General features: G+C 31.4%; 11 protein-coding genes, 1 long non-coding RNA gene and 1 pseudogene across 25 annotated transcripts; 5 read left to right on the forward strand and 8 right to left on the reverse strand.

Moving 5' to 3' along the window:
- Nucleotides 1–7,198: 7,198 nt before the first annotated feature.
- On the reverse strand, nt 7,199–12,075 carry LOC112790471 (inosine triphosphate pyrophosphatase). Of its 3 annotated transcripts, XM_025832901.2 has the most exons (9): nt 11,737–12,075; nt 11,595–11,659; nt 11,406–11,469; nt 11,307–11,316; nt 9,427–9,458; nt 9,210–9,322; nt 8,940–9,016; nt 8,447–8,586; nt 7,199–7,394 (listed from the first exon to the last, which is right to left on the reverse strand). In XM_025832901.2, the coding sequence occupies exons 1-8, from the start codon at nt 11,855–11,857 to the stop codon at nt 8,469–8,471; spliced, it is 600 nt and encodes a 199-aa protein (XP_025688686.1). In that variant the 5' UTR covers nt 11,858–12,075; the 3' UTR covers nt 7,199–7,394; nt 8,447–8,468. The 3 variants fall into 3 exon arrangements, with proteins under 3 accessions (XP_025688686.1, XP_025688679.1, XP_072091637.1); XM_025832894.2 differs by lacking the exon at nt 7,199–7,394 and having other exon boundaries at nt 8,156–8,586; XM_072235536.1 differs by lacking the exons at nt 7,199–7,394; nt 8,447–8,586 and adding an exon at nt 8,741–8,798.
- Nucleotides 12,076–13,981: 1,906 nt separating this feature from the next.
- LOC112790483 (pentatricopeptide repeat-containing protein At4g33990-like) lies at nt 13,982–17,095 on the forward strand. The gene has a single exon (XM_025832911.3). It carries the CDS (start codon nt 14,127–14,129, stop codon nt 16,596–16,598), a length of 2,472 nt encoding a protein of 823 aa, XP_025688696.1. The 5' UTR covers nt 13,982–14,126; the 3' UTR covers nt 16,599–17,095.
- A 751-nt stretch (nt 17,096–17,846) lies between these two features.
- LOC112790490 (uncharacterized) lies at nt 17,847–21,666 on the forward strand. Of its 4 annotated transcripts, XM_072235558.1 has the most exons (4): nt 17,904–18,352; nt 19,518–19,627; nt 19,893–20,344; nt 20,538–21,666. In XM_072235558.1, exons 3-4 carry the CDS (start codon nt 20,295–20,297, stop codon nt 21,397–21,399), a joined length of 912 nt encoding a protein of 303 aa, XP_072091659.1. In that variant the 5' UTR covers nt 17,904–18,352; nt 19,518–19,627; nt 19,893–20,294; the 3' UTR covers nt 21,400–21,666. The 4 variants fall into 4 exon arrangements, with proteins under 4 accessions (XP_025688714.1, XP_072091659.1, XP_025688706.1 ...); XM_025832921.3 differs by having other exon boundaries at nt 19,893–21,666; XM_072235551.1 differs by lacking the exon at nt 19,518–19,627.
- Nucleotides 21,667–23,006: 1,340 nt separating this feature from the next.
- On the forward strand, nt 23,007–25,720 carry LOC112711016 (large ribosomal subunit protein uL1-like; annotated as a pseudogene).
- Nucleotides 25,721–28,814: 3,094 nt separating this feature from the next.
- Nucleotides 28,815–30,628, forward strand: LOC112790504 (stilbene synthase 3-like). Its single transcript, XM_025832942.2, has 2 exons — nt 28,815–29,099; nt 29,425–30,628. The coding sequence occupies exons 1-2, from the start codon at nt 28,922–28,924 to the stop codon at nt 30,414–30,416; spliced, it is 1,170 nt and encodes a 389-aa protein (XP_025688727.1). The 5' UTR covers nt 28,815–28,921; the 3' UTR covers nt 30,417–30,628.
- Nucleotides 30,629–35,006: 4,378 nt separating this feature from the next.
- Nucleotides 35,007–39,206, reverse strand: LOC112790512 (pentatricopeptide repeat-containing protein At3g49710). Of its 3 annotated transcripts, XR_011881126.1 has the most exons (3): nt 36,744–39,200; nt 35,608–36,306; nt 35,007–35,306 (listed from the first exon to the last, which is right to left on the reverse strand). XR_011881126.1 is itself a non-coding variant. In XM_025832954.3 (2 exons), the coding sequence occupies exon 1, from the start codon at nt 38,950–38,952 to the stop codon at nt 36,757–36,759; it is 2,196 nt and encodes a 731-aa protein (XP_025688739.1). In that variant the 5' UTR covers nt 38,953–39,206; the 3' UTR covers nt 35,364–36,306; nt 36,744–36,756. The 3 variants fall into 3 exon arrangements, 1 of the variants encoding a protein (XP_025688739.1); XR_003196661.3 differs by lacking the exon at nt 35,007–35,306 and having other exon boundaries at nt 35,364–36,306; nt 36,628–39,206; XM_025832954.3 differs by lacking the exon at nt 35,007–35,306 and having other exon boundaries at nt 35,364–36,306; nt 36,744–39,206.
- A 2,241-nt stretch (nt 39,207–41,447) lies between these two features.
- On the reverse strand, nt 41,448–42,032 carry LOC140175381 (uncharacterized). Its single transcript, XM_072203564.1, has one exon. The coding sequence runs from the start codon at nt 42,030–42,032 to the stop codon at nt 41,448–41,450; it is 585 nt and encodes a 194-aa protein (XP_072059665.1).
- Nucleotides 42,033–45,265: 3,233 nt separating this feature from the next.
- LOC112783485 (uncharacterized) lies at nt 45,266–46,065 on the reverse strand. Its single transcript, XR_003194266.3, has 2 exons — nt 45,960–46,065; nt 45,266–45,549 (listed from the first exon to the last, which is right to left on the reverse strand). It is a non-coding gene; the product is annotated as an uncharacterized lncRNA (long non-coding RNA).
- A 1,855-nt stretch (nt 46,066–47,920) lies between these two features.
- LOC112790525 (uncharacterized) lies at nt 47,921–54,027 on the forward strand. 5 transcript variants are annotated; one of them, XM_072237760.1, is made up of 12 exons: nt 47,921–48,189; nt 48,413–48,472; nt 49,268–49,342; nt 51,082–51,347; nt 51,591–51,629; nt 51,724–51,959; nt 52,047–52,250; nt 52,368–52,460; nt 52,532–52,639; nt 52,728–53,171; nt 53,590–53,697; nt 53,823–54,027. In XM_072237760.1, exons 4-10 carry the CDS (start codon nt 51,266–51,268, stop codon nt 52,806–52,808), a joined length of 843 nt encoding a protein of 280 aa, XP_072093861.1. In that variant the 5' UTR covers nt 47,921–48,189; nt 48,413–48,472; nt 49,268–49,342; nt 51,082–51,265; the 3' UTR covers nt 52,809–53,171; nt 53,590–53,697; nt 53,823–54,027. The 5 variants fall into 5 exon arrangements, with proteins under 5 accessions (XP_072093861.1, XP_072052368.1, XP_025688768.1 ...); XM_025832983.3 differs by having other exon boundaries at nt 47,923–48,189; nt 49,268–50,573; nt 51,115–51,347; XM_025832969.3 differs by having other exon boundaries at nt 47,923–48,189; nt 51,115–51,347.
- An 8,983-nt stretch (nt 54,028–63,010) lies between these two features.
- On the reverse strand, nt 63,011–76,497 carry LOC112790551 (cucurbitadienol 11-hydroxylase). Its single transcript, XM_072235578.1, has 9 exons — nt 76,173–76,497; nt 67,096–67,420; nt 66,340–66,501; nt 65,841–66,089; nt 65,658–65,747; nt 63,990–64,068; nt 63,805–63,911; nt 63,588–63,715; nt 63,011–63,289 (listed from the first exon to the last, which is right to left on the reverse strand). The coding sequence occupies exons 1-9, from the start codon at nt 76,388–76,390 to the stop codon at nt 63,196–63,198; spliced, it is 1,452 nt and encodes a 483-aa protein (XP_072091679.1). The 5' UTR covers nt 76,391–76,497; the 3' UTR covers nt 63,011–63,195.
- A 15,842-nt stretch (nt 76,498–92,339) lies between these two features.
- On the reverse strand, nt 92,340–97,182 carry LOC112790565 (proteasome subunit alpha type-6). The gene is made up of 9 exons (XM_025833020.3): nt 96,833–97,182; nt 95,995–96,089; nt 95,832–95,913; nt 95,461–95,557; nt 95,035–95,093; nt 94,796–94,878; nt 93,619–93,714; nt 92,949–93,008; nt 92,340–92,593 (listed from the first exon to the last, which is right to left on the reverse strand). The coding sequence occupies exons 1-9, from the start codon at nt 96,906–96,908 to the stop codon at nt 92,501–92,503; spliced, it is 741 nt and encodes a 246-aa protein (XP_025688805.1). The 5' UTR covers nt 96,909–97,182; the 3' UTR covers nt 92,340–92,500.
- Nucleotides 97,183–103,477: 6,295 nt separating this feature from the next.
- LOC112790571 (sodium/hydrogen exchanger 4) lies at nt 103,478–109,681 on the reverse strand. 3 transcript variants are annotated; one of them, XM_025833034.3, is made up of 14 exons: nt 109,407–109,681; nt 109,011–109,129; nt 108,649–108,746; nt 108,463–108,531; nt 107,773–107,819; nt 107,075–107,266; nt 106,165–106,211; nt 105,991–106,057; nt 105,302–105,402; nt 105,123–105,224; nt 104,831–104,978; nt 104,672–104,734; nt 104,480–104,563; nt 103,478–103,901 (listed from the first exon to the last, which is right to left on the reverse strand). In XM_025833034.3, exons 1-14 carry the CDS (start codon nt 109,557–109,559, stop codon nt 103,614–103,616), a joined length of 1,578 nt encoding a protein of 525 aa, XP_025688819.1. In that variant the 5' UTR covers nt 109,560–109,681; the 3' UTR covers nt 103,478–103,613. The 3 variants fall into 3 exon arrangements, with proteins under 3 accessions (XP_025688819.1, XP_025688824.1, XP_072053382.1); XM_025833039.3 differs by having other exon boundaries at nt 108,472–108,531; nt 109,407–109,680; XM_072197281.1 differs by having other exon boundaries at nt 109,011–109,119; nt 109,407–109,532.
- A 1,285-nt stretch (nt 109,682–110,966) lies between these two features.
- LOC112790583 (oxygen-evolving enhancer protein 1, chloroplastic) lies at nt 110,967–113,752 on the reverse strand. The gene is made up of 2 exons (XM_025833053.2): nt 112,151–113,752; nt 110,967–111,908 (listed from the first exon to the last, which is right to left on the reverse strand). The coding sequence occupies exons 1-2, from the start codon at nt 112,391–112,393 to the stop codon at nt 111,150–111,152; spliced, it is 1,002 nt and encodes a 333-aa protein (XP_025688838.1). The 5' UTR covers nt 112,394–113,752; the 3' UTR covers nt 110,967–111,149.
- Nucleotides 113,753–134,521: the final 20,769 nt, after the last annotated feature.

A 134,521-nucleotide genomic window follows, 5' to 3' on the forward strand; every position in this document is an offset into this window, starting at 1 on the left:
AAAAGTGTAAATTGAATTATTGATTTATTGTTTTAAGCTCCAGGACAAAATTGAAGCTTTAGCGGATGAAAGTTTTAGGGCAAAATGCGTATATAAGCCAATTGGATATACAATTTACACAATTCAAAAAAAAAAAAAAAGACATAAATCAATCAAGAGGACATTTTTATGTAGTTCGAATTAGACAAATTCGAACTAGACCAGTGAATAATAATTCGAATCACCCTACTTCGAATTAGATATGAACATAGTAATTTGAATTGGTGCAATTCGAACTAGATATACATGAAAGCATTATAGTAATTCGAATCAATCTCATTCAAATTACACACAAACAAACACATACTAATTCGAATTGGACTGATTCGAACTAGTACCCAGTATATTGGCTCATAATAATTCGAAACATACTGATTCGAATTATGGAATATTTACCAAAAATATTAGAAAAAATATTAGAGAAATATTTGCCAAAAATATTAGAAAAAATACTATATAATATAAAAAAAATATACTACAAAAAATATAAAAATATATAAATATTAGTTGAATATGAACTTTATAGCATAAATCTAATCCATGCAATTATTTTAATACACCAACAATTATATCTATATAGAGCCAATGCTAAATCGAATTCAATTAGTTCGATAATACGAGTCTATGAAAAAAATTGCATTTTATTAAGTTTAAAAGTTTTTATTATGTGATAGGTTAGTAAAGAGTACATTACAAATTTTTATAGTACTCATCGTAACAATGTTTAATTTAATAATTATTATTAAAATTTTAGTTGTACTCGTTACAAAATAAATAATTACAATATATAAATATAAAATGAATTGACCTATTTAAAATTAGGACAATCTAATAATATTTGATAAAATTGTAAAAGAATAAGAAAAGAAAAGAATGCAAACTTTTATTGATTGTTGATTGATTGAATTGAATTGTAAACTATGAAAGTAAAACTAAATATATATAGAACATTGTCCTATAAAAGATAAAAATAAATAAAGATAAAATAAGAACAACTAAAGATAAGATAAAGAAAAGATAAGATAAGATAATAAAGACTAAAATTGTAATTGAATTTATGTTTGAATTTGTGGGCCACGAGACTTCTTTATTGTTGTCATAGGTTAAGGTGAAAGAGTAGTTTAATACGTCCACAAGCTAGTGGATGGAAGATGTTAATAATCCGCGCTTAGATAAGTTCCGATGAAATTGTTGAGCGTCTGACGTGGTGACGCACGTCAGAGGAAAATGCATGCGGCGGAGTTTGAGCTGCCCGCGACAAAAAATATAAAAGGAGATGCTGTGCTTGAGTAGCGATCTTCAAGATTGATTTTGGATTTTTACAATAGAAATTGCTTGGATTCTGAGCTAAATTAAAAAATTGATTATTCATCTGCAAATGTGAGTTGCGAAGGCATCGTCTTTCTTTCCAGTTTATCAGCACCAGATTTGTGTACACGTCCTCTTGATCCTTTGTGCATGCCTCTCGGAATCACTCTGAAGGTAACAATAAAAGTTGATGTGTAACAACTTATAGCAATTCTTTGAGGTGGCTTGTTTGACAAGGTATCATTTTCTTGATTCATACTTTTTCCAAAATCTTGTTCGCACTTCAAACTTCTCTCAAACTCTTCCCATTTACCCTAAAATATTTGGCTGAGCTCCATTGCAATTTTATAAATTTCATCACAGAGGTCAATCTGACATTAGTCACAAAATCTTCCATGAAAGGATAGCTATTTGACTCGAGCTTGTATTTAATTGTGCCTAAATCCATGGGATGTGTTATGATATCAAAATAATCAGGAATTTGGAACAAAACAGGATTTACATCCATGTTTGTGAGAGGACAAAACATTGAGAATGGTAAAACATTGGCGAGATGCTTTTAAATCCATGATCTTCCTACAAAAGATAAAACAAATAAAGATAAGATAAGAACAACTAAATATAAGATAAGATAATAAAGACTAAAATTGTAATTAAATTTATGTTTTCTGTTGGGATGAATTTCTGGGCAACGAGACTTCTTTATTGTTGTCATGGGCTAAGGTAGAAGAGTAATTTAATAATATTAAAAGCCATTTAATTTAAAAACATAATTTAAAAAATAAATCATTCACATACTTACATAATTATGAATTTATAATATGATAAATACTTCCCAAAATAGTCCCAAAATTCTATTCTAACGCTTGATTTCTAAATACAGAATTATTTATTTAAATAGTTTAATTTTTATCTAATCTAATATAATAAAATATGTTTAAACCTCCTTATTATTATTATTATTATTATTATTATTATTATTATTATTATTATTATTATTATTATTATTATATTCTCTCATTGTAAATAATTTTATAAAATGTGAAAATTTGTTAGAAGATTTTATGAGTACTAAGAATTTGTGAGTCAATTTATGTAAATCGATTTAGGATACTTTTTATAATACTCATAGAATCTTTAAGGAAGTTTTATAAAAAAAATTTATTGTGATTATTTATTTTGTAACGAGTATAACTAAAATTTTAATAACAATTATAAAATTAAATATTGTTACGATAAGTATAAAAGATTTGTAATGTACTCGTTATTAATCTATCACATAATAAAAATTTTTAAACTTTATAAAATGTAATTTTTTATAGATTCGTATTATCGAATTAATTAAATTCGATTTAGCATTGGCTCTATCTAAATATAATTATTGGTGTATTAAAATAATTGCATGAATTAGATTTATGCTATAGAATTCACGTTCAACTAATATCTATAATTTTTTTAAATATTTTTTTAGCATATTTTTTTATATTATATAGTATTTTTTTTAATATTTTTGGAAAATATTTCACTAATATTTTTGGCAAATATTCCATAATTCGAATCAGCATGCTTCGAATTACGAGCCAATATATCAGGTACTAGTTCGAATCAGTTCAATTTGAACTAATATATGTTTATTTGTGTATGTAATTCGAATAAGATTGATTCAAATTATTATGATGTTTTCATACATGTCTAGTTTGAATTACTATGTTTATGTCTAATTTGAGATAGGGTGATTCAAATTATTATTCATTGGTCTAGTTTGAATTTGTCTCATTCGAACTACATAAAAACATTCTCTTAATTGATTTATGTCTTGTTTTTCTTTTTAGCTGAATTGTGTAAATTGTATATCCAATTGGGTTATGTGCGCGTTGTGCCCAAAGTTTTATGTACTGCTGCTTTTATTATTGTTGTTTCTGTGTATGTTTTTTAAAAAATTTTAAGTGAGATACAGTTGAAAATTATCAAAATCAACAAAAAGATCAAACAATGACCCCACTTGGCAAGATTTCATCTCCAATATTTTCAAGAGGCTTTTTGCCATGAGAACTAATTATGATTGTTTTTATTAAGGGAGACGATAGCTGGATATGAAGATGTGAAATATATGATTTACAAGTGATGATTTCATATTTTCATGACTTAATCTATAATAATTTGCTTTCTTATATGTTGGTACCAAGCAACCATTTCAATTATTAGTTCTCAGATCGCACTGGTTGTAATCTAGGAAGCAAATAGTTTTTTTGTCATAATATTTTATTTGTTAGGATAATATTTTTTAATCACTAATCAGTAATCACTCCGTAATTTATGGGTTGAACTTTTTTTTTGCAAAAGCTAAGAATATAGATACACCAAAAATTGAGCTATAGTTGGTGGGCTAATAACACAGTTCTTTGAATCAAACTAATCTTTTCCTTTTAGTTCTATTTCATAGTCTCTTGAATCTTATGCACTAAGTTCCTTTCTATAATAGTATTATCACTCTGTCTTCTATGCACCATTAAAAAAGTCTCCAAATAGTCTGTTTCATTAAATACCTCATAAGATAAGATGCGATAATTAATTTATCACCGATTTATAAATATCTCAAAGAATGGAGCCATTGTGACGAAATTTTAAAAATTTTTCTATGTTCAATCAAACATCAGATCTTGACCCTTGGTTAACTTATAAGTGTATTTGATTAAATAATATATGATGTATTATTCATAAACTTAGACATATATATATATAAAACAAAATCCAACATATTTTTTTAGCAAAAATCAAATAAATAATCTATTATATATAAAAAGACAGAAAAAAGGTTAGTGTCTAATTTTTTTCCTTTAAAATATCTATTTTCATATATTAAATACCAAAAGTTATTTTTCTATTTATAAAATTCAACCTAAAATAATTGATTGAGTTGAAAACTATTTATTATCTTGACTAATTTTATATATGATATCTGTCGGTCGTGTGCTAAACGGGTCGGAAATTCTGGATACTGAAGAGTGCAGCTGGAGCTGGATCGGAGTTGAGGTCCTAGTGAGCCGATGATTTGAGGAATAGAGGGTGTACCACCTGCAAAGATTCAACGCTCAAGTAAGAGTCCGTACGAAGAGGTGACAATTAGGGTAGAAAGAATAACGTACCTTGGAGATGGATAAGACCCTTCTCTTATATAATCTGTATGTGTGTGAGCCTCTCGTGGATAGTTCCTCTTTCCTAAAAATTTCTTTTTTAGCTATCCGTAATCATGCAGAAGTGATGACAATGCGGGTCGTCTTTCGATCGATTGTGGACAGGTCGCTGGGTCAGACAGACGCCCGAACCCGGACCTCGAGCATGTTGGACGGGCCGGAACAATATCATTATACATGTTTACTGAAAAAAGGTCAATTTTTTTTCTAATAGTTGTGTGATTGTTAACTTTTACAGATAATATTAATATTAATATCATTTACTTTAACAAACTAAAGGCTAAAAATTGTTATGCGTATCTTATTTAAAAGTATATATATCATGCAACTTATTATATATATTTCAGGGTCCCTTATCTTAACCTCTATAAAGTTTGTTGATTAATCTAGTGATAGATCTATCTTTATTAAAAGGCTTAAATTTCTTTCTTTATTTTAGTCATGAAAGGCTTAGCTAATAAATTATCTTTAGATTGGGCTAAGCTTGTAAAAAGGAATCATGTCTTTTTAAAAGGTCCGTGTGAAGTAAATAAGTCAGACTTAAATAATATGTTGAGATTCACCAAAAAAAAAAAATTGTTGAGGAAACAAATCAAATTAATTAAAAAATATTTTCTTTCTCTTTAAAAACAAAAACCTTGACACTAGGATTTTTCCTCTTTTTTCTTGGGTAATGTTAACATGACTTGCTAAAATAGTAAAATCACAACTATTATTTTTACAAAATAATAATTTTTTCAAGAGGTAAATACTAAATCAGTATCTAAAAGATTTTGACGGTGACAAAATGGTACTTGATTTTTGTTATTGACAAAATATTCCTTGAAAGATTTTAAAATTTGACAAACGTACCCATGAGTTCGTCGGAGCACATCTCCGGCAAGTACAATGTTAACATGGCCACTACGTTTTGATGACATGGCAAAAATTCTCCCCAACTCTATTGCTTCCCCTCCAATGCACTTTTCCTTCCCCTTCCCCTTCCCCAACACACTCCCCCCTCCTTTCCCCTCCCCAACGCACTCCCTCTCTTCCCCCTTCCTAACTGCACTTTCCTCCCTCCCCAACCCTAATCCCTCCCTCCCCCTCCCTAACCCTAATCCCCCCTGAAAGTCCCGCATCGGTTGGAGAGGAAAACGAAACATGCCTTATAGGGGTGTGAATATCTCTCCCTAACATGACGCGTTTTGACGAGTAAGTGTGGGGGGTTTTGGCTATCATCCCTATCGTTAAAGGCAAAACTGTGAGGCCTTGTGTGTCAAAGCAGACAATATCGTGCTAGCGGGTGGTCTGGGTTGTTGCACGCCTCCCCAATCCAAAATCCCACCTTCTGAACTCTAATCCCCCTTCCCTTGCCCCTTTGAACCTTAATCCCCATTCCCAACACATTGTCTCACACTCTCAACTCACTCTCCCCCAAAACGGCAATGGAGTTCAACCTTCTCAGTCTTACAGAGTTAAGGTCATCGACACCGCACTGTCGCCATCTCGTCGTCGGGTCTTCTACGTCCGTCAGTATCGTCTGTCTCCTTCGTCGGCCTCATCTCTGTCACCTCTTCTTGCTGCTCATCGGCAGTTGCTGCTTGTATCTGCTTGCTGCTCGCCCCAGTCGCTGCCCTGCCTCCTCTGTTTCTAGTATTCTTCTTCTGACCTTGTCTAAATTTGCTTCTTGCTTTGGTGGTGTCTCTATTGAGCTTTATTTTATTTTATTTTGATTATTGTATATGAATTTGTTTGTTTTCTCTGAATTTTATTGTTATTAATCTTTTTGAATTATAAACTAATCTAAAAAATTTGGGACAATTCTGTTGATTTGAGGTTATTGTTGCTGCGAGTGGTGGTGTTGAGGGAAAGAGAGGGGAATGTGAATTTGGGAAAGGGAGAGTAGTGGAGATTGCTGTTGCTGTTGATGTTGAGAATGTTATGTTGTTGCTGCGAATGGTCCTGTTGAGGGAGGAAGGGGGGAGTATACATTGGGGAGGGAGGTTGTGATGGGGCAGGGGTTGCAATGCAGGAGAAATGTGCATTGGAAATGGGGGTTGCGACGGGGAGGGAGAGGGAAGGGGAGGCAGTGTGCGTTGGGAGGGGACTTTGGAGGTGGTTTGCCAGGTCACCAAAATACGGTAGCCACGTTAACATTGTGCTTGCCGGAGATTTATTCCGACGAGTTCGAGGACACGTTTGTCAAATTTTAAAATTTTTTAGAGACTATTTTATCAATAACAAAAGTCAAGTACCATTTTGTCAGCGCTAAAATCTTTCGGATACCAATTTGGTATTTACATCTTTTTTCAAACTATCAAGACCTATTTAAGAGCTTAACCGTATCATGTTTTAATAATATTAATATTATACTAGTATGTTAATCAGTATATCAAAATGAGGATGTGTTTGTGATTTTCACATATTTTTTTTCAATAATTTTTCTAATTCTGTAGACCTAATTTATATATTCATGTTTATGTTTGTCTCTTTTGTTTAAGTGCTTCAGAAATTAAATACTTAACATAGTCCTTTAAATTTAACATGTGATTCAATTTGGTCTAATAAATTTCAGTTGATCTAAAATAGTCCTTTAAATTTAACTTCATGACTTAATTTGATTATTTAATTTTTCACTCGACTTAATTTGGTCTCTGTCACCCGCACACGCAACAAAAACAACGTTGAAATGTCCATTATCTTCCCATGATGAACTTCATCTAGAGTTCCAAAAAGATTGGTCTCATAGTTTGTAAAAAAAACCTAGTAAGCTAACAATGTGCATTTGTCAAATCCGCTCAATGTTTGAATCTCTGCAACGCATAAATCTGTTTCTTCACTGACATTTGTGCCCTTTCGCAATGCATGAACCTAGATAGATAGATTAAGACATATCAATCTCTAAAAATTTAAAAAATTCTTAAATCAGTCTCTTCATATAAAAGAATAATCTCATGTAGAGATTAATTTGTCTAACAAAATAAAAATTTGGATGCCAGTTTAGTAATTAAAATTTGTGAAAGATTAAAGTGTCTAATTAAGAATTTCTTAGGGACAATTTGGAGTATTACTCAACTTTCTTTTATGAGCTTTAGTTCTTTTTTTTTGGTATAATATGAACTTTAGTTCTATTAGGTAGCATTTGTTTTGAAATACTGAGAGACTAAGACTCAATATCATGTTTATTAGTTTAGAGACTGGTATTAAAATTTCTGTCTCTGCCTCTAAAATTTCAGTATTTCAATACCTCCAAAAAATAGGGACACAGGGACTAAAATTTTTAGAGATGAAGACTGAAACTTTAATAATATTTTATACCTAAAATATCCTCATTTCAATTAATTAATTCCAATTTTACTTTTTGTATAAATTAAATTAGAATTTCATTATTGTTTCAATTTTTGTCTCTCATTTTGCACCAAACAGAATACTGAAATTTATTTCAATCTCTGTCTCTCAGTCTCTGTCTCTCAATCTCAATCTCAATCTTTTCGTCTCTGTCTCTCCACCAAACGCTACCTTAAGAGCTATATCCCTTACACATTGCCTCTTGAAGCAGCCACACCCCCGCACTGCTGGGATGTGCACTGTAGTGTGTGGTTTGTGTAATACATGACCAAAAGGGATAAAACTTGATAGTACAAGGCCACAAAGTTTTTTAATATTATACAATGTGCCTAATTTACACTAAAGTTTTAGAATTTTTCTCTTCTAAACATAAATGACATAGAAAGCTACCTTTTAATATGTTCAAATGATTTCCATATTGCTAGAAATCCAAGTTTGCTGTCAATTTCAGCGATCGTTAATTCTTCTATTGTTGAACTCAAATTTCATTTTCCATATTCAAGTCTAACACAGAAATGGCAACTACCCAAAAACTGAACCAAATTTCATAACGTTCTTGCAACCTATAATCTAACCTCAATGGCAACAAAAGCTCTGTCAGACATTATTGATCTGAAATGCATATCCAGCTTCGGCAAAATATGACTTCACTAGTTCAAGAGATCTGAAGCGGTGGGAAATTTTATTCTTCTCCTCCTTGGGCATCTCTGCATACCTACAAGGGATAAATTTTAATAGATTAGCATTTTGTAACATAGAAGCATGACAAAAAAAGGAGAATTTGAACACAGTTAGTGGTTATCTTTTGCGTATCTCATTTGAGTTTAGGGTCACTTCCTTGCCTGTCATCCCTCTTCCCCAATACTCTCAGGAAGCGTGTGGTTAGAACAACGTTTTTACATTTCTGGGAATTTTACACAAAAACCCCTGTATCGGAATGATTTTACAATGTAAGATTCCTAGAAATTTGAAAACTTTTCACAAACCACATGCTTCCTCATAGAAATTTCTAGCTCTATTACTTTTGTTATAAAAAAGAATTATAAACAAGAGAATAGTTCGAATTACGTTTGCTCATAGCCATCGGGTTGAAAAATTGGATCCCATCCAAAATCAGTGGGTCCTCTTGGAAGAACAATCTTCCCCTATCATGACAGCAAAACACGAGTTAGCAAAACATCAAGTTACGCATGGGAACTCCGTAACTGAATTTATTCGCTTTTGCAACTTCAAAAAATAATTAGATTTGTGTTTGTTTACTAACACGACAGTCAATTCAAAGAAAATGTGTATAATATATGGTAGACAGAAACAGCATATGGGATTTCAGAGCAATACCGGAGTTTTTCCAGCAAATGTGACAGGTTCGCTATTCGGGCCAATCGCAAAGGAAAATACACATAAGGCATAAGCTGATTTATCATCATATGCCCTCAACAAATTGTTGAGACCTGGAAAATAAGTTGGAAATGAGTAGATCAGATTCTGAGATATCCTGAAGAAAGGTACTCAAAGAAGTGAAAGTTAATTCAAAACAAGTCAGCTTAGAGACAACCTTGGTGACCAATCTTCTGCAAAAACCATTTGCTGCATGATTTATCAAACTCATTAGACTATGACAAGATTGCATATAACCTCAGGTAGATCCACGTATGAATACAACAACAACAACAACAACAAAGCCTTATGCCCCTAGGTGGGGTCGTCGTAGATCCACATATGAATAATATATAATATCATCCAACTTCTTAGTGATAAAAAACTAGTTTCTGTATTGACTAAGTCTAAGACTTGAGTCGTTCAGCTAGCTATACATTCAATAGTTGTTATAAGTTAAAATTCACATTTCTAACATTTTTCCCTGTTCGATTATACATCTTAACCCTCCCAAAAACTCCTTTTAGTGATTTTTGAGAAGTAGAATATTTAGCCTCTTAAGAAGTATTTAAAATGCTAAAAAGAAGTGGCTGTCGCTGCATCTTCAAACACAAGAACTCATTCGCAAATTTAGTTCTTTACACACAAGCGCTTAAATTCTTTTTACCCAAATAGGCCCTAACCGACTCTTCCACCCCCTTTCTATTGATCTGTAAATGTTGTTAACAGCTTTTCCTGCCTAAGCTATTCTTATTCCTGCTGCCTTATTATCTATATTACTCTTATTGGCTAGTATATTCAATTCAAATAGGTCCTAGAAGGTAAACTTTTATTGAATTAAAATCAAAGAATGTTGGAAGGCAGAATTCTAATCATGCGCACAGACAGTCACAATGGATGGGGAGAGAAACTGGGATAAATATGATTAGAAATGTCAAAATTGTGGAAAGGATTGGATTAGCTATGCATTCCCTAGGTGGAGTCTAAAACCGACATATTGGACACTGTTAAGAATGATCAAGGATAGAAAGAGACCATGAATTTATAATACAATTTCAAGCCCAAACCCAAACTAAAATCCATGTAACAAACCCGAGTTAGTAGGAAGATTGGTTTGTCGTTGCAGTGAAAATGCATTTCTACAACACATTGTGAATAATAAAGCATAGCACTCTTGATTCAACCCTTGTTCAAAAGGATTCAGTAGCTCCACTGGAACAAGTCTATGAAAAAACATATGAGAAAGATCACTTATCATCGGAAGGAAGAAGATAGGGTGGAATTTGGCTGATTTAGAAAAAGGGAAGAAGAGGAAATCAAATTTCAGAAAGTCGAGTGGAGGTGGGAAACAAAAGATAATCATTGTGCTGTCGTACAATTGGAACACTGCAAATAAGGCTGCGTCAATTAGATGTTGCAACTTTAATGTACACAATAGATCCACTTTGAGTATGTACTTAAAATAGATTCATCAACATTGAGCCTAGACCCCTTAAGAAATATAATTAACTTTAAGACCGCTTGTACAACTTCTCGGCTCCGCAGATAGAAAGAGCTAATTTCAGGACTGAAATAAAAACTGACAAGATAAATTTCCTAACCATTTGGATGATGTATATGGTCATAATACTACCAGAACAAATGAATCATATGCAAATGGTGAATCAAACAGATATTGGTAGCATATAGTGATTTCCCCTACCAAGACAAAGAACCAGCAGTCTAGTACTACCATCAGAGAGTTATGATCAAGAAATAATAGTGGGTTTAAATTTTGATATGAACAATCTGACACAGTGGCACAGTGCTCATTCAGCAGCTATCCTTACATAGAGGAGAACCATTCCTAAATGTTACAAATTGACCCCTTGCTTTCATTCGTCAATCTACCACCGTATTTTCAACCAATTTTGACAAATCGTCCTTTTTCCTTATTCATTTATTTTCACAGTATCAAGGTATTGGTCTCATAGAACAAATATAAAAAGTAACACCACTTTTTACGAACCCAAAAGGAGAGTACCTTAAGATGATGATAAAATGTGAAATAGAACTTACATGTAAGGCCCTGTAAAAAATTAAAACATTCAAACAAAATCAGTATCAGGTTGAATACTCCCAACTTAGAATCATGTAAAACAAGAAAATTATTCCAACCTGGAAGACCTTTCAAGGCATTGAAACAAAGGCAAGTGTCTTCAACCAACACAGGTCCATTAACCTTTACATAAATTAGAAAACTAAACCATCAGAAAGGTTAAAAAATTAAGGGGAAAAAAAAGAAAAAATCCACCCTAAAATCACACACATAATGGAATCAGTGAAATCCAGATTGTGAGTGGATACCTGAACAGCAGCCAAACGAGCCTTCTCTTTGGAGATATCTTCAGGTTCTCCTTGCAACTCTGGCACTGCAAAAACAAAACAAAACCCTTGTAAGAATAAAAACATAAACTAAAAGAAATTAGAGGGAAGAGTGAAGTGTTACAATCAAGTTTGAGGGACTGAAATGGAATTGACTGGCCCAAGATGGCACGAACTTCATCAAGCTTTTTGGCATTGCCGGTCACAAAAGTAACAGGACGTGAAAGTACCAATCCAGAAGCCATTTCGCGAAACCAAATCTTCTTCCAGATTCGATTTTGCTTCTGGTTTAGAAGGTAGAAAGCGAACCACACACCAGTAGTAAAGTAGAGTGGAGTACTTGACTCCTTCGGAATTGGGAGTGGCTATGGTGGTGCCTGCAGCTGCAAGCAATGCTTTGCATCAGTTATGAAAACAAAGAGAAGTGGCACTCAAACTAATAAACAGTTATTTGGCTCATCTTAATACCCTATTTAGTATTTACTAACTAAAGAAAATATTATATTCTTTATTAATTAAATAAATTTTAATTTTTTATTTATTATATTTTATATTAATGACTCAAATTCAGATATTAGAATTTAAAATTAAAGTTTAAGAGTTAAAATTCATAATTTAGGATTTAAAATTTAGAATTTAATATTTAAAATTTTGGTTTTAAAATTTAAAAAGTATTGTACTTTATTTTTTTTTTTAAAGTGGATTAACATTGCCCAATTATTTGAACAAAGTAATTCCTACTTTTTCTTTAAAATTATCATTTGAATTTTTTAAGTGTATATTTAAATTGGTCCCTAATGAATTCTTTAAGAATTACTCAATTTGATCTCTTTATCATTTATAACAAATATATTAACTGAAAATAAATTAATTTTCTTTACAAAAAAATCAACTTCGTCTTAGAAATTTCTAGAAAAATAAAAATTTGTTAAAAATCAAAGTATTTGATTAAAAAAAAACTTAAAAATCAATATAAGTGTTGACCCTTTTCTTATTTATTTCAACAGCACAATTTTATTCACCATCATTAACAAAATAACATCCTATTAATTGATCATTTTATTATCTGGTCATTTTAAATCTTAATTTTTTAATTTTAATTTTTAAATTATAAATTAATTTTGGATAAATTTTTAAATATCTTTATTGGGTTAATTTTTTTTATGTTGATCAAACATGTGTGTAAAACATTATTAAAAATTCTGAGTATTTCTCATTTATATCTAATAATTTTATTTTTAAAATTGATATTAAATAAATTTTATTATTCAATTTATTATTAGTGAAAAATAAATTTTAAATTGGACAGTCTAATTTAAAGTTTCAATTTTTTTTACAGTTCAATTTCTATATTCCAAAAATTAAAAAATCTAATTTGTGTACTTTAAATAAAAAATAATACTATATTTAAAATTACAAAATATTATTTATATATTATAATTAATTATTAAAATTAGTTATTATATATTTATATATAAATATATAATATTAAATTTATTTTTAATATATATTTTATATTAATTTTTAATTTTAGTGACTAATTTTAATATACACCTTCGATCATCGTTAAAATTAATACCCTAACAACTTATGATCAAACACCCTTCCCTACCCAATGTCAAAAATAGTTTCCCATCTTTATTGCTCTTAATTTTTAAGTATTCCTTTTAAATAATTCTTTTTTCAATTATTAACTAGATTTTTTTAGGGATGTCCACGGATCGGATCGGATCAGATATGACCAAAAATTCGATCCGATCCGCATTAAAATCATCGGATCGGATCCAATATCCGCAGCTTTTAAAGTTGGATCCGATCCGATCCGATCCACACATTTGCGGATCGGATATCGGATATATCCGCAAAACATAAAAATATTTTTAAAAGCATATTTTTATTAAAAAAATATCAATAAAATTCATTTTTTCTATTCTTTTAAATATGTTTACTCTTAAAATAATATTTAACATACTTTTTTTAAATGATAAATTAAAATAATAAAACATATATGATAATTATTAATTGAAATAAAACATAAAAAGAATATTTACTTATTTATTTCTTTAATTTTGCGGATACGCGGATATGCGGATACCAACACAAAATCCGCAATCCGATCCGATTAGTGTGCGGATCCGATCCGATCCGAAAGCCTTGCGGATCGGATCCATATCCGCAATTTTCGGATCGGATTCGGATAAACACCGCGGATATGCGGATCGGATCCGATCCATGGACACCCCTAGATTTTTTGACGCGGACACCCTAAACATTTTTCTTTACTTAATTGTATACCAATTGCTGCATCAACGTATCTTCGCCTCATCTCATACTAATACTAATAACACTTAAAATTTGATTATGGTTCCAAATCAAAATTGTGTTTTACCTAATAATTTTCCTAATCTCAATTTTAATAGTCTCTAACTCTCCTTTGATACTCTGTTAATTCTCCATTAAGTGAAGATTTGGCACTTTGGTTCCCTCATCTCATGCCACTCTTCACTCTTCTATATGCTTTCAGTTCTCAAATTTGTCCCCATTTGTAAACTCAACCTCGTTTCCAGGGTTCTGCCATTGCAGAGATGGGTTCATCATGCCCCTGCAACTCCTCTACACTTCCACAAGAACAGCAAAGTTGGCACTTCCACTTCCGGTTTCGATTTCGATTTCGACGTTCTAATCCGAGTTTGCAGGGACATCAACATCGCTAAGCGGCTTCACACTCTTCTCGTTGTGTTGGGAAAAGCTCAAGATGTTGTTTTGTCAACAAAGCTGGTTAATTTGTATGCTTCTCTTGGAGACATCACATTCTCTCGCTCCACTTTCAACCACCTTCAGAAAAAGAATCTCTTTGCCTGGAACTCAATGGTGGCTGCTTATGTTCGCAGCTGCCGGCGCCACGAGGCATTGAGCTGTTTCAATGAATTCTTGTTAGTATCTGGTTTGAGGCCTGATTTTTATACCTTCCCGCCTGTGTTGAAAGCCTGTGTGAGTCTAATTGATGGCAAGAAGATACATTGCTACGTTGTGAAGTTGGGTTTTGAACGGGATGTATTTGTGGCTGCCTCATTGATCAATTTGTATTCGCGGTTTGGTGCTTTGGATATTGCATACGAGGTGTTTGATGAAATGCCTGATCGAGATGTGGGTACTTGGAATGCAATGATTTCTGCGTTTTGTCAGAATGGAAATGCTGCTGAGGCATTGGACGTCTTGAATAGGATGAGAAGTGAGGGGCTGAAGATGGATCCCGTTACTGTGTCGAGCGTGCTTCCTGTTTGTGCGCAGTCGGGTGATATTTTTAGTGGGATGTTGATTCATTTGTATGTGATAAAGCATGGTTTGGACATGGACGTGTTTGTATCAAATGCTTTGATAAATGTGTATTCTAAGTTTGGGAGGCTTGGGGATGCGCAGAAGGTTTTCGATAACATGAAAATTAGGGATCTGGTATCTTGGAATTCCATAATTGCTGCATATGAGCAGAATGATGATGCAGCTACTGCACTCAGGTTGTTTAAAGAGATGCAGTTTGTAGGAATTCAGCCTGACTTGTTGACAATTGTGAGTTTGGCTTCAATCTTTGGTCAGTTAAGTGATCGAAGGATAAGCAGTTCAATTCATGGATTCATTATTAGGCATGAATGGCTTGAAAAGGATGTTGTGATTGGAAATGCACTTGTGAATATGTATGCAAAATTGGGTGCTATGGATTGTGCTCGAACGGTTTTTGAACAACTACCTGTTAAAGATATAATTTCATGGAACACTTTGATCACAGGTTACACACAGAATGGTCTTGCAAGTGAGGCAGTTGATGCTTTCAACATGATGGAAGAGTGTACAAAGATAATCCCCAACCAAGGGACATGGGTGAGCATTCTCCCAGCATATTCACATGTTGGAGCTTTGCAACAAGGAATGAAAATTCATGGAAGGTTAATTAAGAACTGTCTCTACAAGGATATCTTTGTGGCTACCAGCCTAATTGACATGTACGGAAAATGTGGGAGGTTAGTTGATGGAATATCATTATTCAATGAAATTCCACGGGAAACTTCAGTTCCTTGGAATGCTATAATATCGTCTCTTGGGATTCACGGAGATGGAGAAGTAGCACTCCAACTTTTCAAGGATATGCTAGCTGAAGGGGTAGAGCCAGATCATATCACATTCGTATCGTTGTTGTCGGCATGTAGTCATTCTGGTTTAGTGAATGAGGGCGAGCGCTGCTTTGATTTGATGCAGAAAGAGTATGGAATCAAGCCAAATTTGAGACATTATGGTTGCATGGTTGATTTGCTTGGACGTGCTGGGTATTTGGAGAAGGCGTATAATTTAGTGAGCAACATGCCCATACAGCCTGATGCGTCGATCTGGGGGGCTCTTCTTAGTGCTTGTAGAATACATGGAAATGTAGATTTGGGTACCTTTGCTTCAAGTCGTTTGTTGGAAGTTGATTCTGAAAATGTTGGCTATTATGTTTTGCTATCAAATATGTATGCAAACATCGGCAAATGGGAAGGAGTGACTAAAGTAAGATCATTGGCCAGAGATCGTGGTCTGAGGAAGACTCCGGGATGGAGCTCTGTTGTAGTGGGCAATATAGTTGAAGTCTTCTACACTGGAAACCAAACCCATCCTAAATGCACTGAGATATACGAGGAATTAAGGGTTTTGACTGCCAAAATGAAGAACCTTGGTTATGTTCCGGACTACAGTTTTGTCCTGCAAGATGTTGAGGATGACGAAAAAGAGCAGATTTTGATGAGTCATAGCGAGAGATTGGCAATGGCGTTTGGTATTATCAGCACCTCACCAAGAAGTCCCATTAGGATATTCAAGAACTTGCGTGTTTGCGGTGATTGTCATAATGCAGCTAAGTTCATATCCAGAATTACTGAGAGGGACATTATTATGAGGGATTCAAATCGCTTCCATCACTTCAAATGTGGGATTTGCTCATGTGGTGATTACTGGTAGTATTGCTAAATTTTGGGAGCTTGAGAAGGTTGATCTTAAATGAAGACATTGATTAGAAAGATATGACAAAATTTTGATTTAAGAGTATGGTCGTTTGGGATTGAAAGAGGAGAATTGAAACTGTGGTGTTAAGCCTTATTTTCTAAGATGGTTTTGTGTTGGATGGCAAGAAATTTTAACATAGATATATACGTATCTTACACTTTTGGTAGGGCATTTTCTTCATGGATTTATATTAAATATTTAGACGGATCTTGAGGCTTATCGTCAAAGTGATGAACTTGATGTTGGCCATGGTGTAACTGGTATAGGTATCGGACATCAGTGCTCTTCTTTTGCTAGATTGGTAACTCTGAACTTTGCAATTCAAATATGTACATTCACACACCTATTATCTATGATTCCATGCTAACTTTTTGTGCCTTCGAATTCTTAATGGGATTTTTCCATCAGTTATCTTGGAAATAAAAGCATGCAGAAAGTCTTTATACTTCAAATTTTTGTAATGCTTTTAATGTAGACAATGTTGTTAATTGAGTATTTGTCAAGATTTTTTTTTAATGGACGATTGTGCACAAGGGGCCAATGGTTCAGTGGCAAGGAAACAGTGGAGTTGATTGTCCTTGTCCAAGGGTGATGGTAGTGTGGTCAAGTGGTGGCTGCAACACTGAGGTTTGTGTGTGATCCCGGTGTTTTCTGTACACCTTTCACATAGGTACCATTTTGGCCTTACATAAATTTAACATTAAAGCAACCAGATGGATATACTTTGAAAAAGAATTGTAATCAACACATAGCAGTTAAAATGGCCCAGCCAGCCAGCCACATTATATTTAAGTGTTTGTTAAAAAAAAGGCCACATCTCCGGTAGCAAAATTGACCTGCAAATCAATTTAACTATGGTTCAGCTTACTGAGTAACAATTTAATTAATCTTCTTTTGAAAAAAAACTTAAATAATAAATAATTATATTAAAATAAATTATTTTATATTTAATTTTTTAGTTTTAAAAATATTTATTTTAAAAGAAAAATGATAAAAAAAATTTATTATAAGAATTTTTTTTAAAATTTTTTATAAATACTTAAAATAATTTTTTAAAAAGTTACAATTTAATTTTAAAAATTGTACTAAACATTAATACTATAGTTTTTTATAAATTAAAAGTTAAAAAAAATTACGTACAAACCTATCTAAACGGATATTATATTGCCCCCCAAATTTTCTAGACCAAGTCGCATGCAAAAAATACACGATGAACTGTTTTTTTCCTTTTTAACTCATCACAATACGCAGTTCACCAATACCTGTGGAATAAGGCCACACTTGCTCAATCTTTTTTTTAGCATTTTTCAGCTTTAGACCCGGCCGGTTTTTTAACCTGGCAGCAAAACGCCGTCGTTTTGCAATGTGGGAACCCTAATTCCCTTTTCTCCTTCGTCAGTTTCGTCACTCCAGCCTCCAGCGTCCCACACTCCCACTCCCACAGAACACACCCACGAGGCCACGAGGCCACGACCCACCACGACCCACCGGCCACCACTGTGAGAGACAGAACGCCTGAAGCCCTCAACACACTCACCTCCGTCGCGCCCTCAGCAGCGTCAGCACGGTCAGCGCCCTCAGCAGCGTCGCACCCTCAGCAGCGTCAGCACGGTCAGCGCCCTCAGCCACTTCGCCGTCAGCGTCTGCCTCTGAGAGAAAGCAATAGCGAAGCGTCAGCAGCGTTGAAGAACTGAAGTCCTCATTTCCAGGTAATTTTTAATTTAGTTATGAACATGATTTTGTGATGAAATCTGATACTCTGTGAACTCTGTGAACAAAGAATTTTGATGAAACTCTGAGTCTCTGAAACTGTTATGAACTGATATAGTGATATGTGAACTCTGTGAACTGACTGAACTCTGATGAAGTCATGAAACTGTGATGAAATATGAACCGATTCTTTGATGAAATATGAATTGCTTTTGTGAATTGATTTTGTGAATTCTGATTTTGTGAAATCTGATTGTGTGAACTTTGATTTTGTGACATGATTTTGTCATTGTGAACTCTTGTTTTGTATACTCTGATTTTGAGAGATGATTTTGTGAATTCTGAATTTCTTGAACCTGAGATGTTGTTTGTATACTCTGATTTTGGAATTTAGATGTTGTTTGTTCATTTGTTGTGAACTTGAGAGTTGAGATTATTGGGTTGGATTGCTGGTAATATTTAGGTATGGAAGAAAGTATCAACCAAGACCTACCTAGGAATAATAATGCTGAAAATAATTCTGCTTCGAATAAAGCTTTCAAGTGGTCTGCCGCAATCTTTTCTTTCTCAATGTGTTACTCTTTCTCTTTGTAAACCTTGATAATTAGACATAACATATCTATCCCCTTCTTGATATATATATTTCTTGTCATTGACCCATGACCTTTTAATGATACTCTTGTTAGTAAGGCAAAGTAGAAGGAGATTAAATAATTCATAACCATCGTAGCTAAATTTACCTCCCGTCCTCTATCCATTATCCATTCTCATTGGTGTTTATTAGGAGATAACCTTTGTTGATGCTACTATTAGAAGAGGTACAATGTTCAGATTGAATTTAACTGTGAGAAATCACTTGGCATAGGAACTGAATAGATTTGGGTTAGATATCAAGTTTAAAGAGTTCAATTTGACAATTGATTTGGAGTAGTTTCATTTTGGCCTGCCTTAAGTAGGTTTAAGTATAACTAACCTTTTGCAGACATGATAACATAAGACTATTTAATCCATATAACCATACCTTTCTTAAAGGTTTTGTTGTTTGTTCTGCTGCTGCTGATTCTGTTATTAAGTAGCTGACTATTGCACAATTGACAATTGTCTGCTATATATCTTGTAAATCTGGGTAAAATAAATTCTGCCATTTTAAACCATTGTATGCAGGTCTATGAAGAAAAGTTGATATATTATGCCGTTAATGGTTGACTGGTAGCTTTGTAAATTTGGATTACATAATATTTTGCCAATGCTTCATCTTTGTCACCCTATGCAAGGTGATGCCAGTGTGTAAAGTTTCACTTTAAACACATTGCTAGTTCCACTTTAAAGTTTACATTAGACTATAATTATATTTTCATGTGTTTATTTATATTTTATTTATTATTTTATTATAAAACGGTTTTTCGGTTCAACCACGGTCGAACCGGTTGAACCTATGAACCAGCGGTTTTCAGAACCTTGCATATTAGTGTAACGAGTTCACTTTGTTTAATTTCTTTGTTCATTGATCTATTTTATCATATCACTTCTGCACTGCAGATGTAAATTTTCCAGTGTACACGAATCCGTGTTTGTCGCTTTTGTGGATGAAATCTTGGTCTCTCAATTCTCGTATTGCAAATGGGAAGCTTATTATGATAAAATGATGCCCCTTTTTGGGTGCTGGTGAATTATGGTTGCGAGGTTATCAACTAAGGTATTGAACATTTGCATAGCATCAATGTGCAAAGCCAAGCAAGTAGTGAAAGCTGAAGCTGTGATAATCGACGGCGTAAGATTGGGCGTGCTCCCTGATGTGGTCACATACAACACTCTAATAGATGCGTATTGTCGTTTGGATTGCGTCGACACAGGCTATACTGTTCTCAATCGAATGAAGGAGGCAGGGATACCCCCTGATGTTATTTCTTACAATTCTTTAATCTCTGGGACTGCCAAGAAATGCTTGTTGTCGAGTGCCTTGGACCTGTTCGACGAAATGCTTCGAGCAGGTATACACCCTGATGCTTGGAGCTATAACATTTTGATTAATTGTTTGTTCAAGCTTGGGAAACCAGATGAGGCGAATCGTATTTTTATGGAGATGGCGCTTAGTGAGCTGCATCCTTGTTCGGCTACATATAACATCATGATTAATGGGCTGTGTAAGAATGGATATGTTAACAATGCTATTATGTTGTTCAGGAACTTGCAACGGCACAGATTCATTCCTGAGGTGTTGACATACAACACACTTATTAATGGACTAAGCAAGGCTCGACGAACGGGGACAGCTAGGAGGATTCTTAGGGAGTTTAAGGAAGCAGGTTATGAACCTAACTGTATTACCTACACAACGGTTATGAAGTGTTGCTTCCAGTGTAGGCAGTTTGACGAAGCGTTAGAGATCTTGCATGAGATGAGGAGTAAAGGGTACACTTTCGATGGCTATGCATACTGCACAGTGATTGCTGCGCTGATAAAGATCGGGCGGATTGAAGAGGCAGATGAAATCGTCAGGCTGATGCAGCATAGTGGTATTCAACCAGATTTAGTGTCTTATAATACATTGATAAATCTTTACTGCAGACAAGGAAGATTAGATGATGCCATGAAGTTACTTGGCGAGATAGAGAAAGAAGGTCTGGAATGCGATCAATATACACACACGATTATAATTAATGGATTGTGCAAGGCAGGCAACTTTTTAGGTGCAAAACAGCATTTGATTTATATGAACTCACTGGGGTTTGGTTACAATTTGGTTGCGCATAACTGTATTCTTCATGGATTGGGTAAAGCAGGTCATATTGATCATGCAATGAAATGGTTCGAATCGATGGAAGTTAAAGACTCTTTCACGTATACCATCATAGTGCACAACCTTTGTAGGGCTAGAAGGTTCCTTTGTGCCTCCAAGATCATGGTTTTGTGTCTAAATTCTGGGTTTCGGATCTTAAGGGCTACTCAGAGAGCTGTTATTGATGGTCTTTGTAGTATAGGATATACAAATGAAGTCAGGAAACTCAAGCTTAAACTACGAGTGATTCGACTATTACATGATTAAATCGCAGTTGATGTTTGAGTCTTCAGATATTACAATACTTTGCTGACCAAACAAAAGAATAAAGCTCTGAATCATGAGCCCCATTCTTGATCCATATATGTCATTCTGAGCCTCTGAGGGATACAATTATCATTTTTGCTGGTTTTTTTTTTTGGTAATTGTAATTTACTAATTTATTTGATTGAGTAGGCTAACTACAGTGTCTCCTCATTGTTGCTTCAAATTGTTTAATTATGTATCAATTAAATAAAACTTCATAAAAACTAATTTAATTTTCATGTAGTGAAAAAATATCTAAAGAAAGGGGAATAGAGATTCTGAATCAAAAGTAAAGCTTACCAATGAAATTGATCCGATAGAAAGGTAGAGCTCGACGCGCTGGACGCGTGGCCGCTAACGGTGTGGCGATCGGAGATCAAACGAGGAAGTTATGGTGGATCAATGGGTTGGTAAGGGTTTGGGAGTCTTCCTTCTTTCCTAATCTGTTTTGCTACGTGGTGAATGAAATGAGGAAGAAGAAGCTGATGCTTCTTTTATATTATGGGTTCGGTTGGATCCACGGGTCCAGTTTGGATCTGTTTCAACCGGTTCGACTCATTTAGTCTAACTTTGGGCCAAATTGTTCGAAATTTATATCAAAATTCTCCTTTCGACGAGTTCTATCCTATTTTGATATTAGTTTTGCATTTTTAATATTTCTATTTAAAATTCAATTTATTAACTAATTATTTACCGATTTTAGCGGGTTTACAACATCTCTTAAACCTTAACCATAATTCTAAACTTAAATCATAAATAATAAACTACAAATTCCAAAAGCCCAAACTACAAGCCTTATGTGTAAATTGATTTATATAATGTATTTATGGTGTAAATTAATTTCATTTTCTACTAACTCTATCTACCATTTATTTTTTTCTCTTCTTTTCACTTTCTTACTTAATAAAAAATTATTAAAACAAATGGATGATTACGAAAAAATTACTTCAAATTTATAAGGACTGCATCTCAATGAATACTTTTTTTTACAGATTTAAGTATTAAGTAGAGATACATATAATATAAAAATCTCAAAAATAATATATAATATATACACACAATATATAAAGAGAAGCTTAAATATACAAATTAAGTAAGGCAAGGATACTCCTTATTCATTATTAACTAAAAGACTGACTACTTAACAAAGAGTATCTCAAATGAAAATTCAGATCTAAATCTAAATTCCGGAATCAGTATATATATTGCTTTCTCTATGTAAATAATTGATTTAATTTTTTTTTTTTTTGGAATTAGATATAACTTTGTGTTTTTGGCAATTCTTTTTTTTATACAAATTTTTTGGTAATTTAACTATTTTTTTTAATATTTGAAAAAAAATATAATAGATTTTTGTTTGTTTTGATTTTTTTTTACCCAGTAGAGCCTAAAAGTTGATGAAAAATAAAAAAGGCGAAAAACAAAGCGTGTCTTAACGGGCGACGACAAAAAAAAAGTGTAACCGGCCCAAACAAAACCCAAAAAAGTCCATATATATCCAGAAACCCTAGTCTTCCTCTGCGATTCCGCCTCTGCCAGGTTTGTTCTGTCTTTCTTTCTCCACAAAAATGCTACAATGGTGAATTCTCTGGTGCCGTTGGAAGGAGTATGACGAAGCTTTTACGAACGAAATTAAAATAAGGACAAAAGAATAATTTTACATAACTCCACATTGATTTCGGCACCCTCGGAAATTAACTTCCTTCAGCACCAGAGAATTCACCCGCTTCAGAAATATTCGTTTTTGGATCTGGATTTTAATTTGGATTACTTATTCTTTGTAATACTGACTGTTCTGTTTTCCATTTCCTTTTGTTCGCAGTTTTAGCTCTTGATCCCACAAAACCCTAGCTTCAACCATAAGGTAAATTCAGCTTCCACCTTTACTTGTGTATTTCGAGATGGAATGATGAAATGTTTGACTAACTTTTTGGTATTTGTGTTTGTTAACTTAATTGATTATTTGAGTATTGATTCTATGCGTTTGTTTGTGAACTGAGTAGTAAGCTTCAGAGTGATGCACTGAGAGAAGCAATCACTGGGATAGTGGCTGATTCCAAAGAGAAGAATAGGAAGTTTGTGGAGACCATTGAGCTCCAAATTGGACTCAAAAACTATGACCCACAAAAGGATAAGCGCTTCAGCGGTTCTGTAAAGTTGCCACACATCCCAAGGCCCAAGATGAAAATCTGCATGCTTGTGATGCTCAGCATGTTGAAGAGGTAAGCTTATATTCCAATTCATTTTCTGTTGCTGTAATCAACAGTTATTAATTCTAAAAAAATGGTAGCTACTTTCATCTTTGTAATTGATCATTGTCATACATGACCCTTGATGTGTATTGAACTATGAAAGAATCTGTTGATTCATACAAATTATATATTTATGTGCCAAAATGATGTAACTAATTTGAGGTTATTGGCTTAAGATTAACGTTTTTAACAATCTGGGATTTGAAGTGTGTAAATGAGTTGCTCGACTTGAATGAATTTGCAAATGCTGTGCTATCCATTTTGTTGTATGAAAGTAGTATCGTGAAATGACACAATGATTCGTTACATGAATGCAATTAAAGAGAGCAATGACATTTTATGATTTGATGGAAGCAATATTTTGGTTGTGTTTTAGGGTGTTGCTTGTGTGTAATTGATTCCATGTTCGTTATGTTGATTGAACTTATAATTTGCAGGCAGAGAAAATGGGATTGGATTGGATGGACGTTGAAGCATTGAAGAAGCTTAACAAAAATAAGAAATTGGTGAAGAAACTTGCCAAGAAATATCATGCATTCTTGGCTTCTGAAGCAGTCATTAAGCAGATTCCTCGTCTCTTGGGTCCTGGTCTCAACAAGGCAGGCATGTACTTTTGATTTAGAACATATGTCCGTTTGAAAATGATTAAGAATTTGACTCTAGACCATTTTACGTGTGGCATTTTAGCCTTCATTTATTTAATCTCTTGGCATTGATTTGTTACATGTATGTGTTAACTGTTAAAACTAAATGATTATCTGGTTTATTCATCCACCTCACCTCCCCTCTCCTCTCCTCAAAAGATAAATCTTTTTGCACAATATGTAGTTTTATAGTCTGTTTTAAGGAATTGCTATGTTGTGTGCCCTTTGAATCTCAGTCATTACCTTCACTAATTCTTGTTAATTCCCATAACTTTGCAGGAAAGTTTCCCACACTTGTTACCCACCAAGAATCCCTCGAGTCTAAAGTCAATGAGACCAAGGCTATGTTGAAATTTCAGCTTAAGAAGGTGCTCTGCATGGGAGTAGCTGTAGGCAATGTAAGCATGGAGGAAAAGCAAATCTTCCAAAACGTAGAACTGAGCGTTAACTTCCTTGTGTCCTTGTTGAAAAAGAACTGGCAGAATGTGAGTATCATGCTCAACAGAGTATATTGTCTTTGTTCTATTACCTCTAATGTTGGTGTTTTTTTCACCCCTTTGAAATTTACAACTTGTCTTGTTGCTATCATGTATGATAGGTTTATTGTAATTAAGCACTCAACTTTTAAGGGAAAAATTCTGCATTTTGTTATGCACCTGCATTGAGTCGTTTGTTATTTGGGTTGTCATGTTTCATTGCGGGTAATATTTGGATGGCTGATTTTCCTTATATTCATTCCGAGACTTATTACCTCGTTACTTCATTACCATAAGATAGTGTGCCTGATCAAAATGAAGTGATGGGTCGGAAAATGAGTAAATGGAAAATCCGAAAATGAGAGTCAACACATTTTTCTTACAAACTTTCTGTTCTCAAGGGTAACATTGCATAATGGAACGCTAGTTAAATGTTGACTCAATTTGCATCTTTGTTAATATATATTAACAATATGCTACAAAAATACAATGAGTGCTTTTCAATTTTTATATTTTTATTATTCTACTTCTATTACTGTCCTTTGAAGGTGCTGCTTGTGAAACTATTTTCTTCTCCCCTTATGTTCCTGGAATATTTGTATCGGATTTGATCTAGCTAATCATCTAACTTGAACCATTACTGATTTCAGGTTAGGTGCTTGTATCTGAAGAGTACCATGGGAAAATCCTACCGTGTCTTTTGAAGGATCTTTTATATTCAGTGAAATTGTGATTTTGCTTAATATATTAAGTAGCTTAATACCTTGGCAGCAATTTTCATCTTGTTACAGTTTTGTTGGATGAATTTTTTGTTAGTTTCTTTAGTTTGTTCTTAAAATGTGCTTACGAACATTGGATCCTATTTTTGAGCTGAACCTGTTTGCGTACTATATAATTTCCTTCTTGATAAGTTTGTGGGTTATCCCCTATTTAGTATGTTCTATGGGTAATTATCTATCATGCTAAAAATATTATTAAATATGTTCTCAAATTCTAAATAAAGTATAAAGAAAGGAACTCAATATGTAGTTAGTTTTTTCGGATCTATTTTTTGGTGGGTTAAATTTCACCCTCGGTAATATTAAAATATCAGGAGAATTCTGAAAATATCAACAACATATATTCTTAAATAAAAAATGTTATTTGAGTATTAAAATCTATGTATTTGTATAAAAATATATATGTAGTTTAATTTAATTTTAGTGTGTATTTTATATTTTAACTAATAGTTGATTTTGATATATATTTTAACAAGATTTTTAAAAGTATATATTATGAATTCAAACAATCAATATAAACAAGTTTTTAAAATAATTGTAATAATAAAGACACTTTTGTGCTTTTTATATTTCGGGCAAAATATTCTCAAGTGTAATAATATTGTTAGGGATATAAAATTTAGAAATGAGTTTTCAAATAAAAAAATAAATACAGTTTTAAGATCACATATTCGTACACACATTAACATCATTGGTTACTAAACTCTTTTTCTTGAACTCTTAAGAATTTATCATACTATTTAACATATAAAATATTTTTCCAAATAATTGTTGCGTTAAAATTAGCTTTTTGGGCAAAAACAGATCATATATTGATTGACGAAAATAAAATAATGTTGCACGTACAAATTTTTGTAAATTAAGTTTAATTAAGTCGGTCTAATATTAACAAAAATTTTTCTCATCACTTTTACTTATCATTCACCTAAATTTTATTGTTCAACTTGATTAGACTTGGTTTAAAAAAAAAACTTGTGCATATAATATTTTCGATGGAATATTCTATTCTACCAAAGCAATTTAGGGTTCTAATGAAAATTGGATTAGACCGATCAACAAAAAAAACCATTTTGAAACTCATGAACCGATTGGTTCACGGTCGGTTGAACTGAATCAGGACCTGGCCGGTTTATTTAAAATAACCCTAGCCACATCGCGCCACCATTCGTCTCACCCTAGCCGCCCGTCACGCCATCCTCCTATCTCACTATGGTTGTTCGCTAACCTCTTGGTTCGTCCTTCTCGAAGACCCTCCCCTAGTTCGCCAACGTGAGCAACTCCCGATCCTGCTTCGTAGCGCTTGTCCGTTGTCCGTTCGTCGTGTGCATCGCCAGCTCACTAGTGTTTGCCGCCAGCTTCCCGTCATCCGTCACTCTCCCTCCTACTCACTGCTCTTGCCGAAGGTAATGCCTCGAGTGTTTTTTTTTTATCTGTTGTTAATCATTTACTGAGTTTGTTAAAATTGAAAAATTGTTCATTTTTGTTAAACTTTGTTAAAATTGTTAATCTTTGTTAAAATTGTTAATTGTTGAGCTAATATAAATTGGTCAGTTTTGAAGTTAATTCAATAAAGAAAGGTATAAATTGAATTAAGTTAATTCAATGAATTTTCTTTTAATTATGGATGATAGGATCAATAAAAAATTATTTATTTGTGCATCTTTTGATTTTTTTGTTGAAGATGGTGGAAATAAAAGTGAAGACGATTCTAATACGGTGAATCTGCAATGTAATAAATCTGCAGTAAATTTTTTGAATTTTAATGATTGATGAGAAAGTTTTACTTAAAACATTTTATATTTGGATATTTTCATTTGTTATTTAGATTTTGAATTTGTATTTTAGTTACGACCTATCCCTCTTACACACACACTAGAGGCGATGTATTATTGCATGCATGCTGATATAGACACTACTGGAATATCTTAAACAAATGTCTTATTGCAATATTATTGTTTAAAAGCATTGTTTTATTAGAAAAATGTTATTTAGACGAGAAGTCATCAATTTTTAATTAGTCTTTAAATTTAATAAATTAATTACATTAATTTTTATAAACTCACTTTTCAATTTTTTAACAAACTAACACTGTTAGATTTAATTTAACTTATATTTCTAAAATCCCTCTTTTTTTCAAAATTCTCTATTTTCACCAAGTCTGATTCTTTACTCTTCTTGTACTGCTTTTTTTCCCCCTTAAAATTTATACTTTATTATAAAGTATCTACCTAATAATAAATATAAAATAAAATAGTTAATTATGTTATTGTTTAATTTGGTCAAGCATGATGACTAATTAATTAAGAACATACTCATATGGTGGTAGACTCCATTGTCATCCACCAACCTCCTCACACCCCCAGTCAAACTACATGTTCACTTTGAATAATGAAATTTATTAAAAATGATAAGATCATAAATATACAATAAGTACCACAAGTTAATTAATCAATAACACACGAACATTTTTGCTTCGAAGAGATTTCAACATGACATGGACAAAAATGCTACTAATGAAGCACGTGATGCCCAGCTACCTACATCTATTCAAAGGTAATTATTATAGTGTTTAAAAAATAGTATTTAATTTATAGAAAAAAAAGTTAAAAATTAATATTTAATTTAAAAATAAAAGAATAAATAATTTTTAAATATTTAAAATTTATTATAAAAATTAAACAAAAATTAGACACACTGTAAAATTGATCCTGTTCAAAATTTCAAATAGCCGTCACATATAAAATCTTATCTTCTAATAACAATTCTGAGATAGCTTGCTATAGTATGATTCGATGCATTAGAACGATCAAATTAAAAGAAAGGAAAATTTTCGCAAACAAATAAAAATAAAACACACATTAAAATAACAAATACTATATTCTACGATGAACAAACAAATAACAAATTCTATATTCTGGGCAAGCACAAAACAGAGATACATAAATCACTAAGAAGTCAGAATATCTGAGCCGCCATCCATAATAATAATATCATGAATTAATACTAAAACTACACGAATATATATATTCATGAACAATCCAAGTCAAAGTAACACAATAAAACAACCAAGAAGTCAGAATACATCAGCTGATCGCTTGAATCCAGGAACATTATTACGAGTAGTTTATTATACTTTGAGTTGAGTACGTTTCCTACATATGTTTCAATTTGTCCATTTAATTCCACATATGCCCCTACTCTCATGAGTATAAATATCCCCCCTCCCCCTGCCTAAGTCTTCACCAAAATACCAAAGAACATAGCTAATAAGCTTTGCTATCCCAAAGAACATAGCTAAGCTTTGCTATACCAAAAAACACAGCTAGGAAAAGATGGTGTCTGTGAGTGAGATCCGCAAAGTTCAAAGGGCAGAAGGCCCTGCAACTGTATTGGCGATAGGCACAGCGAATCCACCGAATTGTATTGATCAGAGTACATATGCTGATTATTATTTTAGAGTAACTAACAGTGAACACATGACTGATCTCAAGAAGAAGTTTCAGCGCATTTGTACGTATTTTTATTGTTTTAGTTTTGTTTTATTTAATATTTATCAAGAAAAAATTTATTGTTTTACTTTTATATTAACTAAAACGCAAAATGTTTATACAACATATCATATTCACTGTTTAATATTACTAATAATAACTACTTAATGATATTACTTTTATAATTACAAATTTTGATAAACTATATATTAAAATGGTACTTATTAAAAATTCAAGTCATTATAAATATAACTCGAGAGTAATATTATTGCTATATATATATATATATCATTTTTTAAACTTCATCAAAAGTAATGATGAATGTGAATTACACATTATTATTTCAGGTGAGAGAACACAAATCAAGAACAGACATATGTACTTAACAGAAGAGATACTGAAAGAGAATCCTAACATGTGCGCATACAAAGCACCGTCGTTGGATGCAAGGGAAGACATGATGATCAGGGAGGTACCAAGGGTTGGAAAAGAGGCTGCAACCAAGGCCATCAAAGAATGGGGTCAGCCAATGTCTAAGATCACACATTTGATCTTCTGCACCACCAGCGGCGTTGCATTGCCTGGCGTTGATTATGAACTCATCGTACTCTTAGGGCTTGACCCATCCGTCAAGAGGTACATGATGTACCACCAAGGCTGCTTCGCTGGTGGCACTGTCCTTCGTTTGGCTAAGGACTTGGCTGAAAACAACAAGGATGCTCGTGTTCTTATCGTTTGTTCTGAGAATACCGCTGTCACTTTCCGTGGTCCTAGTGAGACAGACATGGATAGTCTTGTAGGGCAAGCCTTGTTTGCTGATGGAGCTGCTGCGATTATCATTGGTTCTGATCCTGTGCCAGAGGTTGAGAAGCCTATCTTTGAAATTGTTTCGACTGATCAAAAGCTTGTCCCTAATAGCCATGGAGCCATCGGTGGTCTCCTTCGTGAAGTTGGGCTTACATTCTATCTTAATAAGAGTGTTCCTGATATTATTTCACAAAACATCAATGATGCGCTCAGTAAAGCTTTTGATCCATTGGGTATATCTGATTATAACTCAATATTTTGGATTGCACACCCTGGTGGACGTGCAATTTTGGATCAGGTTGAACAGAAAGTGAACTTAAAACCAGAGAAGATGAAGGCTACTAGAGATGTGCTTAGCAATTATGGTAACATGTCAAGTGCATGTGTATTCTTCATCATGGATTTAATGAGGAAAAAATCCCTTGAAGAAGGACTTAAAACTACTGGTGAAGGACTTGATTGGGGCGTACTTTTTGGCTTTGGTCCTGGTCTCACTATTGAAACTGTTGTGCTCCGCAGCATAGCCATATGATACACTTAATTAAATATCCCTCCATATATGCGATTTTGTTATTTTTTAATAATTTTATTTTGTTCCAAAATAAGGTCCTGATTGGCCTATATATTATTAGATGAGTGAAAACTTATACAAAAATGTCTAAAGTCATTTCTTTATGTGAAGATTTAATTTCAAAGTTTGTAATTGTTAGTAAAAAATAAATCAAATTCTTTTCGATTGAGCAATATGACACATACTAATATTTGGGTTGCATTTTCATTTTAGGACAACTACAAACACCTTCATATGAGGTTCCATTTAAGATAAACTAAAAAGAATTAGGTACAATAGTGCAAGGTTTGATAGTATTATGTTTGTAATTTTTATATTACTGTGTCGTATCCCATATAACTATATAATAATGTTACTTTCTTGTCTAATTTTTAATATGTTATTATACAAGGTTGAATATAATAAAATTAATTTTATTATAAAAAGAATATTCATGTCATCTTAATTCGCAATGCCGCTACCACTTCCTCCACACTTTCTTCTTGTTGCTGCCAGTGGTTATGGTGGAGTTGGTGGCAACGACACTAATGATAAAGAGGCAAAGACGGGCAATGAGACTAGCATATGAAAAGAAATATATACAATTTTTTTTATTTTATAAAATATGAATATTATTTCGTAATTCAATTTAGAGAGACTAATGATGCAATGACCTGATTTGGATCGTAATCTGCACTTTTAATAAGAAGCATCTCTAGCAAGCATATTAACAATTCATTTACTTCTTTTTATAAAATAACACAAGAAGGCAGAATAAGGTTATGTATATTCAAAATGATAAGGAGGTAATAGAAAATTAGTCTAAATCAATTTAAAATTATTTTATTTTGTATTTATTAATTATTAATTATCTTATTCTTATTTTTAATTATTGTTAAAATAATTGAATAATATTAGATATAATAAATATATAATTTATTACTTAAATTAAGCCTAGCTGAGCTAGTTAGTTGTAGATATAAATAGGAAGCCATATTTAGAATTCTAATTGATTTGTTCATTTCTGTTTTTCTATCATATATGAGAATAGAAAAAATCTAGGTAACTGATACTTCTTTAGCCAGCTTTTTAATAAACTAGTTAATTTTATAATAAAAAAATTCAAAATCTAATAAAAATAATCTAAAATCATTAAAAGAATTCAAAATTTAACAAAAACAAATATCTAAATCCTAACAAAAGAAACGTCGTTTTTTTAACGTTTAAAATTATTGAAAAAGAACAAAAAAAACTAATAAAAAAATATTTAGAAACATTAAAAAAGAAAAATCCAAAATTATTTTAAAATAAAACATCCAAAACCTAAAAAAAAACATCCAAAACATTAAAAAAAAAAAACATTCACAAATATAAAGACAAACTTAGAAAAAGTCTCGCCAAATCAAAATGGGAACCTATAGGCTATAGCCCATTACCTTCATACCAACCTGCAATACAGCATGGAAGTGCAGGAATGAACTTATTTTCAGAGAGAACACACAGAGCAATCAAGCTTTACAAATGATCAAAGCTCTAGCAGAGAATTATGATCTGGTTCTTAATCTAACAGCGAAAAGTAATAAGCTTCTAAGCTTACACAAGGAGGAACAAGTAGGTTGGGAACCACCGGAAGAAGGATGGATCAAACTTAATGTGGATGGATCAGTTCTTCAACCAGGAAGCAGGGGAGCATGTGGCGGGTTGTCAAGGAACTTCAGGGGTAGAATGCTTGTGGGCTTCAGTATGAATATTGGAACCTGTACCTTAACGATGGCTGAGCTTTGGGCCATATATATTGGAATTAAAATGGCTGTGGAGTTGGGAATCAACAAGCTGAATGTGGAATCTGATTCAAGGGTAGCGCTCTCCCGCCAATGAGCCTTAACTCACATGGCATATCTCCTCCTCCCCACCTCAAAGGTCTAAGGTTCAAATCCTAGAGATTGCAATTGAAGAGAAAATTTGATAAATGTGTGAGGAGTTTATGGGTGTGTTGTGTAGATTGGAGGTTGTCCAATGTACTGACCAAAAAACAAAAAAAAAAGGTAGCGCTCTCCCTAATCCAGAAGAACTCGATTGAACTTCACAGTTCACACAAATACCTCCCTAATTCGTTCTATTCAAGAGCTGCTAGTGAAGATTCAGACAATAACAATCAAGCATATCTATAGAGAAGCTAATTTTAGTGCAGATTCTCTTGCAAAGCATGGCCAAGACCATCAAACAGGGCTCACTTGCTTCGATGAAGTGCCCTTTGTGCTTCTTCCTCATATTCTGGCTGATAGTAGAAGAGTGGTGTTTCCTAAGATTATTCCTTAGTTTTGTTTCTTTTGGGCCTTTTGGCACCCCTTCCCCCCCGCCCCCCCCCCCCCCCCCCCAACTGATAAAAAAAACCAAGACAACGACAATTGCTAACAACAACGCTTTGAAGTAGGCCACTGCAGCGATGTTCTTCTGGCATGAAGTGACAGATGACGCAGATGAGTCATGGTGGACAGCATAGACTTTCGACGAGGCAGCAAACAGCGACGGTAGAGAACCGATTGTAGTGTGGTAGCAGAGGCAGCCACGCGGAGTGTTGCTGTTGGGGAAGAAGCCGTGAGAGAAAAAAGGGAAGGATGAGAACTTCAGTTGTTCTTTTTTTAGTGTGAGAAGGAGAGTGAAATGAGTTTTAAAGTAATAATTGACTGTAGATGACAGTAGTTGGCTGATATCCTAATTGGTAACTAGCCCGATTGATGAGAATGTGCTCTTCTTTCATTCAGTCGGAGTTTCTCTCCCTCTTTTCTTTCCAAAACTCGATCTAGACCACAGTTTCATCATGGTGCCATTGGTGCGATGAGAGTGGTAAATCAATAGAATGCGAGAGGAGTGACAGACGTTGACGCCTGCAGTGTTGTGAATCAGCAACAATGGAAAAAGCTTCCGATCTAGAATTAGAAATGAATCGAGATCCAAATCAAAATCAAGAGTTCTCGGCTGATGAGCTTCAGAACTTAGCTCGCTTACTAAATTGGCTTTCAAATCTACAGTCGAATGCAACAAGATCCAATATGAATATACATGTAGATCCGTCGAGTGTCTACTATCTACACTCAGGTGAGAATCCTAGAGTTTCTGTTGTGTCGATTGTCTTGAATACTCGAAATTATAATTCTTGGTCAAAGTCCATGAAGTTAGCATTAAAATCAAAGAACAAATTAGGATTCATTGATGGAACAATTCTAAAACCGGATAAAAATGATCCCGAATACAAAGCTTGGGATAAATGTAACTCATATGTGGTGTCTTAGCTGAATCTGTCAACTGAGTAGTAAAATTGAACAAAGTGTTTCTTGGAATGAAATTGATATGGATTTATGGCTTGATTTAAGGCACAGGTACTATCATGGCGATCCTTGGAATTGCTGAATTGGAAAAGGAATTGTATGAAGCAAGAAAAAGGAATTGTATCACAAAATTGAAGGCAATATGGGAAGATATTGATAGTGTTAAACCAGGTAAACACCAAATTAAAAAAAAAAAAAGGGGTCCAAGGTGCAAGGGTGTGACTGGGGATTAGAAAATATGAGAGACTAGAATAAAATATATGCAGTAAAATTTTTGAGGGGGTTGAATATAGAGTTTGGAAATGTTAGATCCCAAATAATATTGATGAAATCTGTCCCAATCATCAATGAAACTTTTTCTTTACTCACTCAACAAGAAAGATAACTTAATGGACTAGACCTAGAGGCAAGAAACTTTACAGCTTTGGCAAACTGAGTGCATAATTTTGCCAGTAGTGGCAGTAGTGTCCCCAGAGGCAGAGGACGAGGAATACGAGGAGGTCGAGTTGACAGAGGAGGAAAACACAGCTCCAAAACTTGTTCTTATTGCCACAAAGCTAAACATCTTGTGGATACTTGTTATCACAAGCATGGACTCCTACCTCACCTACAGAGGATTCTTATTGCCAAACAAAAGAGACTTCTTTTTCCACTCAGTGAATCTAAGAGTTTGAACAGTTTTAATTTGGTGCATACCATATGGTGATCTCATTACAAAGTTTTAAATATTTTTTAACAATAGTAGATAATAAAACCAGATTTGTTTGGGTTTATTTCATGAAACTGAAATCAGAGGCAAGTAATTTGGTTCAAAACTTTGTTGCATATGTAAAAACCCAATTTCAAACTCAAATTAAAGTTATTGGATCCGATAATGGGCTTTGAGTTTGAGCTTACTTCATATTATAATTCACAAGGCATATGGCACTAAACATTTTGTGTTGACACCCTATGATAAAATGGAATTGTTAAGAAAAAATATCAACACATTCTTAATGTTACAAGAGCTCTAATGTTTCAATCTTGTTTACCAAAAACCTTTTGAAGCTTTGCAGTTGGACAAGCTGTTCATATAATAGATAGGTTGCCCACTCCTAATTTGAAAAATCAGACACCCTTTGCTTTACTATTTGGTAAAGATGCAGATATTAGTGTTTGGTTGCTTGGCATATGCATTGACATTAGCTCATGATAGAAAGAAGTTTGATAAAAGAGCTAAGAAAAGTATTTTTTTTTTCTAGGCTATCCATTAAACTCTATCATGTATCATGTCTATAGTGAAATTGTTCAAAGCATAAGGGACAATAAGGAATTTATCACTAACTGGATGGATTTGTCCCTCACCATACCTCTACTAGACACATTATAATGTATATATTTTGAATAGAAAGACTAATTTGTCAACTCTTTTTTCGAATAGTGAAGAACGAATTTGTAAAATTATAAACTAACCTGGGAGTGGTTCTCCATCCACAACTACCCATGGGACATACTCATGAGGTGGGTGCAGCTTATTGCTTTCAGCTGCATACTGTAGCTCAAGCTGCATACAGATAGGTAAATGCTAAAACTGAGAGAAAAATCAAAGCCACACAATTGCATAGACTCAAGTTAAGGCACATTTATCATCTCTCATAAAGTACAACGGGGTATACATTGTTTGATCTCAATAAAAGGGAATTATATTTGTCTAGAAATGTTGAATTTTATGAGCATTGTATTGTCTTATAAATTAATTGCTGAACATGCAAAGGGTATTTTGCCATCTTTTACACCTACTGTTGGTTCTAATTTTGATGACTTTGAACCCTTTTCTTTATGATTCTTCATATCTTCGTACTCACCTAATCATTGCATGCTGCTTCGGACAGGGAGTTCTAGCTACCAATCATGTGGAGAGAGATACGGTTTGCATCACATTGTGGATTGGGGAAGCTGTCTCGCACCAATAGAGCTTTTTCCCTGGCAATAACCACAACCTTGAAGCCAAGGACGTATCAACAAGATGTTGTGCATGAGTGTTGGAGAAATGCAACCAGTGTGGAGTTACTCACCCTCAAGAAGAACAGGATTTGGACTATTACTTCACTGACTCATGGTAAACTTACTATCGGTTGCAAATGGGGGTTCAAGGTGAAATTTAATCTAGACGGCAACATTGAGTGCCACAAGGCGAGACTTGAGGCTCAAGGTTTTAATCAGAAAGCAGGCTATGATTATTTGGACTCTCGGATGATAATCATTTTTCTTCCATTCTTTGAAGTCCATCACTGGGGTATGTCAATGATAATTATTTTGCAGTATTTCTTTAAGAGTTGTAGGCCTCTTCCTAATTCACCAGCATTAGCTTGCATATTCTAAAGGATCCCATAGGGAGCAGCCTTATAAGGTTCCTGCTGTAGGAATTCATTGGATGCTTTGGTTGCACCACCCAACATGTGTATGAACATATATGAAGGTTATGTTTTTAGAGAAAATATCCTTTTGCAGCGTCAGTTTGAGAAGCTGCCACAGTTCAGTTTCAAGACCATCTTGTGGACAACCTGCAATCATCAAATTCAGTGACCAAGCTTTATGATGAATGCTTAGTGCAAGTTACCAAAGAAAAAATCATAATATGCTTCAATATTACTAATAAGATTTCAGAGTTGTGCTTTGTTAAACCAAGGCAACGTTTTTCTTTTTTCTTTTTAATCTCATATTCTTCTGGCAGAATTTGTATTTGAAGACTCTATATCTAAGGTGTGGACACAGTATCTGAAAACGAAGGGGGTGGAATATTTAAGACAAAAAATGGCTTAATAAAACAAGAGTTCAAAATTGAGATAGCTCTAAATTGACAAGAGAACTTGGTTCAAACTAACTCTTTAGTAGGAATCTGCAAGTAACCCTGCAAACATTCAGTTTAGCTTGGCTGCTTAGTAGATCTATAAGTCATGGTAGCACAACTCAAATTCCTGGTAAAGTAGCAGTGTAGCACCTTTGATATATTATCACCAATAATCTCTGCATGAACATTGTCCTTCTTTAAAGCAATGAAACCTGTGAGTATCTCTAACAGTGATTTCCCTACCAGAAATGGCTGAAATAATTTTTATGGCGTTGTGGCAATCACCACAAATTCTTAGGTTCTTCACAACCAGTATTGGCACCCCTTCTTCAGTACAGATCAAGCCAAATGCAACAGCCAGTTTCTCACTATGATACAATAACTTTCTTTCCTTCTCTTCTGCCGTTACTGCTTCTTCATCTTTCATCAATGCCCATCTTATATCAGGAACATAACCTGCTTGTTTCAACTTCTTTAACATCTCTCCCATATACTCATGAATCTTATTTATCATTGGATGTGAAGTATCTTCAGCCACGAAGACATGCACTTTCTTATCTATCTCAATCCAGCTACAACCCGGTGTCTTCTTCACTCCCCTTTCACGCATCAGCTTCTTAAGCGTTGCAGCCTCTTCCCATCTGCCAGCACTGGCATACATATTAGAAAGTACCACGTATGGAACAGCACTATAAGGTTCAATCCGGACAAACTCACTGGCTGCTTTCACTGCAAGATCCACATTTCCATGTTTCTTACATGCTCCAAGTAAAGCAGCCCATTCAATAGAGCCAGGATTAAATGGCATCGTCTCAATAATCCTCTCGGCTTCCTTGAGTTTGCCCGCACGACCCAAAAGATCTATCATGCATGAATAATGTTCTGCCTCTGGTTCAAACCCAAACTTCTCCTTCATCATATTGAAATATTTCTGACCTTCCTCAACTTTCCCTGTGTGTGCGCATGCAGAAAGAACAGATATGAAGGTTATGTTATTTGGGGCAATATCCTTTTGCAGCATCAGTTCAAAAAGCCATAGTGACTCAGCCTCAAGACCATGCTGTGCGTAACCTGCTATCATTGAATTCAGTGATACCGTGTTGTGTTCTGGCATAGTATCAAAAATCTTTCTCGCATCCTGAAGATTCCCACATTTAGAATACATTGCAACAAGAGCATTATTCACCGAAACACGATTATAAAGGATGTCGGATTTGATTGTCAACGCGTGAACTTGATTTCCTACTGAGGGAGGTAAATTAGAGCAAGCACTAACCACACACACGAAACTACAATCATCCGGACGAAAGCCAACACGCTGCATCTTGCGAAAACAACAGAGGGCATCCTCAGACAAGTCCTCATTCTGGGAATATCCAGAAATCATTGTGTTCCATAGAACCAAATCTGGTGCAGTAATCTCTTCAAACACCTTCCTGCACTCTAACATACCCCCTGCACACTTAGAGTACAAGTCAATCAAACCACTACCTACATGAGTATTCCTGTGGAATCCACTTTTAATCATCTTAGCATGAAACTGCATCCCCCCTGCCAAATCCTTGAGGGAAGTAAAGGCAGTCAACACACTAGCCATAGTGAACATGTCAACCTCCAATCCCATCATAACCATCTCACAGAACAGTGCCAGCGCATCCGATCCCTCACGGTGTTGCCCGCAAGCCACTATCATCGAGTTCCAAGAAACCTCATCCCTCCCACCAACCCCCATCTCATGAAACACCCGTTTCGCCTCACCCAAGAATCCCTCCTTGCTATAACTCGTGAGGATGGCATTGTTAACAGAAGCATAAGAATCAAACCCACCCATCACCACGAAGCAATGTAGCTGCCTGATCAACCCCACACCACGGCCGCAGCAAGCATCTATGACGCCGGAGAGGGTGAACCCGTCGATGGCAAGGCACTTCTCTCTGACCACCCGGAGCAAGCCCAGTGCCTGTTCACAGTCGCCGCGCTCGGCATAAGCACTAATGAGGGTGTTGTAGGAAACAAGGTCCGGTTGGGGAATTTGGTCGAACAGCTGGCGGGCAATGTGGGGAAGGGAGTGTTTGGCATAGGCATTGATGATGGCATTGTAGGAGAACACATTGGGGTGTTCAGTGAGGTCAAATGCAGTTCTGGCATTGCGTAGAGTGCCGCATTTGGAATAGAGAATGGTGAAATGGTTAGAGAGGTAGGTGGTAATGTTATCATTGTTGTTGTTGTGGGATTTGAAGAAGAGTGCGTGAAGGGCTTTCCCTGCTAAAAGGTTTCTTTCCGATATGCATGCTTTGAGAAGGTTCCGGAAGGTGTGAGGGTTTAGTAGTTGCCATGAGTGGTAGTTGAAGACAAGCATCAGTGTCCAGCTTCCCTTCTTCACACATATTTATAGAAAATTTTCACTTACGGCAGCACCAACATTAACAAATTTATATCAACAATAAAAATTACAAGATAAGTATTCCTATTCCTGAGAATGCTACACGTTAAGTGTGTGTGTGTGAAAGCATTCCAGCATTGTAGAAACCTTTACTTTTGCAATATATATATATATATATATGAAACAAAGAAGCTCAACACGAACCTGGAGCACAAAGCAGAGACAACAACAAATAAAATAAAATAAAACAACGCAAGTTATATTCACCTAGTAACTTGTTAGAGCGAATAAGGATCTCAATGTCATTTCCGGCATTGCCATCAATAACAAAAAGAATCTTCACACTTCCACTCTTTGTAGTTAAATCGAGTCATGCTGATGATGTCTTCAACACCTTTACTTTTATTCTGAAACAGCCTCCTGTTCCTTTCCAGCTAGACGTTTCATACAATGACAAAGAAATTTATAAACCACACCTTGCGTTCCTCCTTTCTACCCGTAGCACCTGTCCAACTTTCAAAGTGTTCTTTGAGGGTACTTGGAACATACCATTTTCTGCCAAAATCAGATAGCCAAGCGCACCACACCTGTCAGGTAAATTTACAGCCAAGAAACAGTTGGTGAACATATTTCACATCATGATTACATAATACGCACACATTATCATCCTGGTTAACAATTCCGAGACGACATAACCTTTCCTTTGTGTTCAACCTACCTATCAAAACGAACCAGGCAAACAACTCCACTCTTGGGGGACTAATCCTTTCCAAATAGTATTCGTGTAGCTATAGCTTGTTACCTCTTCCAGTAGTGTTTTCACCTGCAAGACCTGCACAAATGAGTTAGTAGAAAAAACGCCTTGCATATCAAACTTCCAGACAACTCTATCCTCTCTATCAAAAGCTAGTTTAACTGGTCTCAAAGTATCATGTAATTGATTCACCAGTTCCAACTCCCATTAGAAGAGCTCACGCCTCCAGTGGAAGTTCCAAATCCACTCTAACCCATCCTAGAAACCACAGTTCCCTATGACAGATCTTTTTTGGTCTGAAACCGAGAAAAGCCTTGGAAACCTTTCCTTTAGAGGACCACCACTTAGCCAGACATCTTACCAAAAAAGGGTTTTTCTGCCATCACTAATCTCCATAGACAAGCCATTTATCATGTTGTCTCTTATATGTTGCTCCCTAATCTGTAGCTGACAGATATCCTTCTATTGACCCCTCTAGTGGGTAATGTCTGGGAAGATAATAACTTAGTAGGAGAGAGATTATTACAGGAGCAAACCACCTTCTTCCACAACGGACACTCCTCTTTTGAGAACATCCACCACCACTTAAACAGGAGAGCTGTGTTACGAAGCATCGCATTACCAACTCCTAGCCCACCTAGCTTTTTCGGAGCTTGGACCAATTCCCAGTTAACCAAAGACATCCCCTTCCTGCCATCCTCCTTACTCCACAAGAATCTTCTCTGTAATGAAATAAGCTTCTCCTGAACAGCTTTCGGCATCTTATATAAGCTTAGATAATATACCGGGAGACTATTCAGAACTGCTTTGATAAGCACTAGCTTCTCCGCTTTGTTGAGTGTCTTTGATTTTCATAAGCTGAGCTTCTCTTCCACTTTGTCTATAATTAGCTTCCAAGTCTTGACTAACCTTGGATTAGCTCCTAAGGGGATTCCAAGATATCTGACCGGGAGAGTGGCCTCCTTGCACCCCCAACAAGCTGCACATACTTCGAACCCACTGTTGTTCACAATTAATTGAGATCAAGCTGGATTTGTCAAAGTTGATACTTAGCCCCGACATCACCTCAAAACTACGAAGCAGCCTCTTGTAATTTTTAATAGTCTCCTCCTCTGGCGAACAGAATAACACAGTATTATCAGCAAACTGGAGATGTGACAGTTCTATATTGTCTCTCCAAACAAGTAACAGAGCTATCCGACCATTCCTGACTGCCACTTTAATCATTCTATGTAGAACATCCACAACAAGTACAAACAAGAATGGTGATAGAGGATCACCTTGTAGCAAACCTCTTTCCATCTTAAACGGCTTTGTTGGTGACCCATTTATCAATACCGACATAGAAGTTGTGCTAACACACTCCATAACCCAGTCTCTCCACCTTCGTCCAAAACCCATTTTCTGCAGAACAATATTCACGAAACTCCACTTTACCCTATCGTAGGCCTTTTGAAAGTCCAGCTTGATTATTGTCGCTTCTTTCTTCATCCTTTTAAGCTAATGTACCGTTTCACATGCAATAAGAGCCCCATCATGTATTTTCCGTCCCTTGACAAACGCACTCTGAGTCTCTCCAACCAGGCCTGGCATGCATAACTGATCTCATCCTCCTAACCAGTACTTTCGATATCACCTTATATACACAACCAACCATACTTATTGGTCGGATGTCCTTTATCTCCTTAGCCCCAATGAATTTCGATGCCAAAGCAACCTATGTTATATTAGAGTCTGTCGGTAGCTTAGACGTCTGAAAGAATCCTAACACAGCTGTCGTGAACTCTGTTCCAATTTCATCCCAGCACTTCTTGATGAAATTCATATTGTACCCATCACTTCCTGGCGCTCTATTTGTTTCACAATCCCACACTACTTCTCTTATCTCTTCAACTGTCGGCAACACCTCTAGGGCCATAGTATCCTCTTCAGCTATCATATCCACTAGATCATCCTTAAAATCCACCATAGGAGACTTCTCTTGACGATACAATTTCCTGCAGAACTTACGGATAGCAATTTTTATTCTTGCTTGATTTCTTACCAGTCTTTCATCAATTACCAAAGCATCAATCTTGCTGTTCCTCCTTCTGGTTGAAGCTAAGTTGTGAAAATACCTGGTATTTTTGTCCATATCCTTCGCAAGCCGTGAACGTGACATCTGTTTCCAGTGCAGTTCTTTCCTCACGTACCACCTCTCACAACAAGACACTAACGCCTTCCTTCTTGCTTCCACTGTTCTATCATATACCCCATTGCTTACTATGTCATCTATCTTCTTGATCTCTTCCTTAAATTTCATAATTTTTTTATCCATATCACCAAAATTGTCTCTATACCATCTCTTTTTTTTGGTCATTTTTTTATTAACCATACTAATAGAGACAAATTTAAAAAGAACAGAATCTTGAATATAATATTAAATAAAACTTACGACATATTAAAAATATATAATTCTCTTACCTGAGAAAAGGTTGATTAAGAAAAACCTTTTATTAAACTTCAGCCTTTTGTCTGTTTTATACTTTTCAACTTTCATGATTTTCATATTTACATGTTTTTTTTTTTTTGCTATTTTGTTGGAATTTTCTTTATGCCTTTTCTTTTTGTGATAATTTTGTGGTGGAGTGCTCAATATTATAATTTTGTTTTCTATTTGGTGGTAAAATCACAGTTTGTTAGTGTTTATGGTGAATAACCTAATGACAGTAAATTCCATAATTATACACGGTAAATATGAGTTTTTTGGATCAGAATAAAAATTACAAAGATTTGAGCAAAAAATATAAATTAAGAGGAAACAAAAATTTGAGTGAGTTGAAATCCAAAATCTTTTAACGATTCTTAAAACGAGAGTTATTGGATAGTGGAATTTTGACATGGCATTAAGGAAAATTATTCCGAGTTTGGATTCAAGTATACCAAATCATGCGTTATTAACGTTATGCAGAGAACACCGACAACACAAGTTACACCAGATGGGCAAAATGGCTAGTAAGTAATATAAAGCGGGGGCTCCAAAATAGGTAAAGAGATACAATCCCTAACAACTACAACAATAAGAGTTTTTGCAACGGTCGAAAATTATTATTATAGATAGAAAAATCGTTTCTAAAACTTTAGGCAACGTTTTGGTAATCGTTTTTTACCTGTGATATATGCGACTGTTGCTAATACTCATAGGTAACGATATTTTACCTAAGACAACGGCAACAAAAAACGGTTTAAAATTGTTCTCTTTCATGACATAACGGTTTAAAATCATAACTGAATAAGCAACCGTTTTAAACTGTTGTAGTTTTGTTATTCACAAAGATAATAGTTTAAAAGTAGTGTTGTCTAACCAAGTTGGGTTGGTCTAGTGGTTAGCTCACTAGTCCGCTTAAGCAAGTGTCGGGGGTTCGAATCCCGCCTTGTGCATGCAGCAACCCATTGGCCAGCGGCAAACCCTTAAATGGAGCTCAGTACCGCGACGGATTAGTCCTTGACCTGCCGGGTTGGGGGATACCGTGGGAAACCAAAAAAAAAAAAAAAAAAAAAGTAGTGTTGTCTTTGGTATTTTTTTTAACAGTTTTAATACCATTATCATTTTGAGATTGTCTTTAACAACAGTTTTAACACTATTGTATTTTGCAACTTTTGATAACGACATTTTGTAGTTATATATTTCTTTATTTACGATAATTTTTTTATGTTGCATTAAAATTAATATTCCAACTATTTTTTAGTGTTAATAGATTAATATTCCAACTATTTGAATCAAATCAATAAAAAAAATTAATTGAATATTTGATTTATAACGTATTCTATAAAATTTATACATGTTTGTGACTTATAAAAAAAAATTTAGAAGTCAAATAAACTAAAATACTTTAAAAGTATATAATAAGAGCCTAACTCATAACAATATCTAATTATAAACAAAAAAAATTGTTATATTATAATAGTAAATAATTTTTCCATCATCTTAACAAATTAGTGATTTTTACTTTTTAGTATTTGAACTTCACAATGTGTGGTTAAATTCTTTTTCACCTTCGTAATGATTTTTCTGTGAAAAGAAAAATAACAAATTAAATATAATACTAAACCTAATGCTAATAATACTTACTAATAAAGAGAGGGGGCGAAGGAAAGAAAAATAACTATTAGTGATTCTTTTTATGCATTTCCTTATTAGATCATAATAGCTAATATTAATTTGGTCAAGCAAATTAATAATCTCATTTAAATATAATACAAGAATTATTAGGAATTGTTAAAATAATTAGTTCTTAATAGTAATTTAGGATAATTATAATATAATAAAATTATTTTAAAAATATATCAAATATTTATTTATTAATTTATTAATGAGTTAAAATAATTATTTTAATTTAAAATATACAATTATTTAACTAATTTATTTTATTCAGAAAATTAAATTTAAAATTTTAATTATTTAAATTATACTTTTAAATTTTATTACAATTACTTACATTTTAATTTTAATTATATTATATAATTATATTTTTAACGGTTGGGAATAAATATTATATAATTAGCTTTTTAGATTATTATTTTGAATAATAATATAATTTAGATCTTTTTCACAATTATTTTGTAAAAAATTGAAAATAAATATTATATTTGGAAGGAATAATTTTTATGTGTATTATATGTTAAGTATTTTTAGGGAACGGTTTTTATGCTATCTTTTGTATAATTATTTAAACAACATTAAAAAATCGTTGCTTGATTAAAAAATCGTTGTAACAGTTATAAAAGTGTTTTTTAAAATAGTCAGAGAAAACTATTTTATTTTGTTGCTATAAAATAATAAAAAATTAAATTTAAAGAGCAACAATGTAAAAATCGTTGTCTAAGATCATCTAATAGAATAATTTTAAAATGTAATAAATTTGGCAACAATTTTTATGTGTATTATAAATTAAGTATTCTTAGGAACGATTTTTATGGGTAGCTTTTGTATAATTATTTAAACATTAGAAAATTGTTGCTTGATAAAAAAAATTGTTGTAATGATTATAAAACATTCTTTAAAATAGTCAAAGAGAACGGTTTTGTTTTATTGTCATAACATAATGAAAAATTAAACTTCAATAGCAACAATGTAAAAATCGTTGTCTAACACCATTCAATAGAATAATTTTAAAGTGTAACAAATTGTGGCAATGTACAGTTTTTATGTTTACTATAAATAAGTATTCTTAGGCAATAATTTTTATGCGTTTCTTGTATAATTATTTAAACAATATTAAAAACTCATTGCCTAAAAGTAAATCATTATAACGATTATAAAACTGTTCTCTAAAATAATCAAAGAGAACGATTTTATTTTGTTGTTATAAAATAATAAAAAATTAAACTTTAATATTAATATTATAAAAAATTATTGTCTAAAATCATCTAAAAAAACAATTTTAAAACGTTAATTTTGACATTACTAAAATTCATATTTATTATAGCACACTACAATCCATCTCAAAATCTCAATTTTTCTCAAATACGTATCGTTAACCCGATACGAACAAATACAATAATAATCTTTAATTTATTTATTTTTTATTCATTTGGGATTTGTCCCCATACAATAAAACCCCCTTGATCATATGAAAATGATTTATTTCCTCAACTATATGGATGATAGCAACAGACACAAGTGTCTCTGCCAACGCAACGAGGTTGTTCAGTTTGTGTAGGATGTTCAATTTTGCATCTTTTCTGGCATACTTCATTTTTGCAAAACCAAATTCGGATAATTGGAGGTTTCTCCGGATTACATGTTCCTGATAATAACTTTGTACCTGTCGCCATCCCTCCAAAAAATTAAATTAATTAAATTAAATACCATAATCTTCAATATGGCCAAGGTAGATTTGATGTATATGTAGTGCAATAAAGGTCTAAAATTTGTATATAGATTTACTACAAGAACTTTAATATGATTTATCTACATAATAATATAAATAAGATGAAAATTCATGTGAAGTCGACTTCGCGTGAAGTTGATACTAAGAGCTGTTAGATGATTTGACTGATTTGATTAAATTTTCATCCAACAGTTTTCAGATATTAACTTCACGTGAAGTCGACTTCATCTGAATTTCCACCTATAAATAAGTGTGAATTATAATATATTCATGCTGCAAGTTGTTAATTCGTAGTTAATACGAAAAAAAAAAAGCAAAAAGCAATAATAATATGGAAGAGAAGAAAAGAAACTTACTGGTTGATGAGCAAATCAAGAGAGATGCAAAGAAAAGGATTAAAAGGGAGAAGAATTTCATCATTAAAATACTAATTTAACTTCTACTCAATGGTTGTGTTACACTCGCACCAAAACCTTCTAGTTTGGCCACTATATATATACGGCAGTCGTGCATGATTTCATAATAAAATAAAAATTACTCCAACATAACGAGGGTGAAAATTTAGTATTTAAATTAATTATTATATATATATTTATATATATTATTTTATATATTTTTAATAAAATAATTAAATATTAAAATTAATCAAATTTGATATTATAAAATAATCACATATATTATAATAAAATAGTTATTTTTTTTAGAAATATTAGATAGTCAAGTATTTTTTTAAAAAAGTCCAATAATTAAATACACATGCTTTCCTTTTTAGTAAACGATTTTATGGGTCACAGTTAAGAGATTTATGTGTTATCTTTATTTTTAATAATTTTTAATTGATTAAAAATTTTTATGTGTCACAGTTAAAAAATTATGTGTGACAGTTAAATTTTTTTTTATTTTTAATAATTTTTAATCGGATAACAAATTTTTTGTATCACAATTAAAAAATTTAAGTATTATTTTTTATTAAGAAATTTTATGGATCATAGTTAAGAAATTTATGTGTTATTTTTATTTCTGATAACTTTTAATTGGTTAATAATTAAGAAATTATGTATCACAGTTAAGAAATTTCGATATCATTTTTGTATTTGATAACTTTTTATTGGATAAGAAATTTCTTGAGTCACAATAAAAAATTTTAATATTTCTTTTTAATAAATTCTGCTCAATTTAAAACTTCACATTCTTAAAAGGAATAAAAATAAGAAAAGAGAAAAAAATTAAACAAAATAATATTGTAATAAAACCAAAAAGAGAAGAAAGAGGAGAAAAAATAATAAAAAAAGAATGCAGCAACAATAAAAGAATAAGGAGGACACGAGAGGAACATGCGTGCGAAGAAAAAGGAATAATAAAAAGAAGAAGTGTGTGATTTTCGTGCATATTGTGTGAATAATTTAGACTAATTTGGTTGGACTTAATTACTAAAATGGTAATGTTAGGAAGGAAAAAAAATACAAACTTACTTTATTTAGCATTAGACGATTAATAAATACTAAATAAGATAAGTTTATGTTGTTTTAACTGAATTTTTATTATCTTCTGAATATTAATGTTAGATAGACAAAAAAAAACCAAAATTTACCTTATTTAGTATTCATTAATTATTGCGATAATTAATAAATGTTAAATGAAAAATTTATAGTTGTTTTTGGCTTATTTTTTTTGTTACCAAATATTTCTGTTATAAAAAATAATTAGATGTGTCACATGATTTTTTTTTTATAGCAACATAATTAATTTTTTCCTAAACACTAAATATATATGCATCATTAAATAGGAATTTATTGATAAATAAGATTTTGTGACAGTTGTTTCGTAATATTTATTTGGATTTATCTAAATAATGCTCATTAATTGGCTGATAAAAGATTCCGAAGACGAAAGCTTATCTTTTGGAAATAATTAAGTAAACGACTAAATGTATAGATTTTCATTGCATTAAATATTCAGAGATTTTAATTTCTTTCCATCTCTTTTTGGCAGTTGATTATCAAAATTAAAATGCTTTGTGAATGTAATATGAATTAGTCATTATAAACTTGTCTATATTTATACATATTCTATATATTTTTTATAAAATAATTAACTATTAAAATAACCAAATCTTTTATAAAAGAGTAATTAATCAAACTTTTGCATAATAAAATAATTAATTTTTTTTATGACACTACTACATTTTGAAGATTTGGTAACATTTATTGCTTAACATTTGTTGAAGTGTTAGTAATTATTATAAAATTATATTATAAAGTAACATTTTATTAGAAATGTTAGTAAATATATATAATTTTTTTAAAAATCTTAAAAAATGTTACCTATTCCTATAACACTTTGGACGGAGATCTAGCCTAACGAAATAGAAGAAAGATCGGGAACCAGTCATAGCTCTCAATCTCACTCCGAATCTCGTTCTCCTTCGCACTCTCGCTCTCAACCTCACTGGCGCTCTCAATCTCACTCCGAATCTCGTTCTCCTTCGCACTCTCGCTCTCAACCTCACATGTGCTCCTCCGCTCTTTGAATCTCTCTCTTGTTTCAACAAATTCTAGGGTTGGATTTGTTATTCTCTGTTTTGAGGTGAGTCTAATGGATGAGAAGAAAAATCTCTTTTCGGATTCTTTCTTCTCTTACTGATTTTGATCCAGATTTGAATCATGCATATGTAATTTCTCACCAATTAAGTTGTTTATTTGAATTTAGGTTTTGAATTTAGGTATAAATGAGTTTAATTGCTCCTTCAATTCAAATTATGTTTATACTTGGCAATTTATACTTACTAAACTTTTGTGCGGCGTTTTAGAAACAATTGAAGGGGGGTCGATATTTTCCTCTCACAGCTGTTCAGAGTTTTGATGCTGCTGTAAGTCTCACTTTGTATTATCTATCTATTTTTCACCTGATGCTAGCACCACATTTTTGTCTATGAGAAGCTTTCAATGTTCTTTGTTATTTTGTGCTACTTATTGATAAAGCAAGAAACATCAGAAGAATGTTTTTGATAACTGATAAGTGCATCTTTGGGAATGAGGGATAAGCTATTTCTCTGTACATTGATTGTCAGTTCATATTGCAGTTAGTTTTTCATTGCCTTTGATAATACTGGTTTATATCCAATATTGCTATGTTTTGCTCTATACATTTCGATTTGGTGCAGCATAGGTTGGTTAGATGTAGCTGCCCAATACATGTTTGATTTAATGTCTGAATCATAGCATACATGTATTGTTTTCATTGAGACTTATGAGGATATTATGAAGTGTTAGCATATTTTGTCTTTTCGATTGCTTTTATGTATTTTATGAAGTGTTAGTATTATATATGTTTTGGCATTTGAATTATCCTATGATTGAAGATGTTAAAGCAGGGCTAGAACTGCTTGAACTAAGATATTGAGGTGTGCTTTGATCACTAATATCTCTTGTCATTCCTTCTTTTTTTTCTTCTCTGCATAAAAATATTAGATTCAGAGTTGAATTGTAAAGCAATTTCTTAAAAATAGGATACTAGGAGAATGCAGAAGAACATTCATTCATGATAATTGAATAATTAGGCATTAGTTATTTGATTAGTCTATAGAAATTAAGTGAAGTTTAATTGCTTATAGTGATTGCTTATAGTCTTTATTCACTTGCTTTTTTTCTTTAATTGCTTAAAGGGATTCAAGAGTGTTTCTCAAAGCTTTCGCATCGACAGCGAGGAGCTCTTCAAACGCTGGCTAACTAATAGAGAGGCAAGATTGCTATATATCATCACATTTTGATCATGTTTCTTGTGTTGCTTCTGTTCTGTTTTGTCTCACAGCAGAGCAGAAAATTTTCATGATGGCAGTTTTATTTGACATACACATCTTTCAACATGAATTCCTGAACTCTATATCTTTTACTTGAGTACACATGATCACACATACTACTTCATTGGTAAATCATATATATAACAAAGTCAATCCAAACTAGTATCTTCCACTTAATTCCACGGTGCATGCTTTTTTTTGTTCCATATTTTATTTTATTTTGTATTTAAAGTGGTTCATTCAGATTTCAGAATCTAATGTATATTTTAATTACTGGCTAGGATCATTCAAATATCTCTGACCTAATATTCATGAACAATATTATATTCTCTCCCACTACAGAAAAAGTTTATTATATTTAAATGCATTAATATAATTAACCAATCGAAAGGAACCAAAATAGAAGAAAGGTCAAAATGGCGCAGCTTATTCGGGGGACCATTGAGCCAAATATGTAGTGAATTGAATTAATTATATTGTTATATAAATATAATGTTTAAATGACCCTTGTCAATCTCCAAAGGATACATAGCTTAAACCAAGTGGAACAAAATAACTACGAAAACTTAAAATGTCTAATCACTTTTACTTTATGCTTAAATCATATCTTATAATTACTTACTTTCTATATATACATTTCATTAAATAAATTTAAGAGGTTAACATATATATTATAAATATAAGTTAAACATGCCGAAATTAAATTTCATGGTATGCAGATACACAATATTATGGCTTGTAATTAGTTTTGTTAGCGATGATATCAATGCCATGTAGTGATACTTTTGAGTGTGGAGTTTGTAATTGGATATTGCTTATACCTTACACTTTGCTGCATTTATATTTTCTATTATTTAACACCTTTGTTTTTCATATTAGGTTTACAATTTATATCAATGACTTATGAAAAATTTGAAACCCTTCTGTTTAAGAGTTACCTTAGTGAGAGTTTAGTCATTAGTCAGTATTCAGTTCAAATTAAAAGTTTTCATTTCCTTGTCCTTTTTTATTTTTGAAATAAAATGTCTACTTTTTATCAAACCCCCTTTTGGAAGGTAACTTATTCTCATTATTAATACCTACCAACAAGGAAATCCACCAACTCTTATGGTCTCACATGCAGATTGATTGCTGGCTTGAATGAATCTCAATATAGCCGTTCTATGTTAATGTAAAGCATATGAGATTTTTCAGTTTAGTTTAGATTTAAGTTATTTTTCTTGTTGTTTAGTTTTTAGTCGTGCTGTGTTTTCTATGATTTACTGGTTTGATTTCTTGTTCTTGTTTTTCTTATTTAATTGTTCAATCATGGCTGTGTTTGCTGTTAATTGTTCAATTTTGGCTGCCTTGGTTAGTTGGTGTTTGGAGAATAATTTTCTTTCACTTAATTTATGTTGTTGGTTTATAATGGCTGCCTTGGTTGATTACTTGTTGTTCAGTTCTTGGTCTTGCTGTGATTTTTTTAATTTTTTTAGTTCTTGTTCTTGCTCTTTTGCTGTTATTATAGGTCTTTGTTCTTGATTTTAGTTCTTATTTTTGCTGTGATTTAGTTCTTGTTCTTCTGGTATTTTCTTATTTAATTGTTTAATTATGGCTGTGTTTGCTTTTAATTGTCCATTTATGGCTGCCTTCGTTAGTTGGTGTATGGATAATAATTTGTGTTCACTAAATTTATGCAGATTTATCTTATGCACTTTCTATAATTGTTATAGTGTTATGGGAAACAAGAAAGAGAAAATTTTAAGGTCAAGCATCTCAATGAGAGATATTATCTATGAACAAGAAGAGCAAATTGGATTAGGTCCTCGTCAATCCCGATTAATATCAACGGTGAAGAAAAGTAGATGATTGAAAGGTGGTTCTATGGTTAATATCATTGGTGAGCTAGAGGATACTGCATCAAGCCCTTCTCAAACACCTTTAGTACCATATGCTAATGATGATAGTAAGTGTGCCTTTATTTCATGTGATTTGAAAGAAATAAAATAATACTATTTTTAATTTCCTGCTTGTGTGTGTATTTTATTCTTGAATTTGATAATACCTTAATACTATTGTCCAATTCTTTTTTTAAAAAAGAAAAAAAAACACAAACAAACAAGTTAGGAAATTGAGATAAATTTTTGAATTTTGTCACAGTTAATCTATTTCCTTTTAAATGACTTTTGCTTTTAATACTTGATAACAGGACCAGTTTTAACATCACCCCAAACTAATGATGATGATAGTAAGTAATTATGTTTTATGTTTAGTTTAATACTTATAATCAATGTATATTATTTTTTACATTATTGTCTTTTATTTCTTTATTTCCATAACAGGACCAGCAACCAAAAGAAAAAAGGGTCCGACAAAGTGCCTTAAAACTCATGGTTTAAGCTATGAGGATCGGCTGTCAATAAGATTAAATAAGTATGGTCAACCAATTGGTTGCAATCGAGCCAAGTTAAGCAGTCATTTAGGAACTTTGGTTAGAAATGCACATCTTGCTCCATTGACATACACAAGTTGGCATGGACTTAAATATAATTGGGAAGATTTGTGGGAAGCTACCATTGTATTACACTTTTACCTCTTTTAACTTAGGTGTTTTTTTTTTTCTTTATTGATCTTAAAAACTAAGTATTACTACATCATGGTGCAGGGAAAGTTTGACATTGGAGAAAGAGCTAAAGGGTGGGTTTTCAAAACCTTAGGTTCATCTTGGAGGACATATAAAAGTCGGTTAAAAAATCAATATTTTAAAGAAAACATGCCACTAGTTTACAATATAAAGAATTGTCCTCGTACTGTTCCACTTGAACATTGGAAGATTCTTGTTCAATTTTGGAGTCTAGATATGATTAAGGTATATTAATTCTTAGCATGTAATTTTCATGACATTATAATTAGTTATACTATCTAATTTTGCTTGTTTGTGTATTTTTAGGTTTAATTATTCAATTATATTTTTATGATTTTAAAGGAACAAAGCAAGAAGAATAAAGCTAGTAGAGCAAAGAATACAAGTCAGCATACAACAGGATCAAAAATATTTGCTGAAATACGTGAAGAGGAGGTAGAATTAATCTGTTCACACTTGTCTTATTTGTATTTATTTTTTTAGTTGATTGTGCTTTTTCTTAATAGGCAATGAAAAATCCTGATAGAAGAGAACCATCTCGGGTGAACATGTTCTTTTTAACACACAAGTCAAGAGATGGAAAACCAATGAGTGAGGGAACAAGCAAAATTTTTGTAAGATATGTATTTCTTTTAATATATATTTTTTGTGATATAGATTTTTTTTGTCATAGATTAATGTAGTTTGAATTTTGGATTGTAGTCTGAGCTTGAGGATGCCATAGTTTCACATCCTGAAAAATTAGAAAGTACAAATCAAGATGATATACTTTCCCAAGTATAAGGAAAAGATCAACCCGGTCGTGTCCGTACTTATGGTAGAGGTGTTGTAGCTTCAGATTTGTGGGGATCTAGATCTCAAGTTGAGACGGAGAGGTTAATTAAAGAAGTTAAAGAGAATGCTCAAACAGAAATTCAGAATATACAACAAAAGATGCAAGAGGAGATGGAAATAAAACTTCAAGAAAGAGTGGAGGACATGAAGTCACAGATGTTGTGTGGATTTAATGTATTTTTGAATCAACTACAGAAAAATCTCTCAAGAGTAGAAATTCTAAATCTCTCTTTTCTGTCAACTACTTTAAATACGAAAGAAGTAGAAGCTACTGCAACAGCAAATCATGAAGTTTTTACTGCTGAAAAAGAGGTATTTATATCATTCTTTGCATTTTTTCTTAATAATAATTTATAAAATTTACTTTTCATAGTGTTAAATGTATTCAATCATTTAATCTACAATGAACCAATCTTAGCGTGTATAGACTAATCTACAAATTAATATATCTTGTTTTTAATTTCTTTATTTTTTATCTTCACTTTACAAACACATGCAATTTGAATCAATATTATTATTTTCTATTTTATTTAATAACCAATAATTATAACGATAAAATTTCTTAACAAATTAATATGTGAATTGAATATTAAAAAAATAAAGCCATAAAACAAACAGAGTCTGCATGCACTTTTGAGTGCCCCTTTATTTTTTCTTTCCCTTTCTTATTATGGGTGGTTTAGTAATATTATGGATGGTCTAATAATATTTTATTTTTCTTATATTTTAGGTTCCAAGTAAATCATCTACTATAACAGAAGATGTTTTTAAATCTCATACTAAGTCATTATCTCAAACAAGGGAGAAGAATGTGATTCTTTCACCTAAAAAGAAGCAGGTATATTTATACCTAAAATCGAAGAATTTAAAATAGCATTTATAATTCATGCTTTATAATAATCATATTGAGATTTATTGTAGAAATATTGGTATTGGTGCCTTAAAATAGTTATTTTTTTGCAGGCTTTTTGTTCTTCTCTTACTCAAGAAGTTCTTGACTTGAAATTGGAGAAAATGAAGCATGACCAGCATAAGAAAAGATCAAAAAAGAAGAAAGTGGTGTGCTTGTAATATTAAGATGAATTTGTGAATTTGTGAATTTAATGAAAAAGACAAACTTGTACAATGATTATTGATTAAAGAGGCTATAAAAATTTCATTTTGTGAATTTGTATATTTAATGAAATATTTCATGTTGTAGTAATTAATTTTAGTATATTTATATTGTGTATAATATAAAATAAAAAAGAGTATAATAGAACTAAAAAAATATTACTAAAGATCTATGGTAACATTTTATAAGTGTTAAAAGAAATATTTATGGTAATATTTTTTTAAGTGTTACAAAAAATATCTATGGTAACATTTCTTTAAATGTTATAAAAAAATATTTATGGTAACATTTTTTAAGTATTACAAAAAATATCTACAATAATATTTTCCTAAGTGTTACAAAAAATATTTACGGTAACATTTTTCTAAATGTTACAAAAAATATTTATGGTAACATTTTTTTAAGTGTTACAAAAAATATCTATTGTAACATTTCTCTAAGTGTTATTAAGAAATGTCTATTGTAACATTTTTCAAAATATTACTATAGAATATCTTTTGTAACATTTTTACTAAATGTTATTAAATCTTTAAAAAAATGTTAGTAAAACTCTTTAGTAATATAGGGTATATTTAACATTTGTTAAAATATTACTAATATACATAGGTAACATTTTAATATGATTTAGTAACATTTTTTAAATGTTAGTAAAAGTCAAGTATGTAGTAGTGTGAAAACAAAACTAATTCATTATGTTTTGGTAATGTATATAGTTTGATTATACATATAAATCTAGTTTAATTATAGTTATGAATATAATTTGTTTATAAACGTTTTTAAATTTTGATTATTAAGTAAAGATTTAATTCAATTTCTATTTATTTTTTAAAGGATAATAATGTTATTTCTGTCCAAAAAAAACATGTTGGTCCTTAACAATATTATTTTGGGACAATATGAAATTATCTGTTGAAAAATTTATTATATATAATAATCAAAATTAATTTTGTAGAGAATTTTATTTTATAATTTATGAGAATTTTAAACCCTCAAATTATTAATAGATTTATCTTTGAAATAAATTTATATATACACACATTCCAAAAATCTAATTACAAAGTGAAAACCAACAAATAATACAACTCAAACAATTACATCTATTATCATAAATACAAATATATCATATATTTTTTTATACGCATATTTATATACATATAACATATAAAATAATTTTTTGTCCTTCTTAAAAGAATGAATTCTAAAATAACACATCAAAAAAAAAAACTAAATAACATTTATATTCTGAAAGTATTATCAGTACACGTCTAAAACTCAGTAAATTGTTCAAAAACTTTTTCATATCTTCGCTGAAAAATATTAAAATATAAAAGGGTGAGAATCAAACCATACAATCTTAGTAAAAAAATTTTAGAATTATCATAAAAAATATAAATATATGTTGTCATACGACAAGTGATTTATGTTAGTCTTATGCTTTTTAGTGATTTATGCTATGATTTTCTTTTTTCAAATTCCTTTTGTTCTTCTAAACTTTTAGGATGCAACTGCTACTCCCTAAAACTCATACTCTTCAACATCCTATTTTTTTTAAATCACACTTTTCTTACAATTATCCAATTTACTTTTGTTACGGTATACTTTTCTCATTTTCAGTGATAGGACATTTTCCTCGTCACCTCCTATTTCTTTTTAGGTTTATCGTCTAACAAAACTCTTTTTTGAAACATCACAACCTTCTCCCTACAATGCCGAATCGGCTATTCCTAAGCAGTAGCAATCAAGCAAATAATCCCATATATTTCCAATTATATACGCACAAACAAACAAACAATTTCAAATAATTTACAAATAAATGCAATATAATGCATGTCTATTCCTAATTTTAGTCATGAACTCGTGAGTCAGTTATCACCAAGAATCCGATAACATCTTTGAAATGGACATTACATGTATATCACTATTTGTATCTCAAAAATTGTTCTCTTTACGAGCGTTACGTATTTATGAAAAAATCATCCTTTCAATCCTCAAGCGAGTATTATGTATCGGCATCCTTATTAAAACCATACTAATCATTATTATCAAACTATGATAAGTATGACGAAATTACCATCCTTACATAATAACATAACATTGAGTAAGTAAGACGAAGCCACCATCTTTGTTAAGCAAGCAATTAATATCATAATCACGCAAGTGAGACGGAACCCATTTCCTTGCTAAATTAGTAGCCATTTCATAGTTAAAATCATGCAAGTGGGAAGAAACTCATATCCTTGCCACACAATCATATTCCAATAATGCAAGTAGAACAACACCAATGTCCTTGCGAAATAAACAATTTTATCATTAATAAAAATATTTTTTGAAAATAAAATAAATTATTCAGAAGTGACTCATACTACAAGAAAACACCTCTATTACCACGCTTTTAAAGCGTGGCAAAAGCTAAAAAAACGTGGTAATAACATTTTGCCACGCTTTTGAAAGGATTATATCTGCAAGTGTGGCGATTGCTTTATCGCTACACTTTTAGTGACCTATTGCCACGTTTTTTTTATCATATGTGGGCGATATGGCAAAAACTTATCTCACCGAGCATGAATATAATACACTCATTTTCATGGAGAAAACATCAATAGTTTACATCTGAAAATGATTATTTCAACTCAAGTAAGCACCACAAGGGCATGTTCTAGAATAAAACTCACATAAAGGTCATGCTCGGCGTAATCAAAAGCAAGATACAGAGACATGTCCGCGTGATTGATGTGTACATTTACAAGCTTCACAACAATCTCATGGCATCTTCAACCATTTTGAGCGGGAAAAGATTCATGTCGATTGAAAGAGGGGTCTTGAGAGTGACATAAGACTTCTATTAATCGGGTTTTGCAAAGAGGATGCCACTGCGCTTCTTCTTCTTCCCTTCTATGTTTAGGGTTTGAGCCCTCTTGACTTCGAAGCCGTAGAGGGACTCGAGGACGAGCTTGATCTCGATCTTGGTGGCGGATGGGATTGTCTTGAGTGCGATTTCTTGGATGTTGGTGAAGTTCGTTGGCATTAGCAGCTTTATTGGAAGGTTTGCAAACTACTCCTGCGTGAGAAAGATGGAGGAAGAGGAGAAGAGCGCTGTAGCTGGGACTCGCGAAGACGCCATGAGAGCGACAACAAACTCACCACTGCTGTTATCGTCCTGCATGTCTGTGTGAGAAGGATGGAAGAGGAGTGTTCGAATGAGGGAGAAAGGGAGACGCCATTGCTGCGTGAATTAGGGTTAGGGAAGTGGGGAACAAGGGTTTTGTTATTGCATTCTTACTCTCAAACACACAAAAAATTAATTTTTTTGGAACCTTTTGGCCATACTTTTGAAGCGTGCTAAAAATGTTACAATAAAATGTCACACTTTTAAAACGCCACTATAACAAAATTCTGTCACCATGCTTTAAAAGAGTGTCTGTTTCTCTCTATGACTATGTTTTTTAAGCATGACAAAAAAAGCGTAGTTAAATCTCGAATCAATTGCCATCCTCATAAAAGCGTGGTCATAGACCTCTTTTGCCACGCTTTTTAAACGTCGCAAGAAAAAACGTGACTGAATCTATAATCAATCGCCACCCTCATAAAAATGTGACTATTGACTACTTTTAGCCACTCTTTTAAAGTGTGGTAAGAAAAAAACATGGCCATAGACCTTTTTCTTGTAGTGTCATACTAAAATTTTCAAATATTCAAAATCTTACAAATAATGGTAAAAGTTATAATGATAATGATGAGAAAGAAGATAGTAGTTCTATCGTTGAAAAGAATTTTGTAAAAAATTTAAATCCATACAAATTATAAATAAAATTTTTATAAAATTAATTTTTATTATTATTTAATAAATTTTTTTATACTGTCCCAAAATAATATTATTAAAGACTAAAGTGTCTTTTTTCTTTTAAAATAGAAATCACTTTATCATTCGAAAAAATGAAAAAAAATCGAGTTGAATTTTACTCTTTTGATTCTTATAAGGGAGCCACTCAGATAAAGACGCTTAAAACAGTTTCTTTTAAAGACGTTTTCTAATTTTTAAACTTTAATACATATATATATATATATATATATATATATATATATAATTGATTAAACTGTGTTATTTTTATTAAAATTAGACTAGACAAATCAAGTTGACTGAAAAATTGATAACCAAACCTAGAAGTCTAAAACCAATCTTAATTAATATTTTTTTTATAGAAACTGACTACAATACTCTTATTATAAATATTGACTAAAATACTCTTATTTTATATATATATATATATATATATATATATATATATAAATTTTAAAAATTCTAAATCCTAACCTTACGATGGCATAGAAAGAAAAAAAGAGTTAGAATTTAGAATTCTCAAAAAATATATAATAGAAGTATTTTAGTCATTTTCTATAATAAAGATATTGTAGTTATTTTTTATAAAAAAATATTAATTTAGATCAATTCAAAACTTAGTTTACTAATTTTTTAGCTAAATCAATTTGTCCGATTTAATTTTGATAAAAATAATCTAATTTATTTGATTATATATGTTAAATTTTAATTACTAAAAAATAATTTTTAAAAAAAGATATTTTAAATGTCTTGAGCGACTCTCTTATTATAATGGTAAGTTATTTTTCTCGTAGGAGCCTTTGGTTAGAGATATACTAGAAAGACAACTAGAAACAGATTAGCAATTGGAAGATTCCACTTACTCTCGTCTTAATTAATTGTACACTTTAAATTTAAATTTTTAATGCATAATATTGTTTTTACATAGCTAATAAGTGGAACATTAAAAGTTTTTCAACATACCTATAATAAATTAATTAATGTGAGAAAATAAATTAACAATGTAATTAAAGAGAGCAAGGCCCAATTTGGGTAAATAACTTAAATAAGTTCTTTTGGAAAAGGAGTTTAAAATATAAGAACTTTTATTAAAAGCAGCTTATAAATAAGTTATTTTGTATTTGGTTTTTTAGTTATAAAAGTACTTATTTTAAAGTTGTAGCGTTTGGATAAATAACGCAAAAGATAAATTTTTTTTTATAAAAGAGAATGAATATTAAAATAACCATGATAACAAATATTTTCCAATATTGAATGTTGATTTTACATAACCTAATCACTAATATTGTGTATGATATGGTAGGTGAAAATAAAAAATAAATATAAAATGTGTGTCAATGTATATTTTATTGCTGTTTTTATTTTTTATTTTTACTCCTATTAGAACTCTCTTCTCCTTTATTGAGGTCAAGAACTTGTTATAATTAACTATGAAAATAATAATAAGCTATAAAATTACATATGAAAAAAATAAAATTAAAACTGAAATTTCATACCACACTTGAATACAAATTTAATAATAAAAAATAGTGATAAAATGATAAAAAAAATACTTAGAAGGAATACATGCAGTAAGTTGTTCAGATGTGATATTGTCTGAAAATGTGGTGGAGGATCAATACTTCCATCAGATGTTTCATTACGTAAAAATGGTGAGACTTGGAACATTGCGTGAAAATGATGGTGGAAGGCCAGTGCTTCTAGCAGACCTTGTGTGAAAATGGTGATGAAGGGTCAGTATTTTTCATAGAGTTAAGAAGGAAAGTAGATTCTTTTTGTTTTAAAATTAATTTTTTTTAAGTAAGTGGTAGAATGACTTCTTGAGAAGCAAGAAGTCATATATTTCTACTTCTTCAAAAAGCTGCAAATTAACTTTTCGGGAAGTTAAAAGTTTTTTTTAAAATAGTGCCAAACACATAGATTGTGACTTTTTATAATCCAAAAGTTAAAAAAGTAGCTTCTGCTACTTCCCAAACGGGCTCTAATTATCAAAAATAATTTTATAAATTAATTTTTATTTTTTTATAACCCTAATATATTTCAACAATTTCCCAATCCAATTGAATATTTAAAAATGGACAGTTAATTAAGAATGCATGAAATACATTGACTAGAAGTTATGTTAGTCCAATCTGTATCATAATGTCCGTCCAAAAAAAAAAACACCAAGAAAAACAAAAAATACTATTAGAAAATTATGTAAATAAACTAAATTAATTTTATAGAAAAAGACGAATTTCAATTTACATAATTAATATTATATTTTTTATAAAAAAAACTACGTCATTATATTAAACTCATATATTTTAAAACCTTAAGAAACACATAAAAAAAAATATTATGAAACAAAGTAATATTTATATTTTAAAATAAACTATTATTTTTATTTATAAATAATGTTTAGAATACTAATAAATTTACTTCAAAAAATAAAATTATTTTTATATTTATAAAAGATGAACTTTTCTTGACAAAATAAATTACTAAAATTCTGAAAAATAAAAATAAAAGATATTACAAAACTATAAAAAAAATAAACCACTTACAGAGAGGTTTGACTGAATTAACGGCAAAATGATCCTGCAGATCAGACTGCTGTCTAACTGACGATGGTTTTAAGACATGGTGGGTGCTAGATAACTATGCACTCCACCTACTCTCTGAACCTCCCTAAACACAACAACACAGGATTGCTTCAGCCATGTCGTACACCTACTTAGTATATCGTATAGAAGTAATGAAAAGTACAAGTAAACGTAACCTTACCAGTATCCGATGTTTTGCCGAATGACCACACGGAGGCTCCATTGACACCCATTCTCAACTTGACGGCACTGCACATGATACTTTAATCGGTCCGATTCGATCACCCGGTACTCCGCACTCCTCCGAATACTGTAGTTCTTCACACCCTGAAACACTACCTCTCGGCTTCTAAACTTGTAGCTGACCCGAAACTCGACACAGCCGTCTAGATTGTAATCCTCTTCACCCATGTCAAGAAACGGAGTCCTCTCATGCATGGCGTCCAGATCCAGACTGTGATAGTGAGACGGAACTCCCGAAAGCGCCGGTATTGTTGGAAGAGGTGGAGGCAGGACATGGCGGGCCACGGTCGGAACAGGTGTCTCCGGAACACACTCATCCTCATCCTTATCCCCACTACGGAAGGACCACCACCACTGTGTCCCACCTCTGCAGAAAGCTCCATTACTTGCTCCACCATGATCCTCTCATGGATGTCGAACATCACTCGCACATGCTCGTCCCCTAGAAGTCGGAATAGTCAAAACCGGAAAATTCCGTTACCTATGGAGGCCAGCAACCTATACGCCACTCTTCTAATTTCCCTCAATTCTGTACCACCGGCTTGCTCAATATCAAACTCCTTAAATCCGACAATGTTTCCTTGCACACGCTGAGTGTGAAACAATATCGGATCCTCACACTCAAATGTTACCCCGTTGTCGTCGTTTCTCGTATGATAGTTGGGATAAACAAGCACAACTATGTATGGACTACTACTGGCTATTAATGCCTTGTATTTGTGACAAATATGAGACACAAAAAGAATAGAAAAACTTTGTGAAAAATACCAAAGATTATACATCCTTTTATAGCTTGTGGGATTCTACTTCATGTATTTGTAAATAAGATACATGAAATTTCATCTCATTTATCGTGTAAACAAGATATGACTAGGAAACGTAAATCAATAAATATTTTTAAAATTATTTATTTCGATAATTATAAATTTTATTTTATTTATTTAAATAAAAAATTCCTTCACTTATACACATTTTGGACATTAAAGAGTATTGGAAAAAATTATTAAGGACAAATTGCATAAATAAATTAAATAGAGATCAAATAATCCAAATTTAGCGTTTGTAGAAACATTACACTTCGGTCCTCTTTTATTTTTATTTAATCGGTTGAATGTTTTTATGGATTACACATTTTAACGTAGCTATGGCACGTTAAAACATATTAATATACGATGTGCTTTATTTGTCTTTAGTTGATTTTGTATTCTTTGATTCTGTGTTACTATTTTTTCTGGAATTGTTCCTCCACCCTTGTGGGATGTTGCGAGGGTTTTAATTATCGAAAAAAGATAAGTTATTTCTTTGAAAGGACCTATTTGGATGTTCTTATTATTTAGTGATTGTGTATTAAAAATATGAACTTTTTGTATCAAAATAATTTTAAAATATTCAAAAAATATAGTTAAAAAAGAGTCAAATTTTTTTTAGAAGTGTTAGGTAAAAGATTAAAATTTAAAAGAATATTTTGAGAAGTTAAATTTTTTTTAGTGAAAATTAAATTAGTAGAAGTGAATTAGTTGAATTTGAAGTGTAGAGAGTGTCATTTAGTTAAAAAAAAAAATAAACTAAATGTCTCTTCTCTAATATCACATGTTATGAGTACCTTTTTATTTGAGCAGTGTTCAGAATTTTAATTTAATTTGTAGAGATCAACTTTTTTTTTATATTTATTTTTGGTTAAAATGACTTAAAATGATAGGACACTTAAAAATATTTTCTGTCAACTATCCTATTTAGTAATAAGTTTTGGGATAAAAAAAGTAGACTAAATATTATATTGTAACTATTAGACAATAATATACTCCCTTTAAAATAGCTTTATATTATAAAAAGAGTTCAACTCATTTCTCTTAAAGAACCTTTTTTTAAAAAATCAGAGTTTTTATTTATTTTTATCTCTTCTCTAATTTTTTTATTGTTTTTTATTTTGTTCATCAACTTCAAACAAAAATTCATAAAATTAGTATTCGAGTGTTCCAACAAAATGTCCAACAACAAGATTAATTAACTTTTATCCACTCTAAAAAAGCTCATTATTCATTATCTTGTGATATTAGTAAAGATCTCAATATTTGTTCTCCAATTCTATTTTTTCTCTCTAGTTCTTGTGATACTTATTTGTCATTAATAAAAATATATTTTTTTATAAATTTATTTACCTCTAATCTCTCATCTTAATCTCTTTTTTTCACTTAATCTATTTTCATAAAACTTACCGAATCAACTAGCAATAAATTTTGATTGGTGAAAAAAGAAATTTTACTCATTATTAAATTAAAAAATAATACACTTTTTCCATTTTCTTTATAAAATAAACTTTTTTATATATATCATGACTCTGATGAACATACATTGATGATTCCGATATATATTGACACAAGAGAATATATAAAATATTATAAAAAGCTAAGCATTTATAATACATCAAAATTACAAACCGATAGAGAGAGATCTTTTTAAGTATTGCATCGACAATTCAAAGTCCATATTTTATTTATTTATTTAACTTTGAATACTTATGTCTCTTCTTCTTCTTATATATATATGGCTTTAATTTTACTCACGGTTCTCCCAAATCTTGATGTGAAATTCATCCTTAAATCCCAGAATTGGATTTCGAATAACTTTTCCTCCTTTGATTTTTGTCCACCTGATAATATAAATAGGATAAAGTTGACATATGTTATATGTTTGTCTATTGCTTTATGAACAACATATGATGTATATATCATGACATAATAATAAATTTGAATTCTCTAAAGTAAATAAGTTAGTAAAGGGACAAAATAAATAATTAATTATTATTAATTTTATAATTTTTTTAAAATATGTATTTTATTATTTTAATTTAAGAGTAATTAATTTTTTATTTTATCACTTTATCAATTTTTTTTTATTTTAGAAAATCTTAATCCATAACATATGAAAATTATTATTTAATGTGCTACCTATATTTTGTGACCAAAACATGAAGAAAGGTGGCTATGAAAGCTCTAGTTAACTCAGCTCCTGGACATTGTGCCAATCCTCCACCAAAAGGCTTGAAATTTTTTGTCACGGTGAGGGAGTCAAGCTCCTTCATTCCATTCAAAAAGTGTAAGAAATTTGTTAGCGATCAAGTTAATAGAGTAAGATAAATAAATGAAATAAAAATTTCATACACACTTTCCAGCGCCCTGGATTGAAAGTAAGTGGGTCTTTATATATTTCTGAGTTCATATGAAGGCTGGGAGTAGAAATCAGGATGATCCAATTAGCTGGAATTACATATTCTGTAAAATTATAAAAATTAAACATATTATATCATCATCTTACGAAATTTGGGATAGTTAGAGAGAATTGGAGTTTACCATCGAAGTGAATATCTTTTAATGCTATTCTTAGTAGTCCAGGAAGCAAAGTTGAGAACCTAAGAGTCTCATTCAATACCTGAAATATGCATCATAACAATTACTTATTAACAATGAATAAAAAAGTTTTTTTTTAAATAAAAATTAATAAAAATTTTTATTTATTTGAATAAATGTGTGCATCTTATTATTTGTTCAAAAGAAAAGTGTTTTTTTACAATTTAAAATTTTTTAATCAATTTTTAAGTTTTAACTATTTAAATAGTGACTAAATAATCATTTTGTATCATAAAAAATTTTGAGACCGACAAAATTGACCATAAAAAATTAAAACTAAAATTACACCCAAACAAAATAAGCAAAAAATAACCGATTATTAAATTTTTGCTCCCCAACCTCCGTCAAGGAATACCGCGAGCTTTTCGAGAAGCTCACCGACGTCGTTTTAGTTTTCGTCTTCCTGAACGGCCTCAGCGAGGATGTGAAGGCGGAGCTGAGTACCTTTGACACCGAATCCCTCTCCGATCTAATGGACCTCGCGAGTGTTGCCGGAGCGAGGTGCCTCGCCTTCGTGGATCCCGAGAACAACGCGCTGATGAAGTTCTGGGGGAAGATCAAGGGAAGAAGAGTGATAATCATGGTGTCTTAAGGTTCTCCCGACAGCGTCATTTCGGTTGACTGTTGAGGTTCAAGGAGCGAAGATGGAGATAAAGTGGGATTTCTTCGTTCTGGATCTTGCAGAAGGTGCAGAGATGACCAACTCTAACACCACCTCCTCCTCCGCCCTCGTCTCCTCTCCGTACTGCTGGCACTCACACTTCTGTCGCTCGCGGCGGAGATCGAAAAATTCGATAGTCAGTCACAGCAAGCTCCGTCATCAGATCTCAATTAGTGATATTGATAAAATTATTAAGAAGTGAATGATGCAAGAGTAAAACAGATCTCAATTAGTAATGTGCAATTTACAAATTTTATGGATTACTATTATGTTGCTGCTGGAAGGGTGTGTTTGCGATTTGTGAAGGAGGATTTGGAGGGTTTAGGTGTTTGGGGAGAAAGTTGTGGTGGCGGAGAAGGGAGGAGGAGGGAGGGAGGGAGGGACAGTTAAATGGTTAGGATTAAAGTTTGGGTTAGAGAAGGAAAGGAAAGGAGTGGAGTGTTTATGAAATTATGAACAAAAATTTAAAAGTATACGTTACCAAGAGAGAGTCTGTCAACTATTATCAACACGTGATAAATTAGGATTAAACCATGATTAATTTAGATGTGGCTTTATTTAGTAGATGGGCTTCATGTCCATCCCAACTCAAGTTGGCAGATTTTAGCAGATAAAAAGTTGGTAACGTAGTACTACTGTTTATCGAATGAAATTTATCTTATATGCGTATAATTTTAGTTTTAATTTTTTTGGTTAATTTTGTAGGCGTTTAAATTTTTCATGGTAAAAAATAATTATTTACTCTTAAATAGTCGGTTTAAGCGATTTTTGTACACAATGATATACTAACGTGTCAAGGACCGTTTAAATCAATTGTTTACATAGTTTGAAATCGATTAGAAATTTTTAAATTATGAAAGATGATAAATGATAATGACATTTCCTCAATTTATTTTTGTTAAGTTAGACTTAAAGAGAAGTAATAATTAAGATTTGTCGTTTTAAACTACCTGCTGTGTAAATTTCATGGATTTGTATTCCTTCCATGTCAATGAAGAGCTTGATTTGTCTCTACTTCTGAGAATGTCCTCATGTTCTCCCTAATATGATTAGAAAAACAATGGTTACTGAGCAACTCTTCTTTATACTAAAAATATATATTTGGTTTAATAAATATAATAAATAATACATACTCTGAGTTCTTCAATCACACAAGGATGATCTGATAAAAACTTAAAGATTAATTGTATTATTGATGAAATTGACGCAGAAGAAGCAAACCATATCCCTAATATGACAAAGACAATTTGGTCATCATTCATAACTTTGTTCTTTTCTAGGTCATTAATTGCTTGGTCAAGAATATCTCCTCGGTATTTTTCTGGTGAATTGCGCCTTGCTTCTAAGATATTCTTAACAATTTTAATTGCTTTCTTCCATTCCTGAATGAATTCAGTTCCAAAGAAAACATCGTTAACATGTTAACATTTACTATTTGGATGTTTAAGGAAAAATTATTCATATTTAATTTTACATTGTTAACATAACAGAATTGTCACATATTAATAACTAAGGATTTATGTTTACATTTATATATTTACAATCCTTTGTATTAGTAATTTAGTATAGTATATAAAAAGTAAACTCATAAAAAAAATTTAAAATAAAATTTGGTATTTTAAGATTCCATACCTCCAAACATTTGTGGTAATTTGTTCCTGGAATATTTAATGGAATTGTCTTCAACCCTTCTGTAAAATTTGTGAATAATTCTTCTGAAATTCTTTCAGTATTGCGAGGTAAATTTTCAATATCATACCCGAAAAAAAACTTTGCAAAAAATTGAAAGTTCATCTGCAACACAAGATCAAAAACATAATAAGACGATCAAGCTTAATTATTTTTTTTTTCAAACTAGTTTTAGACTAGTTTTAGCTATGGGTGTTCGTAGACTAGACCGGATTTAAGTAAATTTGAATTCAATCCTAAAAAGCTGTTGAATCTATTTTTATCCGATTCAGAAATGACCCAAAATAAATCGGGTCGACCAAATACTAAAATTAGTATATATAAATTTATAAATTTATATATTAAAGTAATAAAATTTTACTTTTAAAAATTAAATTTAACAAATGTTATATCATATTTATATTAAAATAAATTATTTTAAAATAAAAATAATACCATATAATATAAAAAATATTATTTAAAGTATAATAGTATAATATGACATTACTAATTTCACTCTAAAATATTTTTTTATTGTTAAAACCAACTTGGAGTCAGGTCGAATGATCCAAAGCATAACTCAAACCCGATCGAAAAATAACAACAGATACAAGTGATAAATCCAAACCCCACAAAAATATATCTCAAATCTGAGCCAAATTTTGGACCGAGCTAGATTTTAGACACCTATAATTTTAGCTAACAAAGCAATATATATACCTTTGTTATAGATTGTTTAACATCGATAGATGTTTGAGTTGACCATTGATGAAAAGTGTTGAGAATCATCTCTTCAAATAGAGGAATTAACTTTTCTCTTATGCGTTCAGGACCAATGTGATTTAGAGTGATGCTTCGAATGTGCTTGTGGATATTCCCAAAAAATATTTCAGATTCACCAAATTGTTGAAACATATTGGAGACAGGACCTGCCCATAATTCAACCAATTTGCCTTCTTGCTGAATTAAGTAATTATTGAATTCACGGTCTGTTGATATCACAATCGGTTGATAAAATAAACTAGTTCGAAATATAGGACCAAATCTGTTGACAAAAAAATAATTGTTTGTTTATTAATGTTATTATCAGCACTCTTTAGTCTTTACTAGTACCTTCAAAATAATAAACAAAAAGTTTGTGACCAAATTTTTTGTAATTCATTTTCTTAATCAAATTTTCATTAAAACTGATATGCACTTTAATAGTTCGTGATATGAAAAGTATAAATGTTAGAATGCTCAATTTAATTTTATATATTTTGATTTTATTTATTTAATTAATATATTAAACTTATATTAGTGGACTTAAAATTTTTATTTTTAATTTAATATGGGATTTATAAATATTTCATGAACTATTATAATAGCTGTCAGACGAAAATTAGAGAAATGAAAAAATATTTTTCAGAATTTTGGTTTTTGTAATAAAATTATAGTATGAATAAATAAGGTTGAGTGAGTTATTTTTTTGTTATATCAAAAAATCAAATAGAAAATAAAATAATTTTTTTATTCAATTTTAAATTATTTTAAACTATAATGTATATAAATAAAATTGAATGAGTCTGTTTATTATTACATAAAAAACTAAATAAAAAAATAAAGTAATATTTTTTATATTCAATTTTGATTTAATTTTTATTTAATTATAGTCCTTATCTTTTTATTTATCTATTTGTTCTTTTTTAATCAAAAACTGTGTTTTTAAATTGGTTTAAACTTTTTTTTATTCATTGGATGTAACAAGTAATCTTATTCAGTAGACGTGTTATGAACACATCGGCATATAATTGTTATGCTAGTATTTTAGTTAACGTAATTAATTTTTAAGAATATAATTAAAATATATTTAAAATGTTATAAATAAAATTAAAAATAAATGTTATAAATATTTTAAAAATTAAATGTATATTTTATCCTTATCTTGAGAAGGATGATGAACAATATAATTTAGACAAGAAAAAAGTATATCATGCTTTTCTAGAAACAAGTGTTAGAAATAATGTATCCCTATAATTTATAGACAATATAGTTGTTTGTAAACATTTTCATTTTTCTTTAGAAGAAAATGCTAAATTTTATTATTATTATTATTATTATTATTATTATTATTATTATTATTATTATTATTATTAAGTCATTCCGTAGAACTTATTATAAATTGCTCTTAATATAAGGGTAAGTTCGTATAAATCTTTGTTACATTATTTCTTGCTTTATTTTTTAGGTGAATTTTGATAAAAAAAAAATATTTTATTTATACGAACATTTTATTTTTAATTCTTATTATTAGTAAAAACAAATCCAAAAGTAAAATGTTGTTTGTATTTCCTAAAATATTTTACTAGATCTATATTATAATTTTGAAATTTTCTGTAATTTTATATATTTTATTATAATACTCTAATAAATGAAAATGTATCTAAAAAATTGTTATACAAATTGTTAAATCTCCCATCTGCAAATGTCACGTACTAGCGAGTAAAAAATATCTTACAACAAACATAATATCAAATATAAGAGAAATTTATCTGATAAAAAATATTAAACATACATATAAGGCAATTGTTCTGGAACAACCCGAATAAATCAGACAAGAAATTACTTTTTAAGATATGCTATTACATAATAAATTGATCAGTTATACATATTTAACTCTAGAGTTCAACTCTCCAACTCCGTTATTAGGGGTGCTTGGTAAACGCGTTAAAAAAAATACGTTTTAACTAGGGGTGACAATGAGTAGGGTAGGGTAGGATTTGAATTCAATTCTAACCTTATCTGCGGGTTGAGTTTTTAACTAACACTCAACTAGGGATGGCAGCAGAACCCGTACCCGCCCCGACCCTACCCGGTCGGGGCGGGTTTGAACCCGACCCGGAGCGGGGCGGGTCTGAACCGTGGCGGGGTGATGAGCGGGGCGGGGCGGGGTCGGGTTCAGGATAAACCCGCCCCTACCCGCCCCGGAGTATATATATACATTTTATGAATTAGGGTTTGTTTTGTTTGGAAACACTCACTCACCGTCACTCTCACTCTCACTCACCGTCACTCACTCACTCACTCAGTTTTGTTTGGAACCCCTTTGCCCTTCAGCTTCTTCTCACCGTCACTCTCACTCACTTCCTCTCCTCTGTTCGACTGTTCCTCAGCAGCTCAGCTCTTCTCCAAGAGACCAAGACCATAGTGAAGAGCTCAGCTCTTCACTTCCTGTGTCCCCCCAAAAAAAACCCTAGCCTCCTCCACCGCCGCCGCCTTCCGTCGCGTCCAGAAGCTTCGTCTGTTCCTCGTGCTCCAGCCCCTCTCCTCGTTCCCCTGTTCCTCGTCCGTTCTTCTCGGCTCTCGCTGCTCAGTCGTGCTTTGCCCGTCGTCTCTCGTGGAGCTCGTCGCCGTCGTCCGCCGTGCTCGTCGCGTCGTCCGTCGTGCTAGTCCCCGTCGTCCATCGTGCTCATCCATCGAAGGTAATGGCTTCTTGTCCGTCGCCTTCGTCGAAGCTTCTTCGTTTTTTTTTCATTTTTTTCAGAAATCATATTGAAATCCTGATTCCTGAATGATTAGCTTTAGATCTGCACACTGCTGTAATTTTTCTTATTTTTTTTTTAATTTTTTTCAGAAATCATATTGAAATCCTGATTCCTGAATGATTAGCTTTAGATCTGCACACTGCTGTAATTTTTCTTTTTTTTTTTAATTTTTTTCAGAAATCATATTGAAATCCTGATTCCTGAATGATTAGCTTTAGATCTGCACACTGCTGTAATTTTTCTTTTTTTTTTTTAAATTTTTTGTTCAGAAATCATATTAACAATCCTCAATGCTAACTGCTCACTGGGGAGTGGTCACTCCTCATTCCTCAATGTTCAGAAATCATATTTTGTTCTTCGTTTTTAATTTTAATTGGCTACTCTGATTTTGTTTTGTTCAGAAAACATTTTTTTTGTGCTCAATGCTCATGCTCTTAAGCAGGTCAGGGGTCTTTTGCATCACAGTTTCATTCAACATCTTCACCTTTTAATTGTCAAACTGGTTCCGTTTTATAATTATGGTAATTAGTGAAAAGTGGAACCTGTTGTTTATACAGGCTTTGGAGCTGATTCAGCCATTCAGGAGCTTCAAAAGCATTACCCTGTAAAACGATGTCCGTTTAGAATCCGAGTTGCTGCTCCTGAGGAGGAAGTGCCTACCCTTTTAGAAAAGTTGAATGAGTGGAAGTCTACCATTATTTCTAAAGAAGGATCTTCTGGTCAGCTATCTGTTGCAAGTTTTTATTTATCCTTCAATTCTTACAAACAAGTTTAGTATGTGTTTCAATTCCTCTATCAATTTTGTACCATTTGTTTTTATGCTTGGTCAGTCTTGGTAAAGTATATCTTGAAACAAAACCTATGTTTGGATAAGATTGTTATGATGGTATGTGATGAATGGAATGGCATTGAATAAAGTTTCCATCTAACTGTCAGATATGTTGAGAGATTGGAAAGCTGTGTCTTATAGTTTTCTTCCCCTTTGATCCTTGAGCTACTAACTTGTTAGTTAAAATGCTTAGTCTATTGAATGGATTCTATATATGTATATACATTCTCAATCATGTAAAATCTAGTTTGTTTAATTGAGAAAGGTTTCCTTTATAGGAAGCATAATATGACTCCAACTCTTACTATCAAAACCAATGGGCTCTGGGAGAATATCGCAACAGAATTTTGATAACATGAACCATTAGCCTTATGATTATCATGAATATCATGAATTATAACTCCTAAATTTTTTCGAAGTTACCTTAGCCTTATGATTATCATGAATTATAATATGTTTGCTTGTCTACTACATGTAAAATATGTTTCGTATTTTGTATGTATTTATTATTGTATTATTTATTATCCACCTTAGAATATCATGATTCTTGGTCGTGCTTTAATTAGTTATCCTACATTTTTTGGTCAGAATTAGTTTTCTTACTTCAATTCATATAATGTGGCGTAAAAGAAAATTATTGGCAATATGTATGGGTGACAAATGAACTAACAATTACAAATATGAAGCTCAATTCGAGAAAATGATTCAAGTCCTTTTTTTTTGGACGTGGAAAATGATGCAAGTTAACAAAATACAACATCCTGTTCTTTCAAAATCTATGAATACTGTTCATCCTGCTTTGCAATAATAATAATAAATAACAAAAATATTTGATAACAAAAAAAATAACAAAAAACAATTAAAATTATTAATTATTATTGGTAAAGCTCCTTTGACATTAATTTTTTTTACGCATAATAATTAAATTATTTGAGAGTTAGAAGAAATAATCCAACTTAATTGACAAACATTAGCTTTGGATCCGGTTGTGGTTGCCTGAATGCATGCTGCATAGTTCAATGAATATGTCAAATGGTTTATGTGGTTTATTATGATTTTTAGTGTACTTCAATTTGTGTTTATTTATCTTGGTGGCTTAAACTTCCAATTCTCTACTCTTTTACTTATGCATTCTGATCTTTATGCATTCATTGGTTGGATTTATGTTAATTTTATACCCTCAGTAATTTTAATTTTATTGATATAGGTATTTTCCATGTAGGTTTGCTAAGATAATTTCATGGCTAGTAATGCTAGAGAAGAGACACAAAGCAATAATTCTCCTACCGATATTGAAGTTGAAGTTCAGAGTAATGCTAATCCAACTTCAGAAACTCCACAACCAACGGATAATAATACCTCAAATCCAGAAGGATCAAATCCTGTTGAAGGTGACAATAAGGCTAATGTTAAGAGTGCTTATTGGGAGTATTTTGATCGTTTCAAAGTTGATGGTGAATGGAAGGCAAAATGCAAATTTTGCAAGAGTGTGCTTAGTGCAAATCCGAAGAATGGTACTAAATCATTGAGAAACCATGTGGACCGCTACTGTAAAAGAATAAAAGTGGTGAACTCAAGGCAATCATCAATTGTTGAATCACTAGCAAAACAAGCACATGTGAAAAAGGCAAATGAAGATGGCTTTGTGTTTGATCCTTCAAAGACAAGAAAGTGTGTCGCCGAAATGATTATCCTGCATGAGTATCCTTTGAGTTGTGTGGATCACCATGGACTGAGGCGATTGGTTGCATCAATGCAACCAACATTTAAAATGCCTAGTCGCAACACGGTTAGGAAAGACATGTTTGAAAATGTTTGGGGATGAGAAGCTGAAACTAACTCTTCAACTAGATGAAAATGATAGCAGAGTTGCAATAACTAGCGACATGTGGACTTCCAATCAAGAAAAAGGTTACATGGTTGTCACAGCTCACTATATCGATAGTTCGTGGAAGTTGCAAATGCGCCTATTGAGGTACTTCATAAACTTCATAAACTTCTATATATTGTGTTGTATTAGTATGTGGACATCTAAAATGCATGCATCTTTGTTTTATTTTTCAGCTTTTGTTATGTTCCTTGTCCTCATACAAGTGAAGTTCTTACTCAAACATTGATGAAAATATTGTTAGAATGGAATGTTGATAGAAAACTGTCTACTGTTACATTGGATAATTGTTCTACTAATGATGCTATGATAGATGAATTGTTGGGGCGGCTTGATTCTTCATTCTTGATGTTGGGGGGGTAAATTGTTGCATATGCGTTGTTGTGCTCATATATTGAATTTGATTGTGAAGGATGGTTTGAGTATAGTTAAGGAAAGTATTGAAAAGATTCGTAGTAATGTATTGTATTGGACTGCAACGCCGAAAAGGAACGAAACTTTTGTGAGTTGGTGTGCTAAAACAGCGGTTCCATTTACTAAGAAATTGGTTCTTGACTGTCCGACTAGGTGGAACTCAACTTATTTGATGTTAGACACTGCATTGCTGTATAAAGCTGTCTTTCCTAGGTTAAGGCAAAAGGAACCCCAATATAAAACTGTGCCAACTAATGAGGAGTGGGAACTTGCCAAGGAAATATGTGATAGATTGAAGTTGTTTTATGATGTTACTCAACTGTTTTCTGGTTCTAAATTTCCGACTGCCAATCTTTATTTTACTCTTGTTTGTAAAATAAAAGTCTCATTGGATGCATGGCAACTTTCTAGTAATTCTTTAATTGCTAATATGGCATCTAGTATGAAGAAGAAATTTGAGAAGTATTGGGATGAGATTCATGGCATTATGGGTGTTGCTGTTGTTTTAGATCCTAGGTACAAGATGGTTGGGGTTGAATTTCAATTTGGAAAAATGTATCCAGATCCAGTAGAATGTTCTAAGCAAGTTGACAGAATTCATCAGTTGTGTAATGAGTTGGTTAATGAATACAATCAAAAAATGAGTTCTGATGTGTCAAATGTTGGTACAAAAGAAGTTGATGAAAGTGGAAATACAAGCGTATTTGGGGGTGATGATTATATGGTGTATCTTAAAAGAAGAAAGATGACAAAGGGTTCTTGTGTGAATGTTGAGTTTGATCATTATCTTGAGGAGGACATTCATCCTCCAAATGATCCTAACTTTAATGTTTTGAAATGGTGGAAGAACAATCAAATGAAATTTAAAGTTTTGGCAAAAATCGCCAAGGATATATATGCCATTCCGGTATCCACTGTTGCTTCTGAATCTGCTTTTAGTACAAGTGGTCGTGTGATTTCTCCTCATCGCGGAAAGCTCAAAGAAAGCATAATTGAAGCTTTAATGTGTGGCCAAAGTTGGCTGTGGGCAGCTTTAGGGAATAAAGGTGACATATTACTTAATATTCATTTATGTTAATTTTTTACATTATAGTAATTATTTTATTAATTGCTATCTCTTTTGATTTTTAGGTTTAAATCTTGATCTTCAAACCTTTAATGATGATGAAGATGTGGAAAGTGATCAAGAATAAGGATTGAAGACTTTTTAATATTTTAACGATGTAATTTCTTTATGTTTGTATTTTAATTAAGTTATTTGACATTGTATGGACCTTTTTAAATTTCAAGTTATTTGATATTATATGAATCTTATGTTTGTATTTTAATTTAATTATAAATTTTAAGTTTGTATCTTAATTTATAAATAAATGTGTAAAAAATAAAATGTCATTTAATTTTTTATAGGGGCGGGTAGGGGCGGGGCGGGTACCCGTGGGGGCGGGTTAGGGTACAGGCGCCTACTACCCGCGGGTAGGGGCGGGGCGGGTAGTAGTGAAATGCAAGGAGGGCGGGGCGGGTGCGGGTAGGGCTGAAACCCGCCCCTACCCGCCCCACTGCCACCCCTACACTCAACCTTATCCTACTCGCAGGTTGAAAAATACCCAATCTTAATTCTACCCGCGCTCAATCTGCGGGTATTCGACCCTACCCGCGGGTTGACAAAAGAAACATTATAAATTCGACCTTACCCACGGGTTGACAAAAAAAACATTATAATGACATAAATATCTCATAAATAACACAAATATCCTTGGTTCAATGGCTAAGAACTTTTTACACATGTTTAAAGTTCTTGGTTCAACTCCCATATGTAACATTTTTAAACATATATAACACATATTATGGGGGGTGCGGGTAGAGCGGGACCAAGTTAGATTGAGTTGGATACTCATGAATAAGGTCCATGCTGCCAGGCCTAGTTTTAACTTCTTAAAAGTTGTGAATCCTAATCTTATTAAAATTCAAGTATCTTTGTTCAACCTCTAAAATAAAAGAATAAACATATTAATTAATTGTCAAAAAATTTTAAATTATATATTTTAGTTTTTAATAAATTTTTATTTTTTTATAAATTTTTAAAAATTAGTTTCATTAAACAAATTGATTACTCTGATGCTCTTAATTAAATTTTCAATATATTGGACAAATAAGATCGTAATAAATTTTAGGGAAATGTTAGGGGGACAATGATTTTGTTGAATAATATGAACAATCACTAATAAAATAAAAATGCACTACATCTCCAAATTAACCATCTAAATTTTAATATTAAAATAACCATCCGTACACTAATAAAATAAACATTCAAACAATTTAAAATTTTTAGAGATGGAGACTGAAACTTTAATAACATTTTATATCTAAAATACCATAATTTCAATTAATTAATTCCAATTTTACTCTTTGTGCAAATTAAATTAGAGTTTTATCCTTATTTCAATTTTTGTCTCCTATTTTGCACCAAACAGAATACTGAGATTTATTTTAATCTCTGTCTCTTAGTCTCTGTCTCTCAATCTCAGTTTTTCTGTCTTTGTCTCTCCACCATACGCTACCTATTAAATATCTCCAAAAAACAGAGATACATAGGAGACTGAAATTTTTAAGGATAGAGAACAATTTTTAATGACATTTTTATTTAAAAATATTTTCATTTAACTTTTCAAATTCTAAATCTACCCTCCATTCTCTATATTTATCTTAAACCAAACATGATACTGAAATATAACTCAATCCAATATATTTTATACTAAACACAATACAAAAATTTAATTTAGCATTTATCTTTTGGTATCTACTCCCTGTCTCTCTTAGTCTTAGTCTTCTTTTCAAACACAATTTTAGAGATAAATTTAAATATTTAACTTGAAATTTTTTGAAAATCTATTTATTCAAAATAAAAAGTTTCAACAAACAAAGCAACAAAAGTAAAATATATAGGTTCATGTGTACAGAAATTATTTCATATATTGCTTTGTTTGTGGTGATGTGCAGTTTCTATGGTTCGACTCGATGATAAATACGCACTATAAAAAAAAATACTGAATATCATTAGATTTTCTGTCGCACATTAGCGTCGACTTTACCGACAGATTAATCATTAGTCAGACTTGAAGAAATGAATAATTAGTACATATACCTCTGGATCCTCTTTGTGATGAAAGGATGAATATCCAATGAGTAACTTGGAATCATGAACTGAAAGGTCTCCCCAATGAATGGAAAACCCATGGAACCAGGAGGGAGAGAAGATCTATTTCTAAATTTTGGGTCTGTAAGAATAATAATCCAATGAAATACATAGATCACTAGCACAGCAACAATAGACAATCCCAGTATCCACATTATTATTACCATCTTGTTAAAAGATTCTGAGTACAAATATCTCTCTATCTCTTTGAGGATGTGTGTCGATGTTTTCTAAGCAGATTTTCGGTATTTAATAAAGAACAAAAATGCATGTGCACTTGAAGAAAAAAGTCAAACAATAATACCTTCCCAAGCTAAGAAAGCAATTTTAAAAAAAAAAAAACAAAAAAAGTCAAACAGCTTATTTTTCGGGGGAAAATAATGAAATATGTGATGAATAAAAAATCAAACACACTCCAACGAAAGGCCAAGGATAAAATATTTCTAGTTGCATATTATGAACATGGGATTCCCGTAATTAATAATTGTTGCTTCCACTAGTTTCCTTTGAATGGATTATGTAATGTGTAACACTCTCGTTAATAAAATACTCTCCTATGCACTATAATACTGGTTAGTTTTACTACGGTGACGGTTAAAGTGTCAGTAATCACTTTTAAATCATCGATTAAAAACAAGCGTGGATCAGAATAGCATTTTAATAAAATTTGACTCTTTTTATCGATGTCTTAAAACGTTTGGTATAATTAACTATTATTAGCGACACTTTGACTGTTGGTAAAACATGTTGCCGAAATTTTAAAAATAATTTTAGCGATATTTCAACCATCGGTAATTATAGTTAATTTATTTTTTATTAATTTTGACAAAATAATTGCTGCCTCCCGTAGGAGTCTGGGCCGTGTCTCAGTCCCAGTGTGGCTGGTCATCCTCTCGGACCAGCTACTGATCATCACCTTAGTAAGCTATTGCCTTACCAACTAGCTAATCAGACGCGAGCCCTTCCTCGGGCGGGTTCCTCCTTTTGCTCCTCAGCCTACGGGGCATTAGCAGCCGTTTTCAGTTGTTGTTCTCCTCCCAAGGGCAAGTTCTTACGCGTTACTCACCCGTCCGCCACTGAAAACACCACTTCCCGTCCGACTTGCATGTGTAAGGCATGCCGCTAGCGTTCATCTTGAGCCAGGATCGAACTCTCCATGAGATTCCTCGTTGCATTACTTATTGTTTTCTTACTCGTAGACAAAGCTGATTCAGAATTCTCTTTCATTCCACGGCATAACTTGTATCCATGCGCTTCATATTCGCTTGGAGTTCGCTCCCAGACTAGTGGAGCTGCACTCATAATGCCTGAACCCCCTTTAGGTGAAGATGAAAAGGCCCTGCCCATCAACATCTGTAGTGGAAGCTTCGGCCACTTCCTGGTTAATAGCCTACAGCTAGCTTGTCCCTCTCTTTTTAAGAAGTGTTTTGACACCCCTATCTTTCTTGCTTTTTCGATAGCCTTTAGTATAGGAGTATCTCTAGTGGTCCCGCCTAACTCTTCGTTATCTATCCGAATACCTATAACTATCTTCCTCTGTTCCACGAATAAGTTAAGGGACTTGGAGTACCCGCCGGAATGAGTCTCCCTCCTTTCTTCTTTGTTTATACTTAAGTATGCTCTGAAGACAGAATGAACGGATCGAGAATTTAGTGAAAAGTTAGAAGAAAAATAGGAATAATATCTACAAATACTAATATATAATATATAGATATATATACTATATATATAAATATATATAATATAATAAATATTATATTCAATAATCTTGAATTCAAATTGGAAAATTGAATATTGTATTAATTGATGAAATTGAATAAAATAACTAAAAATAAAATATAGAAATGATAAAAAATTTACTAAAAAAATGTATTTATTTTATTCCACATTTTATTCTAATCTAAAAAAAAGAAAGATTTTAATCTAATATAGAAATAAGATAAAAGCAGGTAGTGAAAATCAAACCCGCATCGTTAACTTGAAAGGCTAGGGGTTATAGTCGACGTTTATTTATCTTCAATAATTAGGACATCGATTATGATTTTTTTTGTCCCATACATATATATATATGTATTAATTATATTTCTTAAACTTGTTGACATTTATTAAAAAAATAATTTGTCTAATTATAACATGAAATATCTGAATAAATTATAAATAGGTGGTGATGGTGGTGGATCGTCTGTTTGCGAGCACTATGAGACCTTGAAAAGAGATAGAGATAGAGGTGGTAAAACACTCGGAGGTGCAGAGATCTCCGTGAATGTTGTCCTTGATGACAAACAACGAAAAAAATGCATGTACATAAACAAAAAAAAAAACAAAAGAGAAAACAATAATAAGACAACCAACACCGGTTTAGAATGTCAAAACAGACCGCACTTTATTAGGTCAATTCGCCAAAAGAGGCGAATCGAGCTATGATTTTAAACCTGTCAAACTAAAAAAATTAGTCGAACCTGCATCACTTAATACGTAGATTTTGGCAGAAAAGGACGGGCCCACATGGTCCGACGAAAAATTTTTCTTTTTAAATGATGTTTTAAAATCGAGTATAAATTTTAAAAATTAAGGTTTCTTCACTCACAACCTCATCCTTTCTTATCCTCCTCTTTCTCAGCCTTATCCACACCTCTCTCTCTCGGCCTTTCTTCAACGTCTCAGTCTCATCCGCCTCTCTATCAGCATCGTCCTTCTCACTCTCACATCATTTTCAACTCTCTCAGATTCCAGCACCAGCACTCTAGCTAGGGGTGGAAAAAGGCCAGGGACCTGCAGTCTGGCCTGTGTTTGGCTTGACCTGGCCTGCCTTGTTATAAAATAGGTACAGGCTCAGACTCTTTTAAAAGTCTTAATATGTTAATAGGCCAGGCGCAGGTTCACTAATTAGTCTTATAGGCCTGTCAGGTCTGCCTGGACCTGTTAAAATATAATTAAATATATAAATAATTATTTATTATTAATAAAATTATGAGATATTTTAAATTTATTATATTTTATTATAAATATTTTTGTATATTTTAAATACGTTAAAAGTTTAAATTTTTTTATAAATATTAAATATATGACATATTACATATAAATATTTTTATTAGAAAATAATTTTTTAAATAATATTTTTATTTTTGTAAAAAAAATTATCAGGCCTTTTAACAGGTTTCAGGCAGGTCAAGTTGAACAACATGCCAAATCTAATACTTTATTACAGGCCAAACTCAGACCAATTAATTGTATAACAGACCAGGCCTGTTAAGAGCAAAGCCTGTCCTGACCCTGACCTGTTTCCACTCCTAACTCTAGCAATGTCTTCCTTTAGGTTGGGTTATTCTCCAACAGTGGCTTTTTCTCCAGCGGCAGGCTCCTCTGTGTGATCTCCTGCATCTCTGTTGGTTATCACTCAAAGCTCTCAGTGCCTCGGTCATTTTCTCCATTTCCACTCTCAATCCATTTGTTACAGTCACTTCCCAACGTGGGTTTTGCTTCTATTGATAAGCTCTACTTCTACATTCTCTTCCCTTCCTGTAGCTACGTTCTTCTAAGTTTGATTGATTTAATATTTTTAATTTTTAATTATTTATTTTAAAATTTTTAATTTGCTATGCTAAGGATTCTGTTTTAGGAATTTGTAGCAGTGGTTTAAATTTTCTGTTTAAATTTTTGAATTGTACTTGAATAAAGAAAAAAGTTAGGTAACCCGGCCTGTCAATCTATTCACCGAACATAAAATGGGGCAAATTAGAGGTTTAGGCTCGTTTGAGTTTAGAAGGATGGCTCGTTCCGCCCCGTTTTAAGGCATGTTTTGACAAGACGGGTAGGCCGCTTTGACATTGCTACCTCCAATATTGTTATCGACAAAAGTTCGTTCTAACAGTCATTTTTATTTATTTCATATCAATGTAATATTCAGTTTTAGGCAGATATATGCTGTAATAGTTATAGTAGTTATACAATGTTAGCAACTCTTTAAAAAGTATTGTTAATATTAAAATAATTTTCTTTTACTATTTAACAATTTTTTAATTTAAAAATTATTACTAAAATATAAAAAAGTATGACTTAAATTTATTAATTCTTTTTAAGTGTCGTTAAAGTTCTTTAGCTACTATAACCATGCATTCATTGCATTGACACGACTGATTCCTCCTAAGTATTGTATCACTCACAATACACCATTTATCCTTAAAGATTACAATATTTCTACTATTAAAATCACATAACTGTTTAAAAAAAAACTGTAAATCCATAACAAAATTTTCTCCTTGTACCTCTCGTTACTCCTTTCTAGCTTAGGTAACTTTTTTTCATAGGAGTTGGCCGCATTCAAATCATTCGGAGCTGTAATAACTAGGCAAAGTTCCATGCACATCACGTGTATACTTGAGCAATAAGATTATGTTTATTTATAGATACAAGACATTAAAATAGAGATATAGAAATATAAAATTATGTTTGATAGATGAGATATGAATATAGATACAGAAATTATTTTTTTTTATTATTTTTATTCATTTTTATAATTATATTTTTATTAATATATTTTTCTTTTTTAAATTTTTGTATAAAAAATTAAAATAAATTAAATTTTTATAATTTATTATTTTTAAATTTAATTTATCATCAAATAAAATATAAAAACATTAATTTTTATGTCTATTTTTTATATTTTATTCTTAATGTTTAATTTTATTCTATTCTCGTAACTAAACGCAACCTAAATGTTCAATAATCTTCGTCTCTCTGCATAAATTACATGCATTGTATATCTGTTCTCTAAGAAGTTGAGCCTCCCTTTCTAATGCCGAGAATTTCACATATACCAGTGTACTAGACTGGTATACTGCTGTTCCAATATTTTTAGATGTTAAAAATATGAGATTAAACTGAAGTAATGATTTATGTATTATTAAGTGTATTCAAGTTGTTTATTTAAATTGTTTAGAATAATACAATATAAAAGATTATTTATAGGTATTAAGAGAATCCTAATAATAAAGACATAATCTCTTATAATAAATACTCAGATATGCTAAATAATACTAATTTATCCTACTTATATTCTAACACTAGACATTAAAATTTATAATAAAATATTTGAAAAGTTGGGATTTTAATTTTGAGAGAACTTGCAGGTGGACATTTTTTGATAGAGTATGGTGAGAAAGAAATCCCTTGTTCGGTTAACCCATTGAAAAGAGAGAATAAAAGTATAGTGATGTCGTGATGGGTCTTGTATAGCTAGGAAGTTATCTTATTTGAGGGAGTTGCAAGTTGCAACTATGAACGGGCCTTATTTGCACGAGCAAGCCACGGGAGCATTGGATGAAAGATTGCGAAAATTAATTTTGATATATGGGTCACTCGTGAAATGCACATTGCATTGGTATGGAGTCGCCAGTATCTCGCTGGAAACGTGAGGCTGACACTGCTATTACGTCAGTTTCACGCAGTGTCAGTCGAAAAAGCCCCTCCTCTTAGCCGGCGACGTTCCACCTTCCGACGTCTCATTTGTGTCACTTAACAAATATACTAGTGTGACGCTTTCATACATTCATCTTTCGCCGTCTAACTTCTTTGCGAACGTCCGATCGTGCTGCACCAACTTTGGACAACCTTTTTTGCGCTGTCCACCCGCCGCCGGTTGTGCAGTCTTTCTGCAGCCAATTTGATGATGATTGCTTATTCTGTTTATTTATTTTCTTTTTCTTCTACTTCAATGATTAGTTTAAGATAGTCATTTTAATAGGTATGCGGATGATTATTTTAATTCCTACGTGAATGATTATTTTGATTAGATTGAATTTAGTTATATATAATTAAAATATGTTAGATGTTTAATTCATTACATATGAGAATGATTATTTTTATTATTTTAGATATTTTTACTAAAGATAAAGTGAAATAATTATTGATGAAAGTGGGAGTGATAGCCAATTAAAAAAAGAAGAGAATAAAATGAAATGTTTTGATAAATTAAGATTTTAGATAATTATTTTTTGAATTTTTTGAGAATTTAAAATTTAAAATTTGATATAAAATCACTAAATGAAAATGATTTTTATTATTTATTTTTATTGACTTAAATAACTAACCTATTATAAACATTATCAAAATTTTTCATTATCTCCCTAACAAAATCCATATATATTACATCAAATAATCTCTATCCCAATTCCTCGGTGCTTCCCAATTATCAATCCACCCTTCCAAGTTCCAACCACCCCAGTTTATTAGGCTTCTCGAAATTCAACAAACTCTTCATCTGACATTCCCATCTTCCTAATTATATTATCTCTCTCTCCAACCACTGAGGTTTCATTTTAATAGTAGCACAGAATCAACTTGAAAAGAAATAATCACAATAAAAGTCTTTAACTTTGAATAAATAATCAAATTAATTCTTAAAAAATTATATAATTTCTATTTTAGTTTTTAAAAAAAAATAATTAAATTTATTCTTAAAAAATTTTTAATTAATCAAATTAATCCTTTTGTTGATTTCTTAACTAACACCGTTAAAAAAAATGATGTGACCTGTTAAATATCATCTGCACAATATTAGACGAGTCTATTCCACAGTCTCAATAATTAAATCAAATTAGTCTCTAAAACCCTAAAATCATCTACATTCAGCGATAGAGACAACAATACAACTACTCTAAAATCAACAAACAAACATATATTATGAATAAGAATTCATCACATAATGAAATGAATAGTCGCTCATGTAAAAAGCTCGCAATAATTCTCAGGACCCCAAGGAATTATTTTCAAATCTCAAAAGCAAGTTTCTGAGAAGCAAAAGAGGGATAAACTAATAATTTACAGTATTTTTTAACCACAATTCCAATAGATACAAGAGATCTGGATCCCATAATTTTAGCAATTCATTACAAATATCACAAATTTCATCTCAAAATTTTTTCTATTAAACTCAAAATGATTGAAAATATGCCAAATTTAATACCTGCTGTCCTGCTTTTGAAATAAAAAGCTCTGACCAAAATCAAAATTAATACATTGCACGAGTAAAAAGGCAAATCAACCTAAACAAAAATATGTGAAATTAAATAGAAATATGGCTTTGCTTGATGATTACGAGGCCGATGAAGTCGATTTGGTATTTTTAAGAAGAGTATTAATATTAACCATTAGTATTTTTATATAATTTTCACTTCGTATTCTAGGTCCTCAAATAATATCACATAATAAAAGTGCAGCCACACATTAAAAAAAGATTAAAATGATATTTGCAAGTTTATACCACTCAAAAAAAATTTTAAAAGATACAAATGATAAATAAGTTCTCAAATAATTTAAAAACACGACAAAAATTATAAAAATTATCATTATTTTTATAAGTGATAAATAATTTTTATATTTAATAAATAATTTATGTATTTTATCTTAATTTTTGTAAAAATATTTGAATAATTATTTAGATCATGTATACAAAAGATCATAGCAACATTTGATCTCTAGGATTTTAAATTTTTTCAAAAAACATTTTAGTCATTTGCAAAAAGATGGATAATATTAAAAATATTCACTTGATGTAAAATTACCAAATTTTAAAAATAAAAATATTTTAATTTTTTAATGATATTTATAAATTTTTTTATCAAAACTTAATTCTTAAAGTTTTTTTTAGAATATATATTTAATATTTAATTATTTTTTAACATTTGATCTCTAGGATTTTAAATTTTTTCAAAAAACATTTTAGTCATTTGCAAAAAGATGGATAATATTAAAAATATTCACTTGATGTAAAATTACCAAATTTTAAAAATAAAAATATTTTAATTTTTTAATGATATTTATAAAATTTTTTATCAAAACTTAATTCCTAAAGTTTTTTTTAGAATATATATTTAATATTTGATTATTTTTTTATTTTTTTAAATATTTCATAAATTTATTTATCATTCGTTTTTTTAATATTATTTTTGTCAGCAATATAAATTTTTGTATATTAATTTAGTAGTTTACCCAAAAAACAAAAGAGAAATATTAAAAGACTAACACTTTTTATTAATATTAGTCTATACTTTATTTTAATACGTTATTTTTATAATATTAGAATTCAGAATTTAAAGTCTAGAATTAGTACAAAAATATTTTTATTGACCAAAGGTTAACAAATAATAATAAATTTTAATAGTAATGTAATATTTTTTAAAGTAAAATTTATTATCACAAATAAAAACAAATTGGATTATTAATTTTTTAATATAACTTTCAATTTTCAGTAACTATATATTTTTTTTGGTAGCCATCATCACTCAGTTTTTTTTTGTGTTGTTCAATATTTTATATGAAAGTTAAATTTAAATTTGTTCATATATATCTGTGATAACTTTAGTTTGTTCGTAAAATTAAATTAATTTTGTATTCGATCACAATGTATATTAAAGTGAAAGTTTTTTCATATTCATTATTTTGACCATATTATAATCACACTTTATATTTGGGGACCATAATAAGATAATATACCTTCTTATTAGAGAATAGAAAAAAAAGTATTGATATTATATGTATATTTTAAAAATTATACATTTATAAATTAATGTAAAATTTTTTTATAATAATTAAATTGATTTTATATGTATTTTTAAGGAGTTAAGTTATTATCTATTCATTTATCTTTTGCCATGTGTAATATTTTTTTTAACTTAAATTTTAATGTTTTAAGTATTTAATTATTTATTGTCATTCTGTTATTATTTGGTGTAGTTGGTGTTAAACACTTAAATTCCTTTAATCGTTTAGCCACGTAAGCAGCGGTTGGTTTTTCATTATCCTTTGCGTTAATTTATTATCATTTTAGGGATATTTTGGATATTGTACCTCACACAAAAAGACAAAAATTTGACTTACTAACTATGGTACCTGGTATACTGCTATTCCAATAAAATAGATGGAACGTGTAAAAATTTTCCTATAGTTTATAAAAGACTAATACATACACTTTTAAAATTCCCCTTATTATTTTGATTGAAAATGCGAGAAAAGTCAAAATAAGAATGTGGTAAGTAGGGTAGGTATTTGTCATATACTATCGTTGATTAAATTTGTTCATACTCTGACTTAATATTAAGACTCAAATTTAAATAACACATAAAAATCTAATCCATAAGATTTGTTTTCCCCCACAATCGATTTTTTCGTAAGAGGTCGGATTTGACATAGATTCCGTTACGAAAAAGTTGGAAGAGAAAGTTAGTAGGCAGATAACACTCAGTCAAATAAATAACTGTTTATAAAATCTTTCAATCTACTTTTAGGAATCAAATCTCAAATCTTTCTAAAATAAATAGATGGTTATCCTCCTTAAAAGGTAGAACCACTCTAACAGTAGTTATAGGTTCACTACTATAAGTATATTGACATCTCTCAAGTATCTCTAAGTTTTCATACTCTCTAAAACTGCTTAGACCCCTTGCTTATACACACAAGTCGGACGGAAGCCCTCAACCAGAAGCTAAGACAAAGGACTTTCCTCCTCAAACGATCGAGCCAACATTATAAATCTAACTCACTAATTTCTGGTTACCTGACGTAACAAAATTAAAGAGCAACTAAGGGCGAAATTAACATACAATTTAGAGAGGAACTGAAATTTAATTTTTGAATATAAAAAGATAAAAATAAAAATTTAAGACAGTTTATAAGAAAAAATGAAATTTAAAAGGGACCATTTACACAATGAGAGGCTGTGTCCCTGAGGTCAACTAATTATGGAGTAATAATGTACCAAAAAGAATTATTAGCTAAATAATCCATTACACAAGTTCATTAGAAAAAATGATCCACTAAAATACTACACAACCAATAAATGCTCGATGCAGGGAGAGGGAATAAAGACTTCCTAACCTGTGGTTTATGAATACAGCAATGCTACAATGTTACTATGTTAGTATAATTTACTGTTTTTTTATGGATAAATAACCAATAATATTTAAAAATATTGACTAATGTTAAACTATTAGATTCAACGTATTAGATTGTTGCTTAAAAGTATCAATCAATATAAACTAAAATTATCAATCATGGATATTAACATTTGAAGAATCATATATGATTCTACCAGTGACGGAAGATGAAGTTTCGTCATGATATATACTACATATATGTCCGGAATATGAAGAGGAGTATTAGAAGAGATCATCATAATTTATTATTTTTATTATTAATTAATTATTAATATTTAAAATTATAAAATAAAATATATTATTATTAGATTATTATATTAAAATAATTAAATTAAAATAATTAAATTAATAATTAAGTAACGATCAAAATAATAAATTTTGATAATTTTTAATATTTTTTTTTAAATGAAGTCCGAATATGACTTTTCATTTTCTGTTGAAACGTTACAATATAATATTTTCATCGTGACGAACAAATTATAATATAAGATATAGATACTATTCTCGATTTATCACTTTCATTATACTTTTTTTTTATTATTAACAAAGGCTGCCATATAAGATAAGCTAAGGGTTTTGCTAACATTAAAAAATAGAGCTAAACATAAATATGGATAAATATCAACACCATATGTGGAATTTATTTTTCATGTTAGCATATATTTTTTAATATATATATATATCACTATTATTATTAAAATATTTTTATAATTTAATAAAAATAAAAAAAAATGTTTTTTATTTAATTTTATAAAAAACGTAAATACTCTTTTTTATGTTAGACAAAAATTATTCTTTAAATTAATCAAATAATTTAATTTTATAATTTTAAATTTTAAATAATTTAAAAATAAAAACAAAAACACATACATTTAATTATTTATCTATACTAAAAGAGATTATTTCAATGTTATTAATGATTCTCCATGAACCCTAATCAATCATTCATACCAAAAATATAAATAAATTAAAAAAATACTAAAAAATATCAAAATGTTCTTTGTTTTATTGGTTTTTCACCCAATATTTAAATCTTAGACTAAATGCTCTCTTCTCTCTTGCTGCCACTAGTCTCTCTCTCGTCTCTTTTCTTTCACACTCGACTCCCTTTTTAGGTTTTCTTCAACAGACTCTTTTCTCCATCCTCTTCCTTCTCTTCTCTCTGATAAAGAAGACGAAGAAGTCTTCTTCTTTTCTCTACTGTGCCCTGCCAAGATCACCGCAGCATTCGTCGCGCGCCTCACTCAGCCGAAGAGAACGTCGTCGCGTCAGAAAGCGTCGCCATCTTTCCTGTTCCAGAGAGTGTTGCCATCTTTCTCGTTCCAGAGAACGTTGTCGTCTTTCTCGTTTTTTCATCACCGTCGTTAGTCTCTCTCTTCTGGTAACTCACTCTCTGTAATTTCTGTGATTTTAATTATTATAACATTATTGTGATTTTTGTAAGTAATGTAATTTGTTTTAATTTCTATAATTTTATATTAATTATTGTTAATTTTGATCATTCTTGCTTGTTTTAATTGAAGCCATAGTGTTTATTTTAATTTTAAGGTTAGAAAATAATTTACTACTATGATATTGAGAAGTTAGTTGAAATAATAATATCTTTAATTCTTCATAGCCTTGATGTGATGATAATTTGATATTCCTCATTCCAACTTTGAGAGGAGCTTAATTTGCTCATGAAGGTGGATTTTGTCTCTACTTTGTCTTTCTAATTTTCTTCATTTGCTTTCTATTTCATTTTTCGTTTTTTTTTTAATTTGTTAGACACAAAAAAAAAAGCATTTTATGCAGACAAATAACTCATCATTATTTATGATAAAATTGTGAAAGAATAAGAAAAGGCAAAGAAATAATTTTTATTGATTATTGATTGATTGAATTGAACATGTGTTGTAAACTATGAGGGTAAAACTAAACATATATAGAGCATTGTCCTATGAAAGATAAAAGTAAAGATAAGATAAGAAGAGAAGATAACATAAAGATAAGATAAGATAAACTAATAAAGACTAAAATTAGAACTGAATTTATGTATTCTGTTGGGCTGAATTTGTGGGCCACAAGACTTCTTTATTGTTGTCATGGGCTAATATAGAAGAGTAGTTTAATACGCCCCCGCAAGCTGGTGGATGGAAGATGTCAATAATCCACATCTTGGATAAGTTCCAATGAAATTGTTGAGGAAGACGCGTCTGACGTAGTGACACGGAGGAAGATGCGTGCAGCGGAGCTTGAGCTGCCGGCGGCAAAAATATAAAAGGAGATGCTGTACTTGATCAGCGATCTTCAAAAAAATGCACGTAGCGGAGCTCGAGCTGCCGGCGGCAAAATAATAAAAGGAGATGCTGTGCTTGAGCATCGATCTTCAAAAAAATGCGTACGTATGATGCAATAACTTCAAATGGCACATAGAGCGCGATAAAAAAAGAGGGCGCGTGGAGCGCAATAAGAGTGCAGATGAAACTGCTAAAACATATGCAGATTAAACTGCTGAAACAAAATGCAGATATGACTGCTGAAACAGAATGCAAACGAAATTGTCGGAAGAAAGGAGGTGCAGACGGAATTGCTGGTAAAGAACCGGGGTAACTAAAACTGGGGTAGGATTTTCACTTGGATGCCTTTAATAAAGATTGGTTGGATCTTGAACTGAAAGATTAATTATTTATTGTGAGAGGAGGTTGAAAAAGATGTAGGGTGATTTCTCACCGAAAGATGATAGCTTATGTATCCTCTTCAAGGAGGATACCAAGGCTCTGATACCATGATAAAATTGTGAAAGAATAAGGAAAGGCAAAGAAATAATTTTTATTGATTATTGATTGATTGAATTGAACATGTGTTGTAAACTATGAGGGTAAAACTAAACATATATAGAGCATTGTCCTATGAAAGATAAAAGTAAAGATAAGATAAGAAGAGAAGATAACATAAAGATAAGATAAGATAAACTAATAAAGACTAAAATTAGAACTAAATTTATGTATTCTGTTGGGCTGAATTTGTGGGTCACAAGACTTCTTTATTGTTGTCATAGGCTAATATAGAAGAGTAGTTTAATAATTTACAAGAATTATCATGCATGTAATTATTCTTCTAGATTATATATATATATATATATATATATATATATATATATATATATATATATATATATATATATATATATATATATATATATATATATATATATATATATACACACACTTAGGTCTTCTTTTGTAGTTGAATATCAAATTGCACAAGATTGTGTCCCCTGTGTGTAGGACTGTACATAATTATAGATAGTCTAAAAACTAAACCTATTTTTGGTTAACTAAATATTTAGATTAAGTTAATTAATCAAATTGGTTTTATATAATAAAACTAATTATTAATCGGTTAAAAAATTTAAAAATCAATTTTTAATCGATTATTAAAATAAAAATCGATTTTGGAAAAATAATCGGTCTCTGTATAAAAAAAAACAATTTTGAAACCAAAAAACTAGTTTTTACACTAAAAAATCGATTTTTATATAAAAGTTAATTTTTTTACATACGAAAATCTAAATTTTAACATTACTTTTTAAATTAAATTTTTTAATCTAAAATTATTATTTTTTTCTTTTTAAATAATACAAGTAACATTTGAACTAATAGCTACAAGATTTGAATCATTATATGCCAATTGCCAAACCCATCAAACACTGCTGAATAATATGCATTCACAGCTTCCATTTCTAAATTAGTGTTAGAATACGAGTAACAAGATAAAAAATTGAAATAAGAGTAAAAAATAAGTAATTAAATCCTACCAAGTTAATTAAAACATTTGTCTATTAAGTCTAATACCTAGAGTGTTTAGAACATAACTAAAAACATAAACAATCAAGATTTTTTTGTCATTTTCAAGCGCAATTGAATTTGGATCCATTGAACAAGTAATGTCCTCTGATAAAATCAAATCTGTACAAAAAAACTATATATATCAAGCTAACTGACAGAAAAAAACTATAAAATAGATATTGGAATCGATAAATTATCATATGATATATTTAAGTGACATTTAATATTTAATTTACCTTGTTCGATCTTTTCAAGCACTTCGAAATTTCAGGTGCAAGAAAAGAGAAAAAATCTCATTTAAGCTAATCTTCGGTGCATACAAGGGCTTCTACCATCTTAAGAGTCAATGAGCTACGATATTGATCAATAGTTCTTTCCCCCGTACTAAAAGCATACTCGAAAACTACTGTTGAAACTCGTATAACCAATATGTCCCGTGCTATATTTGCTAGGACGAAAAACCGATTCGAGTTAGCCTTCCATCATCCTAAAATATCCAAAGGCTTATCATCTGGCTCACAGTCTTCATTCAAACAACGATCAAACTCAAATTTAAGATTGAATTTGCGATCGGTTGGTCGGCGATATAAATGTCTTGATAAATGTCTTTGGCTTTATCACTTGCACTCAGTTGGGAGAGGATATCATCTTAATTTTCTTCATCTACGCCTTGATATAAATTATAAAGTGAATGAAGACAAGAAGATAACTTTGTCTTTAATTCACCGTCCACTTCCACACCAAAAGAATTAACTAGGCATCACTCAATATAATCCAATTTATGGCAAAGATCTAGAACTATATCAATTAACAACATGTTAATAATTTTTGCATTTCTTCAATACTTGTTGTATTTTACTTTCATCTTACTGGCCATAAGATTTATGCCAAAATCATTATCATCACGATATTGTTGAATCCTCCTTCCAAGAGTAAACACTTTTTTTCATGTATAAATTATTAGTGACATAAGAGGATCCAGAAATGCGAAGTGTAGCATCATAAAATATCTCCAAAAATGCTAAGACAGACTTAACATAATCCCAATCTTGAATTGAAGGTACATCTCTTCCTTTGTTTAATTCTTCAACAAATTTTTTTTATCTTGCATCTCTAATAGTTCAAATGCCTTCTGATGCTTTAAGGCTGCTACTAACATCAACTATGTAGAGCTCCATCGCGTTTGAGTGAATTATTTTGTTATGATTCTTCTTGTTTCATTATTTTGAGTGGAATAAAACCAAGAAAAAGAATAGAAAATTCAAACAAAAAAAAAAGAAACAAAAAGAAAAAATTTCTCAAAACTTCTAATCATGTTCTTCTTTTCTTGTCTTGTTCATCTAATCAAATAAAGAAGAAGAAACACATAATGCTGCAAAATCAATTGCTGGATTTGGATGTATTTTTGTTCATGATTCAATTTTGTTTGTGTATTTGTTTTCGAATTAAGTTTGTGTATCACAATCATTAAGTAATTTTGATTCATTCTAGATTTAAATAAGGTGTATTTAGTCTGTGCTTGTTTTAAAACGAGTTTACATTCTGAATTTAATTTTCAGTTCATTTTGAATATAGTTTCGGTTCATTCTATATATAATTTCGGTTCGTTTCTGTTCTACAGAATTTAAAACTCTTCATTCTTACATTCTGCCAGCTTCTTCACCAGAAAAGAAAGAAAAAGAAAAAAATACAGCAACAACAACAACAAAAGAATGACAATAAAAAAAAACACGTAAAGAAAAATAAACGAGCATAAAAAAAAGGAAAAAAAATGAAATATTTTTATTAGTATTGAGCCTACTTAAATAAACTTAGATAAAAAAATTTAGATATATAGCAATCTTAAGTAAACATATGCAATTAATAGTTATTTATTTACCACAATGAAATTAAAAATGTTATTAAAAAATTATTTTAACATAAAAAACAGGAATTACTTTTGAAACATCTATTTGTTTCTTATTGACAAATGTCTTAACATGTAGCTAATACATATTAAAACTTGAACTTATTTATGTGAATTAGATTTGAAATTAAGCTTAAATTTAATTTAGAACAAAATACCACTTTTGCCCTAAGCTTTGGAATAAATCTCAAAATTATCCGGACAGTTTTGTTGTTCTACTTCTACTTACACGCCAACATTTTATTTTCGTCATATTAACGTCTTTCGGTCAAAATTCAATTTCTTTTTTTCCAAATTATCCCTCCTTCAAAAATTCAAGCATCTAACAGATTAAGTGCAGCCCTACGAAGTACAAACTCTCAGTTCTCGTGGTATAGCGGCTTTTGACATATCTTATCCATCAAGATAACGAAGGGAAATAAACATGATCAATCATCCAAGAAAAAGGTGAAAACAAACAACCTCGGTTCTTGCTTAGTCTGCAGTTGAACGAGACTTTGTTAACACTCCAATATTAATTCAATGATCCCCGAAATTAAAGAGGTGATGATGATAATTTAACAAGAGAGTTTCAACAGTCTATCCTTGTTTTCATCTAAACCCACCAACTCAGTCGCGCTCACTTATTGCAGTCAAGTGCTCGTCGATCTCCTCCGTCGATAAAATTCTGAATTCCGGATTCTCTTTTTGGACAACTCCAACCTTACAAAACATGAAAATATAATCAATTGCAACACACAATATCTTTTCTCTTTAAAACATTAAAATAAAAATCATCCCTAATTCTGATTTCCACCACAACTAATCATGTAAAGCCCCCACATTATAATGCAATGCTTTAATTTATCACAATCTTAGCTGTTTTGAGTTACTATAACCACCTAAGCAATAGAATCGATTACTATTTTGAGCAAGGCAGAAGCCAAATCAGGCAAGATTTCTGAATATAGAAAATAAATGAGAAACAAGTGACTTGCGCAGAATCTATAAATAACTTGGGTTTACCATACCATGGTGTCCTACAAAAGATATTAGAGCTTTAAAATAAAGGTTCTACCTCAATCTCAGTGGCCTTAAAATCTTCCTGAAGAACTGATTGCAAAGCAGAGATCGCAGTCTGAAAAAAAAAAGGGAAACTATACAGTTAGAAACAAAATATTATCACATAATGGTTCAATAAACTCGTTAATAAATAAATGATTTTGATAAAATTGATATTTCTTGCATCATCAACTTTCTAATTCTGATAATAAACTATGAACTTTCGTTATTCCCCCATGAACTCACGATAGAAAGTTATTGCACTAAGTTACATTGTCCTTCGCTTGATTCCATTCAACTTTTTGAAATCCCTGTCTCAAGAACTGAGAACAGTTAATTAGTTTTCACTTGCAAATAGTATTTTCCAATGCTTAATTCCCCTCCTAATAGAGAAATACTGTAAAACTTGGAGGAACCACGTGATGTTCTAAGTCTCCCTCAAAAATCAAAGTCTTTATTGAAAGTGCTGCTTTTATAATGGTTGACACATTATATGCTCCAAAGACACACGTCTCTCACCGCTTTCCCCAATGTCTATATGCAGTTTACACTTGAGTTGGGTGTTCATCTCATTATGCATGAAGCGTCATCATCTGGCAAGATATCTTTGAAAATCGAAACAAATGCAGGAGCTAACCCGCAAAATGGGAGTAATGAAAAATTTAAAAGAAAAGTAAGAATGCAACCTGAACAGTCTCCTCATAAGTAAATGAAGGGTCACTCTTCATCTTCTTTTCCAAGAAATTAATCGCCTCTTGGTCCTTCAATCCAGCACTTGTGGCCTGAGTACATGGCAATAGATTCTTAGACACATTGAATATTTGTCTTATGTACTGCTACATGAAGCTACAGACTTTTGATTAAAAAATGATAAAGATGGCCCCAAAAGAGAACTATACTTTTAGCGTTTAAAATTTCAAAATCAATGTACATCACAATTATTTGAATGCGGAAGGAGTAGAAAACAAAACATTTTTCTGGGAGGCAAAAAATAAAGCAATCACCAAAGCAGACAGCACAAACAATTAAAATATAGATTAAAATAATTCATCCACTGAACAAAGATAGATAGGTTTCTCAGCATCCATAGTTCATAGAAGGAAGGTGAACTTGGTCCAAAAGTGAAACAGAAATGGAAATAAAAACTCAGTACAGGTTAAGCCTCATTCGTGTACTTTGACATCAAGTATTTTATAACATGAAAACAATACATATAAAAAATTTCATGTAGAAATCAACGGCACCAACTTCCCATGATTTTCAACATAAAATTTTCCAACAATCTCCCTCACCACCTCCATACTACTTACAGCAACCTTCACCTTTTAATGAGATAAATGCTAAACTCCTTTATCTTTTTATTATTTATGTAAACCCTTTTCACCTATTGCCTAACAATACTAAAATAGTCCCTTTTATCAAATTACAAGCACACACACAAAGTTAAACATTGTTTTCAGAGCAAATATTCAGATAAATTATCACCAATCCACCATAGGATTTTTATTTAGCTTCTTAATTCCTCAACCATATAATTCATCTAAATACAGACAATATAAAACCTCATTCTGGTGATATAACAAATCAAGAAAGCAATTTTCCACTAGGAAGTCTTATTTTACACAGTAACTAAGAAAAAAGATCATGAAGTATAAAGCATAAAAACTTGCATTCATCGTCCCGAACCCTCTATCCTTTTATGATGACATTCATAGTAAATAATTAAAGTAGATGAATTCAGAATCATAGTTCAGAAAAATTTATGGAATCAAGTTTACTATCCTCATTCTTTCCATCATCTTAAATTAGATCAAATGAAGAATTTTTGACATCAATGTAAGTGAGAGATGATCCTCTGTTTACCTTGTGACCAAAGTAATGACCAGCTGGGTCGCACTTGTAAAGGCGGGGGCCAAATTCATCGTCAATACCCAAAACCATGGCAACTTCACAACACAACAGATTTAAAAATCACAAAAAGAGATCAGTAGTAACAACAAGAAGAAATAAAAGCAGAAAATGGTTGTGATCCCACAAAACTACTTGTACGATTCTCCAGGCTGAAAATTCATTCAGAAGTGAAACGGGTAAGGAAAACACACCTACTCCAAGTGGTCTCATGTAAGCATGTTGGGTATAGACTTGAGATTTGTCTGCAATCCTGTTGGTGAAAATATTTCAGAAGTCGGATACCAAAAGATGGCAATATGAAATTCATAGAGAGGGCCGCAGGAAAGGGAGGGGAAGGATCGATGATTCCTTTTCCAATTACTATGAAGTTCAATTGAATATTTTTATTTCGCATCAACCACCAAGAATAGATCTTCCAGTAGTCACAGTAGATGTATATGTTAAAACATTGAGGCAATTGAAAAATATGGAGATGACAAGAGGAAAATAATCTAACAATTTGGATACTGACAATTACACGAGAATACTAACATTTAAATTTGCAGATATTACAAAGCAATAAGTAGCTAATAATTGTTTTAGTGGCTGAATATCTTTTATAAAACTGTACCACTTACCATTTAGCCAATATGTCCACAGGCATCTCATATCCATATCTAAACCGAAACTCAGCAGCTTCATTTCTTGCTTGCTGAACTAATGTCCTAGCATCAGCTGGACAAAGGTATTCCAATGAGATAAAGCAAAAGTGAACTTAGAACATAAAGATGTACCTCTCTTCAGAGTATATCAATTAATAAGTTATTTATTTACTCTGATTTAAATATAAGCATTTCTCATATATCAAACCTCAATTTATAGATTAAGTATGATGAATGATAAGAAAAAGGTAGCTAAAGATTTATTTCATTTGATGGAAAAAGGTAGCTAAGAAAGTTCATAAGTGCTCGAGCAGAGAAATGCTGAAAAGGTATGATGAATGATAAACCTGTCATTCCAGTTGCCAGTAAACCAAGGTACTTGGTGATGGGAAACAGATGTGTAACACTTGTCTGATCCAATAGCTTGTCCTGCATTACACTTTCACAATTAAGCAGCCAAAAGAAATACTCACAAAGAAAAGAATTATACAACTAGCTCTCAGTACTCACCGGAACCTTCTTCTGAGTAACAACACAAACTGAATCCTTTCCTCGTACACCGATTGAGGTGATCCCAGCAGCCTTAACAGCCTTGAAAGCATACTCTGTTACAATCATCCAAAAAACCCACAACTTAAAACATATTACACTACAGTCAGTTTATTTCCACTCCAAAATAGCCAAAAGGAAAACATTTCATAAGACAATGAATATGATAAATAAGGGATCATCACACTGATTGTCATGAAATCCTTAGAGTGGGAAAAATGGCACAAACATATGTAGATACAAGCCATCATATTCAAGTAACAATTACTTTTTGCGGCATTCCTGCTAACTAATAAAATGCATAGTTTGTGTGATGAGCCCTTATTCATAATATGCATAGTTTGTGTGTTATGCAAAGTTATCAGGAATATGCATAGTTTGTCACTCACTCACTCAAATTAAATCAAACCCCTAATTTACTGAACCAACCTACCTCATGATCCCAATAACAGTAGCAGTGATATTATCACCCTCAAAATTAGAGAACTTTGTAAGAGAACAAAAAGTTACACAACAACTTTCCTCAATTTCATATTGTTACAGAAATCGAACCCAGTAATTTGTTTTTCTTATTTTGGGACTCAGTCCACTATACAAAAGATCTAGACTATATTTGATCCATTAACACGTCAACGTTTCAACGCAAGGCATTAAAATCGAAGCAACTACACGAAAAACCCTAGAAATCTACGCATTTTAAAATTCAAACACTAAACTTGATTTAACTTTTTCATTTATTAAAAAAAAATAAAACTGCAGCAAAATAATGAATTCGAATAAGAGAGAAGAAATTACATACCAACTTGGAAGAGACGACCCTCAGGGGAGAAAATAGTGATGTGGCGATCGTATCCGCCTCCGCTCCCTCGACTCATTGTTTGAGGATTACTAGGGTTTCACGTTTTAGGGTTTTGCTCTCTTTCTCCTCTTTTTTGGGATTTTGAGTTATGAGTAGAGAGTGTCCCTTTGATTTTGCAGCGGCAGATTACAGAAGCAACAAGAGAAGAGAGAAGAGAGAATAGAATGTGTTAAAATAAACCAATGGCGGAGCTTGTGCTTTTCTGCAGTAAGAGTTGGGTCTCTTCTTCCTCTTCAAGAAAACTAAAAGTGCGATGCATAATTAACACTTATATTATTATTATTAATATTAAAAAAAATTTGTTTAGTTATTTGTTGTTCTTATATTGTTTTACTAAATTTCTAATTAAATTTTCATATTTTTAATTGGATCTTTATACTATTTTTTATTTTATAATTAAATTATTTTTTGTTACTAAAAATAAAAAGATTCAAACCGACGACCTCTTACTTAAGTCATTTTTAGTGTAAAACATGTTAGAGTTAATTGAATTTTTTTCACAAATTAAAAACTTAACTAGATCTTTGACCGCATGTATTTTGGAAGAAATATTCTGTTAATTTTAACGTTCTTGATACAAAAAGAACCTAATTACAAAATTAAAAACAGTGTAAAGATTCAATTAAAAAAAATATAAAGACCTAATTAAAAATTTGATAAAATTATAAAAACCAACAAAATAATTAAATTTTATTATTATTATTATTATTATTATTATTATTATTATTATTTAGGTTTTATATGTAAATAAATTAAAAAAATAAAATTATTAGATTCTCCTAAAATAATTTTGATTACTTGTCCTTTTTTAAATTATCTATAAATTATAAAATAAAATTCGAAAAAAAGAGATAAAAACAATAATTTATCGCCAAACAACTAAAAAATAAATTGTGATTAACCATAATTCAATATAAAAACAAGTGTAGATATGCAAGTGATGCACAAAATATTTAATTTACATTTTTTGTTAAGATTTAAGTTTATCAACTCATTTTATTTGTTGATAATTACTTCATAAGATGATAAATTATTTATTATTCTCTTTCATACATTATTAAATAATAAGTTTTGCACACTTTTAGTGCATAAAAAATCATACATTTGACCAATTTAACATAGTTAAAATTTGAATAAAAATAATCTTTTGAAATATGTATTAAATAAAAATTATTAAATATATAACATATACATATATAGGGTGCAGGTTAATTGAGTAGGGTTGAGGTTTAACCTGCACAAGAATCTTATCCGCTGCGAATCTGGTTGAATACCTGCTGATAAGATGCATATTGCCACCCCTAATAAAAAATAATGGGATCTCCTAATAAATCATCACAAATGAAAGAAAGTAAAATCAAAAGAAAAAAGTGAACATCAGTAAATAAGAAACTAAAAACGAGAGCAACAAGAAGAGCTTGCAATTCTTGGTGTAGCTTTCTTGCCAAAGCTACCACTTTTGCTAAGGGACAATGTTTTTGCTCAAAAATTCAACTATTATGTTCCTTCCAGATCATCCAGAAGGTTATCGCAACCTCATCCACTTGCTAGTTAAGTTGCCATCAACTACCATAAACTAAGTTCAAGTACATTAGAAATTCAGGATTGGGTAAGCACTAATTGAGTTGAAATTGTCCCTAAATTTTTTGAACTTCTCTACATCTGACCAAGTAGTGAAGCTGGATTTCTTCTTCTTCATGACAACAAGGGAAAATTCCATTAGTTAATACAAATCAATGATGGAGAAGAGAAGAGATTGGTAGGCGTTCATAGCAAGCTTTTCAAAGAAAGATTTGAATTTTGTGGGAGGACTGGAAGCTTCTACAAGGACATCTACAGACCTCTCAAACTCTGAATTGGAGGTCAAAGCTCCAGAGACTCATGAAAGAAGTTGTAGGCAATCACGTAACTTGAAACAACATTGTAAGTATTTAATCTATGCAAGGCCCATTTGATTTTATCCATGTCTCCTTCAATCTTTACTGACAAAATTCTACTACTAATATCTTGCATAAATATTTGTTGAATTATATTTTTGTTCCATTGGCTGGTTGAAAAAAACATATTCTTAACCCAAAAATTGTTTGATTTGCGGCTTGATGAACTGATTGTGGAAGAATGGAGAAAGGATAAAGAAGGGGAAGCCACGGGTCTTCAGACATTTTGATTTATGAGCCTGTATCAACACTCCAAGGCAACCCGTTTTCTACCATTTTTTGCCCCTCTAACAAGTTGCACCACCTCTATGATGTGTTTCCAACTTCGGCTTTTAATGCATCACAGTATCTATAATACTTGTCTTTCAAAATTCTAGATAAAAGTGAATTTGGTTGTGTTGTTATTCTTCAAAACTGTTTTCCTAACAAAGGCTACATTCTGAGCCGTGAGGTCCATGATCCCAAGTCCTCCTTCCTTTTTAGCTCTAGTCATTGTATTCTAGCTAATCCATACTGTTCCGAGAGTTACCTGAAACTGGGTCATATATGGGCTTGAACATGAGGTGCAAGCTCTTAATAGGATGGTTTCCGACTTGGCCTGGGTTGTACAGCCGTCATCCGAGTTGTTCGTGAGGAGATTGGGGGGTGGTACCTGTAAAACACTTCATGCCTAAGTCAGCAAGGGTCTTAGCAGGTTTTAAGTGTATTGGAACTTAAGTATATTTGAGGGGTGTCAGTGTATTTATAGACGATGAGCCAATAATCATCGTTGAAGTAGTTCCGCTATTGATGGTGGATAACCATCCCCTTTTTCTAGGGGTTGTTGAGATCTCTCTTCTAGAAGTAGGTGAGAAATAGTAGGGGTTGGTTATAACTCCTTCAGAGGGGAGTTATCACCCTGTAGCATTCTGTCCGACCTATCTAGAGGTCGGTCATGTGGTAGATGTCTTTTTAGCTTTTATGTGCTTTTGGGCCTGACTTGTGCTTTTGGGCCAGGTATGAACAGTGCCCCTATTTGAGTCCGATCTTTTGCTTTAAGTCGGATTCAAGTATGAATGAAATCGGGTGGATAGCAAGGAATATGAATGTCGCGTCGGGCCTTTCAGGTCGAGTCTTGCATTCAAGTTGGAAAACCGACGTGATTGTGGAATGCCGATTGTTGCGTCTGTTGGCTTTTCTCTTTGCCACGTCGGGTGCGGTTACATCCGTAACCGTGCACGATCTTTAATGAGGTGAGGGTTTTTACAGTTTTTTTTCTTGGGTCGTTTAAATACTCTTCCCCTTTCTCTTTCTTCCTTTTCGTTTCTTCATTTCCTTCGTGATACTTGCGCCCTTTCGTTTTTTCAAGCCCCTCCTTTTCCTCCAAAACTCTTCGCTCTGGGATCTTGTTCTTTCTTTGAGGAACCTTAAGGAACATGGTGCATTTTAGGAAACTTATTTGCTGCTCCTACCACGCTGTTTACCTCCTTTAATTTCTTCGAAAAAAGAGGTTAGCTTCCTTTTCCTTTTATGTAGTTTCTTCTTTGTTTTTGATTTCCTCAAAGAAAACAAAGGTTAGCCTTTCTTTGTGTTGTGTAGTATTTCTTTGTCGCTTTGAAGAACCTTTGTTTGAACGTAGATTCTTTGGTGGTGGGTCTCTGTTGTTTAATTTTGTGAAAGCTATTTCTGTTTAATTTCTTTGTTGATTGGTTTATTGTTTTTGTTGTTATAATACTGTTATGGTCTTCTTCATGTATGAAGATGCTCCTAAATGATATTTATTGTGATTGCTTCCAACACATGTCATTTTCCAAAGATACTTCTCCGTATTTGTCGAATGTTGAAATATGTGAAAAGGGGTTTCTTTTATTTATAATTGATAGTGACACCTTCTTTTTTCAAAATGTAGGTATACCTTTCTAAATGTCTTGCTCAACTATTTTAAAAATATCTTTGAGGATTCCTAAGGATTTGTTGAAATGGGTAGACTCTTCGGTTCATTGTGCAATTCCTATGGTAGATAGTATTTTTGTAGATGAGTTTTGCAAAACACCATAAGATTTGTAGTTCTAAGAATGACGAGGTGAAGTATGAGTTAGTTGCCCTTGACCTTGAAGACCAAGTTTGCTTTGGCCGAGTTGCTTATTTAGAGTCACATTTTATTTTCATGTATGATTGTCTTTTTACCTTACTTGGGGTGGTATTTCCTTTTTCCGATTTTGAAACTAAAGTTTTGTCTTACTGTAAAGTCGCTCCTTCCCAACTGCACCTGAATTCCTGGGATTTTACGAAGATCTACCCGCTCGTGAGCCGCGAGCTTGATTTTTCGATTTCTTTGAAGATATTTTTCTTTTTATTTCATCTCACCAAACCCTTCAGCACTACTTCGAATAAGAATAAACAGCAGTGAGTTTCCTTCCGAGCTATCCAAAGTCAGAAAGCTTTTTCCATTTTTGACGAGTCGTTCCATAATTTTAAGAACTTCTTTTTTAAAGTCTGTGATGCTGAGGGTCACCATAATGACCCCATTTCCATTTGTACTGGATAGAGGCAGCCCCCTGATGAGAAATATAATTTGATAAACTTGGACGAGGTCGAGAAAACTGTAGTTGAGTTCTTTCAAGAGGCTTGGGGACGGGCTCCAAATCTTGACACTAAAAAGTTCTTTCTCGAAATTCTGAGTTATGTCCGTACCAAGTTAGGTAATTTTTACTACTATTTTATAGACAATTGCTCATTTTCCGACTTGTTTGTTGACATTTATTCTTTTTTGCAGAAAAAATGAAAAATGGTTCCAAGGCTTACCAAAAAGTTCAAGAGGCCAAGAGGCATGCTCGAGCTCAGGCTACTCAGCTTCAAAAGGGTGGTAAGCCAGATACTCCTTCTCTGGCCAAGTCCGACTCGGGTACCTCTTCTCAAATCAAGCCGGTAAACCCTCTTCCTCCTCCTCATCCTTTGGTCCCTACTCATAATTTATTCTAACAAGTGGTATATTATTAAATTGCAGGTTCGAATCCTGCCACTACCTAATTATCTGAGGCCGTAGTCAACCTCAATCCTTCTACTTGTCGCCTGAAAACCTGCTCTATGGTGCCCAAGTTTTGTCTTACTTTTTGACACTTCTTGACCCCTATCTTTTCAAAGCTTAGTCTTACCGACAATTAGTATCCTATTGAAACAAAGAAAGCAACTGCATTGTAAAATGAAATTGTATAAGAACTTCCAATCGATCATTAGATAATATGTAAACTAATGTTAAATTTAAATTGTTTTATATTAAAAATACTTTGCAAAATATTTATTTGATAATTTGTATATAATTTCATATAAGTATTCAAGTAAAATGTAATATAGTTTATTATTTTAAAAATTTGAATTCATTTATTTAAAAAAAAAAGACATAGACCTTTTATATTAAAGTTATATAAAATTGTATCTTTATTTGCTTCTATTTTTATATTTGTGTTAGTTGTCGTACTTTGTCTTCTCATATGGTATTTTTTGGGTTGCAAATAATTAAAAAAAATTTAAATAAATAAGAATAAAAAATACAAAAATAAAATATAATATAAAATTATAAAGTAATTTTATAATTATTATATATTTAAATGTATTTAGTAAAAAAAGTGACAAATTTAAACTCATTTAAAAAAATTTGTGTTAATTGGTGTGAGAGATTAAAAATTAAAAATAGTAAAATCTCATGTAACATGCATTAGGCTAAATAATATAGTAATAAAAATATTAACATGTATAAGTTATAAAATTTTAATATTTGTAACTAAAATTTATAATAATAAATTTATTATATTTAATTAATATTTTATATTTTAATTGAATAATAATAGATTAACAAATTAATTTTTTAAAAATTTTTTACTAGAAAATAATTAGTTAATTTTCAAATTTTGCCAAATAAATAAAATGACTGACATAACATCGTTAAAAAAAAATGTCTTAAACACAATATAAAAAAATTTAAGTATCACTATAATAAGAATAAATTAGTCAAAACACTCAAAACACATGAAATTCAATTTATATTAACCTGAACTTTGTTATGTTTAAGGAATTTACTTTATTAAAATTAATCATAAATTATCAATGAACTATAACTCAAATAATATATTCTTCCCATCTTCATCTAGAATTTTCGAACTCAAATCTCACTCTTAATTAAAAAAAAGTCGGCCATAAACTCATTAGAATTAGATTTCTCACATTTTAGATTTTAGCATGCTATCTGATCCACGAAAGGAAAGTGAAAAGGACACATGGTCATAGTTACATCGAGATAGATAAGAAAGTGCATGTTTTGGTTGTTGAAGATACTTTCACATCCAATGATATTAAAAAAAAAAAAAAAGATGAAAACCAAGTATAATCGACTTTACGTGAAGTTAATAGCTCTTAAAAAAGTTAATAACTAGAACTATTAGATAATTTGACTAAATTTTCATTTAACAGCTCTCAACTTTTAACTTTACGTAAAGTCGACCTTCACTTAAAAAAAATTATCAGAGAGATGTTAAAGAACATGAAATTAAACAAGGTTATTTTATTGTAAAACAACAAGATTATAAGAAGTTGAAATCTACATTTGGCTTGATCTCTGTTAAAAAAAAGGGGTGGTAATACTAATTTTAAATTAATATAGCCATTTCTCAAATGAAAATCAATGTTAAAGATGCTCACAGGTTTCATTGCTTTAAAAGACTGTTCATGAAGGGACATGAAATAATAACTGCAAATTATTAAATAATTAATAATTTGACTAAATTATTTTTATATTATACAGTATTTGATTAGCACCGCGACCTGTTATGGTGGGGTCCACCAAACAGAGGCCTCATGTATGCATCATCAAACTTTCTCCAATAGTGATGTATGGTGTACGCTGGAGACCCTATGAACATGGAAAGACTTTCCTTTGCACGGCTTATGTTTGTTGCTGCTGACTCTTCAAAAGACAACAAAGGTAAGTTCAAGTCCTCACCAGGTGTCCCTGCTGCTTCATGGTTTGTGTTTCTTCTTGTTCCATTGTTGTGGGGAAGCATGTATCTAATCAGTGGTTTTGTTAGAAAACCAAACACCTGCAAGGATATTATCAAAACATCAATTCTCTAATTCATTTAGGGAAATTCTGTGGTACCTTCTAAATACTTGTCGAATTTCCCGAAATATGAACAATTTGGTGTTGGGAGATATATGCATACAAAAAATCAGTCATCAAATCAATTTATATATAAATATATGGAGAAAAATCTAAAATAGCCTTTGACAATTACCTCAAAAGACAACGAGGTCATTGACAAAAAAAAATATCGATCTGGTCCCTGAGATTTGCTTTTATAGGACTGATTAGTCCTTGTTTTTTTTTTTACACATGGACTAATCAGTCCCAAAAAAATATCAGAGGTCGGATTGGATGTTTTTTTTCTTGAGGATCTCATTGACCTTTCGAGATAATTGTCAGGAGTCGGGTGGGATCTTCACTCTAAATATATGTATTGTTTAACTTATTTTCAATGTTATTTTATATTCCAATATATATTCTATAAGAACGAGTGATTTTGTGAACTAAGATAATTAGAAAATATGCACATGAACAAACAATTCTATTCAACAGTGTTGAAAGATCTACTATTAAATAGAGGAATAGTCAACTTACTAATGTGGTGAAAAGAACAACAATAATGGTGTTGGTAATCATAGTTGCATTCACGGGATCAGAGGTAACACCAGAGAATGTGAACTGCATAAATAAAAAGGAGACAATCCAATTGTGTTATTGGTCATTGGTGACAACGTTTTCTTTTTAATTATAATGTCAAAATTTATTAAATTTCATGCATGTATGTACCTGTTTGAAAGCAAGAGCAATTGAGACTGCTCCCCTCATTAGACCAGCCCACCAAATAATTATCTGGAATAACCAAGATTAAGAAAATAACAAATAATCCTTTAACTAGAACATCATGAGAAATTGGAAACAATATACTGAACATGTTAGTTAAATGACCTGATGTTTGAATGTGATACTTGACCCGCTCTCGGCGCGCCTACTCATCATGGAATTGGCAAAAGCCGAGAGCGGGAAGACGAATGCAGCACGCCCGACTAATATCAGTAAGATTAAGCAACCGTAAATTCCCATCAAACTTCCAGAACTGCAGTAAGAGAATTATCATTATTATATGCCTATGTGGTTTATTTATTTTGACCAAAAAAAGGAGTGTGAAATTTAATTGAAGCAATATACTATATGATATTATCACATGATCTAATTCATGCAATATCTACTCAATATCTACCTTAATTTGGTCATCCTCCACTTTTCAATGTCAAGTGCATCCATTCCCACGTAAAGAAATATGAAAGTTTCTGCAATAAACGATATTGTCGCAAACACATGCCTGTATAGGAGAGGAACACATGTATTGAATCTGCTGTATACTTGAAGGCACTGAATCTTGAAATGATTAATTAATACCTGGTTGTGATTCTTGAAATTTCAGTTACGTTATGCCATGCATAATGTGACATTAGTATCCCACAAAAGAATACAGTGAGGATTCCACTTAATTCAAGCAGCTGCATGAGAAGTTAATAGAATTACAATAATGTTTAGAAGACAATAAAAAATCGGCCCAAACAACAAAAAATTATCTTATTTAATATTCATTAATTATAACTAGAATAATTGTGCAATTTTATATGAAATTATAAATGTTATGTTATATAAAGTAACTTTTAATAAGTACCTATATGATTGATTTTAGTATACTTTAATTCTATTCTATATCCATATAATATGGATACACTTTGTAACCAACATATTTTTCCTTTTTAATTTATTTTTCTATACCTATGTTTATATCTATGCAATGTATAATGATCCGGTCAAATTTGGTCAAACCAGTCGAGTTGAGTGCTAAAAATTCTAAAATAGTCAACTTTATGAATTCTTTAAAACATTGAGCTATAGTTGTATTAATGTTTATTGTCTATAGTGATGAACCAACATAAAGAAGAAATTAAATGTGTACTTCAATTCTTCTCTGAACTATCTTTCACTCTAATAGATTAGTTATAAGATAATTTAATTTAATGGCCAAGGTAAATGGCCTGCATATATTATTCTACAGAAAACAATAATAACATTGCATGAACTTCAAATACCTCGGCCAACATGTAAGATAGGTATGCCATTAACATCATCAATGAAATTTCGCGAACACTTGAATGTCTGCAGGCATATGCAGAAGCAAATTTATTGTGTATGCAATCACTGAACTTTGATATTCCAATTTCACACCATTCTTGGAAAACATACATAAACACATACATACATACCTTCCAAAACTTAAGGCTTTCAAGATATATGCTGTGAGAAGTCCGGTCTGTAGAATAATCCGATTATTTAATTAGTCCATGAAAACTATTAAGTATTACATGTAAAAGCTACTAAGCTAGTTTGATCAAAAAATGAAACTTACCAGAAATGGAAATGGACTCTCCTAATTAATTTTATATCATACAAGACTTTCTCTCTCAAATTTTTTTTACCGCAGTTAGCCAACAAACTTACTGATGTCAAAAGAAAGTCCAATGCACTTAGGTAGTGTTTGGAAGAGAGAGAAATTGAAATAAGTATCAGTATTGTGTTTGGTGTAGAGTAGGAGACAGAAACTGAAATAAAAATAAAACTCTAATTTAATTTGCACAAAGAATAAAGTTAGAATTAATTAATTGAAATTAGAGTATTTTAAGTATAAAATGTTATTAAAGTTTTAGTCTCCATCTCCAAAAATTTTAATCCTCCTGTGTTTCCACTTTTTAAAAGTATTGAAATACTTAAATTTTGGAGATAGAGACTAAAATTTTAGTACCAGAGCCAACAAATATGATATTGAGTCTCAGTCTCACCGTTTCCATCCCAGTACCTCAAAACAAACGCTACCTTATAGTGCTAAAATATATATAGTGCTGATCAGCATAAATAAAAATTACTAGCCTCAAACATTACTCAATTTTTTAAATCTCACTTAAGTATTGTATAGTATGAAATCACATTTCTAAAATATATTAGGACTATTAGTCAAAATGCCCTTTAAAGATCACGTATTCACCAAATTGATACTCAAAGTTAAACGTTTCAAATTAGTAATCAAATTGGTTCTCCTGCTAATTAAATAGTAACACATTGCAAAATGATCATGTTACATGTCATCATGTAACTATTTCATTAACATCCGAAACTTACTAATACTCCAAGAGCAGTGCTTGATGAGAAGAGATACAAGAAATCTCCGAGAACGCGGAATGCCCTGCCACTGAGTCTGGAAACATCAAGCTTTTGAACAGCATTGAAGAGAACAACTGATGTTGCATCATTCACCACTCCTTCCCCAAACACTATGCTGTATAGTAAAGGAGTTTCATCTTGATGCAGCACCTACAACACAACCAACCTTCTAACTTTACTCTATTTGCATTTTACTCCTTTTTATTAAATTTGAACATGCATTACTTTAGGGACTATTAGGTTGCGTTTGTTTACAGAGACAGGATACTAGGATACTGAGACAGAAACACAAAGACACAAAATCGTGTTTGACAGGAGAGACATGGACAGAGACAATGTGCCAGAGACACTGAATTAATGTATTTTGTGTCCATCCTGACAGGAAGGACACAGAAACAGACACTAACAAAGGACACACCTTATTTTTTATTATTATATTTTTCATCTCAAATTTTTTGAATAAAAAAATAAAAATAAATTGGATTTTCATAATTTGTTCTAGTTTATTACCAAACAGAATACAAGAACACAAAATTTTGAGTCTCTGTCTATCCGTGTCTTGTCTTGTTTTCGATATCTTGTCCTATCCTGTTCTCATAAACAAACTCAACCTTAATGTTCATTTGATCCCAACTTGGGGGGTTATTTCAACCAACCTGCAGTGTACAAACTGTGTCTGTTGATGAGAAAATTGTTCCTATAGCTGAATTCAATTCAATTAAATTAAGGTGAGCTAATAATTAATTATCATTACAATATAAGGATTAAAGGAACAATAACAGGCATCTTATATCCTACAAACAAATTTGTCAATATACACAACACCTATCATAAAAATTGAACCAAACTGACTGCTTTTTATTCTCATTTTCTATTTAATCTTCAGTCTACGTGAAGAAAAATAGTGAAATCAATTTTCTTCATGAAATTTTAAAAATAAAAAATATTAAAAGTAAGAAAAGATAAAAATAAAACCAGTCAGACTTAATCTCTTTTAAAGTCATTAATTAAAGTGCCCAAAAAGACCAATTTTCCTTGCTAAATGTATCTCTTTTTAAGTCATTAATTAAAGCGCCCAAAAAGACTAATTTTCCTTGGTTAATGTTAGGCATATTCGGAAATGTTACCAAAGAAAATTGCTTAATTAGCCAAAAGCAGCCAGAAATTTTTATTTAGCATGTAGCATTCATTAATTCTAAATAAAACAAGTTCTGACTTTTTTTTTTTCCTCTCTAACATTACTGGACATATTATTACTTATTAGAGGCACATTTAAACATAGAAAAACTTCTCTAAAATAAAAAAAATGGTAAAATAAGAAAATAAAGCTCTAATTCTCAGTTTACCAATCTCACCGAGGTAATCCCGGGCACTCAAGCCGAGGAAGTTCAACTTAGGAAACAGCCACCAACTGCCTAGGTGGACCAAATACAAAAACATTTGAAGGTGAGTTTCAAAACAAAGTTTCATGGTGATCCAATATACTAATGCTACTATAAATTTTACGGAATAAGTTAAGAGATTTGCATTACCGCCCGTAATAATAGAAGTCGAAATAAAAACACCAATCACTCCAAACATCATGATGGTTAAGAAGTTATGGAAGAATTGTTTCTTTTTCACCTGGAATCTGTTTGGAAGGAAAGATCAAAACATCAAAACTTTTGGCAGCAAAGAAATTAATCAAGTGCTATATGATATGGTGAAAACTCACATGTAATTCATATGAAATTGTTAATTAATAATTAATAACCGTTAAATGATAATTTAAACAAATCTGTTAAATCATCTAACGTTCTCAACTATCAATTCCAGACACCACCTCCATGTGAGTTTCACCATATAATATATATACAAGAAATTAAAGAGAACAGAGAAAAAAAGTTTATTTTACCCAGCATTGAAGATTATGGGAGGAAGGAGATATATAAAGAAGAGTTCTTCATCAAAGGTAAGAATGTGGGAACTTTTTCCTTTGGTGACTAACAAGAGTATGCTTCCAGCTATGCATCCCTACCAAGGAGAATGTTACAGACACTAAATAGAACAAATTAATTTTTTATTTCTTGTTCTTGTATATTTGTAATGACATGCATAATTCAGTGGGAAAATAAAATAGTGATTAATTTCTTATCAGACTTCTCCCAAAATTCAATAGTTTTTTCATTTGCTTGTTATATTCATTGATTTTAACAACAACAAATGTTGCATGCATACATATAACAAAATATAGAACAAAAGTAGAAGATTGAAAAAACAGAGATGAAGTGAATGAAAGTGGCTTGCTTACAACTAAAATGGCTACAATGGACTCATTAACCCATCGATTTTCTTCAAGCAAGTGACCAATGACCAAGCAAAGGCACAGAACAGCAACAAACAGTGATATTGGGACCACTTTCTTGTGTTCATGAGCAAAATTAATTAACAAATTATTTATCATTATTATTTGCTTTCTTCTCAAACTTAGAAGAAGTTATTGTAATAATAATGATTACACACACATACACGTACACCAGCCTTAGCTTTTTCTTCTTGTTTGTTTGCGTATATCTAATCAAGAAAGGTAGCAAGCTATATATGTGTGATATATTATAAAGATTTTAGTTAGGTTGAGCTGGATTATTTTTTGATAAGTGCAGTGTTTGTTCACGAGTGAAGAACAGAAACAAACAAACAAAGATGCATGTTATGGATTACTTTGAGGCGGTGAGAGGAAGGAAGAACACGTAGTAGAAGTGCATGAAATGTGGTAACATGTGTCCTTTCATAGGTATGATAAGCTCCTATAGCTGACACATAACATACACAATCGTTAGATTTTTTTTAAGATAAAAATTTTATGTGAAGTTGATAATTGAGAATCACTAATTAAAAATTTTGTTAAATTAATCAAATTATCTAACCGTTTTCAGTTATAACTTATAACTTTACGTGAAATCAATTTTTTACTTAAATTTTTATTTTTTTAAACAAAAATATTATTTATATATTATTAAAATCAGTTATTATTATATTTATATATAAATTATATTTTATTTAATTTATTTTTTTTATATATTTTATATTAATAATTAATTTTAGTGACTAATCAGTTTTAATATATATTTAATATAATTGTTATTTAAATCATGTTAGACTAGAGTATTGCTGTGGATTTAGATTTTATACACCACACCAGGTTAGCCAATAGAATATTGTTATTGACTTATTGTTATATGAAATCATTACCCTTAAATTTGACGTTAGTTAATAAATTCTATCTCTAATACTTCAATATTCCATAAATTTTTATTATATATATTGTATAAATATTTTATTGACTTTTCGTACTTTTTTCTTGAGTAATTACTCTTTGTTGCGGAATGTCATGCAACCTTGCATGTATTATAGATACTATGCCTTCTGATATCGACTTGTATCACATCCTGATTCTACAACAAATTACAACAAATTACAATTTAGTGTGTGTTTGAATTATAATTTACAAACAAATTTGCATAGAATTAATTTTATAAATTTTATTTTAATAAAAAATAAATTTATATTAACGTAATTTATGTTTGACGATTTTTATATCAAAATGAATTATAATAAAATAAATAATTTAAATTATAATATTCAAAATCACTTTTAGTATTTGACATGTAAATAATCAAGTTAAAAGAGTATCAAAATGATATATGCTAAAAATTTCTAAAATTGGAGATTATCCTATAGATCTTCTAGAGAGCACAACAAATGGAGAATAATTTGTTTGCTTTTGTCTACTAGATTAAGCTTTCGAAAAAAATTTTATGTGACATGATATTAGGACCAGTTTTGATGATGCAGAATTGCACATGGAGAATTGTACCATAGACCACAATTTTAAGCATTATATTTGAAGTCAATATAATATACAAACATGATAAACCTCTCATTGTTCACGATCCCACGAGAGAACGATGCAGCAGCGGAGCAACACCGTGTGTGGGAGTTACAAACAAAATTTAAATCAAATAAGACACAAATTACACCATATAAAATAGGTCTATGACTCAAGCTGAGCATACCACACTCCTTGGATCTTAACATCCTTTGGAGCTTTGGCACCCAAATCAGTGTCTGATGGCTGAATGCTCTCAAACACACCAATAACCTCTCCAGTCTCTGGCTTGCTCTGCGTCACGCTCAACGTGATCTTCCCTTTGGATGATGAAGCACTCTTGTTGTTCTCCTTAGCCAGTTCTTCCTCGTCTCCTCTTCCACCAGCTGGTAATGCTACTGCATTGTCGTACCCGGTGGAAGCACCTCTTCCCTTGGGGTCCAAGAAAGAGCTGCCACGGTAAGACGGCACCAAAAACTCCCCACCAAAGTTGTCTGGCTTCCCTGATGCCACCAATTGTTTGATGGTGAAGAGGAACGGCACGCGCTCTCCTCCCGGGAGCTGAACAGTCACTGCAGCATAGTCAATGCCGTCCTTCTCCTCAAATTTCACGGTTCCATCAGAGGACACCTCGAAGGGTCCTTCGATCTCGTCGAGGGTGTAGGTAAGACGTGTCATGAGCTTGGTGTTTTGGAATTCCAGAGGAGAATTCTTGGTGACACCCTCTGCCTTGACAGTGAAGGAAGTCGGCTCAAGACAGAATTTCTTGGCATTGTACTTGCCTGGCTTGAAGGCGAATGATTCTACTCCGCCTTCGATTGTTGGGCACTGGTTCGCGGTTCCTGTCCCCTTCACTTCCAAGTATGTCTTACTCTGGATTTCATCATAGGTTAATCTCTTTGGAACACCTTCTGCACTTGCTCCCTTCACAACAAAAAAATTAAAATTTATAATGACTAAGATCATGATGCCAATTAACCAAAATTCAACAAATTAACTTATTAAGGTGTATGTACGGAAATGGAATATAGAACTGTCACATTAATTAGCACTTTACAGTATATTATTATATATTTATTCAGAATTCCTCCTAAAAAATAACAAAACATGATAACATAACCAAAAGTATTGAAGAATAAAAAGATTGAAGCAAAGAAGAGACATACAGAAACAACAAGAGCAGAGGTGGCAAGGGCAAATCCTGCAACTTTGGTGGCCTCAACACATTTGAGAGCCAAGTCCTTGAGATCAGTCTGAAGAGAACAAGTGAGTTTGGAGCCAACGGATTCCAAACCGAAGGCTTTTGAAAGGGAGTGAGTGGGCTTCAGGTGAAGAGTGCTGGTGCGGCCACTGATGCCCAACTTGGGAGATTGCATCAGTGTAGCCGCTGCTTGAAGTGACGCTGCCATTGTTTGTTGCTTCTATCTCTGTTGAAGCCTGTGTGTGTTTCGGTTTTTAGTGCTTTTGTGTGTTGGTAGAGAATCGAGGAGTCACAATATTATTTGGTGGCTGTGGTGTGAGTAAGATTTCCGATAGGATAAGGTCATCTCCTATTGGTTCTTTCAAGCTAATGTAACTGCCTTACGTCAGATGCTTCTAAATATTATTAAATAGCATGGTTTTCGGTTTTCACTTTTCACCAACATACACTACTGGTTTATTTATTTAAACCAGTAGCTATTGGATAAACCTGTTAATTGGATTCTGTAAATTAAAAATATGAAATATTTAAAAATTTAAAATTAAAATTAAAAATATATATATATATCTTTACTAAAAATTTAAGAATAATCAAATCATTTTAAAATGATATGAAACAAAAATAATAAATATTTTATTAATTTTTTATTATAAATATTTTTATTTATTTTTATATTAAAATAATTATTATTTTTAAATTTTAATAATTTATTAATTAATTTATACCTATTATACTATTATATAATATAAATATTTATTAAAAAAATATTAATAGATATTGACATGTCTATTTTAATTCAGTTACATATTATAATTCGACTATAAGTATTATAGATCGGTTATCAATGACAAACATCAAAGCTATATCAAAATGCTCTATAATGCCTTTATTTCCTATTAAGGTAAATCAATCGGTTAAACGACTACTATACTTGTTCCAAATATATAAAAAATGAGATAAGAAACTGATCTAGATATTATAAGAACGAATAATTGATTACTCATATACTAACTTGAGCGTTAAAGTACCTTTTGTAGGTGTCCACCCTCTGTGTTCTATTGGTGTCGATGTATAACTCATCCCGACGGAAGACTAGAAGATAATTTTCGGAGGACGAGCTATACCACAACCAACTTTCACAAGAACAATTGGCACCCACTGTGGGCCGAAGATTTAAAACTTTTTTTTAGGCTGCAGAACTTTCAGATTTGCCTATGGCTGATTGACCTCCTCCAATGCCATTTGAACTTCTTCGGATGCTAATTGTTGGGAATAAGACATCATTCCCCCTTGAGAAAACACCTTTGACAGAGAAATAAAATAGACACAATCACAACACAAGAATTTAACGTGGAAACTCCAATTACCGGAGAAAAAACCACGGCCGTTGTCAAATGACAACCAGAGAATATCACTATGTGAAAATTATTATAACACATAGACTTCTTTCTCTCTAACACCGGCACCCCAGTACACCCACACTCTTTCAAAGCAAATATCTAACTACACCTCACAACACTCTCTAATCAAAGAGTACAGAGGAAAAGAAAAATCAGATACAAGTTTAAAGTGTTTCTGACTGGTGCAAAAATAAATGGAGAACTTAGCCTCATATTTATAGCCTAAGCCACCCACTCCATTTGCTATCCTAAACAATGTGGGACTAATTCAACCAAATTCTAACACTAATCAGCGTATGGCGAAAGAAAATCAAAGAATGACAAATCAAATAGTCGAGCTTACCAATGCTCGAATAACTCATAATGATGATCACCTCAAACAATCGGACGATGAAGAAGCAAACTCTAATCCAACACATGTTTTTGAAACCCAGGAACCAGAGGAGGATCAACCAGCCAATGAAGAAGTCATATTGGACCCCACAGTTGGTCCATTCATCGCATATGTCATAAATTTTCCATTATCCAAGAACTTCGCATTATTAATGACTTTAACTCCTTATAATGGTATGGGAGATCCAAAAAAATACGTAAACAAATCTCGTTCCATAAAGATAGTAAACGGTGCTTTTGACCCTATTTTATACCATTGTTTCCCTACTTTTTTAGGCGGTCCTACACTTAATTGGTTTTCTTCTTTTTCTATAGAATTTACATTTTCAGGAGCTGGCTAAACTATTTGAAAATCAGTTTGCTGCTTCTTCTATTTATTTGCATGATTATCTAAACACAATCAAACCAGAGACAACATGAAAACCTTCGAGAATATGTTACCCAATTCACTAAGATGGCTTTGACAGTCATTGAACATTGAACGTAATCTCTTTGTCTTTTTCAAAACATTTTTAGTAATTTTAATAAAGTATGTTGAACTGGAGACCCTATACCTATAACTGAAAAATGCTGAGTTATAACTCATTATTTAAAACTCAACCTGCCTTATCAAAATATCATTAGGCCAAGTTTGGGGGCTATAATATGTCCATTATAAATTGGTTACATGTTATAGCTCGGCTATAAATGTTATAGATCGGTTATCAACAACAAAAATCAAAATGGTCTATAATGCCTTTATTTTCCATTAAGATAAATCAATCGGTTAAACAACTATTGATACTTATCCCAAATATAAAAAGGGAGGTAAGGAACTGATCTAGATATTTCAAGAACGAATAATCGATTATTCATATGCTATCTTGAGCGAAGGAGTACATTTTGTAGGTGTTCATCCTCTATGTTCTCTTAGTGCCAAGGTATAACTCATTCCGACTGAAGACTAGAAGATAATCATGGGAGGACAAGTTATACCACAACCAACCTTCACAAGAACAGATATCTAAAATTATAAAAGAAAAATAAGTAGGTTGATAATTATTGTTAAATAAAAATATAATTAATTTAAGAATGAGTGAAAAGAAATTTTGACCTTTTATTATAAGAATTACGTTGATTCCCTTAATTTAATGGTTTGGATCGCAATTTTTACATATTTATCTACTTTTAGAATTTCTTGATTTAGGTTTAGTAAGGCATAATTTCGAAAAAGAGTAATTTTAATTTATGCTCGTTAGAACTTTCTTTTAAGTTTATAAATTCAGACTATGATTGTATTTTTTTCTTTTACATTTATGTTTGAATACAAATTTAAATGATAATATAATAAATGAGAAAATCTCGTTGGTAAATTGATTCACATGAGTTAACATATATAATTTATTTAACCTTGAACTTTTTTACGTAAAACGAATCTAGAAATAGAATTACGAGTTTAAGTAACAATGATTTAAACATATGTATTTTAAAAAAGTAGTATTAACTTAACTAGATTATCCCCAGGTTATTACTAAAAAAACATTGAAATAGGTAGTTAAACACATTTGCAGCAGTTGGAAAAAAATCGTCACAAAATGTAAAATAATAATTCACCCAAGTTATATATTGCGGTGGTTTTAAGAAAATCGCCGCTAAATATAAAACTGATTGCAGCCCACTCTTAACTATCGCAATAGGCGCCGCAATAATTCATTTACCAACGGTTTTATAAAACCGCCGTAAAATTTCTGTCACTGTCTGCAGAAATTATTGTAGTATACATCAGGATCAGGAGAATCAAGCTATACAAGAACATGGGATTATTGGTGCACTTCTATAATATTTAAAAAATGACCCTGCAGTATTTGTGATTTTTTACGGAAGTCCAAAACTAATTAAATTCAATTTTTTTATAATTCTACTTTTTTTTTCTTTCAATTATCTAGTATTGATCTTTAATTTAATAACTATAACACATCCCATTCCTCTTTATAATAGTTTCTTTGTGCCAAAAATTGATGTCATTTCCAGTTTACACTACAATTTTGTCGATATCAACGATCCTTCCACCACTATCATTGTCGTTGCTTAGCCTTAATTCTTTGACATTGTAGACGACGTCACCATGATCCAAGAGCTTCTAACAAGATAAATAATTTCAAGAGGCAGCAATTCAAAAAGTGTTGAAAACAGTGGCGGAGGAAGCAGAATAACAGAAGAGTGACCAAAGAGCCCTTTTATTAATTACAAATAATTATTGGTGATTTTTCAGCTGAGTTTATTGCAATGAGAGGCCATAATAATTATAATCATTTTTCAGGCTTTTTTCCCTTTCTTTTTGTCTATTCATTTTTTCCCCTTTTTATGGGAGAAAACTATGGTATTTTAGTAAAGGAAAAGAAAAATATAACTGGTAAAAAATAAATTTTATTAATTTTGATTTTTGATAAAAAGGCATAAAGTGTAATATGAAATTATTGTTAAATATTATAGAGAAAAGAACTACTAAGTACTAACCCTCTTGAAGAGAAGGACATCGAATTTTTTGTCAAGGAAAAAAAAAATCGTTTTAGTCTATAAATCAGAGCGATAATCGATTTTCAATAATTAACGAAAGATATATATGAATTTAGTATTTTTTGTGTTTTACTTTTTTCTGAAAAACATTTGAACTATTATGAAATAGGTTAATTTTTTTATGGATTTCAATTGATTAACATTTTTTTAATATTTTTTGGTTTAAAATTTTTTTTAATATTAATGGCAATGAGGTTTAAGGCCAAAACTTCATGAATACTATCAAAAACACTCATGAATTCATGAAATTAATCAATATATAATTTTAGAATAAAATAATATTATAATTGATTAAATAAAAATGTTACCTCTTAAAATTTCTTTCCAATGAATAGTCAATGAAAATAAATAGCAAGGGACTCTGTTTTATTTTATTTATTTATTTATTTTTTGGTAAGGACTGTGTTTTATTTTAATTTTGAAAATTTTGGCATATTTCGTTTGATTTTTTTTGTCAAGGTTCAGGCCAATAGAAAAGCCCAAACCACAACAAACCAAAATTTTGGCATATTTCGTTTAATTACTTACAGATTTGTTTGACATAAATTGTGAATGGATCATAGAAATTTGCAAAATGTTAGTGCATAAAATTGGACCGGCCCTATATGACAAAAAAGGGAACAGTACAACAAAAAGTTATATTTTAAACTCACAAAAAGAATTAGAATGAGTGATAGTATGAGTATTACAGAAATACTCATATTGGTTTATGAAGTTGCATTTGTGTTTTAATTTGATTCTTAAGATTTTAATTTACTTAATTTGATCCCACAATTTAATATTTGTGACTCATATTGGTCACTAATTTTATTTTCATCAAAGAATCATTAACTACATATTAATATGGACTGACAGTTATTACATTTGACTTTCTAACAATTATTTGATATTGTAATAGAAATATTTTAATTTTAATTTTCTCTTTAGAAGTCTCTAAACCCTAGTTCTAATTTTACTTGAGCATTTTAAAAGATTTTTAGGAAAAATTTGAAGTAAAAAATTTTAATTGCCATATAAGATAGCCATTAGAAAATTTAATGTGATATTCGTCAATTTATTTCAATAGACATTAATGGCTTAGTGATAAAAATAGGGCCATAGAATAACCTGAGTCACGAATGTCATATTGAGGGGCCAAATTGAATAAGTTAAAACTTTTGGAACCAATTTGAAACGCGAGTATAACTTTAAAAACTTATTTGCATATTAACTATAGTTAGAATAATTTTTAATTATTAAATAATAAATTTATTTGACTAAATTATTTATCTTAAGTTATATTCATATTTAAACTATTATCTTTAACACCACTCTAACCCACCATATTAAGACAAGTAGTTGTCGAAAATATTAGAAAGGTAAAATTATCACTCTCAAATTTAATATTATGGTCTTATGGAGCAAAATATTGTAAAAGACTCGCTTAGAATGACTGAACTAGATAAAAACCCGCTTGAAGTTATTGTCTAATATGAAAGACTTGGGATTGTTTATACCTATTTTGCAAAAATAGGCTATGATCACAGAATGTGTCTCAATTTTATAGAGGATTCAAAGGAAAATAGGCCGAAGGAAGATAAAATTAGGGAGTGGGTGCTAACTGATCAAGTGGGCATAAGGGTGGAGTCGAAAGAGGCTGAAATTACGAATCAGGTGACTACTCATCCAATAAAGCTCCATCAAATGATAAAGAAAATAGTGCTAACAACAGGCATAATGCTATTGTGATAACAAGCCAACATATTCCTTATGCTCGCAAAAGCAAGAAGCCAACCTATGATGGAATCCTCATTGAAAATCGTACGAACAACTCTAATTGTAGAGATCACACTAGTCAATTCAAGAGAATTAAATATATGGCAAGAAGTGGTCAAGAAAAAACTGGAACATGGAGCCAGAATAAGCAAAGAGTAGGAAAAGATACGAAAGATAGATGGATCTGGAATATGGTTTCAGTTGAGCAGCCTATGGAGCTTGAGACGGTGGAGGATGTCAGCCGTTCAATGGCACTCAAAGCATCATGAGAATTCTCATGTGGAATTATTGGAGTTTGGGAAGACCCTTGACAGTCCACAACCTTAAAAGGATGTGTTAATCACATTCTCCCGATGTGATTTTTTTTGTGAAACAAAAAATCTATCTTACCTTGTGAAGCAAAAGGTTAGATCATGTGGTTATTCGAGTTTCATAACTGTAAATATGAGTGGATTACCAGGAGGCTTGGCACTTACTTAGAAGGATTATATGGAGGTGAGAATTCTGGATAAAAACTCTTTTTTGTTAATTGCTACCATTAAGGATGAGTGTAAATCTAATATGGGGTTGGTGAAAGTTTATCTAAGCACTAATGAGCAGGTACATTTGCGACAATTAGAAGAACACTCTGGTCAGCTTCAACAATTTAGACAGAACTTTATAATTATGGGAGACCTTAATTCATTCAAAAGTAATAAGGAGAAAAAAAAAGAAATCTCATATCAGTAGCATTGTTAGACCATTTTAATGATTTTATTGAGGATAATTAGCTTGTGGACTTTGGTATGATTGATTAGAAGTTTACTTGGGTGAATAAGAGGATAGAAAATGAATTAATCAGGGAGAGGCTTGACAAATTCATGGTGGGATGCATGTGGAAGGTTGGGTATGATGCAGTTGTGGTTCAAAGGCTAACAGAGAATGGATCTGATCATGCACCTCTTTTACTTGATATTGATCTATGAAAATAAAAAACGAAGAGGCACTTCAAATTTTAAGAAAGGTGGTGTGAGATGGATAAAGTGAAGAGCTTGATTTCAGAGGCATGGGGTACGATTTTTCATGGTTCACCAATGTTTTGCCTAGCCCAAACGTTGAAGCTTTGTCGTCATCGGTTGGTTTAATAGCAACAACAAAGCCGCACCAATTCTAAAAAAGAAATAGAAGAATTAACAATGTTGCTGGAGCAGCTGCGTGAAGGAGAAAACCACGGGGAGAGGGGGGTAATGAGATTAAAATGCTGGAGAATAGATTAGAGGAAGCTTTGGGGAGAGAAGAGAAATACTGGAAGGAAAAGTCGCGATGCAAGTGGCTTAAAGAATATGATAGAAAATATGAAGTTCTTCCACCAGAAATCGGAAAAATAAAAACCGGGGAATGGTAGGGAATAAGGGAGAGATTGCTTCAGATCCTGAAAGCATAGTGATGGTGGCTGAGACTTATTTCAAGGAAATCTTTTCAACTACTAAGCACTTTGATCCAGGGGATAGATTTGAAGATTTCAACTCTATAGTGACAGCTTCCATGAACCGCAGACTGACAAAGCCGGTATTAATCAAAGAGACAAAGCGATCAGTTTTTTGTGTCTGTAGTAGCAGTGCTCTGGGGGATGATGGATTCACTACAAAGTACTTTCAGTTCTATTGGGATATAGTTGGGAGTAATGTGTTTAAAGTTGTATGCAATTTCTTTAGAGGAGAAAAAATTCTAAAAGGCTTTAACCATACCCAGATTTGTTTGATTCCAAAGATCCCAGACGCCGGAAATATGTCACAGGTCAGACCTATAAGTTTATCCTCAATATTTTATAATATTATCTCAAAAATTCTAGTTCATTGACTTCAAAGTTTCATGAATAATATCATTTTCCCAAACCAGAATACTTTCTTAAAGGGTAGACTCATTTCTGATAATATTCTCATTGCTCATGAATGCATGCATTACTTAAAGACCAAGAAAATTGGGTTATCATATGAGATGGCTATTAAGTTAGATATGAGCAAAGCTTATGATAGAATCAAATGACAATTATTATGGTATATTATGGAGAGGATGGGTTTTGGGGAGAAATAGATTACTTGGTTAAAAGAACTTGTTACTACTGTTTTTTACTCTATTCTTGTGGAAGGACAACCTTACGACTATTTTAGGCCAACAAGGGGGCATTCAGCAAGGAGATCTCCTGTCATCATATCTCTCTCTTTTTTTGTGTGAAAAAATTTTGCTATTTGTTACAAAGGGTAGAACAAAACAGAAGTATCTAAGGAATTTACATTCATAGGAGATGTCCATCAATTAATCATCTCCTATTTGCAAATGACTCTATCTTTTTCTGTAAGGCGTCAGAAGAATCGTATTCTAATATATTGACTTTTCTTTACTAGTATGAGATGATTAGTGGCTAGTAGGTTAACTTGACAAAATTTGTCACTTTCTTTAGTTAGAACACTCCTACCCCGCTCAAACAGATTTTGGATAATTTGCTTAATATTGGACATGTAGGAGGTCTAAGATAAATATCTTGGACTTCCTTCAGTAGTTCAAAAATTTAAAAGGACTACATTTGGAGAAATCAAGGACAACGTCCAAAAGAAAGTACAAGCTTGGAAGAAAAATCTTTTGTCAGTTGGTGAAAAACATGTGTTTATTAAGGCTGTCGAAGAAGCTATTACAATTTATACCTTATCATGCTTTCGGTTGCCATATACACTTTTGGAGAAAATTCATCAGATACTAACACAATTCTGGTGGGACCAACGAAAATCGGAACGGAGAATGTCTTGGACTAGTTGGGATCATATGACAAGACTAAAGAAGAAGGGAGGATTGAGATTTAAAGATCTAAAGGTGCAGAATCTAGCTCTACTAAGCAAGCAATTCTGGCATATTACAATAAATCCTAATTGTCTTCTAGCTTGGATGCTAAAGGGTAAATATCATTGATATTCTATAGTTATGCTGGCAGAGAACGGGTTTCAACCTTTTTGGGGATGGAAGAGTGTATTAGAAGGGAGAAAAGTAGTTGAAAAAAGACTAAATTGGAGTACAGGATCTAGAGAACATGTTCGAAACTTCGAATATACCAAGATCCCTAGTTGCCCTTACCCATTTAGGCCAAGTCTCTAGTAGTTGTGTCTATGGTGACTACCGGTGGTTATGAAATGCAGCTCCAATAAAAAGATGATAAGTGCACCCTATCTTATTCTCCTTAACTTATAGTTTAGATACTAAGCATGGTAATATTTTTTGTTAGTACACAAATAATATTGTAAATAGAGTGATCTCTCAATGTTAGAAATGTTAATTAGTTTCAATGATTTTGAAGGACTGAAGTAGTCACTGGCCGGTGCCAAGATGGGGGTATAGTGAAGTTGTTGTCATTAGAAAAAATGCAATAATCGGTTGTTTATGTGTGAATTGATGTATGCTTAGTACTAATAGGTATGACCTCGTTTAGAAGTCGATGAGAGTGGATAATGAGTTGATAATTTATGATGAAAAGGAAGAAAGTGACTTTGTGCGTGGTTGAAGACAGTTAATAACGATGGATGGGTTGTTGTTGACTTCATACACCTTCAACGCCGAGAAGATCTCCAATGCCCCTCTCAGGATCACACTCTTTCACAGCCGACGAGAACCTCGGCTGCACCTCTCACTTTCAACGCCAACGGAGACTTCACCTATCCCTCTCATCTTCAATGGCCATGGAGAAATCAGCTCTTCCTCTCACCTTCAACACCGACGAGGACCTCCCTTACTACTCCCGAAAGTGAACTCGGAGAACAACTGACCGCCAAAAACTACAGGCGAGGCGAGCAACGAGTGCCTTCTAATTCTTACTACCCACTAATTATAGGCAGAATTATAGTTTTTCCAGACTTCATAGAACTATACTCTACTGTTGGAAATAGGGATCGGGGATTTTTCAATTTTTTAAATTTATCCAATTTTTATATTTTTTATTTTTGGAATTTCATAATAAATTGTTAAGCTCCTTAAAATGTTAATTACTAGTTGTTTATTGATTTAAAATTTTTACCTTGCTTCATTAATGTATTTACGGTCATTACATCTAGTCAAATTCTTCTTCTCATAATTTCAAACATTTCACATGTCAAGTTTGAATTGGTTACTGGACCTTAGCCACCATAGTCACCAAATTAATGAAGCCACAATAGACAACATCACCCATTTAAGCTCAATTGCAACAACAATTCTAGTACACATATTATATGGGTGAAAGACATACTTACCTCAGAAAGGTGATAGAATCAAACTCTAATCAACCAACGTTTTTCTTCTAACTTAAGCTCCCATATTCTCTCCGTAACTGTGAACCACAATGGTGTTGACAAATTACAATGGATTTGGAATATGAGGAAACAATAAGACCCTGCAACAGGTTATTTGATTGCTTATAAATTCTTCCATGACCCAATTGAACATCTACCAACAGTGATGAGAAAACCCAAAATACGAAAAATATTTTGGAAATTAAAGATTCCAATAAAAATTCAGTTGTTCATGTGGAGAGTAAATCATGAAAAATTACCTTTTTTAAAACAAGTGTATCAAAGATTTTCAACAACTTTAGCAATGCATCCCATATGCAAATCAGCTGAAGAATTGATCATGTATTGCCTGATGAGATGTGTCCCGGCTTCATAAATATGTAACTACAATCCATTTGGAGGTGATTTGCTAAATTAGACCCATTCAGACTTTGGGACGTGGTGGATAGCAGCAATGAGAATCAAATCAAGTGAAAATGCTTTTTTGGAACTGTTTGCATGTATCGCCTAAAACATTTGGAAGACAAAAAATTTGGAGATATTTAAAAGTAAACGAACACCAGCGATAGAAATTGTGTCCTTGGCGAGAAGGATGCATTGTAGTCTCCATGGCAGAGAAGAACATGCATACAAGCTCTTGAGTGTCCTAACCTTTCACTCGAGTTTATTTTTCTCTTTAAGTATTTCTGGGTTTGTTTTTTATTATTGATAAAATTTTGTGGGAGAATCTTAATTTTATTATTTTGTTACTCTTTAGACAATGTATTTTTTTTATTAAAAAATGCAATAACCTATCTTTAAAAAAAATTAACATTATCATTATTTTCTTTTTATTTTTTCAAATTACTTTCTAATTTCCACCTTCACTATTTATTTGTTTTCCACAGAATGAGAAAAATTTTATTAGAAAAATAATTTGTAAATTATAAGAGAAAAGTAACGTAATCAATTAAAAAAAATAAGAATATTAATTTCTCATAAACTAAAGTGTAAGGTCCCATATCGGTTGGGGAAGAGAACGAAGCATGTCTTATAAGGATGTGGATACCTCTCTCTAATATGACGTGTTTTGACGAGTGAGTGTAGGGGGTTTTGACTAGCATCTCTATCGTCAACGATAAAATCGTGAGGTCTTATATGCTAAAACAGACAATATCGTATTAGCGAGTGATCTGGGCTGTTACATAAAGCATCCTAAATTTTTTATTTTACATTGTGATTTTTTTAAAGAAAAATTTTCAAAGCTGAAACACAGTACTATTTTGAGAGTAAAGAGTCTTTATCTTTTCTCTGAGCTTTTAGTTGAAAGGTGGTTATCAACATACCATATGTATATTATTTATAGCTGCCTAAGTGGCATTGCTATAAATCTATAACGATTGAAATTTATAGATTTCTACTTAGCTATGTTAGATTCCCACTTTATTATTGGCTTACCGTGCATGATTTACTAATTATAAAGCAATAATTCCTGTTTTCTTACACTGAAATTGACCTACATTAAAGTGGCCCTGCCATCCCTCCTTTTTTTTATTTTTTATTTTCCTTTCAAAAAGGTATTTTTTTTTCAATAATATATTAGAGAAACAATACGTAAAATTACTTTATATAATATCTATAATTTTATACACATAATATTTAGAATTATATATTTATACATCTAAAATTATATAACTATTCTATCCATAATTAATAAACATTAAATAATATAATTGTAGACTATTTAAATTAATTTTTTATTATCTCACAAATATTATTCTTTTTCTATTTATTTTTTATTGATAATAATAAGATTTAAATAAATTTTTGGTCTTATATATCTCTTCTTTTTTATTTTTTGTCCAGAATATGTAAAAACTGTATTTTTAATTTATTCTATTAAAGACTTATTTGGGTGAGTTTATAAAAAGAAATTTTTGTAGTTATCTTTTTTTGAAAAAAATTATAGAAAAAAAATTGTATTTGAATATTTCATGCAAAAAATTTTTTTTATCTATCAATTATAATGGAATATAACAATATAAAACTATTTATTTATTTATGTATTTATTATGTAAAAAATAATTTTTTTAAAATTTTTTAAAAAATATATTTTTTATAATTTTTTAATATTTTTATTTTTATTATTAAAAATTTACTAAATATATTAAAAATGATTTTTTATTAAAAATATTTTTTTTTATAAATTTAATGATACTTAAACAAACACTAAGTGCTAATATGACAAAATACCTAAAGACGAGGACGAAAATTAGAGCAAAAATCACAAACCTTGTGAGAACGAGGATGGGGTAAAAGTCTCTCTGTAAGGTAGCGTTTGTTTGCAGAGATTGGAACTGAGACTAGGGGACAAGAATTCGGTATTATGTTTGTTGAGTTAGAGACTAGTACTTAAATTTGTGTTTCTGTCTCCAAAATTTTAGTATTTCAATACCTCCAAAAAGTAGGGACACAAGAGACTGAGATTTTTAAAGACAGAGACAGAAACTTTAATAATATTTTGTACCTAAAATACCCCTATTCTAATTAACCAATGTCAAGTTTGCCCTTTCTTCAGATTAGGGCTTCAGAATTAGCAGCCCCCTCACTCCATCTTCTCATTTGTTCTTCGAAGTCTAGGTTGCAGCCTCTGCATCACCAGTGTCAGGACATCCACCTCGTTGCCACCGTCGTAACCACCGCAAGGTAAGTAAGTCGTCGTCGAAGTTCATCTTCCTAGGCCGCGTGTTCTCATGTCTTCATTTTCTCCTTCACAGGACAACATTCGAGGAACCCAGTGTAACCTAGGTTAGTTGTGGCCAAATTTCTTTACTGATTTTGTTCGTTTTTTTATGTCGCGACTAATGTTATGTGGATTTGGTTCTTTGTTCTACTAGATGCACAGAAAGAATCTTTCTTTTTCTTTCTTTAATGTGATTTGGTTCGTTGTTCTAATGTATAGATGCGTAGATAGCTTCTGTGGATTTGGTTCTATGTTCTCATGTCTTGTTTCATTAATTTCATTTGTGTTGTACTTCTTATGAATTGGTTTTGGTCATGCTTGGTTTTTTGGAATTCATGTTTATGCAGCTTTTGATTTTGAACTTTTGATGCTCTTTTTGCATAATTTACGTCTGTTTAATATGAAATTGTGTAAATTGTTTTGTAAATGAATGATTATTGTGGCTATAAGCAGTTCACTCACAGTGATTTCTGAAATCGTATGGATGAAAATTTGTTAGCTTAGTTGTAGTTTAAAGAGTAGTGATACTTCAGTAATATACTTTGATATTCAACTATAGCTAATAAAATTTTATATAACTGCACCAAGTACTTTATTTGAAATTGGGTTGCACTTTATAAGGGGAACATAGTAATCAGCATCAGTTTTGCAAATTTAACATATTTCAGGAGTTGGCTAAGTTGTTGTTATCTTTACTAAACCCCTCTTTTATCAAATGAAGTAGAATTTTTATTTTATCTTAAAGAGTAAAAGGTAAGATAGTCTTGAGTCTACTGAATCTTCAAAATTAATGATTATTAAATTTATTTGAATTATTTAATCTGCACTAGTCTAATTAACTTTTCTCTTTTTAGTTGCGTGACTTGTTAAGACCTTATTAGTTAGTATAACTCTAACTACTTTTTTCAGAATCTGCACAAGTCTAATAGCCTTTTCACGTTTTATTGGTTAACTTCTTAAGATGAATAATCTCAACGATATTAATATAGTTTGTATGATAATCATGGATGGTTCGAAGTAATAACTCTTAACACAACTCTTTCAATCTAAACCACAACAGCTATTGGAAGACTTTGATTTGTTTAAAATACTTGAAAAAGTCACTTTCAGTATATGAAATAAGAGAGAAAAATCGACATTTTCATTTAATGTGTGTTTCTATTGTATTTCATGTTTTGATTTTCAATTGAAACTAAATTAAAATTAAGAAGTAAATAGTGTTAACTGTCTTTTGGATCCAGTTTCTTGATCTTATTTTTGGTTCTAAGAAGATATAGTAAATTTTGCATAAAGAAGTGTTAGATTTATTTGAATGTTTATGCATTTTTTAATGTAATGACTTTGTTAGGAAGAAATTGAGCGGTTAGAGATTATTAAGCGATGCGTGTGTTTTTATGAAGAGATGAGATCCAAGTATGAAGATTTGATGTTGTTCTTTGTACTTACGCTATTTGTTTACTTTAGGGATAGAACTAGTGGCCAACTGTCGTTAGGCAGAAGAATTAATAGTAGAATTAGACGTGAGGCTTTAGAGCGTATTGTTGGTGAGGGTGATAGGAATTGTATTTGGGAGTTGAGAATGAACACAAATACCTTTGCTAATTTGTGTGAGTTTCTCCAGGTTCAAGAAGGACTTAAAGAGGATGGTCATGTAAGCCTGCCGGAGCAGGTTGCGACTTTTTTAATTATCTTAGCGCATCACAAAAAAAATCGTAATCTGCAGGTTAGATTTTGTAGGTCCTGAGAGACAGTTAGTAAGTATTTTAATAAAGTTTTAAAGGATGTAATACGTATTCAAAGCATTTTGTTTGCCAAAGCTACATTAGTTGAAGAGGATTGTCTTGACCCCACATGGAGAAGGTTTAAGGTAGAGCTTTCTCGATGTTGTGTATGATTCATATTTTCCTGAAGGATTCTATTTTTGAGTATTATAACTTTGTATGAAGGATTCATATTTCAGATACAAAATAACAGTATGAAGATTTTCAACTCATTCGATCGTCTTCAAATTAGAATTTAGTTGACAAGAGCGATCATCTCCAATGTCAGAATATTGGATACTTGGACTTGCCCATCTAAACCATCCACATCGTTTTATAGGACATGTGTAATACTTTCTATCCAGGTTGGCAATGCTATTTGAGACTTGTAACGGAGCTCTTAAACCACACTCACAAAAACGTTCTCCCGTTACATTGTTGCTGCCGTACGAACTATTGTAGATCTTCTACTTGTGGAAGCCATTGTTAACCAGGCTACTATACATTTAACAGTAAGCAAAAATCAAAATAGCTATCAAGAAATAGTAATACAACACAAGAATGAATCAACTAGTCTGAATAAAATTATTTAATGAAGCTAATCAAAACAAATTTTTCAATTCAAGATATTTCCTACATGTTTGAAGATGAAACTACACCAGTTAAAGCATGTGGTGATTTGGTATACAATGTTGACATTAGTGGTAACGGAGTTTAGTTTTGATGTCTTGTCGATGTTTGCATCTTGTTACATTGTTCTTTTTGCTTTAGAAATTGTTGTTACGAACTATCCTTGTTTGATTCAAGGAAATATTGGATTTCAGTTTCGAATGATGTACAAAAAGAAGTAGAGGAGGGGAGGGAGACTTCTTCTCAAGTCAAGGGGCAGTGGATGCTACAATTAATTGGCCAGGAGAGGGATCATTCTCTTTCCAAGGAAGAGATGTGTTTGTCGTATTTAAAATCAAATTTTGGTGCTTCTAGCTTTTCCAATAAATTGTCACACTCTTAGTATGTTAGACCCTAGTAAAAATACATCCCAATTCAAGATAACACACTAGTGTGTACTAATTTTGATAAGAAAAAAGAGTGATAATAGGAACATAATTATGATAAATAGTTCTCCAATTGTCTTCTTTGTTTTTCTATACAGTAATCATCATAAATAAATTTATAAATATAACAATCACAAATTCACAAATCAGCAATTAACAAGCACAAATAAGGTAAAAAAAATTTATATAATATGCAAACCATGGAATCAACACTCAGCAATCACAAATTCCCAAATCTTAAAAAAAAGATGACATAGAAATTAGAAATATAAAGCAAATGAGGGCAAATAAGAACTCGGATATAACAACTTTAGAAATCTTCAACAATTGATGAAACACAAATCAGCAATTTTAAGCAAATCAGGGCAAATCTCAAATCAGATAATGAGGGATTTACACATTCTCATCCATATGAGGCCAAATTGAAAAATGAGGGTTTCACAAATCAGAAAATGTGGGAATAAAAATGCCATTCAAAATTATCATCTTTGAACTTCACAAAATTAACAAGCGAATAAGGTAAATTGACAGAAGATACCAGGTCCGTTAACAGAAAAACAGCGGAGACCATAGGCACAGCTTCGAGACGGTGGCGACGGTGGCGTTGCAAACCCACGGGCACGCAAGCAGCAGCAACGTCACAAACCTAGGGGAGCAACTGGCGCCACGAAGATGAACCGATGGAGATTTGGAGAGGCGCCGTCGTCGTTCGGACCCTTGGAGGTGCTGCCGGCGGCGGGTCAGACTACAAGATTCGTTCACAGGAAAGGAGAGGAGAAAGGGTAGAGGAGAGGGGAAAGGGGGTTAGGGTGCATGCTGGGAAAAATGAAATTGGATTTGGGAGTTAGGGTTGTTAATTAAAATTAAGGCCATTTTGGTCATTTTAAATATTTAGTCTCTATTTTTTTCAAACCAAACATGATACTGAGACATAAATCAGTCTTGTACACTTTCACACCAAACACAATACTAATACTTATTTCTGCCTCTATCTCTTGGTCTCTGTATCTCTATTTTTGTTAGGGGTGTTTGCGGTGCGGTTTGGATCGGTTTTGAGTCAAAAACTCTTCCGATTCGAACACTAATTTTACTTGCGGTGCGGTTTGGATTAGATACTATTTTTAAAAAAATCCGATCCGATCCGATCAAATTTCAAGCGGTTTGGATTGGATTGGATTTGCAGTTTTATAAATTAAAAAAATTAAATACATATAACAAGTCTCAACATCAAATTTTAAATAATCAACAATGACATAACAAGTCTCAACATATCTTAAAAAGCCAACAATAACACATAACAATAGAAATAAAATTATAGGTTAATTAAAATAAATTAATAAATAACATTTTGAACATAAAATATTTATTAAATAATAATAATACATGAATAATATAAAAATATATAAAAAATTGAACGTATTATAAGTATAATTGTGAATATAATAATAAAATAATAATATTATAGTACATTTTGCGGTTTGGATTGGATTGAATCGGTTATGAAAATTAGATCCGAAATCCGATCCGATCTAGCGGTTTGTAAAAAATAGAATCCAACCAAATCCGAATTAGTGCGGTTTTAATCGATTTTCGGTTTAGATTAGATTGAATGAGCGGTTTAATTTAGATCGGTTTAAATTTAAACACCTCTAATTTTTGTCTCTTGATCTGTCTCTTTATATATATATATATATATATATATATATATATATATATATATAAGGGATTGTCATGTAACAAAGTTTAAATAACAGTTATAATATTATTTTTATTTTTAAAATTTATTTAATATTTAAAAATTTAACATTTATTATTTATACTATTTGATATAGTTGAAAATATTAAATTTATTAATCTTAATTATACTAGAATTAACATATAGCTTTTATTAAAATAAATTATTCACATAGAAATCCCGGGAGGCTATATTTCCCTGTTGTAGTGGGAAATGTAAATGATAACACAGAAAAATTCCACGGTATGTGGTAAAAGAATATTGGACACTTCTATTGAAAAGATTTTTTATATTATAATTGAATTATAAATATATTTGAAATTGAAAAAATTATATCATATTAATTTTTTATTTTTTTTGTTGAGTTATTTTTTATATTATTAGTGATTTGATATATTTGTTCTGATTCAATTTAATAAAAGTCGGAAGTTTATCGAGCAACACATATTTATATTTGTATAGATAAACGTCTTTCACGTAATTTATTTTTTTGCTTCAAAGATTTTGAACTGGTAGAAGCTTCGAAAAGGTTGGACCTTAAAGAAAGGGAGACCCACCCGAATGAATAAAGATAAGGGAGAGAAAATTATTCCTCTCTTCAAGTACGTCATCATTATCCCTAATCTAGCCGTCTCAACGTATGAACATTAACTTAAACATCGGAATATCTTTGTAGATTGTTCTATTCGCCGATCAACCGATGACCCGCTAACGTAGCTCCCCACCTCAAAATCGACACTTAGGTTCTGATCCTCATTCCAACACTTCATAACCGATAGACTCAACGAACCACCGAACAATATTTTTTTTATATTAGACTAAATAAAACATCACTTTAGTTTTGGCATTAAATATTTGATGAGTTGACATGGTTAGGTCATACTTTTTTTTTAGATAACATGTTCTGTGGTTCAATCAAGGTAAAATAATTTTGTTTCATCAAATATTTAGTGCAAAAATTAAAACAATGTTGTTTCGTGTAGTTAGTGTAAAAAGGTACAGTATGTATTAGGTCATTCAAAACGTGACGAATAACTCGACGGAAAAAGAATAAAGACCAACATATATATAGGACAATTTTTTAAATTTCGGTAACTTTTATATGGTACGATTATAATCTTAAAATTTTTTTTTAGTGCAAGTATCCAATCTCAAATATTTAGAGTTTAATTCGTGATAAGGAATGAGAGGTTATCTTCGTCCCCGATCTTCTATATTGTCATCCATAATGACATTAATTAAAATAGAGACATTTTTAATTTTATAGGAATTATATATAATAAAAAACAAATATTTCATAGAAAAAAACTTAATAATAATAATAATAATAATAACTTTCTCGTAATTAAAGTCCTACTTAACACACTTATAGTTTGACGTCAAAATAAAAAATTATAGTTATTTAAGAATAGTAGAATAATCTCAAGTAATAGGTCTTGGCATTTTGCACTTCCTACAAGTTGATGATCATTATTGCCAATATAAAAGCCTCTTATTTTCCAATATGCATGACAATTCAGCAATAACGGGTGACTAAATTAAAGAATCTTCGTCTCAGCTAAATGTCTTTTTGTGTGGAAATATATAAAAGACATCATTTTCTTATCTATTATATATTGCTTACAATTCATTGGTATTCATTGCTTAGCAAGAAAGGTCATTTAATTTGAACTAGTCTTGGTCTCTGAACGAGTTAAATAAATATCTCAAAGACTTGAATTAGATTTTGTAATAATAAACCAAATTACATGTAAACATCATCATTATAACACAAATAATTAATCACCATCATCATCCGCGGGCACGTATTTCTGCGCTTGTTAAATACTTAAATGGTTTATATTATTGGCTTGTATAGATTAATCAGCGACGACTATACAAAATTGTGATATTAATATTAATATAATAGTATATCTCGTTCAAGTATATTATTAAACCATCGCGTTTGTGTTTAAAAAGACAAATATGTACGTACTTATATCTTGGGACAAGATATTTAATAGTGACATTTCACTTTCCAATTCTTCCCACCCCACTTCAAAATTAATAAGAGATTTTAAATGTGGATTTAAAAATTGTGAATTAAAAGAAAGCGAAGAATCGGTCATATGAAGAAGGAAGAAAAATAGTTGACAATGGCTAAGACAAAATAAATTAAAGGAAGAAAGGTACTATGTGTTTTGTGTTTTTGCTCCATTGACTAGGTCTAAGGATCTAGCACACAGTCATACACTATGTAAGTACCAAGTATGTAACCCCTTCATTCTCTCATTTTCCATTAGAATCAAAATCAACTCAACATGTATATACATGTATCTTTGAATTTCACATACTAAAAATTAATTTATTATAAATTTGAGTTTCACTTAAAAATTTATTGTATATTAATAAATTATTTTATATATAAAATAAAATTTAAATGATTAATATTTATTTAAGTGGCTAATATCTCTCGCAAATAAATTTTATTATGGAGGCAACGTTAGTGTAGGACGCGGACATAGAGAGGAGGAGAGTTTTACTAGGCTGTGGTGTCAAGAACACAATAATCGGATCCTGCGACTTGCTGATAGGAACTCGGATCCTCCGATTTCTTGTAAATTAAAAAAAAATTCTTTCAATCACAAATTGAACCCAAGGACTAGTATAACCAAATAAAAAAACAAAAAAAACGGACTATTTTAGTGAGGACATATCGCACGGTCTAATTTTTTTATGTGAATTTCGTATACTACAAGTAAAACAGACCCTCCAATTTGCTTACAAAATTTTCAAAACAAAAAACTCAAAAAATCCAATTTTTTCTTATCAAATCTAAATAAAAAACTATCTCACATTTCAATGTAATACCCCCTCGTTTCATAACTGGACACAACACCTGTCCCTCCTCCATAACCAAAAAAATTAGCCAATATCTCTCTATTTTGCTTTTTATTGCCATTCTCTTTTCCATTTGCGCGTTGAGGTAACTAACTAACACCAAGTGCAGGGCCCACAAATACACCAATCAGATGATGGCCCACTCGCCATAGCGTATGGTGGACCCCACAGTTTGCATATTACCCCAGACCACAGCTGCTAGCCTGTTATCCAATTGCATGCGATTGTGCTCCACAGTCCACACTGATGACCCACCAATATCTGTGTGAGACTCAATATGCTGCTGGTTATTTAATCATGCTGTTAACAGTTAAATACTTAATTCATCTTTTAATTTTTACCTAATTATCATGCTGATATTTAATGTTTAAATTGATCAATCAATTCTCCTATTTTAGAATTTCAATCTTCTAAATTTTAAATTTTGAATCAACTTAGGCTCTTCCTTTGTTGCCTAATTAATGACGTTAACAGAAATTTTATGTAAAAAGTTTCCATATTATTACAAAAGCCGACATAATAGGAGAGACATTTCAATTCATCTACTTAATATACTAAAATTGGATTTTTTCTCGATTAATAAAAGTGAGGTGTCACTTTTTCGTGAACCCATTTTTTCTCTAAAATGAATACATTTAATGAATGATGCATGATTATACTAATTTAGAAAAATATCTTTATTATAATTATATAAAATCAATATTTAATACATTATTAAACTATTTATCAACTATTAATAAAAAATATTTTTAATTATTTTAATGAATAATACATAATTATACTAATTTAGGAAAATATCTTTACTATAATTATATAAAATCAATATTTAATGCATTATTAAATTAATTATCAATCAAAAATATTTTTAAACATTTTAATTATATTCATTTTAATTATATTGATATCCTCCTAATTCTTATTCATTATCCAATGATTTTATTAGTGGCAAGTTGTTAACCCATTTATATTGATAATAATAATAATTTTATTAGGATAAATATCAAATTCTATTCCTAATGTAAAAATATAAAATTTAATTCTTTCTATTTTTATTTTTTCACTATAAAAGACTATATATGCTAGAAGAAAATATCATTCGTTTACCAATTACCCTTTCATTTGATAGCTTTTATAATAATTCTTTTTCTTCCTATGAGGTGTCGTTACAAGAAGGCAACTATCGTGAACACAAACTAACACACTCTCCAACTTTGATGCTCATCATTCGGAGCTATATAAGATATGTTATCTATGAAATATTTATAGACCATGGTGTTATCATGTATGCATAAATAAAAAATGTTTCGTATTTAAATTTAAGTCATTTACCTGTTTGTGGTATATATTGTAGTGTGAAATTACTTTCAATATGTGTTGTGTAATGATATTGTATTTTAATTTAAACTTTTACTTTATAACTGTATTATGATTTTATCTCATTATTTTTTCTTAGATATCAAGTTGACATATTTTTATTTTTTATTTTTACTGAAAAACGGATGTGATATGAAATGTACCAAAAAAAAACTCCCACATTCAATTTATTTTATTGTAGTCTTCTATTTATTCTATTTATTTTTATTTTCTTCTTATTCATTTTATTTTTTTAATGTTATGTAATTTATTATAATTTATACAAATCTACTTAATTTAACTATTTTAATTATATTGATATAATTATATTTTTTATTCATTATCCTAAAATTTTATTAGTGACAAATTATTATCTTAATGGTGACCTATATAATAATAATAATAATAATAATAAAAAGATAGAAAATTATATTT

The sequence above is a fragment of the Arachis hypogaea genome, chromosome 1, assembly GCF_003086295.3.
Source record: "Arachis hypogaea cultivar Tifrunner chromosome 1, arahy.Tifrunner.gnm2.J5K5, whole genome shotgun sequence".
NCBI lineage: Eukaryota > Viridiplantae > Streptophyta > Magnoliopsida > Fabales > Fabaceae > Arachis > Arachis hypogaea.

Excerpts from the sequence above, each read along its gene's own strand:
- LOC112790471 (XM_025832901.2), bottom strand. The coding sequence starts at position 11,857 with ATGGCTTCTGGATTGGTACTTTCACGTCCTGTTACTTTTGTGACCGGC. Across the intron at positions 11,660-11,736 it reads TCAGTCCCTCAAACTTGATT|TGCCAGAGTTGCAAGGAGAA; the intron begins GTAACACTTCAC and ends TTGTTTTTGCAG. Across the intron at positions 9,017-9,209 it reads CATTTGCTGGAAAAACTCCG|GGGAAGATTGTTCTTCCAAG; the intron begins GTATTGCTCTGA and ends CTGTCATGATAG.
- LOC112790483 (XM_025832911.3), top strand. The coding sequence starts at position 14,127 with ATGCTTTCAGTTCTCAAATTTGTCCCCATTTGTAAACTCAACCTCGTT.
- LOC112790490 (XM_025832929.3), top strand. The coding sequence starts at position 20,026 with ATGGTTGCGAGGTTATCAACTAAGGTATTGAACATTTGCATAGCATCA.
- LOC112790504 (XM_025832942.2), top strand. The coding sequence starts at position 28,922 with ATGGTGTCTGTGAGTGAGATCCGCAAAGTTCAAAGGGCAGAAGGCCCT. Across the intron at positions 29,100-29,424 it reads GAAGAAGTTTCAGCGCATTT|GTGAGAGAACACAAATCAAG; the intron begins GTACGTATTTTT and ends TTATTATTTCAG.
- LOC112790512 (XM_025832954.3), bottom strand. The coding sequence starts at position 38,952 with ATGCTTGTCTTCAACTACCACTCATGGCAACTACTAAACCCTCACACC.
- LOC140175381 (XM_072203564.1), bottom strand. The coding sequence starts at position 42,032 with ATGAAATTTAAGGAAGAGATCAAGAAGATAGATGACATAGTAAGCAAT.
- LOC112790525 (XM_072237760.1), top strand. The coding sequence starts at position 51,266 with ATGGTTAATATCATTGGTGAGCTAGAGGATACTGCATCAAGCCCTTCT. Across the intron at positions 51,960-52,046 it reads ATTTGTGGGAAGCTACCATT|GGAAAGTTTGACATTGGAGA; the intron begins GTATTACACTTT and ends ATCATGGTGCAG. Across the intron at positions 52,640-52,727 it reads AGGGAACAAGCAAAATTTTT|TCTGAGCTTGAGGATGCCAT; the intron begins GTAAGATATGTA and ends TTTGGATTGTAG.
- LOC112790551 (XM_072235578.1), bottom strand. The coding sequence starts at position 76,390 with ATGGTAATAATAATGTGGATACTGGGATTGTCTATTGTTGCTGTGCTA. Across the intron at positions 67,421-76,172 it reads ATCACAAAGAGGATCCAGAG|ATTTGGTCCTATATTTCGAA; the intron begins GTATATGTACTA and ends TTTTGTCAACAG. Across the intron at positions 65,748-65,840 it reads GTGTGATTGAAGAACTCAGA|GGAGAACATGAGGACATTCT; the intron begins GTATGTATTATT and ends TAATCATATTAG.
- LOC112790565 (XM_025833020.3), bottom strand. The coding sequence starts at position 96,908 with ATGAGTCGAGGGAGCGGAGGCGGATACGATCGCCACATCACTATTTTC. Across the intron at positions 94,879-95,034 it reads CATGAGACCACTTGGAGTAG|TTGCCATGGTTTTGGGTATT; the intron begins GTGTGTTTTCCT and ends TGTGTTGTGAAG. Across the intron at positions 93,715-94,795 it reads GTCATTACTTTGGTCACAAG|GCCACAAGTGCTGGATTGAA; the intron begins GTAAACAGAGGA and ends CCATGTACTCAG.
- LOC112790571 (XM_025833034.3), bottom strand. The coding sequence starts at position 109,559 with ATGATAAATAATTTGTTAATTAATTTTGCTCATGAACACAAGAAAGTG. Across the intron at positions 107,267-107,772 it reads ACACAGTTTGTACACTGCAG|GTGCTGCATCAAGATGAAAC; the intron begins GTTGGTTGAAAT and ends GTTGTGTTGTAG. Across the intron at positions 104,979-105,122 it reads TGGAGGATGACCAAATTAAG|TTCTGGAAGTTTGATGGGAA; the intron begins GTAGATATTGAG and ends CTCTTACTGCAG.
- LOC112790583 (XM_025833053.2), bottom strand. The coding sequence starts at position 112,393 with ATGGCAGCGTCACTTCAAGCAGCGGCTACACTGATGCAATCTCCCAAG. Across the intron at positions 111,909-112,150 it reads CCTCTGCTCTTGTTGTTTCT|GGAGCAAGTGCAGAAGGTGT; the intron begins GTATGTCTCTTC and ends TTTGTTGTGAAG.